This window comes from Euleptes europaea, chromosome 12 (genome assembly GCF_029931775.1).
Source record: "Euleptes europaea isolate rEulEur1 chromosome 12, rEulEur1.hap1, whole genome shotgun sequence".
Taxonomy (NCBI): domain Eukaryota; kingdom Metazoa; phylum Chordata; class Lepidosauria; order Squamata; family Sphaerodactylidae; genus Euleptes; species Euleptes europaea.
This window is the reverse complement of record NC_079323.1, coordinates 4,579,390-4,723,568: the sequence shown is the minus strand read 5'-3', so window position 1 is coordinate 4,723,568 and position 144,179 is coordinate 4,579,390. Positions and strand designations below refer to the sequence as shown.

General features: G+C 47.2%; 1 protein-coding gene across 1 annotated transcript; it reads right to left on the bottom strand.

Annotated features, from left to right (window-relative positions):
* Positions 1-28,958: 28,958 nt before the first annotated feature.
* UVRAG (UV radiation resistance associated) lies at positions 28,959-139,254 on the bottom strand. The gene is made up of 15 exons (XM_056858385.1): positions 139,174-139,254; positions 117,031-117,148; positions 112,209-112,243; positions 110,300-110,461; positions 109,231-109,305; positions 108,795-108,880; positions 82,723-82,828; positions 77,730-77,856; positions 75,707-75,791; positions 74,189-74,276; positions 73,241-73,301; positions 70,806-70,971; positions 52,073-52,151; positions 38,197-38,288; positions 28,959-29,672 (listed from the first exon to the last, which is right to left on the bottom strand). Exons 1-15 carry the CDS (start codon positions 139,252-139,254, stop codon positions 28,982-28,984), a joined length of 2,052 nt encoding a protein of 683 aa, XP_056714363.1. The 3' UTR covers positions 28,959-28,981.
* Positions 139,255-144,179: the final 4,925 nt, after the last annotated feature.

The following is a 144,179-nucleotide window of genomic DNA, read 5'->3' as shown; positions in this document are numbered from 1 at the left end:
GGAGATTTATCTGGGCGGAGGAGTCCTGCGGGCAGTGTCCAGCGGAGAGGCTCTGAACTCCAAGAGGAACGACGTCTCCCTGGAGGTGGGCTCTTTGGCGATTAGGAGCCCTTGACATCTTGAGAAGTGATTTTCGGTGGAACGGTGTGCGAATCTCCCTTTGGAGACCAGTTGGGGAAGGTGTACATTTCCTCTGGAGTTTTTGGGAAATCTCAATATATCTTTTCTTTCACAGGCCCGAGACATGGCGACAACAGAGAGGAGCTTTTTAGGAAGGCCCAAAACAAACAAATGAGGTTATGCGCGCAGAAGGGGAGCATGGCTGGAATCATCTGGAAAACATTCCTCTGTTGAACGGAATGCTTTATCAGCCGTACATTTATATGCTTAAATATAGTTTTAAGAAACAGATTCAAGGAGAAAGCCCTAGTGTTGCCAAAGGATGACTCTCTTTCCTAAAGGATGTGCAAACGTTAAGTGGAATTTTAATTACAGCCTCATCAGAATTTTTAATCATAGAATCATAGAGTTGGAAGGGACCACCAGGGTCATCTAGTCCAACCCCCCGCACAGTGCAGGAAATTCACAACTACCTCCCCCCCACCCCCAGTGATCCCTACTCCATGCCCAGAAGAAGGCCAAGATGCCCTCCCTGTCATCATCTGCTTAAGGTCACAGAATCAGCATTGCTTACAGATGGCCATCTAGCCTGTGCTTAAAAACCTCCAGGGAAGGAGAGCTCACTACCTCCCGAGGAAGCCTGTTCCACTGAGGAACCACTCTCTTAGAAAGTTCTCCCTAATGTCTAGGCGGAAACTCTTTTTATTTACTTTCAACCTGTTGGTTCTGGTCTGACCTTCTGGGGCAACAGAAAACAACTCAGCACCCTCCTCTATATGACAGCCCTTCAAGGTTATCATATCACCTCTCAGTCTTCTCCTTTTCAGGCTAAACATGCCCAGCTCCTTCAACCTTCCCTCATAGGACTTGGTCTCCAGACCCCTCACCATCCTTTGTTGCCCTCCTCTGGACACGTTTCAGCTTGTCTACATCCTTCTTAAATTGTGGTGCCCAAAACTGAACACAATACTCTAGGTGAGGTCTAACCGGAGCAGAGGAAAGCGATACCATCACTTCGCGTGATCCGGACACGATACTTCTGTTGATGCAGCCCATCATAATTGTAATTGGAGCTCCCAGTTGTGGTCGCTTTTCCTAAAACAATGTCTTAAAAATCGTTTCAGCCTTTGATTCATCCAAGTCCCGCTACAGTGATAGCCAGGTGTGATAACATGCACATTGGACCAGATACTGGTGGGAGAGCTGCATCACCATCTGAACAGCAATACGTGGTTCCTGTCTTTCCAGTGTGGGCCCGCTGACTACAGCCAACCATCTTAAGACTTCTTATCTCATGTGAGGCTGAATCAAACCCCAATATGGTTTGGGACCAACATACTTGAAGGGCTGCCTACTCCCTTATGAACCTGCCAGATCTCTGCTTCAGGAGGAGGAGGAGGAGGAGGAGGAGGAGAAGAAGAAAAAGAGTTTTTATAAGCCGACTTTCTCTACCAGTTAAGGAAGTATCAAACTGGTTTACAATCCCCTTCCCCTCCCCACAACAGACACCCTGTGAGGTAGGTGGGGCCGAGAGAGCTGTGACTAGGCCAAGGTCACCCAGCTGGCTTTGTATGGAGGAGCAGGGAAACAAATCCAATTCACCAGATTAGCCTCCACAGCTCATGTGGAGGAGTGGGGAATCGAACCCGGTTCTCCAGGTTAGTGACCGTCGCTCATGTGGAGGAGCGGGGAATTAAACCCGCTTCTCCAGATTAGAGTCCACTGCTCATGTGGAGGAGTGAGGAATCGAACCCGCTTCTCCAGATCAGCCTCCGCCGCTCCAAACCACCGCTCTTAACCGCTACACCACGCACCAGTTGGGTAATCTGGCGTCCCTACAGGTGCCTCTCCATTTTCTCCCGGCCATATTAATAAGGGGCTACTAACCGCCACCTGTTTTAGCCGAAACTGAAGCCAACTATTTCTCTCCCCTTGCTTTCAAAGCCAGGATCCTTTCAATGTCGTCTCCTCCGCAAAGGTTTCCTTTCACCGCTGGGTTCATGAGAACCGGCCACGGCAAAGGCCCAGAGCGACTCCGCCGGCTGATTAATTACGTACTTAATGGGCGACTGTTTCAGACAATGTGCAGGGACGGGGAGAAACAGGTCGAACAATAACGCAGGGAGGTGGCTTTATTAAAGGATGGCCATTAAATCAACCCGGCGGGGCGGGGCGCTTTCCCCTTCCTCGTGCGAGGCCAAATAATTTCTCTGTGTAATGGAGACTGCACCAGTGGGGAGCGGTTTTTTTTTTAGGGGAGGGGGAGGTTAGATAAAGACATGCGAGATCGACAGTGGCGACTGGGATAGAGGGAGGCATACCACTGCCGGGAGGACTCTGGGAACTAATAACCAGAGGTGGACGCGGCAGCCTTTGCCTCGCTTGCAAATGCTTCTGTGACATTTTGCTGGCTGCCGTCCAGAGGATATTTCTGCAGGCTTCTCCCCGCAATTCTCCAGTTCGAATGAGTTTTCCCATCTTTGGCTGTGCCAAGCGCGGGACCTAAGCGGGTCGTAGCTGCCCCAGACACAAGGGCACCCAGCTTAGGGTTCCCGTTTACCTGCCCAGTGTGGGGATTGATCTGTCTCCAGCCCCAATAATCCGCCTCCAAGGAACCGAGGAGAGGGATAAAAAAAAATGGCCTTCATATGGTGACACTCTAGGAATTTTTCCAGGCTCTGTGGTAAAGGCTACAGAGGGAGCTTAGAGCATCGCCCGGAAGTGACATCACATCCTCCTCAAACTCCACCCAACCAAACCCCACCCTCCTCAGGCTCCGCTTCCAAAATCTCCAGGTATTTCCCAACCTGGAGCTGGCAATTAGGGTTGCCAACCTCCAGGTACTAGCTGAAGATCTCCTGCTATTACACCTGATCTGCAGCTGATAGAGAGCAGTTCCTCTAGATAAAATGGCCGCTTTGGCATTTGGACTCTATGGCATTGAAGTCTCTCTTTGGGGGCAGAGCCTGAGGAGGGTGGCGTTCGGGGCCATAGAGTCCAATTGCCAAAGGGGCCATTTTCTCCAAGGGAACTGATCTCTATCGGCTGGAGATCACTTGTAGTACCAGGAGATCTCCAGCTAGTACCTGGAGGTTGGCAACCATACCCTGCAAGTTTCCATGGCGGAGTGGGGATTTGAACCTGGGTTTCCCAGGTCCTTGTCTGACACCCTAACCACTACACCCTGCTACCTAGCAGTGATCATTTAACAACCTGCCTGGGTTGTTTGATAAGATGACTTAACAAAATGTGCATCAGGCAAATACCATTTCTCCCCTCAAGATTATGGCATCATAATCCATTCTGAATTCCTACACTGAGAACAAGTATAATAGGAAAGGGTATATTTTCATTGTTCTGCACTCAAGGTAAAGTTTTTGTTCAAATGCTATGAAAAACCACTTCACAAAATATTGTGTGTGTGTGTGTCCCTCCGGACTACCAGCCAATGAAAGGAATTGAGCCAACAAAACATCTCGTGTTTAACCAACCAGTCAATTAAACCGGAATACGTTCGTATAGCCTTCTTGCATTTGCGGGCCCCAACGATGAACTTGCTGGTTCCATTTCAACACATTGCAGATAGCCAAAACTTCATTACTTCTTCGAGATATCGAAAGAAGCAGACAAGTTTGCAATTTAGAAAGGTCATTTTTAACATTTTCCTCTTCTCATTCCCTATTTCAACACCACTACAAAGCTGGCCTAGCCTCAACAAAGGATTAGGGTTGCCAGCTCTGGGTTGGGAAATACCTGGAGATTTTGGGGGTGGAGCCTGAGGAGGGCGGGGCTTGGAGAGGGGAGGGACTTCAATGGGGCATAATGCCATGGAGTCTACCTTCCAAAGAGGCCTTTTTTTCCAGGGGAACTGATCTCTTGTCACTTGGAGATCAGTTGTAATAGTGGGAGATCTCCAGCCACCACCTGGAGGATGGCAACCCTACAAATTATCAAGAGCAAAATTCTTGGGCCCTGAACCTGGATGGCCCAGGCTGGCCTGATCTCGTCAGATCAGCCCTGGGAGGAGGAGGAGGAAGAAAAAGAAGGAGAAGAAGAAGGAGAAGAAGAGTTGGTTTTTCTATGCCGACTTTCTCTACCACTTAAGGCAGAATCAAAATGCCTTACAATCACCTTCCCTTCCCCTCCCCACAACAGACACCCTGTGAGTAGGTGGGGCTGAGAGAGCTTTAAGAGATGTGACTAGCCCAAGGTCACCCAGCTGGCTTCATGTGGAGGAGTGGGGAAACAAATCCAATTCACCAGATTAGCCTCCGCCGCTCATGTGGAGGAGTGGGGAGTCAAACCCGGTTCTCCAGATCAGAGTCCACAGCTCCAATTCATAGTACTTGGATGGGAGACCCACAAGAAAGTCCAGAGTCCCTACTCAGAGGAAGGCAATAGCAAACCACCTGTGTGTGTCTTTTGCCCTCACCTGGATGGCCCAGGCTAGCCCCATCTCCAGACTACAGAGAGCAGTTTCCCTAGAGAAAATTGCAGCTTTGGCGGGTGGACTCTATCCTGACCTGGATGGCCCATGCTAGTCCAATTTCGTCAGATCTTGGAAACTAAGCTGGGTTGGCCTGGGTTAGTACCTGGATGGGAGACGACCAAGGCAGTCCAGGGTTGCTATGCAGACTCAGGCAATGGCAAACTACCTCTGTTCATCTGACCTGAATGACCCAGGCTAGCCCGATCTTGTCAGATCTTGGAAGCTAAGCTGGGTCAGCCCTGGTTAGTACTTGGATGGGAGGCCACCAAATAAGTCCAGGGTCCCTACGCAGAGGCAGGCAATGGCAAAACTACCTCTGAACTTAGCTGAAACTGGAAAATTCCTCTAAGATGGCTTCTGTATTGACAAGTATGCTCCAACAACAAAGAGTATGGCATTCCCTCTGAGCCCAGAAAACCACATTGTGGTGGTTAGCAGTGGTTCTGGGGAAGGGCTGTGGCTCAGTGGTAGAGCATCTGCTTGGCATGGAGAAGGTCCCAGGTTCAATCCCTGGCATATCCAGTTAAAGGGAGTAGGCATGTAGGTGATGTGAAAGACCTCTGCCTGAGACCCTGGAGAGCCGCTGCCGGTCTGAATAGACAACACTGACTTTGGTGGACCAAGTGTCTGATTCAGTATGAGGCAGCTTCATGTGTTCATGTGTGTTCATTGTACCCCATGGAGGTCCCTGTCCTCCCCAGGCTCCATCCCCAAATCTCCAGGAGTTTCCAAAACTTGATCTGGCAACCGTACCCGACCATCCCCTGCCTGTGGCCGGGGGGACCTGGCAACCCTTGCTCCAGCAGTGTTTGGCCCTAAGACGGCTTCCATCCTTCCATTTCCAGCCCAATTCTCATCTAAACAAACCTTCCCCTGCGAGTATGCCCAGCTCTTTTCTATAGGGTCCCCCCATGCCACCTAGTGGCCCCTTTAGGCACTTATCCCCTTTTGGATGCCAGAAACACTCCGCTGGCGCTATTACTGAAAAGATTAATTACTGGCCGATCTGCTTCGGGGGGCCTTCTGATGAAATATTTTGCAGGCTATTGCCCCCGGGAGAGAAACTCTGTTTGCTGATTTATTTTAAACTTCACATTATGCAGGTCCATTATCTAAGCTTTTTCGGAGATGCCCCAGGCCTTAATTCCCTCCCAGAAGAACCTCTGACAACGTACAATAAACTTGTCCCCGGGTCTGATATACCTTTTGCAAGGAAACCTTTGGCAAGGCGGAGAAACATGTCAGGGGCGATTAAGCGGCGTGGCACGCCGGTCCCGTCGGAGAAGCGGAATGCAGATATGGAAGGAGAACTTCCCTGCCCAAATGACGGGGCGAGACTCGAATGGTAGCAATTATTACGGGCCCTCCTGGGTCAGCGCGTAGTTTACGATAATGGATCATTGTCAACTTTCCCTTTTCCGAGGGCGGGAGGGTGAGAGGTACGTAGGAAGACAAGAATTCATTCGAAAGAAATGAACTTTTCCTACAGCTCGTGACCTGGGGAATTGGAAAACCTGCAGCTTGGGAGATGGAAGGGTGGCGTTCGAGGGGAGGGGCTGTGGCTCAGTGGCAGAGCATCTGCTTGGCATGCGGAAGGTCCCAGGTTCAATCCCCGGCATCTCCAGTTAAAAGGGCCAGGCAGTAGGTGATGTGAAAGACCTCTGCCTGAAACCCTGGAGACCCGCTGCCTCTGAGTAGACAATACTGATAGGGTTGTCAACCTCCAGGTCCTAGCTGGAGATCTCCTGCTTTTATAACTGCTCTCCCGCCGACAGAGATCAGTTCACCAGAAGAAAATAGCCGCTGTGGCAATTGGACATTGAAGCCCCTCCCCTCCCCAAACCCTGCCCTCCTCAGGCTCCACCCCAAAAACTGATCTCTGTCGGCTGGAGATCAGTTGTAATAGCAGTAGATCTCCAGCTAGTACCTGGAGGTTGGCAACCCTAAATTCCAGGAGACCTCCAGGCCCTACCTAGAGTTTGGCAACCTTAGGGGGGAACAGGGGCATCAGCTTCTTCGCAGCTGCTGTATCCCACCCCCTCCCAAAAAATCCAAGCACCTGACAGAATGAGAGCCGAGCCGGAGGGAGGCCAAGAGTTTACGGCTGGGATCGGGAGGGAGATTTAGTGGGAAGCACCTCGGAGCAGCTGAGTTATGATACCACGATAAAAACCCCTCCGCTAAACCCTCCCAAAGCTCTCCAAAAGGCCTTCCAAGAGCCTTAATATGCTGTCAACGTCCCAGCCGGGACGGGTTCAGCTGGAAGCTCTCAGCGGTACAAGGGTGATATATATATTTAAGTGGCCTGCCAAGATTGTTGTTTTTTTAAGTGAGAAACCCTTTTACCAACTCTTCCGAGGGAACCTTTCCCCTGCCCCCAAATGATTTCGATCTGGGGCTTGTCAACCTGCCGCCGCAATCCGACCCAGAAGGATGCGCGCTTGAGCTCACGGGAATGGACGGTGTTGGAACTAGGGTTGCCAATCTCCAGGTGGGACCTGGAGACCTCCCAGAATTGTAACTGATCTCCTGACTACAGAGATCTGCTTCCATGGAGGAAACTGCTTCTTTTATGGGGGACTGTTGGCCACGGCCTGGAGATCAGTTGTAATGCAGGAGAACTCCGGGGCCCAGCTGGAGGTTGGCAACCTAACTATGCACGGCTGTCTTGAGAAAGCTCGGGAAACCTCAGTTAGGCTTCAATGCAACAGCTTCTTTATCTTTTGGAACTCACCGCCTGAATCGTAAGCAACATAAAAATTCGGACGCATCTACATTGCACCTGTCTGTTCATTTCCTGGCACAATTAAAGTGATGCTATGGAGCACTGAAGGGAGGGTTCCCAATCTCCAGGTGGCGGGTGGAGATCTCCTGCTATTACAACTGGTCTCCACAGGACAGAAATCAGTTCACCTGAAGAAAATGGCTGCTTTGGAAGGTGGACTTTAGGGCATTATACCCCACTGAAGTCCCTCCTCTCCCCAAACCCTGCCCTCCTCAGGCTCCACCCCCAAAATCTCCAGGTATTTCCCAACCTGGCACCCCTATTTGAAGTCAACAGTGATTTCAGACCAAGAGACCAGAACAGCCACCTTCTCCAACAGGGTTGCCAACCTCCAGAAGAAGGAGGAGGAGGAGGAGTTGGTTTTTATATGCCGACTTTCTCTACCATTTAAGGAATAATCAAACCAGCTTACAATCACCTTCCCTTCCTCTCCCCACGAGAGTCACCCTGTGAGGGAGGTAGGGCTGAGAGAGTTCGGAGAGAACTGTGACTAGCCCAAGGTCACCAAGCAGGAGTCATGTGGAGGAGTAGGGAATCGAACCCGGTTCACCAGATTAGCATCTGCCACTTATGTGGAGGAGTGGGGAAACAAACCCGGTTCTCCAGATTAGAGTCCACTGCTCTTAACCACTACACTATGCTGGATGGATGGATGGATGGATAGATGGATAGAGTCTACCACTCAAAACCACCGCTCTTAACCACTACACCACACTGGTGGAGCTTTCTGGAAATTATGCAGCAATCCTTGATGGGAGAAGAGGCACAATGTTTCATTTGAGAAATCTGCTCTCTGCAGAGCCCCCAAATCCCATTATCCCATCGCTCTCCGAATTTGGGGGATACTTCAGCTCTCCTGGCTGGCTTGCAGTTGCCCTACGCTGGGCCCAGCTCTGCCATTCTGTTTCACGATACCCCCATGGCGGTGAACCCTGTTGGACAAGGCAGAAATCCGGCCCAGCGTGTAAAAGATTTCCAAAAGAATCTCATTTCCCTTCGACGCGGCTCCCCGTCTCCCAGCCCAACCATTAGCTCTTTTGCCTTTAATAAATTTCCAGGGCCTGCGACCTTGTAAAACCTCCGCCGAAGCGAGGGTCGCTCAGCAAATGTGGCGCGTTCAGGAAATTGCTGTCATTTTTCACTCCTGGAGCCCGCCGAGGCCCCAGTGTGGGCACCACGGATTGGTACTGGGGGGAGAGCGGTTCTGCGAAGCGATGGTATGCCCGCTACGCCAGCCGAGCATTTATTTGGCCTGGCGCTGAAGAGACACCAGAGGCATTTCCTGGACACTCTGCCTCGCTCAGCCTCTGCAGAGATATGAAATCCAGTGGGGGAGAATGCAAACACCTTAAGGTTTATGGGGAATGTGACTTCATGTGCTTGACGGAGAGTCCTCCATGGTTCCTCTTCCCCAAGAGGATGGTTGCTCAGCTTGGAAACCAGCAGGAGTCCAGGAACATGGGGGGCAGCCAGGAAGTGGCATCACACCTAATGTTGCCAACTCTGGATTGGGAAATACCTGTAGATCTCGGTGTGGAAGGTGGGGTTTGGGGAGGGGAGGGACCTCGGTGAGGCATAATGTCACAGAGACCACCCTTCAAAGCAGTCATTTTCTCCAAGGGAACTGATCTCTGTTGGCTGGGGACCAGTTGTAATCCCAGGAGATCTCCAGCCACCCCATGGAGGCTGGCAACACCACCTGAGACCATGGAGAGCCTCTGCCAGTTAGAGTAGACGGTTTTGGCCTTGTTGGGCCAGTGGTCTGATTCTAGGGTTGCCAAGCTCCAGGTACGAGCTGGAGATCTCCTGCTATTACAACTGATCTCCAGCCGATAGAGATCTGTTCGCCAGGAGAAAATGGCTGCTTTGGCAATTGGACTCTATGGCATTGAAGTCCCTCCCCTCCCCAAACCCCACCCTCCTCAGGCTCCAGCCCAAACACCTTCTGCCAGTGGCGAAGAGGGACCTGGCGACCTTATCTGATTCAGCCTAAGGCAGTTACTTCTTCTGTGGCGGGCGTACCTCTCTGCCCCATCCCTCTCCGTCTCGTCCGGGTGAGCCGGTCAGACTCATTTACGCTAGATCTGAGAATACATGTACCTGGATTCAAGATGCACAACTTAACCAGATCGTAGAATTCCTCACTTCTTCTCTCTTCTTGTGCGTGGGCTGCCGCTCACGGCACTCAGCCCGCTCTTCCTAAGCCCAAAGCCGATTTACTGGAACTTTTGGGCAAACCAATCCCTCCTCTCCGCTTACGAAATGCCAGATGAGAAGCTGGAAAGACCCTTCGTGCCAAAGTCATCTGTGCCAAAGGAGGGTGATCGACAGACAGGGGGTGGCGGAATGGAAGCTTTCGTCTCTGTTTTGGGCTCAAGGTTGCCAATAGTTACAGAAGCAGCTGGGGGGTGTAATAAAACCCACAACTCTGGTTTGGAGCCGTTAAGCGAACGAAGAACCAAACCGTTGACTCCTTCGTTTGTGGTTTTGACCCCTTCAAAGAGTCAGGCAGCGAATGGCCAAAGAACCTTTATGGAACTAACCATAAGATGATTACCCTGGCATGTCATCCAACAGAACTGATATTAATTTTTAATTGAGCTAGAAACGGCATTAGTCACTTTATTATTAAGTTTTAAATCGTCCGTCAGCAGACTGGATGGTTGAACAGACGGTGTGGGTAGCCTTAGTCACATCTCATTCTTTTGGAAATTAAAAGAAAAGGGGCCACGATAGAATAATGGTTAGAAAGTTGGAGCGCGGCTTTGAGCAAGACGAACATCATGCGTCTTGGTCTCTCTCTACAGTGTAAATTGCAGGCTCATGGAGCCTCCTTGGGCCTTGGGGCAATGCTGGGACAGGAGACAGAGGTTAACCCTTCAACCTCTGCTCTGTGTTGCTATTTAGAGCTGAGGGTCCACTTTTCTTCGCATTTTAAAAGCCTCACGAAGCCTCGTTGGGCCTTGGGGCAGTGCTGGGACAGGAGACGAAGCTTAACCCTTTCATTTCTGCTCCGCCTCGCTATTCAGAGCACAGCCCCCGCCTTTCTTAGCATTTTAAAAGGCTCTGCATTACAGTTCAGAACCGAGCTCCTAGTTTTCTTAACCTTTTAAAAGAAGAAAAGACATATCCTTTAAAAATGTGCATATTTTATTTTAGTTATTTTTCCGATTTCTTACCTGCCCTCCCCGGCCAAGGCCAGGCTCAGGGTGGGCTACCTCCTTTAAAATATACATCAACTGTCAAAATGTAAAACCATAAAACAATAACGTTTCCGTTAAAATCAAGCGAGTCTCAATATGGTGCTACCAACTTGATCAAGTAAATAGGCAGGCAACCCCTTCAGATGGATTCCAACATATAATACAAAAAAGAGAGAGAGAGAGCAGTGGGGCCATATTTGAATAGTGAGACTGAGTAGAGGTTGAAAGGTTAACCCCCCCCAATCCATTCCTTGAAAGACCTTGAGATGGCAAGAACCAGAAACGTGGATTTTATAGACTATTTATTATCATTTGAGCCCAAGGCAAAAGAGGGCCTAGGTTAAATCTCCCACTCTGTTATGAAGCGTGACTTGGGGCCAGTTCCTCTCTTTTACCCTCGCCCACCTCACAGGGTCGGTGTGAGGATAAAATAGGTGGAAGAGGACTAGGCTTGCTACCCGGAGCTTTGGGCTGGAAAGGCAGGAGAAAAAAACCTAAGAGATGGTCAGATTAGTACTGGCAAGGCCAAGCTTCCAATCGCAGCTCAGCCTTTAAGATCACCGGGGCCAACCATTCTCTAACAGCCTACCTTGCAGGGTGGTTGTGAGGACGAAAAGGAAGAAGGGCGGACCACATGTGCTTGAGCTCCTTGGTGGAAGGAAAAGATAATGATCTAAAGAAAACAAACACACACACAACCCTCCCAATTTGCTCATGAAGTTGGCTTGCCATTATTACATATGTCTTCATGGTACTTGTAATGAATGATCTTTACTTCTGATGGAAATCGTTCATTGAGGAACCGTAAAGCATAGAGGACCTTTTCTTCCTTGTTATGGCTTGTGATCCAGAGGGATCTGGGAATGACTGGCATGCTGGCAACGACAGCCACTCTGAACCTAAAGGAAGGAGACAACTTTGTGAAGGATTGTGGAACTCCCTGCCCCAGGATGTGGTGTTGGCTGCCAACTTGGAAGGCTTTAAGAGGGGAGTGGACTTGTTCGTAGAGGAGAAGGCTATTCATGGCTGCTAGTCAGAATGGATACTAGTCATGATGCATCCCTATTCTCTATAGTATCAGAGGAGCATGCCTATTCTATTAGGTGCTGTGGAGCACAGGCAGGATGCTGCTGCCGCAGTCGTCGTTTTTGTGGGCTTCCTAGAGGCACCTGGTTGGCCATTGTGTTAACAGACTGCTGGACTTGATGGCCCTGGGTCTGATCCAGCAGGACTTTCCTTATGTTCTTATGTTCTTAAGGTTCACTTGCAACCAGTACCGGTGCTGGCTGTCACTGGAAAGAGCTAAATTAAAGGCCTCATGAAATGTGCCCAGAACCTCTGTTTTCCGACTCAGTCTAGCAGAATGGGTTTTGTTCAAATCTTAAAGGGGGAGGTGCTACAGCTTTGGCATCAAAGGCGCCCGCCCGTTCCTTCCTGTGGTCTTAAGCCCAAAGAGATGATTGCTGCCCCAGCATTTCCAGCCTACCTTCTCGGCCAGCCTGATTAATCCCAGGAATGGATATTTGAGCAATCAGGTCATAGCCAGCGTGTCACAACCGTTTTGTGAGAGATCCCCCTCTCTGAGTTTGCTTCTCCAAATCAGTTGCTCAGACGTTGATACAGAAACAATCGATTTATTGAAGCCTTCAGGAGATGAGACAGGCACAGGTAGAAAGTTGCAAGTGAGGGGCTATACGGGTTTACAGAATATATTGACTCCAGGGCACTGGGGCACTGGGGTTCACACTTATTGTTATGGGAAGTTACAAGCTTGGCATAATACAAAACATCAGACAGATCCCAGGAAGTCTGGGCGGCTATCACACTTCCAAGGCCGCATCGGCCTGAGGGAGTACTGGCAGGAAGAACAGCGGGGGGGGGGAAGATACATGGGCCATCAGGCCTGGCGCCTGAGACCAGAAGGTGTGAACTGCTTTTACGAGTTCACTGATAACACAGCAGGTGATGGAAAGCAGAGACACAAAGACAGAGACCCTCACATTCTGCCCCCCTTAAGGCCCCCCCCGGGGTCCCCGAGAGGACGAGGCTTATCGGGATAAGCAAGGTGGAATTCCCGGACTAAGCGAGGAGCCGCCATGTGGGGTGCGGCCACCCATTCGTCATGAGCGGAGCCAAGGTTTTTCCAGCGAACAAAGTAAAACAGTTTCCCTTTCTTCCATTTGGAGTCTAAAACCTTGGATATTTCCAAATGGGTGTCCCCTCCTACTACGGTAGGAATCTCGTGTGCGGGAGGGGGGTGGAACTGGGGGGCTGCCACATAGGGTTTGAGGAGGCTTATATGAAAGACTGGATGGACTCCTTTCAGAGTTTTTGGGAGGTCCAGTTCCACAGTAACCTCGTTGATTACTCTGGTAATGGGGAAAGGTCCCACATAACGGTCGCTCAGTTTTTTGCAGGGGCGAAGAGAGCGGAGGTTTTTGGTGGACAGATAGACTTGCTCCCCCACCTTGAGTTCCCATCCCGGAGACCGGTGTTTGTCTGCTTGTTCCTTGTACTTGCTTTTTGCCCTTTCCAGATTTTTGAGCAACCATGGCCAGGTGGATTTAACCACCTGAATCCACTCCTGAAGGTCAGGGGTAGACTGGAGCTCTGGCGAGACGGGGGCAGAACCGAAAGGGCCGAAATCCGTCCCGTATATAACTTGGAAGGGACTAAAGCCGGTAGAGGAATGAGGCGCATTGTTATACGCATATTCGGCAAATGGCAGCAGGTCGACCCAGTCGTCCTGGTGGAAATTTACATAGCAACGCAAATAACATTCTACCACCGCATTTACTCGTTCTGTTTGACCATCCGTTTGGGGGTGATAGGCGGAAGAAAGGCCCTGCTCTTCCACTCCCATTAACTTTAGGAAGGCCCGCCAGAATTTGGCAACAAACTGGACCCCCCGGTCGGAGAGGACCTTCCTCGGGATCGAGTGTAGCCTGAGGACGTGTGTGATGAACAGTTTAGCTAAGCCCTGGGCTGAAGGAAGGCCTGCACATGGAACGAAGTGAACCTGTTTGGAAAAGAGGTCTGTGATAACCCAAAGAACCGTTTTTCCCCGACTCGGAGGTAGGTCGGTGATAAAATCCATGGCGATGACTTCCCAGGGACGGGAGGGGCTCTCAAGCGGTTTGAGAAGCCCTGGGGGTTTTCCCATCCGTTTCTTGGCTGTGGCGCAGGTGGGGCAGCTGCGCACATACAACTCTACATCAGATCTCATACCGGGCCACCAGAATTGTCTTCGAACCAGGTGAAGCGTTTTTATGAAACCAAAATGACCCGCTAGCCTGGCACCATGTACAAGTCCCAATACTTCCTTGCGAAGAGAGGAGGGGACGTACAGTTTCCCCCCTTGCACCCACCAAGTGTTGGTACGTTCCAGACCAGTGGGGAGGAGATGATGCTCCTCCTCCTGCAAGGAGGCGTCCCGGAGTCGCTGTTGGAAGGCTTCCGGGATGCCTTTGAGTGTAGGGGGGGTCTCCGGTGGTCGGGCTTGGGACCGGGTGGTGACGGCTAAGCTAGGAACTTCCCCTCGCTGCTCGGGAGTGAACAGGGAGTCGACTGGGCGATCGAAATCGTTGCGATACTGGGGAAGTCGTGACAAAGCGTCGGCTAGGGCATTTTCTTTGCCAGGGACATGTCTGAGAGTGAACCGGAACTTAGCGAAAAATTGGGCCCACCGAACCTGTTTGGCATTGAGTTTTCTAGCCCCCTTGAGGGCCTCAAGATTCTTGTGATCGGTACACACTTCGAATGGCAGTTCGGCCCCTTCCAAGAAGTGTCGCCATATGGTAAGGGCATGTTTGACCGCTGCTGCCTCCTTCTCCCAAATGGCCCAGTTGATTTCAGACTGGGAAAACTTCTTGGAGAAGTAGGCGCATGGTCTCAACCGTCCCCCCTCATCCCTCTGCAATAGGGCCCCGCCCATGGCTACATCCGAGGCATCCACTTGCACCACAAAAGGCTTGGTGCAATCTGGGTGAGCCAAAACGGGTTCGGATGAAAAAAGTAGCTTCAAACGTTCAAAAGCTAGCTGGCACTGGGGGGACCATTGCAAACGGGCTGAGGGAAGCGCGGCGCTAGCCCCCTTGTCCTTGGTACGCAACAGGGCAGTGAGGGGAAGCGCAACTTGGGCAAAGTTAGGAATGAAGTTCCGGTAAAAATTGGCAAACCCCAAAAACTGCTGAAGTTGGCGGCGGGTAGTGGGGGGTTCCCAGTCCCGCACTGCCTGGACCTTGGCGGGGTCCATTTCCAACCCTTGGTGGGAGATCACATACCCCAGAAATGTAATGGAGGGTTGGTGGAATTCACATTTGGACACCTTAGCATACAGTTTGTGCTCCCGCAGCCGCTGGAGCACCTCTCGCACTAGGCGCACATGGTCTTCCATGGTTTCAGAGTAAATAAGGATGTCATCGAGAAATACCACCACCCCCCGAAACAGCAAATCATGCAAAACCTCATTAATTAATTGCATAAAGACACTCGGAGCCCCCGAAAGTCCGAACGGCATGACTAGGTACTCAAACATCCCAAAACAACTGGAAAAGGCCGTTTTGGGTTCGTCTCCTTCTTTGATGCGAATGCGGTGGTAGGCTTCTACCAAGTCCAGTTTGGTGAAGATTCGGCCCTCCTTTAATTGTGCTAGAAGGTCAGGAATAAGAGGGAGGGGGTAAGCATTAGACTGGGTGACTGCGTTCAGTCTGCGAAAGTCAATACACAGTCTTAAATCTCCCGTCTTTTTCTTTACAAAGAAAGCTGGGGCTGAATAAGGAGCCTTGGAGGGGCGTATGAAACCCCTCGCCAGATTGACATCCAGATAGTCTCGCAACACTGTCTTTTCACTAGGGCTCATGGGGTAAACCTTTCCCTTAGACAGTTTGCCTTCCCCTACAATCTCGATGGCACAGTCCGTTTCTCTGTGGGGAGGCAGTTCGTCGCACTCTCTAACATCAAAAACATCAGTAAATTGCGAGTACTCAGAGGGTAATTGAGGAGAGACTGGGGCGGGGGACCCTACCAGTGCGGCGGCTGGAGTCCTGAGTACCCGTTCCTTGTCATGCAACCCACAGGGGTTTTCGGGGAAGGAAAGCACCCGTTTAACCCAATCAATGGAGGGATTGTGCCCCCTTAACCAGTTCATCCCTAACACCACAGGGGTTACAATAGGGGCGATAGTGAAATACAACCGTTCCCAATGTTCCCCCACGGACATAATCACGGCTGCAGTTCTGTGGGTCACCGGGCCCCGTTTAAAGTCACTCCCGTCCATTTGGGAAAAACGGAGGGGTCCCGGAAGCCGCTTGCGCCGGACACCCAACTTCTTGGCAGTTTCCTCATTTATCATGGTGCGGGCACACCCCGAGTCGACCAACGCGGGGACCTCTAACGGGGGACCCCCTTTGGGTAGGGACAGATGGACACGCACAAATACATTGTCCTCTTGGGCGCTTACCATCGGTGGAGCTCCTTGCACAACGATAGGGACGGTCTGCTGCGGAGCCCCCTCTACAGCAGACCGACGGCGTTTTTTGCCGGCTGTTCCCACTCTTCCTCCTCGCTGGAAGAGGGGGACGGGGTAGTGGCCTCCGGGGAGCCGTCCGAATCAAAGACGGTATTTGTAATCCGGGACCCCGATGGGACCGTAGAGTCGGATGCCCCATCCTGGGGACGTGCGTGGAGAGCGGAGGGTGCGCCGGAGCGCCGGCTCAGTGGTCCACTTCTGCGGCGAGGCTGGCTGTCGGCGGCCGGTTTCGTCGGCTCGGCCTGGGTTTGGCGGGGAGGGGTCGGACGGCCTGAGCGAGAGGGGCATTGCGATGCAAAGTGACCCTTTCCCCCGCAGATCAGGCAGACGCCGGCCTCGAACCGCTTGCGGCGTTCCGCGGCCGAGAGGACCCCGCCACCCCCTTGCCGGAGTTCCCGGCCACGGTCACCCCGGGGCCTGGGGTCTCGCCCAATCCGTTGCTTGGACAAGTTCAGGAGTTGTTTGCGATTCTCGATGTCAGCAGCATGGCGAACCCAACCTTCCACATCCGGGGGGTTCCCTTGCATGAAGGCCCAATGTTGGAGGTCTGGGTTGAGACCCTCCCTGAAACATTGTACCAAGGTAGCCTCACTCCAGTCCAGAATTCGGCTAGCCAGTGACTGGAACTCACTTGCATACTGCGCCACCGACTTAGTCCCTTGGCGCAGTTGCATCAGGGAGGCTTTAGCCCGCTCACCTAGAGTCGGGTCCTCAAAACGGTTTCGGAGTGCTACCATGAACTCGTCCAGGGTTCGCAGCACCGGCGAGCGGAGTTCATACTGCAACACCATCCAGGCAGCCGCCTCCCCTTGCAGTAAGGAAGCCACGTACTGCACCCGGGACTCCTCAGAAACGAAGGTTCGGCCTTGTTCCCGCATAAAAATGTCTACTTGGACCATAAAAAAGGTCAACTGGTCTCCCGACCCGTCATACGTGACTTTCAGGTCCCGACGGGCCGGGGGGGCAGGGGTTGCGGGCGGAACTACTGGCGCCCCGTCTGGGGGAGCACCGGCTGGAGGTTGCAATTTCAGCGCATCTAGGGTCGTGGCCATCTCACCCATTACGCGTTGCATGATCCCCATCTGTTCCTGCATAGCCCGGCGGTCTTCCTGCCACTGCTTTCGTTCTTCCTCCATGAGGGCCTCTTTGCGGGCCGGGTCCCCTTCGAGTCCCGTGCTGGGGAAGGCCAACCGGCGATCCTTCGCCGCAGTCCGCGAGAGCGACCAGCCCTTGGGAGAGTCCAGCCAATAAGTGAGCCCCCGGGGACGTCCGTCCCGATCTTGGTCGGGGGCGCGACCCTTCGGTTTCTTTGGCTTGGCTCCCTCCTCTTTAGGGTCCGGCTTCTCCGGCTCGTCCGGTTCCTTGGGGGCATCGGGGTTAGGGGTGGTGTCCTCGTCGGCTGACATTCTGTCCAAAGCGGTACAGCTGCAGTCCGAGAGGCAATGACTTGCAACTTAATGTGAGAGATCCCCCTCTCTGAGTTTGCTTCTCCAAATCAGTTGCTCAGACGTTGATACAGAAACAATCGATTTATTGAAGCCTTCAGGAGATGAGACAGGCACAGGTAGAAAGTTGCAAGTGAGGGGCTATACGGGTTTACAGAATATATTGACTCCAGGGCACTGGGGCACTGGGGTTCACACTTATTGTTATGGGAAGTTACAAGCTTGGCATAATACAAAACATCAGACAGATCCCAGGAAGTCTGGGCGGCTATCACACTTCCAAGGCCGCATCGGCCTGAGGGAGTACTGGCAGGAAGAACAGCGGGGGGGGGGAAGATACATGGGCCATCAGGCCTGGCGCCTGAGACCAGAAGGTGTGAACTGCTTTTACGAGTTCACTGATAACACAGCAGGTGATGGAAAGCAGAGACACAAAGACAGAGACCCTCACACGTTTCTTCAGGCCTTGCCGGGCGGCTGCACGGACAGGTTGGCGAACGCCGGCCAAGTCTGACTGTCAAAAGCGGGCTGGGTAGCAGGGTTCTTTGGACAACTGAAATACACACAAAGAGGGGCCTACAGAAATGGAAGCAGAGTGTGCATTAATTTGGGGACTGTGTCTCTAACCTGCCCAGCTTGGCTTGGACTGGGGAGGTGCTGGAAAATATCCAACCACTTTGGTGCCAGTTTTACCCAAGTGCATAAAAATCAAGTCCTCCACTGGGGGGGTGCTTCTTTTTTTTTTAAGACAACCTTTCAAAAATCCCTTCTATATTTATTTAAAACTGCATGTGTGTGTTCTGGCACTGAACTCACAAGAGATCAGCTTAGGTACACCCAATGTGTAGGGTTGCCGGGTCCCGCTTCGCCACTGGTGCGAGGTTTTTAGGAGACTGAGGAGGGCGGGGTTTGGGGAGGGGGAAGACTTCAATGCCATGGAGTCCAATGGCCAAAGCGGCCAATTTCTCCCGGTGAACTGATCTCTGTCTGCTGGAGATCAGTTATAATAGCATGAGGTCTCCAGCTGGTACCTGGAGGTTGGCAACCCTACCAGTGTGGTATCTTGCAGTCTCTGGAATATCATTGTGTGTTTCCCATTGGTTGATCTACAGCAGGGGTCCCCAACATGGTGTCCAAGGACCCCTTTTCAAGTGCCCACCAGATGTTATTAGAACATGGGCCGGGCTTTTGTCCAGCAAGGCTTCTGATTGGCTCTGAAGATTTTTTAAAAAGTTTCTTTGGCAGCAGCTGTCACCATAGCACAAGGATCTCCCCTGTGTGACTGAAGGCAAGCTGCAGCAGTCATTTTGCAGCTATGCCCACTACACCGTGCCAGAATTCCACAGGTGTCCACAGGCACAAAAAGGTTGGGGACCCCTGACTTAGATTATTTGTAACCTGCCTTCCTCTGGAACCAGACTTAAGGTGGATGACCCAGTGTGCGGCTGCTGTGGAAAAGGCAAATTCCACACTGGCCACAACTAGGCAAGGAATAGAGAATAAAACTGCTGCTATCATACTGTCCTTGAACAAATCTATGGTGAGACCACACTTTGAATACTGTGTACAGTTCTGGTCACCACACCTAAAAAAGGATATTGCAGAGCTTGCGGCGGTGCAGAAACAAGCAACCAAAATGATAAGTGGGCTGGAGCAGGAGCCCCATTAGGAGCAGTTAAAGAACTTAGGGCTGTTTAGTTTGGAAAGAAGGCAGTTAAGGGGAGATATGTTAGAAGACTATAAAATTATGCATGGTATGGAGTGGACAGGGAGAAGCTTTTCTCCCTCATTACACCAGAACGTGGGGTCATCTGCTGAAACTGGAGGGTGAGAGATTCAAAACAGATAAAAGGAAGTATTTCTTCACCCAACACATAGTTAAACTGTGGAACTCCCTGCCCCAGGATGTGGTGATGGCTGCCAGTTTGTAAGGCTTTAAGAGGGGAGTGGACGTGTTCATGGAGGAGAGGGCTATCCATGGCTACTAGTCAAAATGGCTACTAGTCATGATGCATACCTATTCCCTCCAGGATCAGATGAGCATGCCTATTCTATGAGGTGCTGTGGAACACAGGCAGGACAATGCTGCCGCAGTCGTCTTGCTTGTGAGCTTCCTGGAGGCACCTGGTTGGCCACTGTGTGAACAGACTGCTGGACTTGCAATGCCTGAAATCATTATATGTTATTGAAAATGTATTCTTTCACTGAAGAAATGTATTCATTCACTAAAAATGTATTGGAAACGTATTCTCTGATTTGAAATATATTCTTTGTAATCAATAAAGTATAATCTGCACTTATGAATATGCCATACTCAGTGTATAAGAGTTGGCATCTATGATTAAAGTCACACCAAGCACATATATATGTTAAAGGCCTTGAGTATAAGAGGCCCAGCTTTGCTCATTAGAAGCTAATTAGAGAATCCATAGAAGGCCCACTCATAAGGGCCAGATAGGAAAACTCCCTTAGTCAGCCTTGGCAGCTGCCAGGGTCCAAGATAAGAAGAACTGCAGTAATTTAGGATCAAGTAGAGAAGCACCTGACCATGAGGGTCTTCACTGCTCATTAGTGAGAATGAAATCACCACTTCTATGTAACGCCTCCGAATCTCTACTAGGGTATTCAAATCCTTAAAAATCTATTATTGGTTCTATGTATTGACGCCATGTATTACGTCTTTGTATCTCCGATTACCAAAGATTATATCCGTGCTTGCACTCCTTTGATGTTTGTGTGAATTGTCCTGCGCATTTGGGGCAATTTTCACCCGGTGTGTATATTGAGCCTAATAAACAAACTGCTTTGAACTATCAGCCTCCTACTGTGTTATTGTCATTGGGAATTTACAATAATACAGGCATATCAGACTCGATAGACCTTGGTCTGATCCAGCAGGGCCTTTCTTATGCTTCATATCATCTCTCCCCGCCCCACACACACACACACTGGCTTTATGACTCACCTGCAAGAGAGTCACTGATAACCCACATTTAGGTCTCAGCCCATAGCTGGAGAACCACCGTATAAGGATATTGAAATAAAAGGGGACTTAATTCCACATAAGCGGCATAGGATCAGGCTGACAGAGAGACCACAGAATATAGGACCTGCCTCGCATATTTGGAGGTGGGACATGTTATTAGCAGTATCAATAAACACCAGTTTCAGCCTGTTGTTAAATCCTAAAATTCCAGCGGTTTCCTGGGAATAACCGCGACCCTGCTTGTTAAATTAAACTCTTTACCTGAAGACATTTCGCTTGAAGCTTGTTAGACGTCTCTTCTCCCCCCCCCTCCCCACGCCAGCCAAGACTCACCAACAGGAAATCCAAGAGTCCAAAGGGGGTTTAGCGGTAACAAATTTATTGTACAGCCTAACCCCAACCGTCAATTTGGATTATAGAGTAAAAAATAAGATCATGTCTCGATACACCCCCTGGGCTGCTTGTCAGGAACTCAGGACTGAAACTGGCCAGATAGAGGAGATGAGAGAGCCGATTTCCTCCAGGAAAAAGACCCCAACAATTGGTGCTAAGTAGTGTTCCTGCCACTAACCAGCGCCTGATGGGAGCTCCCACCCTCTCCTTTTCCTTCGGCCCTTTCCTTGCTCTGCTGCCAAAGCTAAGAAATACAAATCCGTTCCACATTAAAAGGAAAATCACAATTGTGCCTGGGGATGCCAACCTCCAGGTGGTGGCTCAACAGCTCCCTAGGGTTGCCAACCTCCAGGTAATGCAATCCTAAAGGAAATAATACTCAGTACACAGCCACTGATAATTACAAATATTCTACTGTAATTATAACATGAACATCAATGTGTATACAAGTTACCAACTTTTCACATTCAATTAACCTATCAAAGATAGGTTAATTGAATGTGAAAAGTTGGTAACTTGTATACACATTGATGTTCATGTTATGATTACAGTAGAATATTTGTAATTATCAGTGGCTGTGTACTGAGTATTATTTCCTTTAGGATTGCATACCTTTTATCAGTACACATAGTGTTTATTGAACCTCCAGGTAATAGCAGAAGATCTCCTGCTATTAAAACTGATCTCCAGCCGATAGAGATCAGTTCACCTTGGAGAAAATGGCTGCTTTGGCAATCGGACTGCATGGCATTGAAGTCCCTCCCCTCCCCAAACCCCACCCCCCTCAGGCTCTGCCCCCAAAACCTCCCACCAGTGGCAAAGAGGGACCTGGCAACCGTAGATCTCCCGCTATTACTACTGATCTCCAGGCGACAAAGATCAGTTCCCCTGGAGAAAATTGCTGCTTTGGCAATTGAACTCTATGGCATTTATTCATTCATTCATTCATTCATTCATCATTCTTGTAGCCTGCTCTCCCTGGCATTGAAGTCCTTCCCCTCCCCAAACCCCACCCTCCTCAAGCTCCACCTCCAAAATATTTCCCAACCTGGAGCTGGCAACTGTAATTGCGCCTCAAGCCAATCCAGTTCTGCACCAAGAGGCAGATTTCTGCAATCTCTATTATATGCAAATTAGTTACATAATTTCTCTTGTGTTGCGGAACTCTGGCTTGGGAAGTCGGGGGAGGGGCATGTAGGTACCCGAAGCCCCACCCCCAGCCAATGGACATCTTATGGCGGCCATTTTCTCCAGGTGAACTGATCTCTATCAGCTGAAGATCAGTGGTAATAGCAAGAGATCTCCAGCTAGTACCTGGAGGTTGGCAACCCTATTGATAGGCTCTAAATATCTCACTTGGAAGAAATCTTATTCCTAATCAAGTTGTGGGGGACGGCCTAGATCTAGGCCATTCAGGCAAAGCCAAACTTCTCCTTTGGCACCGTCCCACGAGGTCCTGTTGACAACATTATCGTTTTACAAACAAGCTCGAGCTAGTCCAGAGCTGCTCTCTGTCACCGTACAATAAGTAAGAGTTTCCTGATGCTCCAGCAAAGCCAAATGCTACTTAGTGGTGGAAAATGCTGTCAAGTCACAGTCGACTTATGGTGACCCCGTGGGTTTTCAAGGCAAGAGAGGTTCAGAGGTGATTAGCTGTTATCTCCCTCTGGGTAGCAACCTTGGACTTCTTTGGCAGTCTCCCATCCAAGTACTAACCAGGGCCGACCTTGCTGAGTTTCCCAGATCTGATAAGATCGGGCTGGCCTGGGCCATCCAGGTCAGGGCAAAAGACACGCAGAGCTGGTTTGCCATTGCCTGCCTCTGCATAGAAACCCTGGACTTCCTTGGTGGTCTCCCATCCATGTACTAACCATGGCTGACCCTGCTTAGCTTCAGAGATCTGACAAGATTAAGCTATCCTGGGCCAGCCAGGTCACAGAGATGGTTTACCGTTGCTAAGCACTGCATAGACACCTGGGATTTCCTTGAAGGTTTCCATCCAAGTACTAACCAGGGCCAACCCTACTTAGCTTCTGAGATCTGACAAGATCAGACCAGCCTGGGCCGTCTAGATCAAAGCAAGAGATGAACAGAGGCTGTTTGTCATTGCCTGCCTTTGTGTAGCAACCCTGGACTTCCTTGGTGGTCTCCCATCTGAGTACTAACCAAGGCTGACCCAGCTTAGTTTCCCAGATCTGATGAAATCAGGCTAGCCTGTGCCATCCAGGTTGGAGCAAACGCTTCTTAGAAGATCCTAATCCATACAGAAAAACCAGAATAGGCATATGTAGCAGTCTGATTAGGACCAATGAGACCTGGGTTCAAATCCCCATGAAGCCAGTCACTGATTCTTTGTCTATCTCACAGGGTTGTCGTGATGAGGGTAAAACAGGTTGAGAAGAACCGTGTGGGCCTCCTCAGGCTCCTGAGTGCAAGATCAGAATGAAAAGGTAATGGAGACAAGAGGTTGCAAGAGGAAATTGAGAAAGAAGCAATTTAACTAGATCCAGTCTCCTCACTGGCTTGACCTTCAGTGTTTTCCTTATGAAGCTCCCTTGAGAAGAGTTTGAAGACAAACAGTGGGTCCATCAACATCTTCTGTGAGCTGTTCCAGAAGATCCAACTCAACGTTTTGCTGCCATGTACACATGAAACTGCCTTCTATTGAATCGGATCACTGGTAAATCAAGAGCAGTGCTGTCTATTCAAGACAAGCAGCAGCTCTCCAGGATCTCAGGTGGAGTTCTTTCGCATCACCTACTGCCTACTCCTTTAACTGGAGATGCTGGGGATTGAACCTGGGGCCTTCTGCATGCCAAGGTGATTGTAAGCCGGTTTGAGTCTCCCTTAAGTGGTAGAGAAAGTCGGCATATAAAAACCAACTCTTCTTCTTCTACCACTGAGCCCCTATCCATGGCTCTCCTGGGTCTCAGGCTGAGGTCTTTCACATCACCTACTGCCTCATCCTTTCAAGTGGAGATGCCAGGGATTGAACCTTGGACCTTCTGCATGCCAAGCAGATGCTCTACCACTGAGCCATGGCCCATTCCCTAACTTGTGACATATGTATATTGACCTTCCTCCAAGGGACTTACTCAAGGCCACGTAGCTCTGCATCTCATAAGAACATAAGGCCATGCTGGATCAGACCAAGGCCCTTCAAGTGCAGCAGTCTGTTCACACAGTGGCCAACCAGGTGCCTCTAGGAAGCCCCCAAACAAGACAACTGCAGCAGCAGCATCCTGCCTTTGTTCCACAGCACCTCATAGAATAGGCATGCTCTTCTGATCCTGGACAGCATAGGTATGCATCATGACTAGTATCCATTTTGACTAGTATCCATGGTATCCTACCCTCCATGACTAGTATCCTACCCTCCATGAACATGTCCACTCCCCTCTTAAAGCCTTCCAAGTTGGCAGCCATCACCACATCCTGGGGCAGGGAGTTCCACAATTTAAATATGCTGTGAAGTAGGTGAGGCTGCAACACAACCTCGAACTTCCTGGTTGAGTGAGGATTTGAACCCAAGTCCATCCCGTCTATAATCCAAATACATCTAACTATGGCAGCCGCTCGGATGGGAGAGCCATATGGAACCTGCTCTGAGTGTATTCAGTTTTTCCTCCCACACGTATACACGGCTTGCTTTGCTCTAAGGCTCCACGTTTGAGGCACGCTACTCCTTCCATCTGCTCAAGATGATTTCAGTCATATTTTGCCATCTAAAGATCAGCAGCAGATCCCTTGAGGGCAGGGGGAAAAAAGGCATACAGTTGCTGGATCACAGGAAGTGCCGGAAGATTAACAAAACCTGCCTCCATGTGTGAACAATCCATTTCCACACTCCATAAACCTCTGCAAAAGTACAAACCCATGTGGTGTCCAGCACCAGAAGTCTTCATAGGGCTGTTATTCCAGCTGTGCGGTATCTCTGTAATGGGGTCCCAAAAAGCAATGCCTATACTTCATTCCAGAAGGAAACCTGGTAACCCCCTCCCCCGATCAGAGGAGGAGGAGGAGGAGGAGGAAAAGGAGAAGAGTTGGTTTTTATATGCTGCCTTTCTCTACCACTTAAGGGAGACTCAAACCAGCGTACAATCACCTTCCCTTCCCCACAACAGACACCCTGTGAGGTAGGTGGGGCTGAGAGAGTTCTTAATAGAACTGTAACTTGCCCAAGGTCACCCAGCTGGTTTCGTGTGTAGGAGCAGGGAAACCAACCCGGTTCACCAGATTAGCCTCCGCCGCTCATGTGGAGGAAGGGGAAACCCAACCCCGTTCTCCAGATCAGAGTCCACCACTCCAAATCCACCACCCTTAACCCCTACACCACGCTGGCTGAACGCTATGGAATATTGCCAGGGCATTTCTGATAGATTCCGAGTAGGGCAAAAACGGTTTCAGGTGACCACTTATTTAAATACATTTCCATGTTACCAAAAGTTCAAGGTAGATGCCAATTTGTTATGCAGAAGAACATTTAAGATAGGGCTTGCATATTTACCAAACGCTGAACTTCAACAGCCAACATCTGTTTTTCCATTGGACGGCTCTTTTCTACATCTGCAATTTCAGATTTGGGTCACAGACATTGTGTGGAAGCAAGAAAAGTTTCCATCTCTGATGTCTGGGAGGGGGCTGTGGCTTATTGCTAGAGCCTCAGCTTGGTATGCAGATGGTCCCAGGTTCAACCCCTGGTATCTCCAGTTAAAACGACCAGCAGTAGGTGACGTAAAAGACCTCTGCTTGAAACGTGTCCAGAGGAGGGCAACAAAGATGTTAAGGGGTCTGGAGACTTATGAAGAAAGGTTGAAGGAGCTGGGTATGTTTAGCCTGAAGAGGAGAAGACTGAGGGGGGATATGAGAACCATCTTCAAGTACTTGAAGGACTGTCATATAGAGGATGCCGAGTTGTTTTCTGTTGCCCCAGAAGGGCGGAACCAATGGGTTGAAATTAAATCAAAAAAGCTTCCATCTAGACATTAGGAAGAATTTTCTAACAGAGTGGTTCCTCAGTGGAACAGGCTTCCTCGGGAGGTGGCAAGCTCTCCTTCCCTGGAGGTTTTTAAGCAGAGGCTAGATGGCCAACTGTCAGCAATGCTGATTCTATGACCCAGGGAGATCATGAGAGGGAGGGCATCTTGGCCATCTTCTGGGGATGGAGTAGGGGTCACTGGGTGTGTGTGGGGGAAAGTAGTTTTGAATTTCCTGCATTGTGCAGGGGGTTGGACTAGACGACCCTGGTGGTACCTTCCAACTTTATGATTCTATTACCCTGGAGATCTGCTGCCTGTCTGAGTAGACAATACTACTTTGATGGACTTCATGTGTGTTCATGCTGATGGTCACATGATTCACACACGAATTTGGATGGGAGACCTCCAAAGCATACCAGGGTTGTGACACGGAGGCAGGCAATGGCAAACCACCTCTGGTCATCTCTTGCCTTGAAATGTAAAAGATGTAGATGTACAAGATCTGTACTGAAGACCTTGGAGAGTCACTGCTAGTCTGAGTAGTGACCTTGATGAACCAATGGTCAGATTCAGTATCAGGCAGGCTTGGGTTCATGTGTGAACCATGTGACCATCAGCATGAACACACATGAAGTCCATCAAAGCCAGTACTGTCTACTCAGACTGGCAGGTCAGGGCTTTAGGAGTACATGAATTATATTTTTATGAACTTTTAGTAGGTTATAGTCAATGGTACCTCTTCTGCTAAGGGGTCTTTCTGACGGTGAGGGCTGTTCGATGGTGGAATGCGCTGCTTCGGAGGGTGGTGGAGTCCCTGTCTTTGGAGGTCTTTAAGCAGAGGCTGGATGGTCATCTGTAGGGAGTGCTTTGATTGTGTGCATGGCAGGGGGTTGGACTGGATGGCCCTTGTGGTCTCTTCCAACCTTGTGAACTTGTAAGTAAGGGTTTTTTTTCTGAGGGAAGAACTCTCCCTCCAACAGATTTTTAAAAAAATATTCTAACTATCCACCCATCCATCTACACACAAACACACACCCTGCCCTGGATGGCCCAGGCTAGCCTGATCTCGTCAGATCTCTGAAGCTAAGCAGGGTCGGCCCTGGCTAGAATTTGGAAGGGAGACCTCCAAGGAATACCGGGGTCATAAGAACATAAGAAAAGCCATGCTGGATCAGACCAAAGCCCATCAAGTCCCATGACGCAGAGGCAGGCAATAGCAAACCACCTCTGTTCATCTCTTGCCTTGAAAGCCCACGATGTCGCTGTTAAGTCAGCTTTTTATTTTATTATTTTATTTTCAAAACGGAGGTACAAAAAGCCAGGTGGAATTTGTAAAGCGTATTCTCAAGACTATCTTCCGTTGTGAAACATCTGCAGAATCAAGGCTATGGACTCCCCCCCCCCTCCACTGTTTGCAATGATGTAGTTAAAAGCAAAATTGAAGCATGAGGTTAGATGAAAAACAGAGTCTGCTCTCAAGACCATGAGCCGCTGCAGGGCTACATGGGAACCGTCACTCTTGAAGGGATCCCGTAACTGTCACTGAAACGTGCCAATCTGTCGAGGTTCAAGGTTTCCATTTCACGTATCGGCTGTTTCCTTAATAGTTGTTTCGGCTTTGGAGTAAAAGGTTCAAGAGAAGTTAACTGGGAGAAAAAGAAAATATCAGGCACAATGAAGTAAATTAAACTTTTATTCTGCTATACATATATATATATATATATTTATATATTTATGAGCTCACAATTGAGCCCAGACTTCAGTATACAATGTAGAAAGTGAGAGCCAGAGACATCTGAACTCCAAAATGCATTTCATCGAGAATCGCAAGCAGACTCCAAAACCCGCTTGGACATTAGTGCAGTCGGAAACGAGCGCGCCAGTGGTCAACTACCTCATCTAGAATCAAAACTTGCCCCATGGATGGATTGTTGGAGATGTTTCTTGTTTAATGCACGGATGGCCCCAGGTGACCGATATTTTTTTTTAAATGGATTAAGTGCAACCACAAATGGTTGACTCTGCGAGGTAAGAACAAAATGAACATAACCCCAAATCTATTGCACCGAAGTCTGGCTGGCTTGTTTGTAAACTGTTTCACAGCTTGACAAGGGTCTAAAAACGACGTTTTTTGTTAAGGGTATCATTTCGTGGGTGCGGGGCAGCTCCCTTGAGATACGGCGGCCGTACAAATAGCCATCTCCCAGGCAGGCTCCAATGTCGCAAAAAACAAGCATCTTCACTTTACAGGCCGAGCCTGGGAACAGGTAGCAAGTTTCTGCTCGTTCAAGACAAACCGTGTTTCGTATTAATACTTGTGATGGACATGAGCCAGTCGATCCTATGACGGAGGGGACAATCAAGAAGATTCAATATCTACACGGACAGAGTGCCTCCAATCCTTCACCTATAAACACTCAGCACCATCTCCCACACGTTAAAGCTTTTGCTAGCAGGTCTTGCCCCAGACCTGTTTATTTCAGCAGTTCATGCGCTGCTGCTCTGAGACACCAGCAAAAGGAACATGGGGGTGGGGGGGGGAGGGAAAGAAACTATGCAGGGATAGGAGATCTCACATGCTTTACCAGGGGATTCCAAGAGCCAGGTACCCCTGTGGCACTGACCGCTTGCTTCCGAACAGGTCCCTGAACTAGAAAAGGATCACGTAGGCGGGTTGAATGCAACGAGGCGCTGAGAAGGTAAGAACGAGACACACACACACACACACACACTGCCTTGATGAAATAATAAATTTAAGCGGACAACACACACACACACCTCGGCCTGATCTGACTCATCAGAAAAATGTGTAAATATAGAAAACTAGGACAGGAAACAGTATATGTTTACCTAGACTGTGGATATACCATGATCGTGTGTAATAAAAATTGAGCCCCCCTCCCTGAATTACAGCCACGTGTCTTTCCTCACCTCGACCTCGTTCCCAGCCCATTAATGTCCGGAATCACGAGTGCAAGTTTTATCTTCATTCCAGACGGACAGTTCACCTTGGTACCATGTTGCCGCCACTGCGGCTCCGGGGCCCAACACTCACTTGTCGGAACCCTTCCGCGGCCTGCGGAAGGTGGGCGCGTCCTTGTTCAAGGCATAGATCCTGCGGGAGAACTCTTCAAATTCCCCGAGGACTTGCTCATCACACTCCACGGCCACGGCGTGGTCCACGGGGATGTAGTTGAAGGCTTCGAGCTGGTCCCCGGTGCCAAACCCGGTCGCTTCCATCCCGATGATCTCTTCGGCTTGCTCGACTGTGCAGAGGAGGTCGGCCCCGAGGGGGCTGCGGAACGGACACGGCAGCTCGTTGGCTGTGGACCCAGGGCGCTCGCCAGGCAGTGCTGCACCGTTCACTGCATGGGAGGATTCGAGGAAAGATTCCTGCTGGTTCTGGGAACTGTTTGGGCTCCTGCTTTCTCCATTTAAGCTGTTACTCACGCCTTCTCCCTTTTTGTTTTCTTTCGAGAAGTCAATGGAGGTATCTAAAGAGGAGGATAAAGATCCCACATTTCTCTCGGGCTCTCCTACAATGGCAACGGGCTGGGTTAAAGCCGAGTTGTAACTCGGCGGGGGAGTTTTGTACTGCAGTCTCTCGTTGTCCGAGTTGGCTCGTTTTCGAAGTCCCTTGTCCGGAGAAGGATGGCTGCCAGAGAAGCCAGCGTCCAAACCCCCAAACGTCGAACTTTGTCTCTTCGGAACTGGAATGGCACTGGAAATGTGATGCCGGTCACTGTAAAAAATGAGAAAGGGGGAATAATTAGAAAGAGGCATTGGCAGAAATGCCTCATTTATGCAAACAGCTGTCGAATTCGCACAACCAAAGCAGAGCAGGACAGAAGGCAAAGAGATTTGAGACACCTAGCCTCAGCACCCAGGAAGCAGCTAGCTAGGTCTTTTTATTTTGTTTGCACAAAATAAAGGGTCTTGAAGGGCTGTCATATAAAGGATGGTGCCGAGCTGTTTTCTGTTGCCTCAAATGGTTGGACCAGAACCAAAGGGTTGAAATTAAATCAAAAGAGTTTCTGTCTAAACGTTAGGAAGAACTTTCTAACAGTTAGAGCGGTTCCTCAGTGGAACAGGCTTCCTCGGGAGATGGTGAGCTCTCCTTCCCTGGAGGTTTGGAAGCAGAGGCTAGATGGCCATCTGTCAGCAATGCTGATTCTATGACCTTAAGCAGATGATGAGAGGGAGGGCATCGTGGCCATCTTCTGAATGTGGAGTAGGGGTCACTGGGTGTGTGTGTGTGTGGGAGATAGTTTGGAATTTCCTGCATTGTGAAGGGTTGGACTAGATGACCCTGGTGGTCCCAACTCTATGATTCTAGATTCTATTCTATGATTCTATTAAGTATGTTGTACTATTGAAATCGGGAGCCCTGTGGCGCAGAGTGTTAAGCTGCAGTACTGCAGTCAAAAGCTCTGCTCACGACCTGAGTTCGATCCCAATGGAAGTAGGTTTCAGGTAGCCGGCTCAAGGTTGACTCAGCCTTCCATCCTTCCGAGGTCGGTGAAATGAGTACCTAGCTTGCTGGGGGTAAAGGGAAGATGACTGGGGAAGGCACTGGCAAACCACCCCACAAACAAAGTCTGCCTTGGAAACGTCGGGATGTGACGTCACCCCATGGGTCAGGAATGGCCCGGTGCTTGCACAGGGGACCTTTACCTTTTACTACTATTGAAATCAGCCTATAATGTGGCTTTGAAAGTTTAGTTCAAAGGCACCACATTGGGAACCCCTGTTCAACAGTTTTGAAGTTTTCAAAAAAGAAGTGACTATCTACATTTTGCACTGAACTGACCTTAGAAGCTAAAATGACCAAACTGAGGCTATCGTATTTTGGTCACATTACGAGAAGACAAGAGTCCTTGGAAAAGACAGTCATGCTAGGAAAGGGCAGCAGGAAAAGAGGAAGACCCAACAAGAGATGGATTGACTCAATAAAGGAAGCCACAGCCCTCAATTTGCAAGATCTGAGCAAGGCTGTCAAATATAGGACATTTTGGAGGACACTGAGTCATAGGGTCGCCATGAGTCGGAAGCGACTTGATGGCACTTAACACACACACACACATTTTGCAACAAACTGATTGTACCAAAATAATAATAATAATAATTGTGTTGCTCTAAGTCCACTACTGTATTTGCCATTATATTTAAGGGGTTTGTTTCTCTTCCTTCCCGGACCAAAAGATTTTCTTAAGGGAAAAAAGACCACCCTCCCCATTTGAAAAAACCCACACCCAAACAGATTACCTTGTTATTTAATATGTTTGCAAAAGGCCTAGAAAAACTTATGAAAAAGACAGCATACAATTCACAGTCTCAAATATATATCTTTCCCTCCCTGCAAAATGTTTCCTCTGAGGGAGATTACTTGATCGCAGATGGTTAAAATACTAAATTGTGACTGCCTGGCTGCCTGCCAAAGGGCACAGCTACAGACCAACGGCATGAAAATACTTCAAGGAGAAAAATATAACTTCAACTGCATCGGATTTTTTTTTTTTTTAAAGAAAACTTTTGTGCAAATATGACCTCATGGCAGCAAGAACTGAAGGTGTTTAAATTGGTTTGTAGCCATCTGAAATGGTTGGTGCAGGCCCATCGGCCAATGTCACACCGACTGTGCAAACAAAATAAAAAGCAACAACCGGTTTCTCACCTCTTTAAAGATTAAAAAGGTAAAGGTCCCCCGTGCAAGCACCGGGTCATTCCTGACCCATGGGGTGACGTCACATCTCGACGTTTACTAGGCAGACTTTGTTTACGGGGTGGTTTGCCAGTGCCTTCCCCAGTCATCTTCCCTTTACCCCCAGCAAGCTGGGTACTCATTTTACCGACCTCGGAGGGATGGAAGGCCAAGTCAACCTCGAGCCGGCTACCTGAAACCGACTCCCGTCGGGATCGAACTCAGGTCGTGAGCAGAGCTCAGACTGCAGTACTGCAGCTTACCACTCTGCGCCACGGGGCTCCTTCTTTAAAGTATACAGGTTAAATAATGCGGAATAACGGCAGGATCACTGAAAAGTGACAGCAGGAGAGACAGCCAACATGAAGGCAGGTGAAACTGGCGTGTTCGGGCAAGCTGACATGTGACATGTGAGAGTTCTCCTTTAGACACCGGGAAAATTTAAGCGACCAGCTCTCGGGTTCTGATCTGAAAGTGATCAGGATTTCCTCTGTCAGTACGGTAACTCCATGCACTAATTTTATAATTCTGTGATCTGCCTTGTGTCTTGGTAATAGTTAAATGTGTTATGACTGATTGCTTACATGGGACGCAGAAGTGGAGAAAGATCCCCCGAAGAAGCTCATGCGAAACACATAGGGGTTACAGACTTCATTAAAATATAATTCCCTTCCACCATTTTTTTGGGCCTTCATTTTGTTTTGGTGTGGCCCTCTCTTTTCCTTGCTCCCCAGTTTTCCCCATTTCCATCCCCGAAGCTTAACTTTGCACCTGGTCACAGCCCTACTGAGCTGAGTTGTTGTTGTTGTTGTTGAAATTGTCCTCCTTTCAACATTGAGGCAGCCAACTGGCCAATCAAGTTTGACCGCACAACAACATCATGGAGAGCAACTGAACCCGATGCAGAGCGAGGGCAGTGCGTATTCAGGAAGCTCTGCCCTCACTCTGAATTAACTTCATGTGTCTTCAGTGATGCTGTTAACAGACAAATCTGGACTGGGCGATCTTGGGCAAGTCAGTCTCTCTCAGCCAAAGGAAAATTAGAAGGCTGTTGTGAGGATGAATAGAAGGAACCAGGTCCCGAGCCATTCAGGATAAAAATGTGACTAAAAATCTAACACCCCACCCCCTAAAAAAAAACCAGACATCACTGTTACAAGAAAGAAGGCTGGAGGTAGCTCATCAGAGGATGCAGAGAAGTTTGTAATAGAATTATTGCCCAAACGCCTGATGGGGGGCGATCCTGCCTGAAGGTGGGTCAGGAGAGGAGTTGGTTTTTATACCACTATTTTCTCTACCTTTAAGGAGTCTCAAACCAGCTTACCATCACCTTCCGTTCCCCCTCCCCACAACAGACACCTTGTGAGGGAGGTGGGGCTGAGAGAATTTGGAGAGAACTGTGACTGGCTCAAAGTCACCCAGCTGGCTTCATGTGGAGGAGTGGGGAAACCAACCTGGTTCACCCAATCAGAGTTTGCTGCTCATGTGAAGGAATGGGGAATCGAACGCGGTTCTCCAGATTAGAGTCCACCGCTCTTAACCACTACACCACATTGGTGGAAATAGGGTTGCTAACTGGGATATTCCTGGAAATTTCAGGGCGGAGCCTGGGAAAGGAAGGGACCTCAGTGGGGTACAATGCCCTAGAGTCCACCATCATATGTCATAAAGTCCATGCCAGTGCAGTGTAGTGGTTAAGAAACATAGTTTGGAGCGGTGGACTCTGATCTGGAGAACCGGGTTTGTTTCCCCCATCCTCCACATGAAGCCAGCTGGGTGACCTTGAGCTAGTCACAGCTCTCGCAGCCCCACCTATCTCACAGGGTGTCTGTTGTGGAGAGGGGAAGGGAAGGTGATTGTACGCCAGTTTGATTTTTCCTTAAGTGGTAGAGAAAATCGGCGTATAAAAAACCAACTCTTCTTCTTCAAAGCAGTCATTTTCTCCAGGGGAACAGGTCTCTGTCATCTGCAGATCAGTTGTAATTCCAGGAGATCTCCAGACCACACCCTGGAGACTTACAGCCCTAGGTGGCAGTAATGTTCTCTGAATCATCCTTGTAGGGGGGGGGGGATTATTGGAAAATGCATCCGTCATGGAAATGTGTGCGTGTATATGAGGTGACTTTTTGAAAGGAGGGATGAAAAACACATGAGCTTAAATGGGCACATCCAGCTGTTGGCTTTCAGTTCATCCATTTACCTCTCCAACAAAATGAATCCAAGGTTCCCTGCGGAAGAGGCGGTTTCGCCTCCCTCCAAGGAGAGCTATTCAAGCATGTGCAAATGGATACCATCTACTCCGGTGATAGCCAGTATGTGTATTTCACTTGCAAAGGGCAGCAAATGTTTTGAAGCAACAAATTGCTTCTTTGGGAGGTGAACCCAGATGCATAAGTAACTTCCAATGTTGTGCTGCAGAAACCCAAAGCAAGCGGTGTCAGAAAAAAAAATCTGAAACAAGTGTATAGAACTGAACCCAGAACCGCAAGTGCGTTAATCAGAAGGATTGTGTACATGGGGGGGGGGGGGGCTCAGCACAGTACCAGTAAGAACAGAGTCCGTGAAATCCTTAACATTGCAGTCTGTCCCCTGCACAGGTACTGTCAGTCAGTGGAGATAGAGGCACAATTGCCTACTAATGCATTTACTGCATTAGTTAAATGCAATTTAACTAATGCATAATTCAATTGTGGAACTCCCTGCCCCAGGATGTAGTGATGGCTGCCAACTTGGAAGGACATGTTCATGGAGGAGAGGGGTATCCATGGCTACTAGTCAAAATGGACACTAGTCATGATGCATACCTATTCTCTCCAGGATCAGAGGAGCATGCCTATTATATTAGGTGCTTTGGAACATGAACAGGATAATCCTGCTGCAGTTGTCTTACTTGTGGGCTTTCTAGAGGCACCTGATTGGCCACTGTATGAACAGACTGCTGGACGATGGGGCTTGGTCTGATCCAGCATGGCCTTTCTTATGTTCTTATGGCTACTGAAGAACACCAAAGGAGAAAGTGCCAAAGCAGGAGTACAGCCAAACTTCATGAAGACAAAAGTAATGACTACCGGGGAATTATGAGTAAGATATGGATAAGAATGAAGGTCCCTCTCTGATGAAAAAAAGCTTTGAGTCTTGAAAGCTTGTACCCTGGAAATCTTGTGGGTCTCTAAGATTCAAATCTTGCTCTTCTACCGCAGACCAATACAGCTACCCACCTGAAACTGTCTCTGGTAATCTCAGAAGGTAGCCATGTTGGTCTGCATGAGAACATCTAGACTCCAGTCCAGTAGCGCCTTAGTGATCAACAAGATTTTCGGGGGTACGAGCTTCCGAAAGTCAAAGCTCCCTTCGTCAGATACAAGTAGGAATGGCAGTCTCTCTCTGATGAAGGGAGCCTTGACACTTGAAAGCTCATACCCTGAATATCTTGTTGGAGGAGCAGGAGGAGAAGACGACGACGAGTAGTAGTAGCTGGTTTTTTTATGCCAACTTTCTCTACCTCTTAAGGAAGACTCAAACCGGCTTACAATCACCTTCCCTTCCCCTCCCCACAACAGACACCCTGTGAGGTAGGTGGGGCTGAGAGAGCTCTAAGAGAGCTCTGACTAGCCCAAGGTCACCCAGCTGGCTTCATGTGTGGGACTGGGGAATCAAACCATTCCAAATCACTGCTCTTAACCACTACACCATGCTGGCTCTTTCCACCATTCATGGGAGATGCAAAACGGAGAACCAGCATGGTGTAGTGGTTAAGAGTGGTGGTTTGGAGCAGCGACCTCTAATCTGGAGAACCGGGTTTGATTCCCCACTCTACACATGAAGCCACCTGGGCGATCATGGGCTAGTGACAGTTCTAGTAAGAGCTCTCTCTCAGCCCCACCTATCTTACAGGGTGTCTGTTGTGGGGAGGGGAAGGTGATTGTAAGCAGGTTTGATTCTGCCTTAAGTAGTAGAGAAAGTCGGCATATAAAAACCAACTCTTCTTCTTCTTCCTCAAGTGTTTACCAAAAAGCAGACAGACCGTCGAGTGGAAGACACCACGTTGCATAACGTTCGTAAATGAGGGGGGGAAACCTCAGCTAGAGACAATATTCTCCTGTCCTACTGCTACTGACTCAGAGGGGCACCTGGCAACGCTCTGTTGGTCTCCGGAACGAGAGACTACAGCCAGTCAAGGGCATGGAGGCCCGCTGAATACATGCAGCCATAAATCTCAATTTTAATAGCCGGGGCCTGCAGATATCAATTTAACCATCTGTGCACAGGCGTTTGCGCGCGCGCACATTCCATACCTGCACATGTGAACCGGTCTCTTGTACTCAGGCGTGCTCACGCCCTGACCGCCCGCGCTGGAAACACAGCCCCCCTAATCTCTCCCTCAAGAGAGAGGATCTGTGAAAAGCTTCATTACCGTTTATACCTTAAGGAAGTACCAAGAGGTCCTGTTCAGAATCATCGGGCCTATTTGAGCCTTGGAGGTGAGAAACAAATGAGGCGTAGATCTGCGGCTGGTAGGGAAAGCGATAGTCCCGGAGAACCAACGGCTAATGTCCGTGCGAGGTTTTGAAATATTAGCCAGGCGAGGAATGTGTTTTGTCTTGATAATGAGAACATGCCACTCGAAGGAGGTGCCGGGGGAACAAAGGCCTACTCTTAAGTCAGAAAGCAGAATTCCCCGAATCGGAAAGCCAAATTCTGCATATTGATTCGGAGCAAATTCAGTTATGCAAATGACATGTGTAATAAAAGAAGCATTTGATCCAATTATTAGCTGGCTCGCTTGGTGTGTCTGGCCCCGGTGGAGGTAGTTTCGAAAGACACAACCATCCATATCTACTGGACAAGGAACACTGACCTGCTCGCAAAGAGGTACAGTGCCAAAATTTGTAATTATCCCATTTGGAATATGAACCTGCACAACCTGTAATGCTCAGATATACTGCAAAATAGATTAACGTTTACTTTGGAAGGTTTCTACAGCTCTGAATATTTGAGGGCTAGCACATGTATAGAAGGTGTGCAGTTCTGGTTACCATACCCCTAAAAGGATATTGCAGGACTTGAAAATTACAGAAGACCAAGATGGTGAAGGGGTTGGAGCACCTACCCTATAAAGACAGGCTGAAGAGTCTGGGACTTTTCAGTTTAGTAAAGACGACAAAGAGAGGACATGACAGAGGTTTATAAGATTTATGCATAGGGTGGAGAGAGTTGACAAAGAGAACTTTTTCTCCCTCTCCCGAAATACTAGAACTCGAGGGCCTCCACTGAAGCTGATGGGCCTAAGGTTCAGAACAGACAAAAGGAAGTCCTTCTTTATACAGCAAGTGATTAAAATGTGGAATTCGCTGCCAGAGGATGTAGTGATGGCCACAGGCACTGACAAGCTTTACAAGGTGATTAGACAGACTCATGCAGGACAGGTCTATCAGTGGCTACTAGCCATGGTGACTAAAGGAAGCCTCCATGGTCAGAGGCAGTCAACCTCTGAATACCAGTGCCAGGGGGCAACATTAAGGGAAGGCCTCAGCACCCTGCTGTTGGACCTCCAGAGGAACGGGTTGGCCACTGCGTGAGACAGGATACTGGACCAGATGGGCCCTCACTGGTCTGATCCATTAGGGCTCTTCTTCTGTTCTTAAGCTTAAGGTGCTTTCAGCTGATGTTCACTGCATTCCCCACTCCTCCACATGAGCGGTGGATGCTAATCTGGTGAACTGGGTTGGTTTCCCCACTCCTCCACATAAAGCCAGCGGGGTGACCTTGGGCTAGTCACAGCTCTCTCAGCCCCACCTACCTCACAGGGTGTCTGTTGTGGGGAGGGGAAGGTGATTGTAAGCCGGTTTGATTCTGCCTTAAATGGCAGAGAAAGTCGGCATATAAAAACCAACTCTTCTTCTTGTGAGGGCCGGATATGGCATAAATGTTACCTGGTCGGGCGGGGCCATGCCTTGCGAACCCAGATCGAGAGTGGAGGGGGGGGATGGCTATCTCGGCTGGCTCGCAGGCTGGATAAGAGCTTCAAGGGTCTGGATCTGGCCCGTGGGCCTTGTGTTTGACACCCTAGTGTATTATCTGTTGCTGTATGCACGGTCTTGCTCTCACCGCACCGTATTTTTACTTATGCAGTTCCATCTTCCGCACTAAATATCATGCTTAATGTTTTCTTTCAGATTTTTTCAGTCCTAGTCCTGTCACACTGCTCACTGGTTGTCTCATCCTGCCGACTGCATTGACTCGCAATGTGTCACCCGCAATGTCAGACTCAACAGGAGTCTCAGAGAAAAAAGCAGATGATAAAGAACAAATAAATAAACAGTAAACAAGGGTAAGGTGGCTGGTGGGTGGGAAGACGAAAGCAGGAAAAGGGGAGAGGTTATACAGGGGTGCTGCCAGGGAAGAGAAAGAGGACATAGTGGGGGAGGGCATTCATGGGAAAATGAGATCCCCCTTGCAAAACCCTTGCAGGTCCTATTAGTTGCAATATAGCCTACAAGATTTTTTACCCTGGGATTCCACCTGCCACCCACTGCCGCACCGTACAGGTAACACAGACACTTACCACCTGACCAAGAGCCCGTGCTCCAGGAAGTTCTTCAGGTTCGGAAGGGTCTGCCGCAGATCGGGAGTCACCAGCCCGTGTTGGTATCTTAGCTGTGAAGAGAGATGGGGCGAAATGAGCACGCTCAGAACGTCCATGTGGGCCTTCACGGTGGACCTCGGGATGGTCTGTCGCTTTGCAAGCTGTGTCCCCAAAGAACTCAGGAGGTCAAGCAAAACAAGTATTTGAGTGTGTGATGCCATGGCAGACCCGTGACTGTAACGCGTCAACTATGGAACAGAAACTGACAAAGGAAAGCTGTCATATAGAGGATGGCGCTGAGTTGTTTTCTGTTGCCCCAGAAGGTCGGACCAGAACCAATTGGCTGAGATTAAACTGAAAGAGTTTTCGACTAAACATTAGGAAGAACTTCCTGAAAGTTAGAGCGCTTCATCGGTGGAACAGGTTTTCTCGGGAGGTGATGAGCTCTCCTTTCCTGGAGGTTTTGAAGCAGAGGCTAGATGTCCATCTGTCAGCAAGGCCGATTCTATGACCTTAGGCAGATCATGAGAGGGAGGGCAGGAAGGGTAGTGTCAGTGTTTGGCTCTTGTGGTCCTTTCGTACATGCCCTCGGTAATGCCAATCAGGAAGCAATTTTCCTCCAAGCCAGATTGACCAGGGATCCTCAAGGGCTGTGGTGTGCATGTGTGTTGGGGTTTTTTTGCCATCTTCTGGGCATGGAGCGGGGGTCACTGGGGGTGTGGGGGGCATAGTTGTGAATTTCCTGCATTGCTCAGGGGGTTGGACTAGATGACCCCGGAGGGCCCTTCCGTATGTTTCTATGATTCTATGAAAGCAGGTTTGTGCTTTCTGCCTGTAGTTTCAGGCTATTGCCCAATGAAATATTAAACAATACTAGAGGAAGAAACTTTTTCAAAATAAAACATACCGACAACCTGATTTTGTGCATATTTGCTTGGAAATAAGCTTTACTTGTCTCAAAAGGTTCCACTCAGTTGGGATTTGTGTGTGTGTTCAAAACTGTATCCTCAACGTAACGTAAAGCAAAACTGATGAAGTTTGCTGCAGCTGTGTCTCGGATCTGTTTAATTTCTTTATTAAATTAGCAATTTTGAAAGAGAAAGCAAATAACACCAGTGGAGCCAAGATCTTTAATATCTGGGGTTTGATGTTAATCAAGCAGAGATTTAGGATTTAGCTACAATCCCATATTGGGGAATTACATAACTTTAAGGCTGACAATGTAGAAATTAAAATTATTCAAGACTTTCTGTTCCTTGGCTCCATCATCAACCAAAAGGGAGACTGCAGCCAAGAAATCAGAAGGAGATTGAGACTGGGAAGGGCAGCCATGAAGGAGCTAGAAAAGATTCTGAAGTGTAAAGTTGGGTTGCTGGCAACCAAGATCAAGATAATTAATGCCATAGTATTCCCTGTTACTATGTATGGGTGTGAAAGCTGGACAATGAAGAAAGCTGATAGGAAGAAAGTAGATTCCTTTGAAATGTGGCATTGGAGGAGAGTGTTACGGATACCCTGGACCACCAAAAAGACAAATCAGTGGGTTCCAGATCAAATCAAGCCTGAACTCTCCCTAGAAGCTTAAATGACTAAACTGAGGCTACTGTACTTTGGTCACATTATGAGAACTGGAAAAGACAATACTGCTAGAAAAAGTTGAGGGCAGCAGGAAAAGAAGAAGACCCAACATGAGATGGATTGACTCAATCAAGGAAGCCACGGCCCTCAATTTGCAAGACCTGAGCAAGGCTATTATCAACAGGATGTTTTGGAGGACATTGATTCATAGGGTCGCCATGAGTTGGAAGAGACTTGACAGCACTTCACACACCCACACACGGAACAAAATGGCTGGCAGCAATTCTGTCCCATCCTGAAGGGTAGGTATGAGATCAGTCATTTTGAAGGCGTAGACGAAAAATTCAAGTGGCATCCACTGTTGGCCAAACTCGAGAACAGCCCTGTGGGATCAGACCAAGTTTCCATTTAGTCCAGCGTCCTACTTCCCAGTGACCGGCTAGATAGCACTGGAAACCCACACGACGGCCATAAAGGAGACAGCCCTGTGTCCTCACCAGGTTTTCAGAGGCATACTGCCTCTGAACAAGATCTTGGGGGCATGGGTGGTCTGTAAGTTAACTATGAGCAGCCAGTGTGATGCAGCAGCAAAAAAAGGCTAATGCGATCTTGGGGTGCATCAACAGAGGCATAACATCCAAATCACAAAGATGTCGTAGTTCCACTGTACACTGCATGGGTCAGGCCGCACCTGGAGTCTTGTGTGCAGTTCTGGAGGCCTCACTTCAAAAGGGATGTGGACAGAACTGAGTGGGTGCAGAGGAGAGCAATGGGGATGATCAGGGGTCTGGAGACCAAGCCCTACGAGAAAAGGCTGAGGGAGCTGGGAATGTTCAGTTTGGAGAAGAGGAGGTTGAGGGGGGACACGATTGCTCTCTTGAAGTATTTGAAGGGCCGTCACTGAGAGGAGGGCAGGGAGCTGTTCCTGTTGTCAGCAGAGGATAGGATAGGGCTGTGGCTAAGTGGTAGAGCATCTACTTGGAATGCGGAAGGTCCCAGGTTCAATCCCCAGAATCTCCAGTTAAAGGGACCAGGCAAGTAGGTGATGTGAAAGACCTCTGCCTGAGACCCTGGAGAGCTGCTGCCAGTCTGAGCGGACAATACTGACTTTGATGGACCAAGGGTCTGATTCAGTGTAAGGCAACTTCATGTGTGACTCGCAATAATTGGTTTAAATTGAGGGCGAAAAGGTACCGGCTGGATATGAGGAAAAAATGTTTTACAGTAAGAGTTGTTCGGCAGTGGAATCAGCTACCTAGGGAGGTGGCGAGCTCCCCATCTGTATGGAAGTAACAGGTATATGACTTTAAGAACGTTACTTGCCAGAGGGTGATTAAGTGTTTAACCTTGATTGGTGGGGGAGGTTTTTTAAGGCACTTGCCTCGGCTTGGAAAAAGTCTTTTTTTTTTCCTTTCTCTTTCGACAGCCTTTACTAGTTAGTGGAATTATTTTCTTTTGCTTGTTTTGAATGGAGAACGTTGCTTTTATCTTCTTGAAAATAAACCTTGTTTTATAAAATTAACGAGAGAAGCCGTGCATGTTGTGGTGCGACTTTCCCAGGGGAGAACCAAAGGCCGATGAAATAAGGTTTGGACAAAGAAGAGCCTTCAACCTTGTAGTCAGACAAACTGTACCTTGCCCAGGGGGAGTTTGGAAGGGCTGTTATCAGCATTCCAAACCCGGACAAGAAGTTGCTGGCTCATACACCATCACTGGCAGTCTTTAAGCAGAGGCTGGACAAGCACTTGACAGGGATGCTCTAGGCTGATCCTGCACTGAGCAAGGGGTTGGACTTGATGGCCTCTATGGTCCCTTCCAACTCTATGATTCTACGAACATATAGGCTCCATTTAGCTATTGTTTTTGTAGACCTATCGCTCCATGAATTTTGATTAAACCCTTAACCGGTGATCATCGCCACATCTGGCAGCAAATTCTACAGAGTAGGAAGGGACCTCCAGTCATCTAGTCCAACCCCCTGCACAATGCAGGAAATTCACAACTACCTCCCTCTCCACTCCTCCAGTGATCCCTACTCCATGCCCAGAAGATGGTGAAAAAATAACAACTCTCCAGGATCCCCAGCCCATCTGACCTGGAGGAAAATTGCTTCCTGACCCCAAAGTGGTGATTGGTATTTCCCTGGCCATGTAAGAAAGGGCCATGAGAGCCAAATACTGACGCAGCCCTTCCTTCCCTCCCTTTCATGACCTGCGTAAGTTCACAGAATCAGCATTGCTGTCAGATGGCCATCGAGCCTATGATTCAGGACAGAGCATCATGCAAAAGAGAAGAAGTCCATCCCCAGCATCTCCAATTAAAAAGATTAGAGAGTCGGCGATGCGAAAGACCCTGCAGTCAGGACCTTGGAGAGCTGCTGCCGGTCAGAGTAGATAATATTGACTTTGATGGACTGATGGTCTGATTCAATATAAGGCAGCTTCATGTGTTCATCTCCCTTACTGCTGCCCTTATCAGCACCCACAATCCAGTTCCCGAAAGGGGAGAGAGTTGTAGAATCACAAAGTTGGAAGGGGCCATCCATGCCATCTAGTCCAACCCCCTGCTCAATGCAGGATCAGTCTAGAGCATCCTTGACAAGTACTTGTCCAACCACTGTTTAAAGACTGCCAGTGAGTTGTTAACATAGAATTATATAGTTGGAAGGCACCACCAGGGTCATCTAGTCCAATCCCCTGCACAATGCAGGAAATTCACAACTACCTCCCCACGCACTGCCAGTTACCCCTACTCCATGCCCAGAAGATGGCTGAGGTGCCCTCCCTCTCATGAACTGCCTAAGGTCATAGAATCAGCACTGCTGACAGATGGCCATCTAGCCTCTGCTTAAAAACCTCCTGGGAAGGAGAGCTCACCACCTCCCGAGGAAGCCTGTTCCACTGAGGAACCGCTCTAAATGTCAGAAAATTCTTCCCAATGTCTAGACGGAAACTTTTTTGATTTAGTTTCAACCCATTGGTTCTGGTACGACCTTCTGGGGCAACAGAAAAATAACTCTGCACCCTCCTCTACGTGACAGCCCTTCAAGTACTTGAAGATGGTTATCATATCCCCTCTCAGTCTTCTCCTCTTCAAGCTAAACATAGTTATAAACTGGTTTGTTCATCATGAGAATGAGTCTGGCGCTCTCCAGTGAGTTAGGTTTTGTTTCTTGTCTGCGGATTAGGCTTCTACAGAAGGTCCACAGAGCATCTGTAGTTCAAAAACTGCCATCCCATGGCAAAATGTGGTCATGTGCACATGCCGTTTCCCCATAGAATTTATATCATTTATTTACTTCATTTATACTCTGCTTTTCTCCCCAATGAGGACCCAAAGCGGCCTCATCATTCTTCTCTCCCCCATTTCATTCTCACAACAACCCTGTGAGGTAGGGTTGCCGGTCAGAGTAGGCAATACAGATGGCCATCTAACCTCTTCTTAAAAACCTCCAGGGAAGGAGAGCCCACCACCTCCCGAGGAAGCCTGTTCCACTGAGAAACCGCTCTAATGGTTAGAAAGTTTTTCCTAATGTCTAGATGGAAACTCTTTTGATTTAATTTCAACCCGCTGGTTCTGGTCCGACCTTCTGGGGCAACAGAAAACAACTCGGCATCCGCCTCTATATGACAGCCCTTCAAGGACTTGAAGTTGGTTCTCATATCCCCTCTCAGTTTTCTAGCAGTGAAGTTAGCATATTGTTCATGTGTTCATGAACTTTAAGCTTTGGACACAGATACGGAAGGATGTTTATTGAATTAAATGTATAAACATATAAATCACCAAGATGCACCCCCCACACACTCACACACAATCTGTTCTCCTTCTCCTTGTGTGGTTTCTTCCCACCTCCCCCTTTCCCAGAAAAGTCTTCGAAACTCGATCCCTCTAGAAACCTGCTTCCCACTGGCTGCACATTAACATAAGATATTCTGGGGGGGGGTGTTTGGGGGGTGCATCCAATACATGAGCTCGGGGCAGGGTACATAACTCTTGGCAGACCTTCTGTGGCTGCAGGAATGAGCCTCCTGACGGCTCCTTGAAGCCGCTGCAGAAATGTTTTGAGGAAGCGTTCCTCGGCGTGCATGCCACGTTTCACGCTCCTGAGGTTTTCCGCACCACTGTCAGGACGACTGGCCACCTCTCTCCTAGTGAAAGATTGCCGGGGCAGCGACGTCCATCTTGGCCGTGTCGGGGGAGTCGGTGCGGACAGGACTGGGAGCGCTCGAACCCACCACATTTGTTAGCGTGCCTGTTATGGGGAAGGCAGCCCCGAAGTTAACGCTCTTAGGGGAGTCTAGATTAAGGCAAATTTCGAGTGATTTAAAACACCCCTCTCCTTTACAGAAATTACCTTTCAGCATGTCTAATCGAGGGCCACTGTTAACTTCTGTTCTGCAAAGGCCGCTCAGTTCTCACAAGCCATTGGAGCCTCTGCAGAGATGCAGAAACCTTTCAAGAGCCAGAATGGGGTAGTGAATAAGAGTGGCGGACTCTAAGCCAGCGTGGTGTAGTGGTTAAGAGCGGTGGACTCTAATCTGAACAACCGGGTTTGATTCCCCACTCCTCCACATGAGCGGCAGAGGCGCTAATCTGGTGAACCGGGATGGTTTCCCCACTCCCATACATGAAGCCAGCTGGGTGACCTTGGGCTAGTCACAGCTCTCAGCCCCATCTACCTCACAGGGTATCACAGCTCTCTTAGAGCTCTCTCAGCCCCACCTACCTCACAGGGTGCCTGTTGTGGGGAGGGGAAGGGAAGGTGATTGTAAGCTGGTTTGATTCTCCCTTAAGTGGTAGAGAAACTCAGTGAATAAAAACCAGCTCTTCTTCAGTCCTATACTGTGATTTTAAAAACCTGGATTTATGAACCTTATGTATTTAATTTGTATTGAAAGCCACCTTGAGCTCCATAAGGAAGAAAGGCGGGTAATAAATGTTTTCAATAAATAGGTCCACTCCCCTCGGAGCCCTCTTAAGCCTGGTCAAAGTCCACCTTCCATCTGCTGAGTCTGAAAACGTCTAACACGCAATGGCGTCCTGGAGATAGTATGCATACCCTATGAAAAATCACACTTTACATTTCTTTACGACATCTGAAGATTTAAGTGACTATTACAAAATTCTACTCACAGTTTGCCTTAATAAAGCCCTTCACCTCCCTTCTTTTTTAAAAATGGTAGGTGTTACACATGGGGGTTTCCAAAAAAAGCATCTTTTCAAAAAGCCCATCCTCAACTTCCAGTGGTTTGTAGCATACAAAGCACCGGATTAAGGGTCTTTAAGCAGACAGGTACCTATTCCAAATATAGTCAGGGTGGGAAGGTACAGAAAAGGAAAGGCTATTCTCTATTAAAAGCTAGCAGCTACGCACTATTTTCACTTAATCATATTAGTTCTGAGTCATCAAGGGAGTTCAGCAGCACTGCCCAAAAGAAGCCTGCAAGTCAGATAAAAGCTTTCTTGGCTCCACATCCAAGATCATTTTTGCTTTTTCCCCTCCTGTGGAATGGCTGACTCTATTCAAGATTTAAGTTTCTTGTTTTAAGGGCAGAGTCTCACTGGGCTGGGGAGGGGATGGGGAGGGAGTGGAGCCAAAATCTGAACTCACTTCCCCCCCTCTTCCAATGGAAAGAGTAAAGAATAGTTAAAATGCAGTCCCATTTTACAGATACGACAAAGATACAAAAGCAGTAATGATGCTGAAGTGGTCCTCTTTTCGACAGGCAGAGGCTCAAGGCAGCTTCCCAAACAGCCTTCATGCACAGCAGATTTCTCCATGCATAAACGCACTGTCCCGTAATGATATAATTGAAAAGGGGATTAGAAAGATTCATGGGGGAGACGTCTGTCAGTGGCTACCAGCCATGCTGACTAAAGAGGACCTCCACATTCAGAGGCAGTCAACCTCAGAATCCCTGCGCCAGGAGAAAACATCAGAGGAAGGCCTCGGCCTCTGTGCCCTATTGTTGGCCTTCCAAAGGAACTGGTTGGCCACTGTGTGAGACAGGATGCTGGAACAGATGGACCCTCACTGGTCTCACTCTTCTTAGGTACTTCTCAGGGGAAGGCCTCAGCCTCTATGCCCTATTGTTGGGCCACCAGAGGAACTGGTTGGCCACTGTGTGGGACAGGATGCTGGACTAGAATGACTACTTGTCTGATCCAGCAGGGCTCTTCTGTTCTTCACATGAGTGGAAGAAACCCCTTGGGGGTTTGAGGGAGGGTAGGCAGTGCCAGTATAAGAAGCTGTGGGTGCTAGGGTTATTTTGGAGGTTCTACAAAAGCATTCCCTTGAAATGTGGTGTTGGAGGAGAGTGTTACGGATACCGTGGACTGCCAAAAAAACAAATCAGTGGGTTCTAGATCAAATGAAGCCTGAACTGACCCTAGAAGCTCAAATTACTAAACTGAGGCTGTTGTACTTCGGTCACATTATGAGAAGACGAGAGTCACTGGAAAAGACAGTCATGCTGGGAAAAGTTGAGGGCAGCAGGGGAAGAGGAAGACCCAACGATAGATTGATTCAATAAAGGAAGCCACAGCCCTCAATTTGCAAGACCTGAGCAAGGCTGTCAAAGATAGCACATTTTGGAGGACTTTGATTCATAGGGTCGCCATGGGTCGGAAGTGACTTGACGACACTTAACACACAACACACACACAAAAGCAAAGGAAAGACCCAGCAGATCTGCTGTAGGGATCTGGCAGGGACTGTGCAGGATCCAGAGCTCTGAGAAGTCGACCTGTATGTCTATTGCCCTGTTCTGGATGTCCCAGGCTAGCCTGATCTCATCAGGTTTAGGAAGCTAAGCAGGGTCGGCCCTGGTTAGTACTTGGATGGGAGAACACCAAGGAAGGTGGAGGAAAGCCACCTCTGAACGTCTTTTGCCTTGAACACCCTACGGGATGGCCAGCGGTCGGCTGCGACTTGACAGCACTTTCCACGGCTGCTGAAAAATGCTTTGAGCCAATCAAAAAGCACTGAAATCAAAAGAGGAGTCCCCTCCTGTCGAATTCTGGCTCAGGAGACCATGCCATATTATTATGATGGATAAGACTACATCATTTAGGCATCGAGAAGAATTTTTCCACACAGAAATAATTCATACAAAGAGGGCTCTTATTCATAAAATACTGGAATAGTAATAAATCAAAGGAATTAATGCAGCCATGGGAATTATTATTTTGAGATTTATACTTTCATTTAGAGATTTGGATAATATTATAAAGCTGTTTTTCATACTTGTTTTGACATGTGGATTTTGCAATAGACAGATGGTTGTAACATGTTATTAAACAACAACAACAACAGAAGAAGAGTTGGTTTTTATATGCCGACTTTCTCTACCACTTAAGGAAGAATCAAACCGGTTTACAATAGCCTTCCCTTCCCCTCCCCACAACAGACACCCTGTGAGGTAGGTGGGGCTGAGAGAGCTGTGACTAGCCCAAGGTCACCCAGATGGCTTCATGTGAAGGAGTGGGGAAACCAACCCAGTTCACCAGATTAGTGTCTGCCGCTCATGCGGAGGAGTGGGGAATTAAACCTGGTTCTCCAGATCTGAGTCCACCGCTCCAAACCACCGCTCTTAACCACTACACCACTCAGGCTCTGTACAACAACAACAACTACTACTACGATGATGCTCTGTTTAAGGCCCAGGATGGCCAGCCAGGGATGTCATCGTTCATGCTTTTGCCCCGGCTGCCAACAGCAGAGAGACAAGGAATGCTGACTTGGTGTGTGTATGCGTGAAAGTTGTGGACATCTCCATGAAAGCCAAGAGGCACAGCAGAAGCCCCACCATTTTGACAAGTGCAAAAGCATCTCCGCTTCCTTCTGCACCCCTAAGCTTCCCTGGTGGTGCCTCTGGGATATATAAAACACGTCCTGAATTTATTTATTTTTTAACAATGACAGCTAACCAGTTTCCTAGCTCCATCATAATTTGCAGTTTCTGAGAAGGCGCCAATTTGCAGAGCGTCGGAACAACTTAATGCAGGAATGTGAGATTTCAGAGGGAGTATCGCTTGTGCCCTACCCATATACTGGTGAGATTAATAAAAAACTGAACATGGAGTACCAGGGGTGGGTAGACCAGAGAAATTAATTCCCGAACTGTGCAACTGCCTGTCGGGCTGCACACACACAGACAATAAAACTTAAAAATGATATTCTTGACTGGCTTTGCAAACAGCAGCCGGCTGGGAGAGATGGCTTCTTTCCTGCATGGAGAACAGCTCTTTTACCTATGTTTGTCTCTCCTGTTCCAGCTGAAGGATCCCAGTTATAATTAGATAAGTTGTGAAAGCGTAGTTAAATTGTGCAACTCCCTGCCCCAGGATGTGGTGATGGCTGCCAACTTGAAAGGCTTTAAGAGGGGAGTGGACATGTTCATGGAGGAGAGGGCTATTCATGGCTACTAGTAAAAATGGCTACTAGTCATGATGCACAGCTATTCTCTTCTCTATGGCTACTAGTCGTGATGCATAGCATGCCTATTATATTAAGTGCTTTGGAACACAGGCAGGACAATGCTGCTGCAGTCATCTTGTTTGTGGGCTTCTTAGAGGCACCTGGCTGGCCACTGTGTGAACAGACGGCTGGACTCGATGGGCCTTGGCCTGATCCAGCAGGGCCTTTCTTATGTTCTTATGTTCACAAGCTGGGCCAAGACTGAGAAGAACTGCTGATTTGCTGGCTGGATGGGGCCACGGGCCTGACGCGGTAGAAGGCAGCCGGGCATGCTTAATTCCCAATAAAACCGTACCTGACAAAGGGAGCTTCGGCTCTCGAAAGCTTATACCCTGCAAATCTTGTGGGTCTCTAAGGTGCTGCTGGACTCGAATAAAATCCAAGTGTGACATTGCTCTCTGGAGGAAGGGGTTATATTTAATGAAAATATGGGAACCAATTTATATGAGCAAATGCATTCTTAAAGCAGGCTTGTTAAAAGTAGATTCCAATTTTAAAAATAGAAGTAGAGGGACACGTAAAAGGTGGCTGACTCAATAGCTATTTTACACTGGTGGAGGGGGAGACAATTTAAGCAACAGTGCAGTTTTTAAAGAACTCAACCCCCCAAATACACCAAGCAACATTATGAATATTCAACTTTTCCCCCTTCTTTTTTTTAAACAGCCAGATTTGCTGTTTAAAACAGACCGGCTTGCATTCTAACCTAAAACTTCCCTGAGTTTATGCCTTTGTATTTATTTAAACTTTTCCATAGCGTGAAGCAACATTCCTCCTATTTCAAGAAAGGGGGTGTATCCCGCCGTATGACCTCACTTGGAGAGAATTTACACATTAATGTAACCCAATTACATCAAGGGGTCTTTTTTCTTCCTTTTGAGGGTCAAGAGGGCAGAAGCTTATAGGAGAAACTTGGAAATTAAACCTTTTTTTTTGTTGTTATTTCCATCCAGGGAAGTAGCATAATATTAAAGCCAGCTCGGCACCCTTAAGAAACAATTCCAAAACAACTGTGGTCTGAAATTCAAATTTAGCCACTGAACTTCAAAACACTAGCAAAATCCAAGTGAAAGAAGTAGAGAGCACAGTCGGATAACTAAGGGGTGGAGGAAGTGTTTCCTGATTTATTAATTGTAATTTGAGTTTATAGAAGTTTAAGACAAACCATAAACTTGCATGGCATTTACTGTTCTCATTCCTTCACTGCAACTGCGCCAGACACCCAATCGAAGCAAGCGTGACCCTGTTTGCCCACAAATGGCCCTCTTCTGATGTCTGGATTGGCCCCAGTTTCCATGAATACATGAAGCTGCCTTATACTGACTCAGACCCTGTGTCCATCAAAGTCCGTCTTGTCTAAGACCAGCAGCAACTCTCCAGGGTCTCAGGCAGAGGTCTTCCACATCACCTACTTGCCTAGTCCCTTTAACTGGAGATGCCGGGGACTGAACCTGGGACCTTCCGCATGCCAAGCAGAGGCTCTACCACTGAGCCACATCCCCTCCCCATGGCTCTCCAGGGTCTCAGGCAAAGGTCTTTCACATCACCTACTTGCCTGGATCCTTTAACTGGAAATACAGGGGATTGAACCTGGGTTCTTTTTCCATGCACTGAATTGTTCCCAGTTTATGGTCCTCTCTCTGAAAGGGTATAATATCAATTTACAGAACTTTAAACTGTCCTCACAACTATCCTTCTGAGTCTGTTTGAAACTGGAAAGCTTGCAAAACCCCATCACCATACAGAAAGATTCCGACTCGGGAATTGAGGTCTTACAAAAATTCTTCTTCAGTTCGCACATGTACGCGTATATGAGTGCGCGCACACACGCACAGGTGAAACAGCTGGAAACTATTACCTATAAACTGAAATGAAACGCACTAGAATACCATTCCCGGTTCTAAACAACGGCCATAACACTTTGTGGAAAACTGTATTGACCTGTTTATAATTTCACCTTCAGCTCTCTAAGGAGTCAGACGTGCTTTTCATTGTTCTGGCTTTGCAAATTCACAGAGATTCCCTTCTCCCTCTAGGGGCATGTTTACTGTGTCTCAGTTCTCGCCCTCCCACAAAGGAACCTCTGGGCAAGACACGTATCATAAAAGATGGAACGGGGAGGGTGTCCTCCCTGGAGAATTACTCAGCTTTAAGGTGGACAATGTGAAATTGAAACTGTTCAAGATTTTCTATACCTTGGCTCCATCATCAACCCAAAGGGAGACTGCAACCACGAATCAGAAGGAGATTGAGACTGGGAAGGGCAGCCATGAAGGAGCTAGGAAAGATTCTGAAGTGTAAGGATGTGTTACCGGCAACCAAGGTCAAGATAATTCAGTATTCCCTATGACTATATATGGGTGCTAAAGCTGGACAATGAAGAAAGTCATCATTCCTTTGAAATGTGGCATTGGAAGAGAGTGTTACAGATACCATAGACCGCCGCCCCCCCCCCAAAAAAAACAACAACAACAACTGGGTTTTAGATCAAATCAAGCCTGAACTCTCCCTAGAAGCTAAAATGACTAAACTGAGGCTGTCATACTTTGGTCACATTACGAGAAGACAAGAGTCACTGGAAAAGACAATCATGCTAGGAAAAGTGGAAGGCAGCAGGAAGAGGAAGACCCAACAGGAGATGGATGGACTCAATAAAGGAAGCCACATCCCTCAGTATGCAAGACCTGAGCAAGGCTGTTAACGATCAGACGTTCTGGAGGTCATTAATTCATAGGGTCGCCATGAGTTGGAAGCAACTTGATGGCACTTAACGCAATAAAAAGCTCTGACCTGGATGGCCCAAGCTAGCCCGATCTCATTAGCTCTCAGAAGCAAAGCAGGGCTAGCCCTGGTTAGAACTTGGATGGGAGACCACCAAGAAAGCCCAGGGTCCCTACGCAGAGGCAGGCAATGGCAAACCACTTCTGTAAGCCTTTTGGCCTGACCTGGATGGCCCAGGCTAGCCCGATCCCATCAAATCTTGGAAGCTAAGCAGGGCCGCTCATTAGTCCTTGGATGGGAGACCAGCAAGGAAGTCCAGGGTCGCTACATGGGGGCAGGCAATGACAAACCACCTCCGTTCATCTCTTGCCTTGAAAACCCTTTGGGCCATAAATTGGCTGCAACATGACGGCGCTTTCCACCACCACCACTCAAAGAAAGGTATTGCATGGGTTTTGTTTTGGATTTTGTGTGGGCCAATATGGCAGTTGACCATTTTTTTCTACTTTATGGTAAGTGACCAGCCTTGCACCCATGGTGCTGGTAGAACGCCAAGAAATGCAAACTCTCAAAACAAAGAGAAAAAGAAGAAAAAGAAGAGTTGGTTTTTATATGCCGACTTTCTCTACCATTTAAGGAAGAATCAAACTGGCTAACAATCACTTTCCCTTCCCCTCCCTACAACAGAGACCCTGTGAGGTAGGTGGGGCTGAGAGAGCCCTAAGAGAGCTGTGACTAGCCCAAGGTCAACCATCTGGCTTCATGCGGAGGAGCGGGGAATCAAACCCGGCTCTCCAGATTACAGTCCACTGCTCATGTGGAGGAGCCGGGAATTGAACCCGGCTCACCAGATTAGCATCCATTGGTCATGTGGAGGAATGGGGACTCAAACCCAATTCTCCAGGTTAGAGTCCACTGCTCCAAACCACCGCTCTTAACCAGTACACCACGCTGGCTCTCAGGTTCTCTGCCTGCATTGAGCATGCCCTCCAGCCAATGTACAGAAGCAACTCACCATATCCTCACAGAAGGTTCTTTTTGCTACACAATTATATAATATTGAGAGTGCTAAAATACCTGTGCAATATTTTTGTTGAGAAGATAGACTCCGTACTCAAACTGCAGTTTCTCTCCTCCTTTGGGATTCAGGGGAAATCTGAAATGGAAAGAGAATAAAGCCAACATTAAAACCCGGCTGTTAATCAATTCAGTGTTTTCCATCATCCCAACAGCAGTTCACAAGTAATTTGGAAGATTTACTCCTTCGACAAGAAAGCCTGTACACACAAGCTATTTCGACCAACCCCAAATGGACAACAGGTTTAGCTAATGCAGCCGAGATCTAACATAAGAAAAGCCCAGCTGGATCAGACCAAGGCCCATCAAGTCCAGCAGTCTGTTGGACTTCCGGTGGTGTGCTGGGATGAGTACGACGTTCTCTCAGGATGTCCTGAGAGAAATCCAAGTTTGCGCTAATTTAGGGGTGATATATGCACCCCAATCCGACCCTTGCAAGTGGGTCGGACAGCAGGAATTCCCTGCAGCCCGCAAACGCAGTTTGACCTCCCAAAGACTCTGAGGGAGCTTTTATAAGTCCCCCAGAGCTCTGGACGCCGGTCCTGCGAGGGCAATTAGGGAAAGGAATCGCCAAAACGCAGCTTTGGCACAAGGCTCTACCCTCCACCACCTTAACACCAACACAAGGACTATTTTAAGAAAAGAACCTCACTTCTCGATGTCCAAGTGAGTACAAAGAACCCTTCGTTTTTTACTGGCATCACCGTATAACTGGGGGGTAGATGAAGATATTCCCAGTGCCCCTGCTCCTCCCTTATCTCAATCGGGAAAGTTTGATTCGTAAATTCCATCAGGATTAGCGGCAGGAGCCTTATCAGACAGATCAGCTTAAATCAAAACAAAGAGTTGGAAGGACGCTTAGATGATGGACTAAAATTTCCACCAATGAGAAGCAACTTCGAGGGAAGGGGAGGGTGAATTTCTTCCTGATTTTCTGGTGAAAAAGAGTTTCCTGCCACGTTAGCAGCAAGGGATTCATCAGACCGGAAGCCCCTCTATACCACCCTCTCTATCATCTGAGTCACAACAACAGGAAGCAAGCTGGAGGACCGGATACGCGTCGCACTTGAGTTACACAGAAATAGTTCCTAAAGGAAACAACCATCGAGATGAGGCGGTAGAAGGTCCACGGCAAATACAACTTCCGGAATACTTCCTGGTAGACCCGACCTAGAGCGTCCAATAAAACTCGTTGGTATTTCAAAACTTTATTAAGCTGTTTTAAAGCCAAATTTAGCTCTTTTCAACCCGAAAAAATTATCAAGCTGATCATTGAACTACCTTCTATTAACTACCACCTGGAGGGCCCTGTCTGAAGACATGACTTTTACCAGTCTTATTCCAATGTAAATGTCTGGAACTCGACCCCGTTCTGGCTCATTGCATAGCCCTGCCTATACTAAACTGAAGGACTCAGTACAAGTCTTAGCCATGGATAAGAAATTACAAGATATGCTAGCCAAACAAACAGAGGCAACAAATAAGCAGCTTGAACAGATGTCTACACAGATGTCTACACAGATGGCACAGTTAACTTCTATGATGACAAACCTAGGTCAAGCATCTCAAGCTATTGATCACAAATTGGGTGTGATAACAGGAGATCTTAAAGAAGTAAAAACCCAAATGAGCATTATGCAGTCAGATATGCAAACAATGGACTTATCAATAAAGAAAGTGATGGAAGAGCATAAGGATACAAAGAAAAAATTAGTAAGCCAAGAAAAACAGATTGAAACAATACAATTAAATCAGATAACTGTAAAAGATCAAATAGCAATGATGGAGATGAGAGTGAGAGAGACCAACCTTCGTCTGCGCAACCTTCCAGATATGATGGGAGACAACAAAGAAACTGTAATCCCAAATCTGGCTTACCTGTTTCAGATGGATCAACAAGAATTGAACCAAGCTATTAACAGAGTATACAGAATACCATTACCTGCTAGAATGAAAAGATCTAAGCCAAGAGACTTGATGATAGTGTTCTATGACACTAGGATTAAGGATAAGATCATGAAGATGCATTATGACAACCCGGTGTCAGCAGGAGACATTCCTCTAATTTTATTAAAGGACATACCAAGACATTTACTCTCACAGAGGAATAATTACAAAGAATTTGTGTCTGTTTTGAAAGCTAATGGTATCAAATATCGCTGGATTATGCCACAAGGCTTGGCTTTTACCTACAAAGAAATGAAAATGACAATTACATCTACAGCAGATGTGGGAAAATTTCTGAGAAAATATAAATCAGATCTTAAAGGATTAACTGGGGATCAAAAGGAAGAGGAAGAAGAACAAGAAGAAGAAGAACCACAGGGAGCAGCAGGAGGAACTAAATTATAGACTGCATATTTTGCTTCAATAATCATTGTACCATGGCAAAAGTAATTTCTTGGAATGTGAATGGTTTGAATGAAAAAACTAAAAGGGCTAGAATTTTTAAATATCTACAGAAGTATAAATACTCCCTAATTTGTTTACAAGAGACTCATATAGCAAAAAAACACAAAAAATATTTGGATAGGCAAATGCTTGGACAAGCATTTGTGGCATCGGCCGAAACAAAAACTAAGGGAGTAGTAATATATGCTCATTCTAGCCTTAGTCCTGAACTACTATATAAAGACAACGAAGGGAGAATTGTAATTATAAAAACTAAAATATTGGGGCAAAAGACGATTGTAGTAGGAATATATGCTCCCAATGAAGGAAAAACAAAATTTTATGGACAATTGCATGAACTGATCTCTCAGTATGCTAATGACCAGATTTTATTGATGGGTGACTTAAATGGCGTTATTCTCCCAATTTTGGATAAAAAATCAAAAGCAAAAGACGAAAATGAAGGATGTTTACCTAAAACTTTCTTCACCATGGCTACAGAATTGGAATTACAAGACATCTGGAGAACAATGAATACTACAGCCAAAGAATATACCTTTTATTCAGCGAGACATGACTCACACTCCAGAATAGACATGATTTGGTCTAGTAAATCAATTTTTACGCAACTACGTAAAATACATATTTTACCAAGAACTTTCTCTGATCACAATCCGGTTACATTTGAGTGGAACAATAAACAAGCATTTAGATGGCGATTGAATGATAAACTTCTAAAGGAAAATAAGATTCAAAAAGAATTATATGATCTGATTAAAGATTTTTTTGAAGTCAATCTTAATGGAGAAACTACGTTGAATATAGTGTGGGATGCGTTTAAAGCAGTTCTAAGAGGATTTATGATACAGAAACATGCAGCGTGGAGGAAAACTCAACTACAATTTACCAATAATATACTTTGGGATTTACAAAATTTGGAACAAGAACTTGTTATGGCGTTACAAGAAGAAGAGAAAAATGAAATACAAATGAAGATTTCTGTATCTAAACATCAATTAAATTTGGTCATAATGGAGGAAATGAACAAAAACTTAAAATTTGCCAAACAAAAATATTTTGAACATGCTAATAAACCTGGGAAATTTTTAGCAACACAACTGAAAGACTCATTTCAGAAGAAGATTATAACAAAAATTCAAACTGCTAAAGGACCAGTTCATTCAACTACAGATATACAAAAAGAATTTGTTTCATTTTACACTAAGCTGTATCAGAAAGAAAATATTTCAAAACAGAAAATAGATAAGTTTTTAAGTTCAATACAGATGAATATCCTCTCAACAGACCAACGAGAATGGATAGATGCTCCAATCACAAGGGAAGAAATACAAGAAGCAATAATGAAACAAAAGACGGATAAGACACCTGGACCAGATGGAATAACTGCTTTATTTTATAGAACATTTAGGGACAACTTAGCAGACTTCTTTGTATCACTTTGCAATACAATTTTGGATAAGGGAGTAGCCCCAGAAACTTGGTCGCATGCATACATATCGTTGATACCCAAGGAAGGAAGAGACCCAGAAAGAACATCAAATTATAGACCTATTTCGTTGTTAAATGTGGACTATAAGATTTATGCCTCGATCTTATCGAATAGGATAAGAAAATTCATCAAAGACCTTATACATGAAGATCAGGCGGGCTTTGTTCCAGGAAGGCAAATTAAAGATAATATAAGAATCTTATTGGACTCATTAGAATATTATGACCAGAATATACAACGATCAGCCGCCTTTGTATTTTTGGATGCGGAAAAAGCCTTTGATACGGTCTCATGGGACTTTATGGAAAAAACATTGGTAAAATTAAATTTTGGAGACCGTTTTTTGAAAGTGGTTGCAATATTGTCAGATTAAATCAGTTTTTGTACAAGATATGAAAAATGGATTTTCTAAAGAAAAGTCCCCTTTCCACAAGATGTTACTAGAGAACAATCTGAAATTGATCTCTAAAATGTACAATCTACTCTTAACATTATATTGTGAGCAGGAGACAATTAAACCAACTATGATTGATTGGGCTCAAAATATTGGACATGATATTCCTTTAAACAAATGGGAAAGACTTTGGTCAAAAGACTTGAAAGGAATAAATGCGCAATCAATTCGAGAAAATATTTATAAAATGATGTATAGATGGCATTTAACACCTAAGAAGATGGCAAAGATATATAAAGTGACATCCCCCAAATGTTGGAAATGCAATAAGGAAATTGGTTCCTTTCACCATATGTGGTGGACTTGTGATAAAGCTAAAGACTTTTGGGATATGATATATAATGAACTGAGACTAATAGTACAAAAAAATATACCCAAAACACCAGAAATGATGCTATTAAGTATGATACCTGACGACTTGTTAATACAAAGAACTTTTTTGATTTATGCTACAACAGCTGCGAGACTGCTTTATGCAGCAAAATGGAAGGGGGCAGAAATTCCCGAGAAAAAAGACTGGATTGGGAAAATGTTCGAATTGGTGGAAATGGCAAAACTTACAGCCATTTTAAATGAAAAAGACAAAGTTCGATTCTTAGGGGAATGGGAGGATTGGATGAAATACTGTGAATATGAATTAAAACTGGGGAAAATGGAAGAATACTTATTAATCTGATCTAGAAGATACAATTAATAGTAAGAGTTATAATCATTTAGATTAATAGAAAATGTTCTATGAAAGTTAAATGAATTTATAACAGTTAAGATCAGACCAATTACGATGGGATGAATATTTTATTAAGAGGCGGAGAGAGGTGATGGGGAAGTCATAAATTTTCCTCTAATTTGTTTTTTTTGTTATGAATTCAAGAAATTATAACAACATAGAGTTAGAATTTTGATTTTGAATTTCATATTGCTTTTATTGTTGTTTACTATCATGGAAAATTTGTATTATAAAAACCAATAAAATTATTATAAAAAAAAAAAAAGTCCAGCAGTCTGTTCACACAGAGGCCAACCAGGTGCCTCTAGGAAGCCCCCAAACAAGACAACTGCAGAAGTATTGTCCTGCCTGTGTTCCACAACACCTAATATATTCAGCATGCTCCTCTGATCCTGGAGAGAATACCGTATATACCCGTGTATAAGCCGACCCGCGTATAAGCCGAGGTGCCTAATTTCTCCCCAAAAATGGAGAAAAATTAGGCACCCGCGTATAAGCCGAGGGTTGGCTTATAACCCCTCCCCCCCCCAAGACTTACCTTCTGGGCTCCTGGCGGCGGGAAGCGGCGGATCCGGCGGGGGTGGCGGAGCGCCCTCCCCGCGGCCGCAGCAGGCCTCTGAAGGCCGCTCCCTGCCGGGAGAAGGCGGCGGGGGCGGCGGAGCGCCCTCCCCGAGGCCGCAGAGGGCCTCTAGAGGCCTCTCCCGGCCGGGAGAAGGCGGCGGGGGCGGCAGAGCGCCCTCCCCGCGGCCGCAGAGGGCCTCTAGAGGCCTCTCCCAGCCGGGAGAAAGCGACGGGGGCGGCAGAGCGCCCTCCCCGCGGCCGCAGAGGGCCTCTAGAGGCCTCTCCCGGCCGGGAGAAGGCGGCGGGGGCGGCAGAGCGCCCTCCCCGCGGCCGCAGAGGGCCTCTAGAGGCCTCTCCCGGCCGGGAGAAGATGGCGGTGGTAAGTTCCCCCCTCCCTCCTCCTTCCCCCCTCTACCGTATTGACCCGCGTATAAGCCGAGGCCGGCTTTTTCAGCCCTTTTTTTGGGCTGAAAAACTCGGCTTATACATGAGTATATACGGTAGGTATGTATCATGACTAGAATCCATTTTAACCAGTAGCCATGAATACCCCTCTCCTCCATGAACATGTCCACTCCCCTCTTAAAGCCTTCCAAGTTGGCAGCAGTGCAGACCACCTTGACGGCCGCGGGAGGGCTGACCACCCTGAATGCAGGGATAGTGTGGATTCCCTAAAGGAGCAGTTCTCAACCTTTTTAGTATGGTGACCCACAAATCCAAAATGACTTGGCATGGTGACCCATCCAGGCCGGCCCAAGGTTTTGTGGTGCTCTAGGCAAACCATGACTTTGGCCCCCATCTAGTTCAGAATTCTACTCTCTGCAGTGACTAACCAGATGTTTTTGAAAAACAAACAAGCATTGCACAAAGGGCGCAGCTGCCCCCACCATGAACCTCAAGCAAGTGGCATTCTGACATCCTGTAGCGTTCGATTTTTCCAATTCAGACCATTTAGAGAGATGATGAACTGAAAATTCCCCAGATCTCAGCTTTGGGTATAATTCACAGCTTCATATCAATCTTTGCTTTATCCTGCCAGAAATGGCTTTCACGTCTTCCAACTTTTGATAATACAATGTTATTTCTGTTTCTCTAGTCAGGTAAGCAGCAAATGAATCGACACCTGTATGAATTTTTCTCTCTTTTATGAAAAAGGGCAAGTATCTTTTTAATTAAACAAGACAATATACAATAGAGAAGTAAAATTATTGAGCTTATACAGACTGTAAATAAACAGGCAAGTACAATTAAAAAAATCCTAACATTATTCTAATGCATATCAAGAACTAGTTGTCTGCTCAAACAAATCAGAATTCAGTCTCTTGTTCATTGCTCTTAAGGAATATCAAATAACCCAAAAGGGTCCCTATGTCTTACCAAGCAGGGGTCCTTCAATCTCTGACTTCTGAGCTTCAGTCCAAGGAAAACTGATTTGGTCTTCACAAGCATGCATAGTTATAGAAAAAACTTATCTATCTGATCAATCTCTGAAGTCACTTATCACGATCATGTGGCTACTTCTAGGTATCTGGTTGGCTATTGTGATAGGCAAAATAAGCACAAACACATCTGTTCACTTCAACAAATACTGATGAGCACATTTCTGAAATAGCTAGGTAGAAGGCCATAAGCTGTCTCATCAAAATTACTTTTTCAGCTAAAATACTTTCTCAGGCCTTTCTCAAGCAAAGGATAACATAACTAACAGGTGTCTCCTTGAACCTGTGACCACCCTCTCCTTCTCCACTAGTCACAGTTTCATAGAAGCATAGAGTCTCCCGTCCAAACTTTGACCAGGGCCAGCCCTGCTTCCGAGCGCTGATGAGATCAGGCAAGCCTGGCCCGTCTGAGTCAAGGAAAAAAACATGCAGAGGTGGTTTGCTGTTGCCTGCCTCTGCTTAGTTTTCCTGGACTTCCTTTGTGGTCTCCCATCCCAGTACCAACCAAGGCTGACCCTGCTTAGCTTCCAAGGTCTGAAGAGATCGGGCTAGCCTGGGCTATCCAGGTCAGGGAAAAAGACATGCAGAGATGGTTTGCTCTTGCCTGCCTTCACATAGCAACACTGGGCTTCCAAATACTAACCAGGGACAGCCCTGCTTAACTTCCAAGATCTAACCAGACTGGGCTAGCCTGGGCTATCCAGGTCTGGGCATAACTGGACGCCTACATTTTATGATAAAGAACTGCTAGAGATATACTAGGCAGCAGCATCAAATTAATTTGTTTCCTACAGCTAAGCAGGTCCTTTCCTGTCCAGAAAGGAGACAGGGAAAAAACCACATAGTGCTGCTCTTGGGATACTAGTAGGGTGGGACCCAACTAAAAATCCCAGCCATTTGGTCATCTCTTCTCTCAGCTTCTGCATGCCAGGCAGATGCTCTTCTATGTGGCCCCTTCCACTTGCCTTATACTGAATCAGACCCTTGGCCCATCAACATCAGTATTGCCTACATAGACTGGCAGCGGTTCTCCAGGGTCATGTCACCTATTTCCAGATCCTTTTAACAGGAGATGCCAGGGATTGAACTTGGGAGCTTTACATGCTGAGCAGATGCTTTACCACTGAGCCATGGCCCCTCCCCGTGGCTGAATCTTCTCTCTGACCTGAACCCACTGGACAAACAAGCTGCTCTCATTCTCTCTCTCTCTCTCTCTCTCTCAGCTTCAGCCCCGTATCTCTTATAATGGGTAAATAAGTAGTAGTAGAATTTGGACCATAGGCCTTCACAAAACACCATCCACAGAGTAGCTCATTAAAAAAAAGAGACATGTACAAGAAAATTAGAAGAAAAGTAGTAGAATTAACATTGATATGAACCACCGAAAACAACATCATTTATGGGATTCTGCTCTAGAGCTAACTAGTATAAAAAGTAAACATAAAGGTCCCCTGTGCAAGCACCGGGTCATTCCTGACCCATGGGGTGACGCCACATCCCCACTTTTACTAGGCAGACTATGTTTACAGGGTGGTTTGCCAGTGCCTTCCCCAGTCATCTTCCCTTTACCCCCAGCAAGCTGGGTACTCATTTTACTGACCTCAGGAAGGATGGAAGGCTGAGTCAACCTTGAGCCTGCTACCTGAAACCGACTTCCGTCGGGATCGAACTCAGGTCGTGAGCAGAGCTTTTGACTGCAGTACTGCAGCTTAACACTGTGCGCCATGGGGCTCCTGCTAACTAGTACAATGGGTAACTAACAGACCCGGTTTATGAGGTTGTTCTAAGGATCAGTGAGAATACTCCAAAATGCTACATAGATGTTAAATATGACCCTCCAGAGGTTGTTAGAGTCTTCCTTCTTGGGCTGGTTTTTAAGGCTGTCCGTAGACCTGCTGGGGTCAGATCAGCCATTGATCTTCTTTGGCTCCCCTCCCCAACTCAATATTTTGTGGCTTTTTTTTACACTTCAGCAGCTTTAGAATACAGAACCCACTCAGAATGTTCAGTTTAGGGGAGGAGAGTAATCTAAATCAAACGCCAGCTCTGCATTAAGATTAATGCAGATTACATAACCTTGTAGGCTATACCTTTAAGCAATTCCTTTACAGCAGCCAAAAAAAGGCATTATTTCTTAGAAAGCCCATTAAAAGCCCAAGGTTAAAAACAGATGTCATTACAGTATAACCAAACTGTCAGGGCCTCGGTTTTTACAATATTTCAACTCTTAATGGGTCACTTCAAGTTGAGGGATATAAAATCACTCCAACCGCTATATATCTAAACTCGCCTTACTTAATAGATCTATAAATTCAAGCTGTCTGCAGAGAAGGAAAATAAAACATACAGTTAAAAAAAAACATGCCACAAGATTACCCGGCACAATGTTGTCTTGAGTAAGGGTACGCATCGCAAGGAATTCGCTTCGGTATCTACCAAGTTACTTTATCCGACTGTAGCAGGATTTGGACTATAAAAGGGATCCAGTTACAATTAACAGCGCAGAGCTCACTCAAGCCAGGCCATAAATGCGCCCTTTTAAAACACACAACGCAATTTGTCACACAATAGTATTTCATTTAAGTTTTGGGGGGAAGGGGAGCTATACATTTGATAGGAGGAGAAAGGGAACCTTCAGCGGGGCGACACAACTTAACAGGGTTCAGCAATTTTACTCTGAGCTCCTTTTGAAGGTAGGCTGACATCACTAAGATAAGACTCGGAACCGTGACCTCTCAGCCCCACGGTTACTTTTCTTGTGATTTCCCCCTATAAACACTAAGGGGGGGGGAATGTTAGTTTAAAAAAAGTTTCAGTACACTAGCTTTAATGAGACACTCTGGAAGGTCAGATTCAGGAGATGTTATCAAGACAATCCAACACAGCCCCAAAATTATCTTTCCTACAATTAAAGGCCTTTCCAGACGAAACTTGCAGGCGTGGCCCCTCAACCAACAAATCAGCTGCCCCTTGCAGTGAGATCTTCGCACCCACAAATCCCCCCCCAAGGATCTGTACCCCTTAAAATGAGCTATGCTTGGTTCTGTGTCTTCTTGCCAGGTGTTGGGAGTGTTTTAAAATAAGGTACAATACACACTAAAGATAGTTTCAGAGGGTAGCTGTGTTAGTCTGAAATAGAAGAGCTAGATTCAAGTCCAGTAGCACCTAAGAGACCACCAAGATTTTCGGGGTCTAAGTTTTTGTGAGTCAAAGCTTCTTTCATCAAGTATCTTACTGGTCTCTAAGATGCTACTGGACTCGAATCTAGCTCTCAGCATTCAGATCCTTCCCTTTCGGATATGGGCTGCAATCAATTGACCAAAGTGCTTACCGTCCACCTTTTCCAAACGACTGGAGGCTGACCTCCCTCTTCCTCTCTCTTTTTTTCCCATGGACCGCGTGTGCTTCATTCTTGGTCACGAGCCATGAATGCGCAGACTAAATACAACAGCCACACATCCTATAGCTATTTCTCACAAGGTTTTCAAAAACGTTTCTCCGCGAGCAGGTCCAATTCCACACCACAACCTGTAACTATGCTACAGCATAACACCAAATTGTTGACGCCTCAGGACTTCAGTCGATGAAACCACCTCAACTTTAAAAAAAATTATTGGTGTAGTCACCTTTGAAGCAAAAACATGAAACCATTTTTTAAAAATAACTTGTGTGTGTTGTATGCCGTCAAGTTGCTTCCGACTCATGGAGACTTTATGAATTAATGACCCCCAAAACGTCCTATCCTCAACTGCCTTGCTTCGGTGTTGCCAACTGAGGGCTGTGGCTTCCTCCCTTGAGTCAAACAACTTGCTTCCCCTTAAAAGCGATGCCCTTTCTTCAAAAGCTAAAAACAAAAATGTTCTCGAACGAAAATATTAAAAACGGAAGATCTAACAGCTGACTTCACCTGAGAAGTATTTAGTGAAGCTGTCGGGACTGACCTTGCTCAAGTGTTTTGCGGGTAACGTCACTACCGTGGCTTTGTTACCATTGCTCAGAATTTTGAGCTCAGAGTTAAGGGAAGTCTGAGAAGAATCCCTCGGGCTGCTGCCGCCATGTTAAAACTATTAGCTACAGATAACCAGGCAATCGTCTTTAAGAGCCGCCATTATTGCAAGTATAAAAGGACGCCTTTTTGGCAACGGCCATCTCCCGTTACTACTGAGCTCACTTCTCTAAGTCTGTCATTTTTTGGCTGGACAGGCGTTTCCCCCTGGCACCCTCGTTTCATGTTGGAGCCTCATGATGATGTTATCGGGCTAATCTCGACCTGCTCAGCATCACGGGACAGCTTCGATATTTGAAAAGGCCCTAATGAGTCTCTGCAGGCTTCCGGGGGGTCAGTCAGATGTTAACCATTAAGGCAAAAAGCAAAAAGGATTAAGGTGCTGTAAAAAAAAACACCCAAAAAATTCCTTCATATATTACTATTATTTTTTCTCCCCTTCAGATACAAGAGATTGCTCTTCCGGGTTTGTGAGTCTAAACATCTTTATATTGCTAAATGCAGTGATTTATGACCTTCTCTGTACTCCAAGAGATCAATCTCATATGTACCAATATGTTAGCAAGTGTTTTTTTCTGAATGTGCGCATACAGTCACCTGCCTTAAATCCTGGCTATTTTTTAGCTTAAGGAACCGATTGATTTTTAACTGCTCCCACCTGGTTCTAATCTGACTTGAAAACATGTGGTTTAGATCCTGATTTCCCTCTAATCAGGCCTTCTGCCTGTATTTCAAGCGGAATTGAAGAAACCCAAGCAGAGAGCCACAAACCCACAACTCTCGCCCCTGGCTGTCAGAGAAAGATGGACGAAAATGTAATGCTTCCAGTTGCGTCTTGAAAAGAATGGTTCTTGCCAGTGGACGGCTCTGGGCATTCAAGGAAAGAATTCAATACCTATACAAAAGTGAGAGCTGCCAGGTAAAAATGGGTAGAACGAGCTTGCGCCTCTTCAACTGGAGGGATTTGGTATTGCGAGAACTCAAATGCAAAGATCGCTAATATATACAGGTTGAGTAACCCTTATCCGGACAGCTTGGGATAAGAAGTGCCCCATATTTCAGATCTTTCTGTATTTTGGAATATTTGCATATGCATAATGAGATATCTTGGGGATGAAACCCAAGTCTAAACACGAAATTAATTTATGTTTCATATACGCTTTATACACATAGCCTGAATGTAATTTTAAACAATATTTTAAATAATTTTGTGTACATTGAAACATCAGAAAGCAAACTAGCGTGCGGTTGAGGGCCTGTGAGTAATGCCAGCATGCTGGTTCAAAAAGTCTGTTTTTTGGGTCAGTCCGGATGTCAGATGTCTGGATAAGGGATACTCAACCTATATATACACATATACATGTAGACAAGCTGGAATGTGTCCAGAGGAGGGCAACAAAGATGGTGAGGGGTCTGGAGACCAAGTCCTATGAGGAAAAGTTGAAGGAGCTAGGTATGTTTAGCCTGAAGAGAAGAAGACTGAGGGGTGATACGATAACCATCTTCAAGTACTTGAAAGGCTGTCATATAGACGAGGATGCCAAGTTGTTTTCTGTTGCCCCAGAAGGTCGGACCAGAACCAACAGGTTGAAATTAAATTGAAAGAGTTTCTGTCTAGACATTAGGAAGAATTTTTTAACAGAGCGGTTTCTCAGTGGAACAGGCTTCCTCGGGAGGTGGTGGGCCCTCCTTCCCTGGAGGTTTTTAAGAAGAGGCTAGATGGCCATCTGTCAGCAATGCTTATTCTATGACCTTAGGCAGATGATGAGAGGGAGGGCATCTTGGCCATCTTCTGGGCATGGAGTAGGGGTCACTGGGGGTGTGAGGGGGGGAGGTAGTTGTGAATTTCCTGCATTGTGCAGGGGGTTGAACAAGATGACCCTGGTGGTCCCTTCTGATTCTATGATTCTACACACACACACACACACACACACACACACACACTTCCATCTGCTGCCCCAAGATTTCTGCAGTACCATGAAGCTGCCTTATACTGAATAAGACCACTGGTCCATCAAGGTCAGGTTCTATTCCCGGCATCTCCAGTTTAAGGGACTAGGCAGGTAGGTGATGTGAAAAATCTTGTTGGTCTCTAAGGTGCTACTGGACTCAAATCTAGCTCTTCTACTGGATAACTGGTACATGGCTACCCTCCTGAAACTATATATACAACAATCAGCGTTTAAAATATGGTAATGTACACATATGAATGATAAACAATTATAAAGTGGTTGAATTCTGGGGGCCTCAGCCAATCGACCTAATTGCCCATGAAGCCTGGGAAAACACCAGCCTGCTTCGAGTTTACAAGAGAACGGATATAGCTGGGATATCTAATCCTTGGAAGGTCACCGAGGTTAAAACCACTTAAGCACCAAATTTAAGCTCACTTGAAAATTGCTCTAATTCCTGATTAGCTGTTCTGATACGGTGAGCGATTGCTCAGATTATGGAAGAATTTTACAAACCAGCGTTAAGTAAGCCACAGACGTTATTTCTGGCTTGATATATTATACGTGCCCTCAAGCCAGTTCTGCTGAAGCATACCGTTTTGCTCCCAAGAGATTTCAGAACTACTGAGGGTTAACTAAAGCACATTATTGTTTTAGCCTTTTTCGAAAGACTTGGGTTTCAAAGGGACCTTCTAAACAGGGACATGACGAACTTGAATCAATTTGTACAAAGAAGGATTTCCACAGGTATGCTATGTAAGTGTAGTGTGCTGCACACCCCTCCAGCAGCACAGTGGGAGAGGAGGAGGAAATTGTCATGAACTCTGACACACACGAAGGGACGTGTCTGTTTCCAGACTGTGAACACGCAGCCAGATGTTTGTGCCACCATGCACATACAGTTGAGTATCCCTTATCTGAAAATCCGAAATGATCCAAAATCCCGAAACTTTCTGAGCGCCGACATGACGCCACCTGACCTCATGTGAAGGGTCGTAGGTGCCCAATGAACAATTTATTCAGCGTCCCCAACGGAGACAATGAGGAAATTGAAATTGTTCAAGACTTTCTATTCCTTGGCTCCATCATCAACCAAAAGGGAGACTGCAGCCAAGAAATCGGAAGGAGATTGAGACTGGGAAGGGCAGCTATGAAGGAGCGAAAAGATTCTGAAGTGTAAGGATGTGTCTCTGGCCACCAAGATTAAGTTAATTCATGCCATCATATTCCCTACTACTATGTATGGATGTGAAAGCTGGACATTGAAGAAAGCTGATAGTAAGAAAGTATATTCCTTTGAAATGTGGTGTTGGAGGAGAGTGTTACGGATACCGTGGACTGCCAAAAAAACAAACAAACAGTGGGTTATAGATCAAATAAAGCCTGAACTGACCCTAGAAGCTCAAATTACTAAACTGAGGCTATCATATTTTGGTCACATTATGAAAAGACAAGAGTCACTAGAAAAGACAGTCATGCTAGGAAAAGTTGAGGGCAGCAGGAAAAGAGGAAGACCCAACAAAAGATGGATTGACTCAATATAGGAAGCCACTGCCCTCAGTTTGCAAGACCTGAGCAAGGCTGTCAAAGATAGGACGTTTTGGAGGACTTTGATTCATAGGGTCGCCGTGTCAGAAGCAACTTGACGGCACTTAACACACACAACAGAGAATTGCTTATCAGTAGCGTATAAATTCAGAGTCAGGAATGATGGTGATGCCAAACAACCACAGATTGTCCCACATGGGTGGCTGAGATCGTGACACCTTTGCTTAATGATGGTTCGATGTAAACAAACTGTTTCATGCACAAAATTATTAACAATATTGTATAAAATTACCTTCAGCCTATGTGTATAAGGTCTATATAAAACAGAAATGAATTTTGTGTTTAGACATGGGTCCCATCTCCATGATATCTCATTAAGCAGGGGGTTGGACTAGATGGCCTGCATGGCCCCTTCCAGCTCTATCATGCTATGATTCTAGTAAAGGCATCCCAGCAAATTCAGAAAAGGGGGTCTGAAGATATTACGGGTCCAGTTAGACTGTGCGGAAAGTACGGTGTCAAAAGCCCCTCTCCAAGTCTAGTTCTAGTGGCTCTTAAAAAAAAAAAAAAGTTGACAGACATATAAAACGCAGAACACACAGCGAGTCTGTTGGGTGTTACCTGCTCTTCAGTCCAAATCCAGACTAATAAAATTATTACATGCAAGAACTGGTGACATGGTTATGAAAGCCATGTGGATTGAAGCCATACTGAAAGGGGGGGAAAGGATTTTACGTCATGCTTCTGTTTCTCTGAGCAGTGCCTGAATTCTTAAATTTGTTATAATTTGCCAGCTTTTTAGGATATAAGAGGAGATTAAAGTGAAAAAAAGATTGGAGAGAGAGAAAGAGAGAGATGCATGCTCATGTAAGTTTGATGACTACGCAACTCAACACTGCAGTATGTAGTGGTCAGAGTACAGTATGTAGTGCTCAGACCTAGATTCTGGGAGACCCAAGTTCGAATCCCCAGTTCTGCCATGGAAGCTTGCCTTGGGCCAATCACACACTCTAAGCCAAACCTACCTCACAGGGTTGTTGTGAGAATGAAATGGGGGAGAGACGAATGATGAGGCCGCTTTGGGTCCTCATTGGGGAGAAAAGCAGAGTATAAATGAAGTAAATAAGTGATATAAATTCTATGGGGAAATGGCATGTACACATGACCACATTTTGCCATGGGATGGCAGTTTTTGAACTACAGATGCTCTGTGGACCTTCTGTAGAAGCCTAATCCGCAGACAAGAAACAAATCCTAACTCACTGGAGAGCGCCGGACTCATTCTCATGATGAACAAACCAGTTTATAACTATGTTTAGCTTGAAGAGGAGAAGACTGAGAGGGGATATGATAACCATCTTCAAGTACTTGAAGGGCTGTCACATAGAGGAGGGTGCAGAGTTATTTTTCTGTTGCCCCAGAAGGTCGGACCAGAACCAACGGGTTGAAACTAAATCAAAAGAGTTTCCGTCTAGACATAGGAAGAATTTTCTGACATTTAGAGCAGTTCCTCAGTGGAACAGGCTTCTTCGGGAGGTGGTAAGCTCTCCTTCCCTGGAGGTTTTTAAGCAGAGGCTAGATGGCCATCTGTCAGCAATGCCGATTCTATGACCTTAGGCAGTTCATGAGAGGGAGGGCATCTTGGCCATCTTCTGGGCATGGAGTAGGGGTCACTGGGGTGTGTGGGGGAGGTAGTTGTGAATTTCCTGCATTGTGCAGGGGGTTGAACTAGATGACCCTGGTGATCCCTTCCAATTCTATGATTCTAGGACATCAGGATGTAGTCATTTCACACTATTCATTTCAATCAGGTGGGCATCAATACAAAAAACCACAGCAAACCTAGTTCTAAACTTGCCACAATCTCTACCAATGTATTTTGATTTACTAACAATCCCACGATACAGACGATTATTTATGTTGGCTGGACTAAATGCCATTCCATCAGGGGAGGTGATCGGTTGTTTAAATAGGGTACCATACCGCCGCTAGACAAAGCTAGAGACAGACGGATAAAGCCTTTTATCTAGGAATCTGTTTGTGAACTGGATAATTTGAGGGTTCTTTTAGAAGGGGTGGTTTTAATACTGCACTGGCAGTTGCCAAGTTTTTATCTCAGTCAATCAAGATTAAAAAATACTAATTTCCTTACTGTTTATCTAGAATGGATGGATGGATGGATGATCTTACTGTGACATTGGCCATATGAACAGTATCATTAAAGTAAGTAAAACACAGCAAACCCTGCCAGCTATTCTCTGATTTTCCCCAGTCTTCAGGTCTCCATTCTATAGGCCGGTACATACTACTATACACAATCTTTGCTGCAGTCACACTCAAGGATAGAAGAATTACCTTCAGCAATGATGACCGGAGAAGAGATTGGCTCTGGACCCCTACGCATCATACCACAAAACTATAATTGTGTGCATGTGTTTGATGTGCTATGAAGTCGCTTCCAACATTGCGACCCTATGAATTAATTACTTCCAAAATGTCCTCTCGTTAACAGCCTTGCTCAGGTCCCACAAATTGAGGGCCGTGGCTTCCTTAGCTGAGTCACCCCATCTCTTGTTGGGTCTTCCTCTTTCCCTGCTGCCCTCAACTTTTCCTAGCATGACTGTCTTTTCCAGTGACTCTTGTCTTCTCGTAATGTGACCAAAGTACGATAGCCTCAGTTTTAGTCATTTTAGTTTCTAGGGAGAGTCCAAGCTCGATCTGATCTAGAACCCTTATTTGCCTTTCTGGTGAGCCACGGTATCCTTAACACTCTCCTCCAGCCTATAATTTACTCAGCATCAATACCATACCTCTAAGGACGGCAAGTGTGAGCAGATGATCGCTTAGGGTTGTTGCACCCATTTCCAGCTTTATGGACATTCACAGAACAGTTTACAAAGTCAGCTTCGTAAACTAGCAAGGAGACTCAAGAGGGGGAAAATACCCCTATCCACTAGTGGCAGGGATATATTCTTAAGTAAACTTTCTCTATTTTATGAGGAGTTATTAAAAGGAAATACGGCAGAAATGGGTTTGTAAAGCCCTTGATGAAAAGGCCTCCTCCTCCCAAGGCAAACGCAGAGAAGGAGACTGAGTAATGTATGAAAGAACTTAGCCTTGTTATATAACATCAACAGGCCTGAAGCATAAAAAATGGAAGTCGGGCTCGCCGTCAACTCGATCATGAATCGCCCATTAAGGTATCCTAAAAGCGTCGGCCCAAGATCCAAGTAGGCCTTAAGCTGGCCAGTAGCAGACAGTAATTCATACCATATTTCATATTGGTAGTTGGGGGGGAGTTTGCAAGAGACAGACCCCCACTGCTGTCTCCTGCTAGCTTTATTGCCCGCTTCCAGCACGGCCGTCAGCCTGCAAATATTTTACTTTGAGGCCGTTGGCCAGCCACCCGCACCACCCGAGTACCAGCTGCTGCAGACCAAAACGTGGCGAAGCCACAGAGAGTCTCTTGCTACACTAGCCAAAGCACCGTTCACAAATCTGGCCCCCCTTATCCTGCTATGGCAGGGGGCCTCAACCTTTCTGTGCCTGCGGGTTCCAAACACCTTTGGAATCTTGAGAAGGGGTAGAATCATAGAATCGCAGAGTTGGAAGGGACCATAAAGACCATCTAGTCCAACCCCCTGCTGAATGCAGGATCAGCCCAGAGCATCCTTCAAACTTTAAGCAAGTGGCTCAGATAAGAACGCCCTCAAAACTCCTCAAAGAGCTAATGGGACCATGGGATTTGACCTCTGGTCCAATGAACGTATCCTTCAAAATTTAAGCAAGTGGCTCAGGTGAGAGCGTCCTCAAAAATCCTCAAAGAGCCAATGGGACCAAACTGTATTCAAACCCAGACTCTGCTGCGCTGGCTTCATTGAAGTGTGTCTAATTTTTAAAAATGCAACAAAGCCCTTTCCTCAAACCACAATTACGCAGTGGAATCGGCTACAGCATGAGGCAACAGACCCACCGAATGGGGAGGGGGCACCACCATGCAACCCCGACAGCTGACAGGAGACACAGCAAATGGAAGACTCTGCACGCAACTCGTGAGCATGCTTATGAAGCCCTCAATTCACACTTAAAAAAAACCTGTCTGAATATTAGCACCACAAACACAAAAAGATTTAACGTTCGCTTACTCTCTTTCCTTCTCCGTCAGCTTGTCGTTGATATTATCTTTGATTGCAGACCTGGAGCCCTTGTGGATGATCGGATACCTGAGTGGCACTTGCAGGAAGAAGGAAATCATGGAGACCAGGTGAGCCGTGTAGCCCAGGGCGACAGCAATGCTCCCATCATCCTTTGCTGTACAGGAAGAAGAAGAGTTGGTTTTTATACCCCAATTTTCTCTACCTTGAAGGAGTCTCAAAGCAGCTTACAATCCCCTTCCTCTCCCCACAACAGACACCTTGTGAGGTAGGTGGGGCTAAGAGTTTGGAGAGAACTGTGATTGGCCCAAGGTCACCCAGCCGGCTTTATGTGGAGGAGTGGGGAAACCAACCCGGTTCACCAGATTAGAGTCTGCCGCTCATGTGGAGGAGTGGGAAATCTGTCCCGAAACGAGCCCCTCCGGGAGCCGCCCGGGCAGTGCTCAGCCCCCACCAGAGTCCCCGGCAAGGAGTCCACCCACCGCGGGGGCGACGGAGCGGAGCGACAGAGGGGCCAACCCCTCCGGGGGCTGGCCCTGTGGCGGCGCCTCACCTCTTTCTTTTCCCCCAGGCTCCCGGCAAGATGGCAAGAGAGAGGGCCCTCCAGGAATCGGCGAGGTCAGCCGCCAAGCCCCAGCGACGGACGCGGCCGGAATGACGTGCGCCGCCGAGCCCCGCCCCACTCATCAGCTGGGCTTCGGCCAGGCATGGGCGGGGAACAGCTTGCCAGCAGGTGGCTCCAAGTTTACCCCGGGGCAGGGCCATCCGCCCTTATTTGGGCCTTCCGGGGCGGGGCGGGGGGAGGTCAGGGGCGGGACCTCTCTGGCCTGGGGGGGGGATATAAGGCCAGAGAGGAGACTTGGCTGGGGAGGATGGCAGCAAGAGGTTGGAGAGGCTGAGCTGACTCTCGACAACCTGGCTGCGTCCGAGGGGGAGGCAAGCTCCGATTATACCTCGGACTGGTCTGAGGCCGAGGAGGCTCCTCCTGTCAGACCCTCCCCCAGGGCAGAGACCCCGAGGGTGACAGCGGCGCCAGGGAGGCGTGACAAAATCAAACCCGGTTCATGGCATTTTCAGTTAAAAAGATAAAGTTAAACGCGAAAGTCATTAACTGCTTTCCCCCCCCACTCACAGTTACTATGTATGAGGGGTGTTGTAGTCTTTGGGGTGCATAAGCAGCAGAAGAGCTGGTTTTTATATGCCGACTTTCTCTACCTCTTAAAGAAGTATCAAACCAGCTTACAATCGCCTTCCCCTCCCCAAAACAGACACCCTATGAGGTAGGTGGGGCTGAGAGAGCTCTAAGAGAGCTGTGACTAGCCCAAGGTAACCCAGAAGGCTTCATGTGGAGGCGTGGGGAATCGAACCTGGTTCTCCTGATTAGAGCCCGCCGCTCTTTAACCACGACACCACAGAGCTGGAGGTCACTCCCAAGAGCAGGTCACCAGCAAGTTCTTGATCAGCTTCTTCCCTTACTCATAAGTCCCTTGATCTCCCACCCCTAAATTTTTCTTCATGTGACAATTAAGAACATAGTAGGTGATGTGAAAGATCTCCGCTTAAGACCCTGGAGAGCGGCTGCCGGTCCAAGTAGACAATACTGACTTTGATGGACCGATGGTCTGATTCAGTAGAAGGCAGCTTCATGTGCATTTTTAAAAAATCTATCAAAAACCAAACAAATTTGGGCAGTCCACTGACAAACAGCCACGTTCTGCACTCTCTCTGCTTCTCGATTCCATGCCAAAGATTTGCCTTGTTCAACTGTTTCCCAGGCCATACCTTGCTCCTGCTGCCACAGAATCACAGAGTTGGAAGGGGCCATACAGGCCATCTAGTCCAATCCCTAGTCTGGCAAAGATGAGCTAGAGTGCATTGAAGCATAAAATTATTTACTACCTAAAGCAGGGGTCCCCAACATGGTGCCCACTGAAATCTTTCCTGGTGTTTGCCAAGTGTTTTTAGAAAGTGGGCGGGGCCAGATGGGGCTATTGGCCACTGACTATTTAATTGGCTGTGCAGACTTTTAAAAATGTTGCGTTGGCAGCAGCTGCCACTACAACATAAGGATGATCACAGTATGACTGAAGTTAAGCTGCGGCAGCCATTTTGTGGTTAGTTCCACCTCCTGTGGCAGCCGTTTTGTGATTGGCTCCACCTCCTGTAGCAGCCGTTTTGTGGCTGTGGCCACAGTGCCATGTCAGAATTCCAAAGGAGCCCACAGGCTCAAAAAGAATTGGGACCCCTGACCTAAGCGGTGTTTATGAAAACTGAAAATACATCATGAAATTGTCGGGGAGCTTCTGTTCAAAATCTCAGGAAGCATCTGCATTTATTTCCGCCGATTCTGGCATCTGGGTTACTCCATCAGCATGTTTACACAGGTCAATGGGATACCGATGAAAACAGGTTAAACGCCCAATTACCTTGAAAGTCTTCAGAATTGGGCAACTTCACTCCACAGATAAAATAATCCTTTTGGTCATTCTGTGGATTTAATAACAGAAAGTAAAACGGGATCAGAGCCACTCTGGAAGAAAAAAACCCGAAGCCGTAGACAACAGGATCTAAAGTGCCACCGGTAATGAAAGACGAAGGGTCTCTGAACAGCGAGATACGAGTCCAGCAGCACCTTAGAGGCCAACAAGATTTTTGAGGTATGAGCTTTCGAGAGTTTTCTATGCTGCCTCCTGTTTGAGCCTGCTTTTTTTCATAGGCCTGCTACTGAAGATAGCTAGAAACTTAGTGTCAGGCTTTTTCTGCGTACAAACCACCTACTCTGCCACTGTGTGTGTGTGGGGTGTGTGTGTGTGTGTGTGTACACACAGTCATGGGACTTGCAAGGACTTGTGGGGGACATGTCATTTCCCCCTCCCTCCCTTTCGCTTCCCTGACAGCCCCCATAGTTGCTCTACTTTTCCAGCTTCTTTCTATCCTTCCAATCTTTTACCTTTTATCTGCCCATCCCCCATCTTCAGCTATATTTAATATTTACTTACTTTATTTACACCCCACCTTTTTCCACAAAGGCAACCCAAAGCTCACATCTTTCTTTTGCCCCCCAGCCTAGAAAGGGCCCTTCCCCTTCCCCCTGCCTTTAGTGACAGAAACCAACACTTGAAGGCTAGCAATACTACATGGTTGCCTAGCAACAGCTGCTTCTATTATTTTGAGGGTTTTTTTTTTGTTTTTTTAAGATTTCAGATTTCTCTGCCAACCTGTAACATTTTTCAGGTTTGTGGAAAGGCGTGCCTCATCTTTTCACAGCTCCGATCTCTGGATTTAAGTATACACCGATTTGGCTGCGCTGAGCATCAGATCTATCGATACATGTGTTCCCAAAGCAGGTACATTTAAGACAGTCAGGAACTTACCAAATCAATGGGGTAAATGTAGGAAAGCTCTGACAGTAACTGCCTGCATCTGATGGTCAGCTGTGCATTGGTCTTCAAGAACTGCTCTCTTGGTAGGGAGAAAAACAAAAAAAGAAAAAGTTACCCACCTACAATTACCTGAAATGATGGCTAAGACCCCTATTGTTCTCAGTAATCTCCAAGGGTGGGGAGCCTGACGGACAAGGGAAGGAATACTGAACTTCCTTGCCCCACGTGCTTCGTTCACCATCAATTAGCTCCCACTCAAACTAGATGCTGATATAAGAACATAAGAAAGGCACTGCTGGATCAGACCAAGGTCCATCAAGTCCAGCAGTCTGTTCACACAGTGGCCAACCAGGTGCCTCTAGGAAGCCCACAAACAAGATGACTGCAGCAGCATTATCCCGCCTGTGTTCCACAGGACCTCATATAATAGGCATGCTCCTCTGATCTTGGAGAAAATAGGTATGCATCATGACTAGTATCCATTTTGCCTAGTAGCCATAAATACCCCTCTCCTCCATGAACATGTCCTCTTAAAGCCTTCCAAGTTGGAAGAACATAAAAATGTCCATGCTGGATCAGACCAAGGCCCATCAAGTCCAGCAGTCTGTTCACACAGTGGCCAACCAGGTGCCTCTAGGAAGCCCACAAGCAAAACAACTGCAGCAGTAGCATCCTGCCTGTGTTCCACAGCACCTCATATAATGGGAATGCTCCTCTGATCCTGGAGAAAATAGGTATGCATCATGACTGGTATCCATTTTTACTAGTAGCCATAAATAGCTCTGTCCTCCATGAACATGTCCACTCCCCTCTTAAAGCCCTCCAAGTTGGCAGCCATCACCACATCCTGGGGCAGGGAGTTCCACAATTTAACTTGTATGAAGAAGTACTTCCTTTCATTAGTTTTGAATCTCTCATCCTCCAGCTTCAACAGATGACCCCGCGTTCTGGTATTATGAGAGAAAGAGAAAAGCTTCTCCCTGTCCACTCTCTCCATACCACTCATAGTTTTATAGACCTCTATCATGTCTCTCCTTAACCGCCTTCTTTCCAAGCTATTGATTACCCTTACTAATTCCAAGCTAACACTCTTCTTCAGCTTGTATGTGTGCCCCAAAACAGGAGGCAAAAGCCATGCTTAGACCACTCTTAGTCACAGAATCATAGAAACATAGAGTTGGAAGGGCCCTCCAGTGTCATGCAGGAAATTCACTACTACTTCCCCCCCCCCCCACACACACACACACACAAACCCAGTGACCCCTCTTCTATGCCCAGAGGAAGGCAAAAAAAAAAAAAACCCTCCAGAATCCCTGGCCTGGAGGAAAATTGCTTCCTGACCCCAAAGAGGCGATTTGCATGCAAGAAAGGGCCAAGCATTGACGCAACCCTTCCTGCCCTCCCTCTCACGATCTGCCTCAGTTCACAGAATCAGCACGGCTGCCATATGGCCATCTAGCCATCTTCGCTAAGGCTGAAAAACTAAGGGGAAGAACCCCCTCTTTTCACCTCTTAGCAGTGCATTCTTTCCTCAGCTCCTGCAGGGGTTCTTTATCCGTCCGGAGCTTCCGATATTCCTCTTCAAACACGTTTCCTACCCCAAGGCATTTCAAAAGAAGAAAACGTTAGGGATTCCATTCACGTATCGGCACTGACGGCAGGCAACGAGGCCGGCCAGCATTACTGTCGGGGCGTTCATCGAGGAGGCATGCTTACGAACGACACTTTTTATGGAGTCAAATGCTTCGCAACCATTTCTGTCCCTACAATGCCAAGAAAAGTTAGCTCGTGAGAAATCGGCTTAGGGCTTACACTGACTCAGGGACGTGAATCCACGCCTTCCAGGAGCTCCGTGCTGGGGCAGGGCTGGACAGAGGTTTTCTGCGTGTTGCTAGAATTTCTCTCATTGGTCATTTCTTCATGAGTTTTCCGACCGTTAGAAATGACCTCACTGCCAGCCCTCGCAATGTCCGGATCTTCCCGTTCCTCTGTTAACCCAACTCTTCCCTCTCCCCTGAGCTCAGCCCGGCTGAAATCTCCATGCAGAAGGCAAAGCACGGGCCACAGAAGCTTGATTTCTCTCACAGCCAATCACAAAGCAGCGTGTAAAGACGAGGGGCTTCAAATACTTCCTGCTTCCTTGGAGCTCTTTCTGAGCACAAGAAAGGCTTTTTAAAACCGAGGCTTGGATTCCTCCCCCCTTCCTTTCAGATTGCTCTGTTTTTTGTTCTTAAAATGCTTTTTTATGCGGCAATTGGGTTTTTTGGGGAGGGGGATTTTCTCTCACATTGACCACTGCAAAGTAAGCCAATTACAAAGCAGCATTTAAAGGGGTGGGCCTTGATTTGGGTTGGGAGGCTGCTGGTGCAGAGATTCCCAACTGGGAAGTGTGGTTCCAGAGAGGAACAAACCTCAGGTAAAACCATGCATAAATGACCATTGCTGCAGCAGGAAAGGCTGGCCTGCTGGGCTTCCGATCCCTTAAAGGCAGAGGCAACTTGATTAAGAAATAGGCGCCGGCCGGAAGGCACAGACATAAGATGCCAAGGATCTTCCGCCAGAAATTTTCTACCTCTCTGTGGCTTGTCAGAGGAGGGAGCAGCTCTACGGTGCTGAGCTGCCACCACTACAGATGGGCAGAGGGGGCTTTACAGCTACCGAATCAGTGAGGATAAGGTGACAAGGAAGAAGAAGAGGAGGTGGTTTTTACACCCTGCTTTTTCTCTACCACTTAAGGAAGAATCAAACCGGCTTACAATCTCCTTCCTTTCCTCTCCCCACAACAGTCACCTTCTCTAGTCTGGAGAACCAGGTTCGATTCCCCACTCCTCCCTATGAAGCCAGCTGGGTGACCTTGGGCCAGTTGCAGTTCTCCCCGAACACTCTCGGCCCCACCTCCCCCACCTTACTTAAACTCTGCTTCCCCCCCACCCCACCCCCAAAAAACAGACAAAACTTTAGGACCCAAATCAGCCCTGCAAATCAATCACTTTTGCAGGTTTAGGAAGAAGAGTTGTTTTTTATATGCCGATTTTCTCTACCTTTTAAGGAGAATCAAACCGTCTTACAATCTCCTTCCCTTCCCCTCCCCACCACAGACACCCTGTGAGGTAGGTGGGGCTGAGAGAGTTCAGAGAGAGCTGTGACTAGCCCAAGATCCACCAGCAGGCTTCATGTGTAGGAATGGGGCATTGAACCCAGTTCACCAGATCAGAGTCCGCAACTCATGTGGAGGAGCAGGGAATTGAACCAGGTTCTCCAGGTCAGAGTCTGCCGCTCAAGTGGAGGAGCGGGGGAATCAAACCCGGCTCTCCAGATTATAGTCCGTTGCTCTAAACCCTACACCATACTCGCTCTCAATAAGGCCTTAGCTAGTTCTCCGCAGCTTCTAATTCCAGCTCCCTCCCTTCTGTTTGAACAGCCTGCTGGTCAGGAACGGACTACGGTGCTCTTAAATCCCTCGCCCCCTTCTGGCATGCAGACCGCCGCTGCCAGTCACTGGTGTGGGAAGAAGACCGCCGTTCAAACTCACCTCGCTCGTAGAGCATGTTCTGCTTCTTGTGCAGCAAAGCCACCTCTCGGTCCAGAGCTTTCTTCTGTCTCTCAAGCTCATTCCTAAGCACCAGGATCTTCAACTGTAAACACTCACTCTCTTTTTTCTGCCAACGAAAATGCAAAGTCTTAAGAAATCCTTGCTCGGTAAACATATTTCTGTCGTGAGTTCCACGCAGCAGCGCAGCCTCAAGCACTTAAGGCAGTAGGGTTGGCAGGTGCCTCTTCGCCACCGGCGGGAAGTTTTTGGGGCAGAGCCTGAGGAGGACGGGGTTTGGGGAGGGGAGGGACTTCAATGCCACAGACTCCAATTGCCAAAGCAGCCATGTTCTCCAGGGGAACTGGAAGATCAGATGTAGTAGCAGGAGATCTCCAGTGAGTACCTGGAGGTTGGCAACCCCATAAGGCAGTGATCCCCTACGTAGTGCCCACATGGCGCTTGGCCTAATAAAGCAAACCGTAACAGCTCCACCTAACCTTGTCTTCATTTACTCCATTGGACTCTATGTAAATGAGGGGTTACATCAGCGCCCACCAAGTGTTTTTAGAAAGTGGGCGGGGCCTGGTGGGGTTTTCCCAGGGCTTCTGATTGGCTATGCAGATTTTTTAAAACATTGCTTTGGCGGCAGCTGCCACCACATTATAATGATCTTCAGTATGTGACTTAAGGTAAGTTGCGGCAGCCATTTTGGGACCAGCTCCACTTACAGCGGCAGCCATTTTGTGACCGTGCCCACAGAGTTGTGCTAGAATTCCAGAGGTGCCCGCAGGCTCAAAAAGGTTGGGGATTCCTGGCTTAGGGTCGTGCTCGCAGTCTACGAAGAGGTCCTGGCAAAGTCGTCATGAATAGAGAGGATCTCATATACCACCCATGAAAAAATCGATGCAACGTCGACCCCAGTACCAACCGTTAATGGCATATAATATACAAGTCAGACAGTAAAAATATTGCATGAAGAATCCACCCAATGTTGACCCCAGTACCTATACCAAAACTTTTAATGGCATAAAATGTTCAAGCCAGACAGTAAAAATAATGCATACGCCAAACGATTACAGTTATAGAATAGCCCTCATCTCTGAGTTTTATCAAAATGTTCATTTATAACACTCTGCAAGAATTATACTGGAAGAACTATTACTCAGGAGAAAGGACACCTTAGCAGAATCTGAAAGTCCCGTCTTGTTTGCCAAGACGGAAGTTAAAAATTCTGATTGAGTTTCTGCATAGTAAGGACAGTAAAACAGCGTGTGCGTAATAGTTTAATAAGAAAATAAGAAAGTCCCTGCTGGATCAGACCAAGGTCCATCAAGTCCAGCAGTCTGTTCACACAGCGGCCAACCAGGTGCCTCCAGGAAGCCCACAAGCAAGACAACTGCAGAAGCATTTATCCTGCCGGTGTTCCACAGCACCTAATATAATGGGCATGCTCCTATGATCCTGGAGAGAATAGGAATGCATCATGACTAGTATCCATTTTGATTAGTAGCCATGGATAGCCCTCTCCTCTATGAACATGTCCACTCCCCCTCAAAGCCTTTCAGGTTGGCAGCCATCACCGCATCCTGGGGCAGGGAGTTCCACCATCTGACAATGCGGTGTGTGAAGAAATACTTCCTTTTATCTGTTTTGAATCTCTCACCCTCCAGCTTCAGCAGATGATCCTGCGTTCCAGTATTATGAGAGAGTATTATGATATTTTTATTTTTCAATCATGCTGTCCTTTGCTTGGAATCTGCTGGACAGAAATGTAGATATTTCGAGAAACGTAGCAGCAGATGCACAGTTATAATGGAGCTTTTCAGCTTTGTCCATTTGGTTCTTAATAATTAGAAAGAGGGACGCCTGCATTTTTAAAGTGGTAAATTTTGCCGCTTTCCATGCCAATCGTTTGTGCATTTGATTTATCCGTCTGTTAAGAGAGAAGGAGTATTGTCGATAGCCTGGATCTAATTTAGACATCAATCCCATGGAGAAGACTTGGGCATTGCCTAATCGGAAGGCACAGAATACTAGCTCAGCGCTGAAAGAAGTACACAATCCTTGGGCAATAGAGATAGCAGAACAACAAGTGAAGGATGAAGACGGTTGCTCGTGATTTAAAGCGGTTTTAAAGGAGGATCCCTTTACAAGAAAAATTGAGCTTAATCTTCAGTTTTCCATTTCATATAAAAACCCTTCAACTTGCTGAAGAATCCTGCTAATAAAATGTAGAACTCCCAGATCAGGAGTCGTAAAACATAATGAAGAGAACGGGACGCAAGGAGATCGTTTCGCTATTATTGATACGAGACACCAGGTACCTGCCAAGCCATGCCAGTATACTTTTCCAAATTAAGTCACTAGCTACAGCGGCCCCTCTTTTAAACTGAACCGAGCCCTCTGACATTAGCTGATGCCAATAAGTTGCTTTCTTCCAAGCCCGTAAAAAGCTACGCTGACAATTTTTTAAAAAAAACATTTGTCTCCCATGTCTGAGAAGTCATTACATGCATTTTACCCATCCTCAAAAGCCAGGAGCTCGAGAGAGCTTGGCTGTTTCCCTCGGCCCATACAATGACAAGGTTCACCAAACTTTCCACTGGTAGCTCATTAATCCCAATCTGCAAGCATTTGTTTTTCCTGGCAGCCGCCCACCATAGAGCCGACCGTCGATGCTTTACAAGTGCAGAGCACCCCCGTTAATTCATTTTTCCCTCTCAGCAATTTAGGTTCAATCCAATACATCGAGACGTTAGACTTCCTAGATACACAAGATCCTTTTTTTAATTATTCAATGGAAATGTTTAACACACACCAGAGGGAACGAGCGTTTCAGAGTTCAAGTCAGTCTGTACAGATGCGATTATTATATCAAGGTACCGTTCGATTTAATGTACGAGAGAAACTCCTTATTGAACCATTTGACCAGGGCTTCGCCAGCTGCACTGACTCCAGCCAGAGTATCGGATCAGGTTCAAGGTGCTGGTTTTGACCTTTAAAGCCTTACACGGTCTGGGACCTTCATACCCTCGGGACCGCCTCTCCTGTTATACCCCCCAAAGAACACTGTGTTCTACTAATACCAACTTGTTGGTGGTCCCTAGGAGCGTGTGGCTGTCCTCCACAAGCCCTGAAAAAGCCCTGACCCCAGCCTGGTAGAACTCCCTTCCTAACGGCATCAGGGCCCTGCAGGACCTTAAAGAGTTCCACTGGACCTGTAAGACGGAGCTATTCCAACAGGCCTATGACTGAGGGCAGCCGCAGGTTGTCATCCGTGCTGGCCTCCCTACCTACCCCTGTCTCCCTCACACCTTTGGTTTGATGGGGTGGGTTCTTGTTTTGAATTATCCAGCAACTGCTCTGTTGATTGAGCACCATCTTTGTATTTGGATTAAATTATTTTTATTGTTTTAATTTTAATTAAGAGATGATAGATTTTAATGTATTTTATTGTAATGGTCTGTTGTAACCCGCCCTGAGCCCAGCTTCGGTTGGGGATTGAGGACGGGCTAGAAATAAAATATACATTAAAAAAATGTTCCTCCCTTTAAACCTCTCAGCTGATTCAATCACAAGTGGAAAGCTAGGAAAATCCTACTGGGCATTTTGTCTGGCAACCAGTGGAAAGGTTGGGGGACGGGCACAACATTGCAGAACATTTTTTAAAAATACAGCCTTATCTACTTACTGGAAGTTGATACAGGAAGTGGCAGAGGGTAGCTCTAGGAATCACCAGAAATACTATGGTAAAACCACAGCGTTTCCCAGGATTCCTACAGCTACCCCAGAAATTTCCTGGAGAAGGAAAGTCAGAAGGCATGGCGTACCCAGACTCTTTTGTAATGCTTTAAAACGCCTCTGGAGGACGAAGGAACAGAAGGACTGCTAAAATATTTATTTCAAGGAGCGCTTCACTGTCGTTTAACAGGAAATCAACATGGGGAGGCAGGGTATTCCTCCACACTGCTGTGTCTGGAGGGGGAAGGCCTGCACTGAACCCTGAACCTCCCCTGGAAATTGCTCATATCTGCTCTAAAAAGAAGCCGGACCCCCCCCCCCAACGAAAGCCCCAACGGTGCAGACTCATCCTTTAAATCACCTTGATATTGTTCACTTATGAGAACAACTCAGAACTCAGAACTTTTGGCTTCATCATGAACCAAAAGGGAGACTGCAGCCAAGAAATCAGAAGTAGATTGAAACTGGGAAGGGCAGCTATGAATGAGCTAGAAAAGATTCTCAGGTGTAAGGAGGTGTCACTGGCGACCAAGATCAAGTTAATTCATACCATCGTATTCCCTATTACTATGGATGGGTGTGAAATCTGGACATTGAAGAAAGCTGATAGGAATAAAGGAGATTCCTGTGAAATGTGGGGTTGGAGGAAAGTGTTACGGATACCGTGGGCGGCCAAATAACCAAATCAGTGGGTTCTAGATCAAATCAAGCCTAAACTGACCCTAGAAGCTAAAATGACTAAACTGAGGTTGTCGAACTTTAGTCACATTATGAGAAGACAAGAGTCACTGGAAAAGACAATCATTCTAGGAAAAGTTGAAGGCAGCAGGAAAAGAGAAAGACCCAACAAGAGATGGATGGACTCTATAAAGGAAGTTACGGTCCTCAGTTTGCAAGACCTGAGTAAGGCCGTTAAGGATAGGACATTTTGGAGGACATTGATTCATAGGGTCGCCATCAGTCGGAAGCGACTTGACAGCACTTAACACACACACACACACACACAAGAGAACAACTAGATTCGAGTCCCGTAGTGCCTTAGAGACCAACAAGATTTCGGGGTATAAGACACCAACAGGATTTTCGGGGAGATTTGAAAGCTTGTACCCTCAAACTCTTGCTGGTCTCTAAGGTGCTATACTGGACTCGAATCTAGCCGTCCTACTGCAGGCCAACAGGTCTACCCTCTGAAACGATCTTCGCTTATGAGACCCACCCAAGCGAGAGGAACGGAAAAGATTCCGAAGCCTACCAGTTCGTTGCTGGTCGACGTCAGCCGTAGCTTCTCTTCGATCTCTCTTCCTATTTTCTGAACAGTTACCTGAGTCTGTTTAATTGCACATTGGGCCCGGTGGAGCCTGCAACAGACAAAAAACAAACAAAAAAAAAACAGGAAGACACTAAATGCGCCATAAATAATCCTGCAAGACCTGGAGTTTATTTTAAGAACTTGAACGCTTGCCTCTCCAGACTGCTCGCCACTAAAACAGCAAGACAGAACGATGCAAATTACAGTCAACACAATAAAAATAAATCATCCACATATGGGAGGCCCCTCAGGCCAAACCTCTGGATGATCTCTCCTAGTGTGGTTAAGAGCGGCAGACTCTAATCTGGAGAACTGGATTGGTTTCCCCACTCCTCCACATGAAGCCTGCTGGGTGACCTTGGGCCAGTCACAGCTCTCTCCGAACTCTCCCAGCCCCACCTACCTCACAAGGTGTCTCTTGTGGGGAAAGGAAGCGAAGGTGATCATAAGCTGGGTTGAGACTCCTTAAAAGGTAGGAAAAAATCTGTGTATAAAAACCAATTCTTCTTCTAAAGAGAATTATCTTCAGGATCAGAGGAGCATGCCTGTTATCTTAGGTACTGTGGAACACAGGCAGGATAATGCTGCTGCAGTCGTCTTGCTTGTGGGCTTCCTAGAGGCACCTGGTTGGCCCTGTGTGAACAGACTGCTGGACTTGATGGACCTTGCTCTGATCCAGCAGAGCCTTTCTTATGGTGGGGGGAGATACTGGCAGCTGCCATCTACTAACCTACCTGGCTGCTGATATCAGAGAGGGAAGTCCTGTCCTGTGCCCCACCCTTTCATTGAGCCTCCTCAGTGGTGGCACCTGACTGAAAAATGAGATCCAGCCCCCTCTTCAACAGCCTTTACATAGGTAGTCAAGATGTGCCAGTTCCGATTAGCCTTTTTTTCAGTCTTGAGTTGATCTTATTATAACGACAGCGCTATCCTGTGGCAGAGCATCCCGCAGAAGAAGAAGAGTTGGTTTCTATATGCCGACTTTCTTTGCCACTTAAGGAAGAATCAAACCAGCTTACAATCACCTTCCCTTCCCCTCCCCACAACAGACACCCTGTGAGGTAGGTGAGGCTGAGAGAGTGTGACTAGCCCAAGGTCAGTCAGCTGGCTTTGTGTGTAGGAGCAGGGAAACAAATCCAGTTCTCCAGATCAGACTACACTGCTTCAAACCACCGCTCTTAACCACTACACCACGCTGTAACTTCGCAACTGCAGGACAATTGCAAAATTACATTAAATAGTCCTTTTGTTGGATGCTGTTTACTCCCCACTGTTCTGTAATTAACAAAATTTGTCATTGACATGCAGTTATTAGGACTGCTCCTAGGATCGTCCCCGACCATGTTGCTCTTTGAACAAGCGTGTCTCCCCCACCCCCACCGTTGCGTGGCGGATTCTCACTAACGTATCTGATATGGGAAATAAAAAAATCTCCCTCTTCCCAGATTCAAATGTGCTGAACCACAGAATAAAGCTATCATCGTTTGGCGTCTTACTTGGTATAATAAATCCATCTGATACAAATCAAATGTCAGGCCACCACGTTCCTGGCAATAACTTTTCTCCAGACGGTACAGCAAGTTTAAAAGTTTATTTCGGAAAGTCAGCAATTTCAGCAGGTAAAAGACTTAAGGCTAGAATACAGGCATGGGGGAATATTGATACATATATAGGGTAGATACAATAGGGAAGATTAGTTTTGAGAAACAAAGAAACAATACAGAATTTAACTACCGGCAACGACTTAAGCAAACGCATATAGAAAATAAACGCGCGCGTTAACTGGCTGATCTTCCCGGGCTCCGTCATTGTTTTGCGGGACCTGGTATCAGATCAGCGATTTCCCGGGTGGGTCTCCACTGAGGTGCAGATCTTGGGAGGGAGACCGGGTGTAAACGGGGGGGAGGGACAGAGTGCAAAAACTCCATTTTGTCCGTGGGGGAAACCATCTTGTTTCACAGAGAGCCTATCTGACATCAAACTGCTCTGCGTCGTAAAACAGTTCAGTCTGCATATTTCAGAGACAATTCCACGACTTCACAAATTCCAGACCCGCTGCAGATGAAGAAACCCAGTTACTTCACATTCAAAATGGATTGCTTCAAAGTCTCACTCACTAGCTTCAAGAATCACGGTTCTGCTTACTCGAAAAATTCTGAGCCCACAAGCTTGCTGATCTTCATGCTTCGCAGGAAAGCAAGTCAACCAAAAAGGACTCCTCCATATCCAGTTTAGAGAGGCAAAGGCAGTCTGAATTAAGAACACTCCAGAAAAGCTGATCCATTTCAACCAGAATAGGTAACCCAAGTACACTTCAGAATACTTTTATTAAATCAGACATATTTAAACAAGAAATTCCTCCACAATTTTTTAAAAAATCAAAAAAAGGGAGGATTTAATTATGTTTCAGGAAGGATTTCCCAGAAGCAAGTACTTTAAAAGGAGGTCCTTGAAGAGAAAAGAAAAAGAAAAAAGAAAACAGCTTTCAGAACCAGGGCTGGGATGTAAGCGATCTTGTGACGAGCTTCAATATACAAATGATTCATGACCATCATTAAAGGCCTAATGCCATCCAGCAGCCTGACGGATGCTGATCCTTGGGGCTTTAACACAAGAAAGAAAAGGAGATGGGAACACTTTCAACTAAGTCACGGACACAAGGTCTGTTGACTCAACATGATGCTCATGCACAAGGTGACCCCCAATTGGCTCAAGGCACAGCAGAATTACCTGAGTGTGTGTGTGTGCTGTTGAGGAAATAAAGTTCACACAGAGCCCGTTGTATCTTAAGGTAAAGGTCAAGGTCCCCTGTGCAAGCACCAGGCCATTCCTGACCCATGGGGTGACGTCACATCCCGACGTTTACTAGGCAGACTGTGTTTACAGGGTGGTTTGCCAGTGCCTTCCCCAGTCATCTTCCCTTTACCCCCAGCAATCTGGGTACTCATTTTACCAACCTCGGAAGGATGGAAGGCTGAGTCAACCTTGAGCTGGCTACCTGAAACCAACTTCTGTTGGGATCGAACTCAGGTCGTGAGCAGAGCTTGGACTGCAATGCTACAGCTTACCACTCTGCACCACAGGGCTCCGTTGTATCTTAGCCAACTAATATTAATCGTCTATTTACTTCATTTATAGCCTGCCGTTCCTCCCAATGGCTTACATCCTTCTCTACTCCTCCATTTTATCCTCACAACGACCCTGAGAGGTAGGGTAGACCGAGTATGTGACTGGCCCAAGGTCGCCTGCTGAGCTTCCATGGCAGAGTGGGGATTCAAACCTGGGTCTCCCAGATCCTAGTCTGACATTCTAACCGCCACGCCACTCTGAGCCCTTTAGTGAAGCTCGTCCATTCTACAGAGGACAGAATAGAAGAGGAAGAGGAAGAGGAAGAAGAAGAGTTGGTTTGTATACCCTGATTTTCTCTACCTATTAAGGAGAGTCAAAGTAGCTTACAATCGCCTTCCTCTCTCCACAGCAGACACCTCGTGAGGTATGTGGGGATAAGAGAGATCGGGGAGAACTGTGACTAGCCCAAGGTCACCCAGCAGGCTTCAAGTGAAGGAGTGGGGAAACCAACCCGGTTCTCGATTAGAGTCCGTCGCTCTTAACCACTACACCACACTGGCTCTCCCTATAGACAGAGAAGCAGCCTCCTTCTGGCATCTAAGGGTCCCAACAGTAACTTGAAGAGGAGGAGGAAGAGAAGGAGAAGAAGACTTGATTTTTATATGCCACTTTTCTCTACCACTTAAGGAGGAATCAAACCGGCTTACAATCTCCTTCCCTTCCCCACAACAGACACCCTGTGAGGTAGGTGGGACTGAGAGAGCAAGTGAGCCATTCAATCCGCAGATGCTTTTAAAAAGGGTGACAGGTGCCAGAATACCGGGAATAGTTCTGCACCATCCCCAAAACCAAGGCGTTTGATGCAACCCAGGCGCGCTTTACTGGACAGGCCTCCCCCAGGGGTGAAAGACAAAACATCAGCTCCAAATTTGGCCTGCCAAGTCCTGCAGCAGCAATTTCAATATCACTGTGTGCTACGCAGAGGTGTCCAAGCCCGGCCGTTGAAGCGCAGAAACAGGTGTACGTTTCTCCGAGGATGATTTACGACAGCTACACAAAACGTGTCGGGCATAGATCTTCTCTGTGCTTCCTTAACCCATATTGGCATTTCGAAAATGGGATTTTTTAAAAAATCCAAGAGCACAGCAGTTTCAGGAGCTGTTAGAATTTCAGACACGAGTGCCACATTTGAGAACGGAAAAGCATTTTCTCCACGGGTCAGTCTAGCTGGTAATCCCACCGGGCCCTTTTGGATTTTCCACGCAGCACAGTTCATTTGCTTGATGCATGGATGCCGGCTGCTATTTATCACTTCTAAGCAGTGCTGGAACCGTGGAAAGCACTTTGGAAACCTTGTTTAATTTATCCTTGGCAACTTGGGAGGTGAGTCAATACCATTCCCATTTTACATTTGGGGGGACTGACAGAGACCTAAAGTTTGGCCACGGTAAGTGCAGAGTTCTCTGCTGAGCCGAAACCTGAACCAAAGTCTTCCAGGTTCAAGCTCTATGCACAGCACTGGTAATTCCGGTATGCTTATTCCTGACGCTACAAATCGATGTGACCTGGTACATCTGGTCTCTCAAGCTCTCCTTCACAGCAGCCTGTTGTGGGGAGGGGAAGGGAAGGTGATTGTAAGCTGGTCCGATTCTCCCTTAAGTGGTAGAGAAAGTCGGCATATAAAAACCAGCTCTTCTTCCTCTTCTTCTATATGATCCCCCTGTTGATGGAATTTTCTGCAGGTGGTGGTGGAAAGTGCCATCAAGTCACAGCTGACTTAGGGCGGCCCCTTAGGGCTTTCAAGGAAAGAGGGGTGGTTGGCTGGTCATTGCCTGCCTCTGCGTCACACTCCTGGTATTAGGAAGAACTTCCTGACTGTGAGACCGGTTCCTCAGTGGAACAGGCTTCCTCGGGAGGTGGTGAGCTCTCCTTCCTTGGAGGTTTTGAAGCAGAGGCTAGATGGCCATCTGTCAGCAATGCTGATTCTATGACCTCAGGCAGATGATGAGAGGGAGGGCATCTTGGCCATCTTCTGGGCATGGAGTAGGGTGTGTGGGGGGGGGGGAGGTGATTGTAAATTTCCTGCAATGTGCAGGGGGTTGGACTAGATGACCCTGGTGGTCCCTTCCAACTCTATGATTCTATTCCTTGGAGGTATCCCATCCAAGTACTAACCAGGGTTGACCCTGCTTAGCTTCTGACCGCTGCCGAGATCAGGCTAGCCTGGGCCAACCATGTCAGGGCTGTGTAGACTACCTGAGAATTACCTACAGGCCATTCTTACAGCCTAATGCAGTCACCTGAAACACTTTTTTGCTTTTAATGTGATTTTAAAAGCCCCTACAGGTCTGCAACAGCGTGTCTGAAGTCAGCCTTGCTTACATTTGGCTGTCAGTCACAGCCACATTATTCTCTGCTCACCTATAAATACCAGGCTCAGCGAAGGATTTGAAGCCGAGACTTCCTGAAATGCATTTGCTTCCAGATTAAAGTTCCACCACTGGCTCAAAATTTTGTTTTAAAAAACCCTATAATATTTTAACTGGCAGCTAACGAGGTCTGCTATTATTAGATATTAAGGGTCCATAATCCGATGCCACCGCACAGCCACAAAGGGACGCTTTTATATATAATCTCTTCTCTCGTTAGCCAATTACTGCCCCTTAAGGATGTAACATCACCATTCGATGAGCTCCGAGCCACGTAAAAAATTAGGACATAAAACAGCCCTGCTGACAAGACTCCTTTATAGAGCTACGTTCATGATACAAGTGAACAATGTGCAGCTAGATACGAGTCCAGTGGCAATTTAAGAGACCAACAAGGTTTCCTGGGTATATTCTTTTGAAAGTCAAAGCTCCCTTTGTCAGATTGACTCTCAAAAATCTTCTACCCTGAAAAACTTGCTGGTCTCTAAGGTGCTAGGGGACTTGTATTTAGATGCTCTACTGCAGACCAACACAGCAACTTTCTGAAACTGTGCCCGATGCACAGATTGCAGGTACAAGCATACCCTGGAGGTACTGCGGGTTTGGTTCCAGGCCACCACAACAAGGCGAATATTGCAATAAAGCGAGTCGCACACACACAAAAAATGTTTTGGTTTCCCAGTGCATACAAAAGTTAGGTATACACTATACTATAGTCTATTAAGTGTGTACAATAGCATTATGCCTAAAAAACAATGTACTGTAATAATAACGAAAATGTTTGAAATATTGATAGAATTACCAAAATGTGACAGAGACACGAAGTGAGCACACGCTGTTGGAAAAACGGCACCAACAGATTGGTTCTCGTAGGTTATCCGGGCTGTGTAACCGTGGTCTTGGTATTTTCTTTCCTGACGTTTCGCCAGCAGCTGTGGCTGGCATCTTCATAGGAGACCAACAGACTTGCTTGAATGCGCAATATCTGTGAGGTGCAATAGCTTGAGCGCAATAAAATGAGGTGTGCCTGTACACATTCAGTAAAAATCTTCTGCCTGCAGACCATTTGCCTAATCTTTCATGCAAGGCACAATTCGTACTTACTGTGTACCACTTTTTTAAGGGCTGAGGGGGGAGGAGGGATCTAAAGTCTGGGATTTTATTTTCAAGATGAGGTGAGCAATATTTTTAAAAAACATCTGTGGTAGCTACAGAAACCATTGCAAGACAGGAGAAGAGACTGCCTAAAATCCTACAATCTCAAAAGCCACCCATGGCCCCCCCAGAAGTACCCCCCCACCCCAAGAACACCCCCATTAAGAATCACTGAGCTAAGAAAGCAACAGACAATGCAGAGCTCTTTGATCGTTCTTGTGATTTCTGGACAGACACTCAACATTACAAAAACAAGGTCATGGGATCACCAACGTGAGCTCACAGAACAGAATTCGAGAGTCCCTGGAAGCACTGGATGACCGGGGAACAACGTAAGATAGCAAAGGAGGCTTGGAAGCGCACATACCAGCCAACTCGGGGTGACTCGGCAAACTCAAAAACTCAAGAGTTATCTTGGAAGTGAAGATAAGAACATAAGAAAAAGCCCTGCTGCATCAGACCAAGGCCCATCAAGTCCAGCAGTCTGTTCGCACAGTGGCCAGATAGGTGCCTCAAGGAAGCCCACAATCAAGACGAATGCAGCAGCACCATCCTGCCTTTGTTCCACAGCACCTCATATAATAGGCATGCTCCTCTGATCCTGGCGAGAATAGGCATGCATCATGACTAGTATTTTGACTAGTAGCCATGGATAGCCCACTCCTCCATGAAAATGCCCACTCCTCTTAAAGCCTCCCAAGTTGGAAGTCATCACCACATAAGATGGATACTAGTCATGATGCAGACCTATTCTCTCCAGGATCAGATGAGCATGCCTATTATATTAGGTGCTGTGGAACACAGGCAGGAGAATGCTGCTGCAGTCGTCTTGGCCACTGTGTGAGCAGACTGCTGGACTTGATGGGCCTGGGTCTGATCCAGCAAAGCCTTTCTTAAGTTTTTTTGGATTGACTCAATAAAGGAAACCACAGCTCTCAGTTTGCAACACCTGTTAAGGATAGGACATTTGTGAGGTCATTAATTCACAGGGTCGCCGTAAGTCGGCAGCAACGACAGCACTTAACGTACACACTTAAATGCTTTAACTACGACTTCCTTGCTTTTTGCTATGTATTTACTCTCAGTATTACTTTTGAGAGCTTTGGTGTCCACCACCACCTGTCTCAAGCCAAAGGTTTAGTTTGTAACGTGCTTCTCAGAAACTACTCTGTTACTTCCAGCTCCTCCAGGATGCTTGTACAGATTGACAACGTGGGCGCCAGCCGCCAGCTCTCAGAAGCACGGAGATTCCTGCAGGCAGCCATGACTTTTGAAGCCTGCTGGCCATCTTCATGTCATCTCGGCTTTGTAAGCAAGCGTCCAGCTCCTAGCTAAACACTCGCATCCTGTCGTTTTCGGCAACGTTTCCATGCAACTTGCCAAGACGTCTTTCCAACAGCAAAGCTAAAAATAAGAAGCCTGGTTCCAGATGTGGCTAAAGAAGAGGAAAGGAGGTGTTGCCAACAGAGCCCCATAAAGTTATTACATAAGAATGACACCACTCAGTGCCCAGAACTGCCTTGGTATCTTCTAGCCAACAGCAATTTTGTATTTATCGAAAGAGGTTTTTATCCTGCTTTTTTCGGAGTATTCAGGACAGCCAGCATCTATTGGACTGGTGTCTCATTGTAGTACCTTCCAAGGTCTCTGGATTCTCACTCCGTCTCCCACAGCCTCTTATTCTAGAGCATATTCTAATGCTTTAACAGGTCCGTTCAATGACAGTAAAATAAGAGCTAGATTCAAGTCCCGGAACACCTTAGAGATAAACGAGATTTTGGAGGGTATAAGCTCTGAAGATTCAGCTATCCTCCGCCAACTAAAATAAGAGTATACCAATGCATCAAAATGATATACAAAGTGGTATACCAATACATAAAATGGAATCAAGCTTGATCATACCTGCCCTTGCCCTGCCTTTGAGGAAAACAGGGAGGAATACATGGGGGTTATCCCATTTTATCCCCCTGTCAACTAGGGTGTTGTTGTTGTTTCTGCCATCAAGTTGTAGTCTATGGCAACTCCATAGGGTTTTCAAGGCAAGAGACAAATAGAGGCGGTTTGTCACTGTCCAGTGCATATCAATCCTGGACTTTCCTGGTGGTCTCCCACCCAAGTTCTAACCGGGGCTGACCCTGCTTAGCTTCCAAGGTCTGACAAGATTGGGCTAGCCTGGCTTATGGGGGTTATCCCATTCTATCCCCATATCAGCTAGCCTGGATAGAGACAGGCTAGCTCACGAGGCAGCATCTGGGCCTCATGGCTTCCTGGCTTCATGGCTGCCAAGTACAAGCATACCTCAAAGATATTGCGGGTTCGGTTCCAGACGACTGCAATAAAGTGACTCACATGGGGGGGTTGGTTTCCCACTGCGCATAAAAGTTATGTTTATGCTATATTGTAATTTATTCAATGTGCAATAGACTTATGTCTAAAAAAATGAATGTGTGTTAAGTGCCATCAAGTCGCTTCAGACTCATGGCGACCCTATGAATCAATGTCCTCCAAAACGTTCTATCCTTAACAGCCTTGCTCAGATCTTGCAAACTGAGGGGTGTGGCTTCCTCTACAGGGTCAATCCATCTCCTGTTGGGTCTTCCTCTTTTCCTGCTGCCTTCAACCTTTCCTAGCATTATTGTCTTTTCCAGTGACTCTTGTCTTCTCATAATGTGACCAAAGTACGACAGCCTCAGTTTAGTCATTTGAGCTTCTAGGGTCAGTTCAGGCTTGATTTGATCTAGAGCCCGCTGATATGTTCTTTTAGCAGTCCACGGTATCTGTAACACTCTCCTCCAACACCACATTTCAAAGGAATCTACTTTCTTCCTGTACTGTAATAATGAAAAAGTTTGAAATGTTGCGAGAATTACCAAAATGTGACACAGAGGCATGAAGTTTCGGTTGGAAAAATGGCTCCAACAGACTTGCTCAAAAACGCAATGTCTGCGGAGCACAATATAACGAGGTGCACCTGCACTGCAACTGTGATTGGAGTACGCCTCCCCCTTGTCTTCTCCTGCCTCAAAGCATCTTGGGATAGGATCGGGCCATGCCAGCTAGAGTAACAGTGTAAAGTGGCTTTCTGGGTCCACCCATGTAAGCACACCTCGCAGAGTCTTACATGTGATTTTAAGAACTCCAGATTTTCAGTCTCACCTTTTCGGAAACATTGTTTAGTTTGAGAAGGCTTGCTCCCACCAGGAAGGGTCATGAACACATGAAACTACTTTATAGTGAATCAGATCAACAATCAAGGTCCGTCTTGTCTACTCAGACTGGTGGCTGCTCTTCAGGGTCTCAGGGAGAGGTTTATTACATCACCTACTTGGTCCTTTTGGCTAGAGATGCCATGGATTAAACCTGCGATCTTCTGCATGCCAAGCAGATGCTCTGCCACTGAGCCACACCCCTTCCTCGTGGCTCTCCACGGTCTTAAGCAGAAGTCTCTCACATCACCTACTGCCTGGTTCTTTTAATCTGGAGATGCTGGGGAATGAACCAGGGACCTTCTGCATGCCAAGCAGATGGATTACCTCAGAGCCATGGCCCCTTCCTCAGCTAAGTCCACATAGCTGGCGGGGGTGGGGGGTTGAGAGTTGGCTAATATTGATTCCTTGTCCATCTGCATGGCTGATTGCAACTGTTAGGAGAAATAAGCAATTAAAAAACCCTTGGGTGGTGTGTATGACCAGCTTCCCAGGAAGAGGCGCTACACATCCCATCCTCCTTGCTGTATGGAGGCAGACAGGCGAGCAATTGTTGCGTGAACCCAGACTCTAGCGATCGGTAATTCTCGCATGACTTCTTCAAACCATCTCCAGACGTAAGCTTGACTTTGAGGAAAGCAAAGTAATTTGAGAAAACAGGTTGAGGAATGCCAAACATACACACAGAACACTTGGGAGAAGATTCCTTCCCAACCCCTCGCCACGAGACGATTGCCCTCTAAGTAAGCAACCTTTCAAATCCGTTCCAGTTATTCCACAGAATAATTGCATCTGATTTGGTTCTACAATCAGTTCAGCTTATGTTAAAGGAATATTAACTGAGCATCAAGCAATCAGTCAAATTCCGCCAGCCCTTTCCCAGCAAAAAATAAGAATAATTCCCCCGATAAACTGCAAGGGGTTGGACGCTAGCCCAGCTCTGACCCCATTCAACGTAAAGATATCACTGTGAAAGATTCAACACTATTTTCACACACTGGTATATTTAAAAAGGTACCAGAGACGTCTTCATTATTTCATTTTGAAAAGGTGGGCAAGTTCATATCCACTGGCAAAGTCTCAACATACCATAAATAAAGGTACGTTCTAAAATGTTTTAATGCTAACTTGCGTAGGGACACACCCGTTCAGCTCTTCCCATGAACATTTCCTCTACACAACCTGCAGGTAGAGAGGTGCCCACTCAGACAAGGGCCAAGTCAAACACAACCCTTGATATGCAGCCTTGACCTCTACGGTGAAGGAAGATGGAATAGAAAAGTAATAAATACATATTTCAACATCACAGATTGAGGAATGCCAAACATATGCACAGCACCACTTGGGAGAAGATTCCTTCCCAACCCCTCGCCGTGAGACAATTGCCCTCTAAGTAAGCAACCTTTCAAAGCCAAACTGAGCACCTATTCTATTTTAATTTCAGAACTGTTGGTTTTTAAAATTAGTATTTAATTGTATTTTGTATATTTTTATTAGATCTTATGATATTTAATGGTTGTGAGCCACTCTGAGCTCGGCTTCAGCCGGGATGGGGGGGGGGAGAGGAGGAGGTAGAAGAAGAGGAAGAAGAGGAATTGGTTTTTATATGCCGACTTTCTCTACCATTTAAGGAAGAATCATAAGAACATAAGAAAGGCCCTGCTGGATCAGACCAAGGCCCATCAAGTCCAGCAGTCTGTTCACACAGTGGCCAACCAGGTGCCTTTAGGAAGCCACAAACAAGACGACTGCAGCAGCACCATCCTGCCTGTGTTCCACTGCACCCAAAATGATAGGCATGCTCCTCTGATACTAAAGAGAATAGGTATGCAGTATGACCAGTATCCATTCTAACTAATAGCCATGAATACCCCTCTCCTCCATGAATATGTCCCCTCCCCTCTTAAAGCCCTCCAGGCTGGCAGCCATCACCACATCCTGGGGCAGAGAGTTCCACAATTTAACTATGCGTTGTGTGAAAAAATATTTCCTTTTATGTTTTGAATTTCTTGCTCTCCAGCTTTAGCAGATGACCCCGTGTTCTAGTTTTATGGGAGAGGGAGAAAAACCTCTCCTTGTCCACTCTCTCCAAACCATGTATAATTTTATAGACCTCTATCATGTCTCCCCTTAGCTGCCTTCTTTCCAAGCTAAACAGCCCTAAGTGTCCTAACCACTCCCCATAGGACAGTTGCTCTAGTCCCTTAATCATTTTGGTTGCTCTTTTCTGCATCTTCTCAAGCTCTGTAATATCCTTTTTTAGGTGTGGTGACCAGAACTGTACACAGTATTCCAAGTGTGGTCTCACCATAGATTTGTACAAGGGCAGTATGATATCAGCAGTTTTATTCTCTATTCCTCGTCTAATTATGGCCAGCATGGAATTTGCCTTTTTTACAGCAGCCGCACACTGGGTTGACATCTTCATTGAGCTATCCACTACCACCCCAAGATCCCTTTCTTGGTCTGTCGCTGCCAGCACAGATCCCATCAGTGTATATGTGAAGTTGGGATTTTTTGCCCCAATATGCATCACTTTACACTTGCTCACATTGAATCTCATTTGCCATTTTAATGCCCATTCTTCCAGTACGCAGAGATCCTTCTGGAGCTCTTCACAGTCCGATTTTGTTTTAACCACCCTAGATAATTTGGTGTCATCTGCAAACCTGGCTACTTCACTGTTTAACCCCAACTCCAGGTCACTGATGTTGAAAAGCACCGGTCCCAACACAGATTCCTAAGGCACCCCACTGCTCACAACCCGCCATTGTGAGAACTGAATAAAACCGGCTTACAATCGCCTTCTTTTCCCCTCCCCACAACAGGTACCCTGTGAGGTAGGTGGGGCTGAGAGAGTTCAGAGAACTGTGACTAGCTCAAGGTCATCCAGCTGGCTTCATGTGTAGAAAATCAGGGATAGTGCTGATGAGCTCTATTAACAACAACAAGAAGAAGAGTTGGTTTTTATATGCTGACTTTCTCTACCACTTAAGGGAGACTCAAACCGGCTTACAATCACCTTCCTTGTGAGGTAGGTGGGGCTGAGAGAGTGTGACTAGGTCACCCAGCTGGCTTCTTGTGGAGGAGTGGGGAAACGAACCCGGTTCACCAGATTAGCGTCCGCTGCTCATGCGGAGGAGTGGGGAATCAAACCCGGTTCTTCAGATCAGAGTCCACCATTCCAAACCACCACTCCTAACCACGCTGGCTCTCCAATAAATGAAATGAATAAATGAACCAGTCAAAAGAGAATCTTTGCTGGAGGTTTTTTTTTGCATTCAGATCCTTCCCTTTCGGATATGGGCTGCAATCAGTTGACCAAAGTGCTTACCGTCCTCCTTTTCTGAATGACTGGAGGCTGACCTCCCTCTTCCTCTCTCTTTTTTTCCCATGGACCACGTGTGCTTCATTCTTGGTCACGAGCCATGAATGCGCAGACTAAATACAACAGCCACACATCCTATAGCTATTTCTCACAAGAGAAATAAATATGGGGAAGGTCAGATTTTGTCAAAACAACCTTCATTTACACTGGGTTTATTTAAACAAAAGTAACGACCACTGGGGATTCAGAAAACAAGAGCGAGCGTTTTTTTGGCAAAGCGAGAGATACAGGATACCCGAGCTGCAAACACCCGGTGCCATTATTAAAAAGACTTCTATTAAAACAGGTTTTAAAATAAAAATATGAAACCTGAACAAACAAGTCTTTATGCTTGCCTAGGGACTAGATCCTGAAGAGGTACTACTACACTAGCCCTGAACATAACCCGCATGCACACCCAAATCCTATAGAAAGTACAATTAATCTGACATTTTGTCTTTGGAATTTCCTTTCCCCATCAGCATTTCCTACAGACTGTTCTGCTTTATATTCTACCTCGTCCTCACCAACTTAGCAGGGTCAGCCCTGGTTAGTTGTAGTAGAGGAAGAAAAGGAGGAAGAGGAAGAAGAGGAGGAGGAGGAGGAGGAAGAAGAAGAGGAAGAAGAGAAGGAGTTTGTTTTTATACGCCGATTTTCTCTACCCTTTAAGGAGAATCAAACCAGCTTACAATATCCTTTCCTTCCTCTCCCCAGAACAGACACCTTGTGAGGTGGGTGGGGTTGAGAGAGTTCAGAGAAAACTGTGACTGGCCCAAAGATACCCAGCTGGCTTCATGTGTAGGAGTGGGGAAACCAACCCAGTTCACCAGATTAGAGTCCGCCACTCATGTGGAAAAGCAGAGAATCAAACCCTGTTCTCCGTAGTAGAAAAGAGCAAGAGTCCAGTAGCACCTTAAAGACTAACAAAAATATTTTCTGGCAGGGTATGAGCTTTCTCCGTATTAGAGTCTAACACTCTTAACAGCTGCACCACACTGGATCTGTATGGGAGACCACCAAGGAAATCCAGGCTTGCTGGATTACTATGTTCACTATGAATTTCTATCAAACATGACAGTGATGTATAGAAACTAAAGTATTCATACAATATTTTATAAGCAGTTGCACAGAACCCAACCTTTCAACAGAGGTAAAGGCAAACCCGAGAGTTCAACAGGTAAGTCAACAAGGTTCAACAGGTGAAGCAAAACGTCTGTATCTTTAAAGAACCAAGTGATATATCTTCCTCCTTAGGTGCCAAGTGGGCCAGGTAAGTATAATAATCCAAGAATCTCCAGAGACCCACGGCTCGAAGCAGATCAAGAAGATGGGCTTTCCGGATAATGATTAGGCTCCGTTTGCGCTTCCAGCTTCTTCAGTTACTTGATCCAAAAAGTCCCCTGAATAGAATTCCTATACAGTATCTACTTCGAGCTGTGGGTCACTGGAGATTCTTGGATTATACAGACTTTTTGATTTACCTGTTGAACCTTGACGACTTACCGGTCGAGCACTATTAACAAGCAACACAACTGGTAAATTCCACAAGCACTCAAAATGGTCCACACAGAAGGAACAAGAAAGCTACGTTCAGACGACCAAATAATCAACAGATAGCCTGAGAAGGAGTCTTCAAGTCTCCACAAAGGGAGTCTGGAAGCCTGACAAAGTGAGCTCTGACTCGAAAGCTCATATATCTCAAAGAAATCTTGTTGTTCTCTAAGGTGCTACTGGACTGGAATCTTGAAGACTCCAGACTCGTACGCTCTCTCGCTCTCTCGTCATTTCCCAGTGCACCACACTGAGATTTACGACCTCTTTGCTTTAGAACACTTCGGAGGTCTGGCTTCCAGGCAAGAAAAGGAATTAATGGGACCAGCCATGAGCTGATTTCATCTGCCCTGCTATCAGGGGGAAACGATGGCTAGTTCTAAACTAGAAAGTCTTATTTCAGCACGCATGTGGAGGAGAAAGGGAACCCTCAAGCCCAAGGACTTCCTGGTTTGTTACCGTGGAAGAACCGTAGGATTGCACAACTTTTACTTTTTGGATTCTGTACGGGACCCAATGCGGATACCTGCAACCTCTGAGCCATGATGGCAGAATCCACCCAAACATCTTCGAAGGAGGAGGAGGAGTTGGTTTTTATATGCCAACTTTCTCTGCCACTTAAGGGAGACTCAAACCAGCTTACAATCGCCTTCCCTTCCCCTCCCCACAAAAGACACCCTGTGAGGTAGGTGGGGCTGAGAGAATGTGACTTGCCCAAGGTCACTCAGCAGGCTTCATGTGGAGGAGTAGGGAATCGAACTGGTTCTCCAGATTAGAGTCCACCGCTCCAAACCATGGCTCTTAACCACTACACCACACAGCTCAGGAAACACACGTGTGCACGTACAGGCAGATCCAGAGCTTATTTTAAAGCGTCCAGCATGACCTGCAGGTCTTATTCTCATTAAAGGTTTGTGGAAAATTAAGCCATCTTCACGCAGCTTTTCATCCCACCCGATCGGTGCGCAACCCGGATAAGTTTTTATGTGGCCCCAAGGCTAGAATTCAATACTCACTAGCCAGCTATTAGCATTCCTGACCTAATCCCACGCAGAATGCCTGGGGGGGGGGTCGCACTTTGCAAACTCAGCGGAAAAACTGCACTGTCAGGAGTTCCGCGAGAAAGAGGAGAAAGGAAGGAAACGGCGAGGAGACCCCTCGTTTCTTCTGGTCTGCCAAGGCGGTCACTGTGCTAAAAGCCATCTTTTTTGAGAGCCTCAGAAAGTATAACAGGGCTCCCCAACCTTTATGAGCCTGGAATTCTGGCGCAGGGTGATGGGTGCAGCTACAAAATGGCTGCCGCAGGAGGCGGAGCCAGCCACAAAATGGCTGTCCCGGCTTACCTTCAATCCCACAGCGAAGATCCTTGTGCTGTGATGGCAGCTGCAATGTTTTTAAAAATCTGTGCAGCCAATCGCCAATCAGAAGCCCTGCTGAGCAGAAACCCCACCTCACCCCGCCCACTTTCTAAGAACACTAGGCCGGTGCCAGAAAAATTGACAGCGGGCACCACGGTGCCCACGGACACCACGAGATGTGGAACTACATATCAAACCTAGGATGCGGCAAAGAATTCAGGATCCCCCCAATAATTTTAGTGGTAATGACCAAAGTTTGAACGCTTCATGATTTTGGAGGCACTCAAGGATGGCATCAACCGGCAGTACCACCTGTCAGAAGATCAGCAAGCCATCGAGTTGGCTGGCTCAAGTGGGGCAGCATATGCCCAAAGACAAAGGGGGATGGTGGGAGAAGCTGCCACTGGCCTGCATTGGCACAGCTTTTCCCCTTCCCCAGTGTGCCAGGCACAATTGGCAGGCCTCATGTCTAATACACACATAACCACAGCCATTGGGACAAACTAAAAATAGTGGGGGGGGGGCAATGGGGGTGACTGATCTGGAGCCCACATTGCTACTAAGTTAACCATTGCACAAAACCAAGAAATACACGTGTTCACTCATGCTTTCTTACACATATAGACAAACATTCTTATGCTTTAGAACAGGGGTCCTCAAACTACGGCCCGCGGGCCGGATCCGGCCCCTCAGGGTCCTGAACCCGGCCCCTCAGGGTCCTGAACCCGGCCCCTCAGGCCGGGCCAAAAACCAGCGCCGCGCCTCCCCACCAGGAACAAGAGCCCCATGATGCAGCGCGGCCCGCCTCTGGATGGACACAGGAGGGGGAGAAAGCCTGTTTCCTCTCCCGCTGCATGTCAGGAGCAGTAGTTTGAAGCAGCCCTCCGTGCGGGGATGGCCTCCGACCGGCTCCGCTTGGGCACTATCTTGTGACCTGAGGCGGCCGTCACCGTCTCCTCCTCCTTTCCCCCTCCCTCCCTCCCTGCCTGCCTTCGTCCAGCCCTCCAAAAGAAAGAGCTGAGGAGGCTGCCACCAATTGCAGCCACCGGTGGTTTGGGAAGAAGCCGGAGGCAGCTGACCCGGACCTCAAGCCTGTAAGGGGGGCATTGGCTCGCCTCTGGGGCAACCCGCCTTCCTCTCTTTCCCCCCACCCCTTCCCCTCCATCTAGCCTCCTCCCTCCTTTGCCTGGTCCCGAGTGCACCTACTCAGGAGTAAACCGCATTGACTCCCGGTAGAGCTTAGCCCGCTGCCTCCTGTCTGGAGTTGCTCTTGTCTAAGCCAAACTCGGCCAATTATGCACGGGAGGTTTTGCCTTGGATTTGCCGCTCTCTAGAGGCACATTTTCCCCATCTTGCATTCTCAAAACTCTGCATTGGGGGAAGGGGGGGCTTATTGTTGAGCTTTGAGCATTCAGATGGGAAAAATGTGCCTCTAGAGAGGGGCAAATCCAAGGCAAAACCTCCCGTGCATAAATGGGCAAAAATAAGCCCCCATGCAGAGTTTTGAAAATTCAGATAGGGGAAATGTGCATCTAGAGAGCAGCAAATCCAAGGCAAAACCTTCCACGCATAAACATTTCCCCCCCATCTGAATTCTCAAAAACTCTGCATAGGGGCTTATTTTTGACTTTTGAGGATTTGGCTGGGGAAAATGTGCATCTAGAGAGCGGCAAATCCAAGGCAAAACCTTCCATGCATAAACATTTTCCCCCATCTGAATTCTCAAAAACTCTGCATAGGGGCTTATTTTTGACTTTTTAGGATTTGGCTGGGGGAAATGTGCATCTCGAGAGCAGCAAATCCAAGGCAAAACCTTCCACGCATAAACATTTTCCCCCATCTGAATTCTCAAAAACTCTGCATAGGGGCTTATTTTCGACTTTTGAGGATTTGGCTGGGGAAAATGTGCATTTAGAGAGCGGCCCTAGGATCGCACTGAGATAGATTTTTTTTTAAAAAAAAATAAGCCCATATAGCAGCATGCCCAGGAAGCATCAAGCCGACCTCCTGCAAGACTAGTGACCCGCCCTGCAGCCCTCTCCTTCAAACTGACCTTTTCCACTTCCCCTCCTAAATTTACCTTTTTTAATCCTTATTTTCCCTCTCCCTTTTTAAATCGGTCCTAATTTTACCTCTCTTCCCCCCACCCCCACCCCGTTCTCCTTTCTTGGCGTCTCGCTGAAAACTGCACAGCATCTTTTGCAGAAATGAAAATTTTGCGGAAAGCCTAAGTGGGGGGACTGAGCCTAAGCAGGCAGCTGGCCCCTTCCCTGGGCATTGGTAGTGTGCCCTACGAGATGTAGGCATATATGCCACATTTGGTGGCACAGGGTGGCCAGTTGCCCACTTTTCTTCTGTAGAAAAGAATAGCCAGTTTCTCTTTGCTGAGTGACATCAGTGGGGTTTTGTAGTCAGATGACGACCATGAGAGATTTTGTGTGCCCTTTCAGTTCTGGAGGTTCCTGTAACAATGCATTCCTGGCGCTATGAAACCCAGCCAGAGCAAAATACTAACTATATCTTTGTTACGCTGCAGAGGTGAGCGTGGTGTAGGGGAAACCTTCACCTTTAATAGTATAAATGCCTGTTAATTAAAGAGTGTGTGTGTGCCTGCTAGTGAGTGGGCTTGTGTGTGTGTGTTTGCTAGTGAGTGAGCTTGTGTGTTACTGCTGAGCAGTATGTGCAGTGTGAATGGGAATTTGTTCATATTTTTTTCAAACTATAGTCCGGCCCCCAACAGTGTTTGAGGGACAGTGAACTGGCCCCCTGTTTAAAAAGTTTGAGGACCCCTGCTTTAGAACATTCCTGCCACTGAACACCATGTGTAGAAACAAGAACCCTCCCAAATTTTGAAGCCATAGGTGAAAAACCTATTTTCCCCCCAAGGTTGTTTCTTTTGGGGTGAGAGGGGTATGTAAAGAAAATGGAAATATATGCAATTCTTTCTCATTAAGCCTAAACTTATTTTACTGCTTTAACAGCCACGATCCATCACCTATAGCAGGGGTCCTCAAACTTTTTAAACAGGGGGCCAGTTCACTGTCCCTCAAACACTGTTGGGGGCCGGACTATAGTTTGAAAAAAATATGAACAAATTCCCATTCACACTGCACATACTGCTCAGCAGTAACACACAAGCTCACTCACTAGCAAACACACACACACAAGCCCACTCACTAGCAGGCACACACACACTCTTTAATTAACAGGCATTTATACTATTAAAGGTGAAGGTTTCCCCTACACCACGCTCACCTCTGCAGCGTAACAAAGATATAGTTAGTATTTTGCTCTGGCTGGGTTTCATAGCGCCAGGAATGCATTGTTACAGGAACCTCCAGAACTGAAAGGGCACACAAAATCTCTCATGGTCGTCATCTGACTACAAAACCCCACTGATGTCACTCAGCAAAGAGAAACTGGCTATTCTTTTCTACAGAAGAAAAGTGGGCAACTGGCCACCCTGTGCCACCAAATGTGGCATATATGCCTACATCTCGTAGGGCACACTACCAATGCCCAGGGAAGGGGCCAGCTGCCTGCTTAGGCTCAGTCCCCCCACTTAGGCTTTCCGCAAAATTTTCATTTCTGCAAAAGATGCTGTGCAGTTTTCAGCGAGACGCCAAGAAAGGAGAACGGGGTGGGGGTGGGGGGAAGAGAGGTAAAATTAGGACCGATTTAAAAAGGGAGAGGGAAAATAAGGATAAAAAAAGGTAAATTTAGGAGGGGAAGTGGAAAAGGTCAGTTTGAAGGAGAGGGCTGCAGGGCGGGTCACTAGTCTTGCAGGAGGTCGGCTTGATGCTTCCTGGGCATGCTGCTATATGGGCTTATTTTTTTAAAAAAAAAATCTATCTCAGTGCGATCCTAGGGCCGCTCTCTAAATGCACATTTTCCCCAGCCAAATCCTCAAAAGTCGAAAATAAGCCCCTATGCAGAGTTTTTGAGAATTCAGATGGGGGAAAATGTTTATGCGTGGAAGGTTTTGCCTTGGATTTGCTGCTCTCGAGATGCACATTTTCCCCAGCCAAATCCTAAAAAGTCAAAAATAAGCCCCTATGCAGAGTTTTTGAGAATTCAGATGGGGGAAAATGTTTATGCATGGAAGGTTTTGCCTTGGATTTGCCGCTCTCTAGATGCACATTTTCCCCAGCCAAATCCTCAAAAGTCAAAAATAAGCCCCTATGCAGAGTTTTTGAGAATTCAGATGGGGGGGAAATGTTTATGCATGGAAGGTTTTGCCTTGGATTTGCCGCTCTCTAGATGCACATTTCCCCTATCTGAATTTTCAAAACTCTGCATGGGGGCTTATTTTTGCCCATTTATGCACGGGAGGTTTTGCCTTGGATTTGCCCCTCTCTAGAGGCACATTTTTCCCATCTGAATGCTCAAAGCTCAACAATAAGCCCCCCCTTCCCCCAATGCAGAGTTTTGAGAATGCAAGATGGGGAAAATGTGCCTCTAGAGAGCGGCAAATCCAAGGCAAAACCTCCCGTGCATAATTGGCCGAGTTTGGCTTAGACAAGAGCAACTCCAGACAGGAGGCAGCGGGCTAAGCTCTACCGGGAGTCAATGCGGTTTACTCCTGAGTAGGTGCACTCGGGACCAGGCAAAGGAGGGAGGAGGCTAGATGGAGGGGAAGGGGTGGGGGGAAAGAGAGGAAGGCGGGTTGCCCCAGAGGCGAGCCAATGCCCCCCTTACAGGCTTGAGGTCCGGGTCAGCTGCCTCCGGCTTCTTCCCAAACCACCGGTGGCTGCAATTGGTGGCAGCCTCCTCAGCTCTTTCTTTTGGAGGGCTGGACGAAGGCAGGCAGGGAGGGAGGGAGGGGGAAAGGAGGAGGAGACGGTGACGGCCGCCTCAGGTCACAAGATAGTGCCCAAGCGGAGCCGGTCGGAGGCCATCCCCGCACGGAGGGCCGCTTCAAACTACTGCTCCTGACATGCAGCGGGAGAGGAAACAGGCTTTCTCCCCCTCCTGTGTCCATCCAGAGGCGGGCCGCGCTGCATCATGGGGCTCTTGTTCCTGGTGGGGAGGCGCGGCGCTGGTTTTTGGCCCGGCCTGAGGGGCCGGGTTCAGGACCCTGAGGGGCCGGGTTCAGGACCCTGAGGGGCCGGATCCGGCCCGCGGGCCGTAGTTTGAGGACCCCTGACCTATAGTTTCGTTAGCATATAAAGGCATGCTATGTGGAATATTTATGAAATTAAAAATATAAATGCCCCAGTTTTACACAAGCAAGACTGTGAATATGCGCAATATCAGAGAGAGAGAGAGAAAATGCTACCAACTGCTGCACCCCTAAACTATCTTAGCACATATATCTTTATTTTTTTCCCTCCCTCTCAGATGGGAAAACCTGAAGTTGAAAACAGAAAACACAGGTTTCGTAGTAAACAAAAGGAAATTCAGTATTTGGACAGAACTAGTCCCATACGGTATAGACTTAATTAGATTCGCAGCATATTTGGATACAGAGTTAAACTTAACCCTGGAAAAGTTGAATTCAGTACTGAATTTTTTATATACATATACACACACATACACAACAAATTAGTTGTGGACAAAATTAGCCACATTTAAACAACCACCACATCTTTAAAAATATGGACCCATGTCTGCTGCGTGCACATGAATAATCATTCTTTAATGCCGTCAAATGTTTCACATTAAAAAATCTTTATAATAAACATTTCAAGTGAGTAAAAGCTGAGAGTAAATTACACATACACTCTCTCTAGATACACACACTGAAAGGCCAATGTCTCAGGTCAGCTTTGTTACCTTATATCCCTCGGGGTAATTTTATTAATAAGCAAAGCAAAATGCTGGCTCCTCCCCCCCCGCCCCCACCCAACTGCTGTGTGAGTACATGACTTGCCTTTGAGGGCATTTTCACAAGTTCCGGATGCTGGAGAATTCCAGCTCCAGCACATCTTACTGCATCAAAATATTTAAATGCTTGTACAGCACCCTAATAAGGCAACCAAAACTTGTTAGTCTTTGCCTCCCTACATGTGTTTCCTGCAATGCAACAGCGACATCGTCTGGTACAGCGACAACATTGGAGTTTTTCAAGTTTTCCATCTCCAGCATCGGTGGCAAGCAATTCTCACTGCAAAGGGTCCCTTCGAGGGGGTGAAGCACTCAACAAGGGGCTTCCAAACCACCCCAGTGGCTGTTTCCCAACAATCAGGATGAGCGCACACCACGTGCAAAGGCTCAACGGTATATCCAGGATTCTTCACCTGGTAAACCTAGTACTTCAACTAGACAAGAATACTTCACCTGATGATTTCCCCACCTGATATTTCCAGTAAATTCCAACTGGACAAGAATACATTAAGAAAGCTTTAGCTTGCTAGCTATATGCACACTGAACAAAGAGTTTAAGACCTTTGTCCTTTTTTGATATCTTTACCTGTGTTCCTGTTTGACTAAAGGCTGTATAACATTTTGTAGAAATATACTTTATATTTTTATCAGTTCAACCATGTTTATACATTGCTGCTAACATCAACAATCTATTGTTATTTGTAAAAATAAAACTACATATAGATATATAGAAATTGTATTAAAAATTGGTACCATATATACTCGGGTATAAGCTGACCCGAGTATAAGCCGAGGTGCCTAATTTCACCCCCAAAATGGGGAAAAATTAGGCACCTGCGTATAGGCCGAGAAGGAAATGCAGCCCCTCCCCCCCCCGCAGGCTTACCTTAAGGTGGGCGGGCGGGCAGGCGGTGGCGGCGGCCCCCTCCCTGCGCCCGGAAGGCTGCGCGGGCCGCTCCTGGCCCGCAGAGAAGGTGCGCAAGCAGGCTGACGACGGCAGCGGCCCCCTCCCTGCGCCCAGGAGGCCGCACGGGCCGCTCCTGGCCCGCAGAGAAGGCGCACAGGCAGGCTGGCGGCGGCCCCCTCCCTGCGCCCAGGAGGCTGCGCAGGATGCTCCTGGCCTGCAGAGAAGGTGCGCAAGCAGGCTGACGACGGCAGCGGCCCCCTCCCTGCGCCCAGGAGGCCGCGTGGGCCACTCCTGGCCCGCAGAGAAGGCGCGCGGGCAGGCTGGCGGCGGCAAGTTTCCCCCCTCCCCCCCCTACCGTATTGACCCGCGTATAAGCCAAGTTGGGCTTTTTCAGCACTTTTTTTGGGCTGAAAAACTCGGCTTATGCGCGAGTATATACAGTATTCACATTCAGTATAATGGGCACTCCACTCAACATCAAGTTCCAGTGAATAACGGGGCCAGGCCCGACATGATAGTGGCAACCACAAGATTCAGGTATAGAGGAGGGAGATGAAAGAGGGAAATGGGTTGGCCACACAGGTGAGAGAAATTTGAAAGGCTGTCAATCAGAGGAGGGCAGGGAGCCTGTTGGCACATACACATGAACAAGGAGAAGAAGAAGAGTTGGTTTTTATATGCCAACTTTCTCTACCACTTAAGGAAGAATCAAACCGGCTTACAGTCACCTTCCCTTCCCGACAACAGACACCCTGTGAGGTAGGTGGGACTAAGAAAGCTCTAAGAGAGCTGTGACTAGACCAAGGTCACCCAGCTGGCTTCATGTGGAGGAGTGGAGAATGAAACCCGGTTCACCAGATCAGACTCCACCACTCCAAACCACCGCTCTTAACCACTACACCATGCTGATTGTTATACTGAATCAGACCATCAGTCCATCAAGATCAGTATTGTCTACTCAGACTGACAGCAGCTCCCCAGGGATTCAGGGAGAGGTCTTTCACATCACCTTCTGCCTGATCCTTTTAACTGGAGATGCCGGGGATTGAACCTGGGACCTTCTGCATGCCAAGCAGATGCTCTACCACTGAGGCAGCAGAGGATAGGACTCACAATAATGGGTTTAAATTACGAGCAGAAAGGTACTGGTTGGATAGTACAGGAAAATGTTACCGTAAGAGTTGTACAACATTGGAATCGGCTGCCTAGGGAGGTGGTGAGCTCCCCTTCACTGGCAGTCTGTAAGCAGAGGTTGGACGAACATTTGTCAGGGATGCTTTAAACTGACCCTGCACTGAGCAGGGCACTGGACTAGATGGCCTCTATGGCCCCTTCCAACTATATGATTCTATGGACCACCCAATATCTAAGGCCAGGTTTAAATATGACACTAGCTGAAGCAAAAGCACCTTCCTAGAGGGCTTTACACAGCATCTCGTTGAACCTGGGCTGGGTGAACACTTGTCGGGGATGGTCTTGGCCAGCAGTTCCCAAACATTTTGAGTCATGGAGCACTTTCAGAGGAGAGGTTCGTCACGGAGCACTAATTTTTCACTGAGCACCTATGTACTAAACTGAATGACAGCAGTATTTTTCTTTCCAATCTCTTCACAGAGCACTACGAGATGTTTCATGGAGCACCAAGCGCTCCGTGGAGCAGAGTTTGGGAACTGCTGCTCTAGGTGGATCCTGCATTGAGCAGGGGGTTGGACTAGATGGCCTGGAGGACCCCTTCCAGCTCTATGATTCTATGACCCCCAGTCTGGTATGTCCACACTTCGCAGTGAAGCACCTCACAAGAAGACAACCACTAGAGACGCAAAGCCCAGAGAAGTGGCTGTTGGGACAGGAAGCAGCTACTGCAGGAAAAGCCTAGGGAAGATGGCACTGGCCACCGAGGGTGATGGAGTTCACCCAGAGAAGGCGAGGCAGGCACAGGCAGCTCTGGGGACTGAGGTCTAAGAGACCACACGGGTGAGAAGACCTGGGAGGGGAGGATGGGGGAAGGCTGAGGAGGACCCCCTGGGGAGCGGAGCCCAGGTTTAAAGGGCCGGCTCCTGGTCGGAGGCCGCAGCATATCGGTCACCAGGTCTAATCTTAAGGAGGCCTCCGGGCTAGACTCCTGAGATGCTGCCCGGGACATCTAGAACAACCGTTCAAGTTTCCGTCACGCAATGCCACGTGCGACCACGTACACATAGCACGGGCGTCAGGGACAGCTCGGAAAAGATGCAAGTTGTGCCAGATGACAGAATTGACTGTCACACTACATAAGAGAAGCCCTGTTGGATCAGACCAAGGTCCATCAAGTCCAGCAGTCTGTTCACACAGTGGCCAACCATGTGCCTCTAGGAAGCTCACAAACAAGACGACTGCAGCAGCACCGACCTGCCTGTGTTCCACGGCACCTAAGATAATAGGCATGCTCCTGTGATCCTAGAGAGAATAGGTATGCATTTTGACTAGTAGCCATGAATAGCCCTCTCCTCCATGAACATGACCACACACCTCTTAAAGCCTTCCAAGTTGGCAGTCATCACCACATTCACGATTTAACTATGCATTCTGTGAAGAAATACTTCCTTTTATCAGTTTTGAATCTTTCACCCTCCAGCTTCAGCAGATGATCTCACATTCTGGTATTATGAGAGAGGGAGAAAAGCTTCTCCCTGTCCACTCTCTCCATACCATGCATAATTTGATAGACCCCTATCGTGTCTCCCCTTAACCGCCTTCTTTCTAAGAAAAACAGCCCTAAGCGTTTTAACCACTCCTCGCAGGGCCATTGCTCTAACCCCGATCATTTTGGTTGCTCTTTTCTGCATCTTCTCAAGCTCTGCAATATCCTTTTTGAGGTGTGGTGACCAGAACTGAACACAGTATTCCAAGTGTGGTCTCACCAGAGATTTGTACAAGGGCAGTATGATAACAGTAGTTTTATTCTCTATTCCTTGTTTAATTATGATCAGCATGGAATTTGCCTTTTTCACAGCAACTGCACACTGGCTGACATCTTCATCGAGCTATCCACTACCACCCCAAGATCCCTTTTCATGGTCTGGCACTGCCAGCACAGATCCCACAGTGATAATCTGTGCCAAAGATTCTCGTTTTGGGTTTTCTTTGAAAGGGCGGGGGAAGAGTTACCTAAGCAAAGAGAAGACGTCATACGAGTTCCGAACGCAGTTCTGGTCCACCTGGAGAAGGCTGTTCTTCTGGGTTCCTGAGTGGCCCTTGAAAGGTAAACAAGGAAACAAATGAAACACACTGCTAGATAACAGTGAAATATCCCAATAAGAAAGCCTTTTCCACATGTCTACATACATACTAGTACTAGTGTAGCAACGCGAGGCTGTATTACCCCTTTACATTATTTATTTTAGTATTTTTATTTGTTTAAAACATAAGCCACCTTTCCGGGGTGTAGAGGTTAAGAGCGGTGGTTTGGAGCGGTGGACTCTGATCTGGACAACCGGGTTTGATTCCCCACAATTTTTCAGCAGTAGCCAAAATTCCTTCATCTATGGATTAGGCCTAGCCACCCACCTAAACTAAAAAAAAAAGGTTTGTTGAACATTCCTACCTTTTGTTCATAGGAGGCTCCATAGTAACCATCATTCAGCCCAAAAATGATTTCATTTGGACTACGAGCATGTATCTGTAAGAGAACCCACGCCATCAATTCAGTCAACCTATTCCAACCCAATTTGCTTTTTATTTCTTCGGATACTTACTGTAAAAAGTCGTTACAGATATAACCAATTTTTATTACCCCCTTCCAGTATTCGAGTTCACCATTGTTCAAACAGTAGGAAAGTGACAGGGATTGAGGTCCCAAACAGCCATTTCCATAGCTAAGTACAGAATAAAGAATCTCATGGAACCTCATGGAACCAGATTATTCTGGAATAATTACATCTGCTGAAAGGGGCTCTCACAATATATCACAATTTGTAAACCTTCATAGCCGCAATTCCCGAACTGTGGGTCCCGACCCAAGAGTGAGTCACAAAGCCTGTAAGCAGTGGGTCCGAGGCTGAATTGGCGCATGCCCCGGTTATTTTTTAAGTGGGTCACCATAACAAGTTAAATTTGAACATGAGGGGCGCCACACCAAAAATGTTTGGGAACCACTGCTTTAAAGGAAGCACAAGGATGCTTTGGCATTTTTGACACAGCAGATAAACACTGCTCAATTTCAAAATCTGATACAACGTAAAATTCTTGACAATAAACAGGACAACCTGCTGGCAGTTAGTTAGACAGCCAAGTTCAATTCTCCAAAACAGAAGCAATTTTTTACCGTTCACACCACAATTCCACCCAGCATTTACTAATTTTCTAGTTCAATCTTTAGAAGAGATCTGCTGAGCTCGTCCGTGTTTGTATGTGTGTTATGTGCCGTCAAGTCGCTTCCGACCCATGGCGCCCCTATGAATCAACGTCCTCCAAAACGTCCAGTCCATAACAGCCTTGCTTGGGTCTTGTAGACTGAGGGCCGTGGCTTCCTTTATAACGTCAATCCATCTCTTGTTGGGTTTACCTCTTTTCCTACTTCCTCCAACTTTTCCCAATAATAGCAGAACAGGCATTCTGCTGAAACCACAGTCAACTACCCTATCTAATTTAGAAGGGGCATACTTTTACTTTACCTGCTGGCCCAAATATTTGAGGCCATCTAGATTGACTTTCCACTCAATCAGCAGCTGGTAAGAGTCTTTCTTGCCACCCCATATCCTCACCACAAAGCAGGATACGGATGTGTCGAGGCGATCGGGCATTAGACCGAAGTCAAGACTCCGCCATGTTGGATTCTGTTGACGTGAAATGAGAGACCCTCAGTACGGCAAAACAATTACGATTATTTTACCTAAGCTCGCACAATGCTAGTTTGTACCAGCCTAGACTACCACTCCATCACACCCAATTGGAAATATTAGTTGGCAGAGTCAGGGTCAAGATCACAGGCAATTGTTTTGGCCCAAATGCTACAACACCACGTTTAGTCTTCAAGATGTTGATCCAAACAAAGCTGGGGGGGGGGGGGAGTTGTACTTTGCCACATACACTGCATTTGTTGACTATAGAAGAAAAAGAGTTGGTTTTTATATGCCAACTTTCTCTACCTTTTAAGGAGAATCAAACCGGCTTACCATCTCCTTTCCTTCCTCTCCCCACAACTGACACCTTGTGAGGTGGATGGGGCTGAGAGAGATCGCAGAGAACTGTGACTGGCCCAAGGTCAGTCAGCTGGCTTTACGTGGAAGAGTGGGGAAAACCAACCCGGTTCTCCAGATTCGAGTCTGCCGCTCATGTGGAGGAGTGGGGAATCAAACCCGGTTCACCAGATTAGAGTTCACCGCTCCTAACCACTACACCACACTGGCTCTCTGTGCACTAGAACTTCTGAGTACCATACCTAACTTTTCTCAACAGGGCACACAGTGGTTCAGGGGCCATGTTAGTTCAGGAAAATGAAGCTGGAGAGGAAGGCTGAAGGGCCTCTACCCTGGATGTTGAAATCCTGATCCGAATCAGACCTCTGTGTACTCCATTACTTCAAAACAAAACTAAAAAACCAACCCTGCTAGGAGCTCCTGACACAGAACTCGCAGCATGTTGTAAACCTACTGAGGCATCTATCCAGACACTTAACTGTATAAGGTACTTCCGTGTGCGTATTGGGACGATCTCTGCAGCTAAAGAATGCAACAAAGGGACAGAGAAATGGATTGCAAGAAAAATCTGGTCTAGGAATCTGCTGGATACACACTCTTAACGCAAGGAGCCGGCCAACAGAGCAGTTAAAAGTTTTTTCCTGTGCACACTTTAAAAAATAACAAAAAACTCCAGATAAAGCTGAAGACATATTTTGTTTTTCCAGAGAGCTGAAGGCAGTTTAAAAGCGAATCACAGTTTGAGGGCTAAAGACTCATTTCCCCTTAGCTCAAATCCTAAAAGAAATTTTGCAGGTGTTTGCAGTATTCCAAAAATCTGCTGGACCCGAAACAATGGGATAAAAATGTACACGCCATTGGAAGGCAAGCTTCTCTCCTTACCACCCGCAAAATCGATTTGTTAGTCTCTAGCCTCATTCAGCTTTAGGGCACGCAACTTGCCAACTTGGAGTGAAGTTAAACCCAGAAGTAGAGAGACAGACTCAAGGTTTCTGCCAAATATCTCTAAGATTTCAGGGGAGGGAGGTGAATCATAGAGTTGGGAGGGGCCATACAGGCCATCTAACCCAACCCTCTGGTCAATGCGGGGTCAGCCTAGAGCATCCCTGAGAAGTGCTTATCCAGCCTCTGCTTAAAGACTGCCAGGGAGGGGGAGCTCACCACCTCCCTAGCTAGCTGATTCCACTGCCGAACAACTCTTACTGTAAAGAACCTTTTCCTAATATCCAGCCAGTACCTTTCCGCCCTCAATTTAAACCCATTATTGCGAGTCCTCTCCTCTGCTGCCAACAGGAACAGCTCCCTGCCCTCCTATAAGTGACGGCCCTTCAAATACTTAAAGAAGAAGCAGCCTTTGTTGCAGTTGAAAATGGAGGAAACTTACCAGAGAGTTCTTTATTACTTCACTCTTATAGAATTCTAAAAGAAAGAAAGAAAAAGAAGGAAAATTAGAGGCTGGGTGGCCATGGTTGGGAGAGTTATGGAAGAAATGTGAACAAGATCTTAATGTGGGGGAGAGGGGAGTAGAAAGAGACTGTTGCACTTATTCCAGAGATTTTTATTTAAATAATAGTATTTCATGCTAACAATAAACTAAGTAGGAATTCAGCTCAAACAGACCCCAAATAATCTTTATTGAAAAAATCTGTTTTCAAAATCGGCAGTTTTTTTTTTTTTTTAACAGATTATATCCTTAAATAGAAGGAGGGACTGGGGACACCGGAGTCAGTGAAGAAGCCCTGGACAGAACAGTCTGCCCTTTATTTTCTGAAGGTAATTTAATTTAGGTACTTTAAAGGCAGGGAGGGGCTGTGGCTCAGATGTGGTAGAGCCTCTGCTTGGCATGCAGAAGGTCCCCGGTTCAGTCCCCAGCATCTCCACTTAAAGGGGCCAGAGGCAAGAGGTGATGTGAAAGATCTCTGGAGAGCTGCTGCCAGTCTGAGTAGACAAGACTGACCTTGACGGGCCAAGGGTCTGATTCAGTATAAGGCAGCTTCATCTTTCACATCACCTCCTACCTCAGCCTTTAAACTGGATCACATCACCTACTGTCTGGTCCTTTAAACTGGAGATGCTGGGGATTGAACCTGGGACCTTCTGCACGCCAAGCAGATGCATTCCTGCTGCGCCACGGCCCCTCCTCATGGCCCCTCTCCATGGCTCACCAAGGTCTCAGGTGGAGGTCTTTTACATCATGTCCTACTTCAGCCTTTAAACTGGAGATGCCAGGTATTAAACCTGGGGCCTTCTGCATGCCAAGCAGATACTCTACCACTGAGCCACGGCCTTATACTGAATCAGAGCGTTGGTCCATCAAGGTCAGTACTGTCTCCTCAGACTGGCAGCAGCTCTGCAGGATCTCAGGTAGAGGTCTTTCACATCACCTACTTGGCTAGTCCCTTAAATAGAAGATGGCAGGGATTGAACCTGCATGATGCTCTACCACTGAGCCATAGCTACTCTATGGTTCTCCAGGGTCTCAGGTAGAGGTCTTGCCTAGCCCCTTTAACTGGAGATGCCGGGGATTGAACCTGGGACCTTCTGCATGCAAAGCAGATGCTCTGCCTCTGAGCCAGAGCCCCTCCCCATGGGCCTGTAAGGTGGTCACAACTTTGATTCTATTATTTTCAGTCTACTCAGACTTGTAACAGACTATTTGAGTGGGCGTTCTGCACCTTGCAGGCATCCACCCTGCCAGCACAGTGGGCATGACCAGGAAATGCTCGCCAGGCTTACTGGGAACCAAGTGAGGTTCCAAGAAAACCCACCCCATTGTGACATCACAGTGGCTCAATAAAAGATAATGGAGGGGAAAGTACAGTTTAAAAGAAGTATTGGGGGTGGCACTGGCAGCTTTAGCTCAGGGAACTCTAATTTCAGAAGTCACCGCAGAACAATGGCTGGCTGGAGTCCTGGAAGGAGGGTGTGCCTCAGACTATTAGTCTATTCCATCTCAGCTGACCTCTTGGGGCTAAAAATGCCTTAGCCACTAAAAAACATCTGCAGTCTTCTACAACCTGTCTTTTGTGTAAGTGGGGGAAACTAAGAAACTGGGACCTGCCCAAGTGAGTCCACAGTCAAGACAGTTTCAGGAAGGAAGGTAGCCACGTCGGTCTGAGGCAGAAGAGGGAGACTGAAGTCCAGTAGCATTTTAGAGACCAATGAGAATTTCAGGGGTAAGTTTTACAAAGGACAAGAAAGAGGGAGGGGGAGAGGGAGGGGAGAGGGAGAGAATCACCCGTAGGGTTTTCAAGGCAAGAGACGTTCGGAGGTGGTTTGCCATTGCCTGCCTCAGCGTGGGCTAAGAGAGTTTGGAGAGAACCGTGACCGGCCCAAGGACACCCAGCAGGCTTCGTATGGAGGAGTGGGGAACTGAACCCGGTTCTCATGGCCTCTGTGGTGCTACTGGGCTCGAATCTAGCTCAGTCAAGATGGACGTGGGAAACTTCTTCTGAAACGCCAAGTTCATCACCACACTGTGTTTCTATGACTCTTGGGGAGCATTTCAGCCATCACTGTTTGCGCAACTCACTCCAGTCAGACTGCATACATAAAAAAAGTCAGTGTGTGGGGGGACAAACCCAAGTTTGCCGGCTTCTTCTCTCCCCTCCACTGCCTCCCAATAGGGAGAGCATCTTCCCTGTTATGCCACTTCAGAAGCTGGGCCGCTGGAAGAGGTCATGACACTCCACCAATTGTGGTTCAGGAATTCAGACATTCCAACAAGCCACCATTAGTACAAACTGTGCACCACAAGCAGGCTATGGACTCTGGTCTGAAACCCTGGTTCAACACCAAACCAACCAACCAACCTCGATTTGTGCAGCTACCTATGTTCGGATATTGTGACCAACTGGGGTTTGATCAAACCCGTTTGCAAGCCCATGGTCTATAAGGATGCCTGAATGCAGACCATGAAAAAAAGCTCACAACTCTGCCAAAGTCTAAGTATGCCAGTCAGGCACCTCTAAGCAAGATATGCATAAGAACGGCCATGCTGGATCAGACCCAGGCCCATCAAGTCCAGCAGTCTGTTCACACAGTGGCCAACCAGCTGCCTCTAGGAAGCCCACAAACAAAACGACTGCAGCAGCATTCTCCTGCCTGTGTTCCACACCACCTAATATAACAGGCCTGTTCCTTGGACACTGGAGAGAACAGTAACCATGACTAGTAACCATTTTGACTAGTAGCCATGGATAGCCCACTCCCCTTTTAAAGCCTTCCAAGTTGGTAGCCATCACCACATCCTGGGGCACGGTTTCATCCTCTTCATGTCCACTCCCCTTTTAAAGCCTTCCAAGTTGGTAGCCATCACCACATCCTGGGGCACGGTTTCATCCTCTTCATTTTCAGCACAAGATTTGCACGCTCTCTGTGCAGAAACTGGCTGCTTCCGGCACACAGTATGAACATCTCCGCACAGTTCCATGAACATGGCACCGCACACTTTTTGAAAAGAGAGAAATCCTGTTCTTTACAACCACCAAAGAGAAGTCGTGAGCCGTTTGTTCTGCAAGTACAACTGTTCCAGAAGGCTAATCTCTGATGACCCTGAACCCTCTCTTGTGAGTACCCAGACCACTAAACAAAGTAACGTTGGAAAACTGGCTCCTTCCCCATGAGACATCTGAACAACCACCACAAATAAAAAGACATGTGGCTTAAAGCATCTCTTAATTCCTACAGGGAAAAACTACAGGGCAAAAACAAGCCCCTGGGAACAGTTTAAAGTTTGCATTTCGGTTACTTAGGTTGAGCTGGTGCGAGAAGCAGCCAACGTTTCGCCTCCGATCCTGCACATACAGAGGGAGCAGACTCAAACCAGGCCCTGAGGTCGTATTTGATGTTCTTATTCATGGATTAGTTGCCGTGGAAATAAGCACCTTAAGAAAATATTAAAATAGATTTCGCCCAGACAGGGGACAGGTCAGAGGTAGAGAGGTGGCGTGGCTTAAATTCCTCATACCGGGCGCACCAGTTAGAGCTGCACACCAGGTGACAAACTTTCGTTGGCTTACAGTGAACACAAGAGGCACGAGCGCAGACGGCTTAAATGTCTGAAGACATCTGTGACAGACTAAGGGTCAATATCTGTCAGTGACTGTAAATGGGCTTAAGGGAAGGGACTCTGAGCTGCTGGTAGAGAAAGAGGTCTTTGACTCTGGGTTCCGTTGCGATGGGTTGTGCCCAGTGTGGCCAGGGCAAAAACCGGAAAGGTGACGAAAGAGAGTTTGGGGAGAAAGGTCCCTGCTCTAGTCACTGAGGGGAGGAATAGTCTCTGGGGAAGGGGGTCTCCTGGTCCAGGTGTCGTGTGAAAATTACTTTAAGAGCTGAGAAGTAATTCCACAGAGAGATAAAGGAAAGGAGAAGGGAGAATCTCCCCATTTCCTAGTTTTGGGCACCAGAGTATACACATGAACCTGTGTGCAGGTTATGGGACTAAGCTACCTTAAAGTGTTGGAAACATAAATTAGATAAGATATAATCTGTGCTGAATTTGTTGAGCAAACTTTGCACTGTTCCTTAATACTGGTTTTCCCTCCTATACCTTTCCCTGTGAAATATAATCAAGTTCTGTTGTTGTATTGTTGAACGGAGTAAAGCCTCTGGTGTCTCAAATGTCAGAGATAAAGCGAAGGAGGTGACGTAGGAAAGATTTCCCCCCCTCATCACAACATCTCAGGGTGAACAGATGCCCTCTGGACGTGGACGTTTCTACAGCTATCACTAAAGGCACTGAACGCTGAAAGAGGGTTTTTTCCATTTGCTGACCATTCTTAACACAGATATATGAAATGTTACCCACAATTGCTTTCCCATAATCGCACGTCACTCTCGCTTCTGGGGACTTCTAGTCCTTAGCACGGGACCCAGCATGAGATTGGGCCTCTGTTGACCTTCCCTAACATGGATATAGAATGAGATTTTATCCGCAATTGTGTGTTGTGTGTTAAGTGCCGTCAAGTCGCTTCCAACTCGTGGTGACCCTATGAATCAATGTCCTCTAAAACGTCCTGTCCTCTACAGCCTTGCTCAGATCTTGTAAACTGAGGGCCGTGGCTTCCTTTACAGAGTCCATCCATCTCTTGCTTTCCCGTAAATCGTAAAGTAAAACCTGTAAAGTAACTTTGCATTGACCCTTTAAGACAAGGAGATTGAGAGGAGAAAAAGGGGGGAAAGGAAGGCAATCAACTTGCGTTTACCTTTACAGATCTTTGTATTGTCACACAAGTGAAGGGTGAAGTAAGTATCCAAGAGACGAAAGCCATTCCTATTGACGATGTTCCGCGCCGCGATGTTCCGTAGATGCCGAAGACGCCGCTGCCAAAAAACAGAAAAAAGAGCAAACATTATTAAGACGGATGACATTGGCCAACACAGGAGTACCGTCGTAGACAGACTTTGCCACTTTGCCAGAAAGATTCGCCAGGGGTCAAGCTGGAAAGGATTCGAGAGTCGTGAAGAGGATAACAGGATTGCATTGAGTATCTCCTGTGCAGGAAGGCCTACAAGGCAATAACTTGAGCCATCTTTTGCCATCGTAGTGTAGATCGTATTCCCTGCCCAAATCTACCACACACTAGGTTACCAAGAAGAAGAAGAGTTGGTTTTTATATTCTTTCTCTACCACTTAAGGAAGAATCAAACCATCTTACATTCAACTTCCCTTCCCTTCCCCACAACAGACACCATGTGAGATAGGTGGGGCCCAAGGTCACCCAGCAGGCTTCATGTGGAGGAGTGGGGAAACCAACCCGTTTCACCAGATTAGCTTCCACCACTCATGTAGAGGAGTGTGGAATCAAACCCCGTTCTCCAGATCAGAGACCATCGCTCCAAACCACCGCTCTTGACCACCACACCACACCAAGCCAGCCACTCTCTTTCAGTCTGATCTGCCTCAGGACTCAATTGTTACGAGGGCCAGACGTGACATAAATTTCACTTGGTTGGGCCAGCCCAGATTGAGAGTGGGGGTGGCTGCCTCAGCTGGTTTGTGGGCCGGATAGGAGCTCTCAAGGGGCCGGATCCAGCCTTCGGGCCTTATTTATGTTTGACACCCCTGGTTTAGCACATCGTAAGAATATTTTTAAACCAGAACTAAAATATAGGAAATGGCACTTAATGCAGAAGGCAGGAAGGAGGGGTCACGGAGGGAACACCAGATTGAAGAAAAAGGGCTTCACTTGCTGGGAAGACAGTGACAGGATGCTGGCTTTCTTCGTAAGTTATAGGCTTTTGGGGCACCTTGCTGGTACACATTAGTCTGACCATAATATTTTTCCCTTTCATATGCAATGCTCAAAGCACTACGTTTGATGATCAAAGCCCTGACCTGGACGGCCCAGGCTAGCCCAATCTCGTCAGACCTCGGAAGGTGAACAGGGTCGGCCCCGGTTAGTACTTGGGTAGAAGACCACCAAGGAAGTCCAGAGCCCCTATGCAAAGGCAGGCAATGGCAAACCACCTCTCTTCGTCTCGCCAGCATGGTACAGTGGTTAAGAGTGGCGGACTCCAATCTGGAGAACCGGGTTGGTTTCCCCACTCCTCCCCATGAAGCCTGCTGGGGGACCTTGGGCTGGTCACAGCTCTCTCCAAACTCTCTCAGCCCCACCTACTTCACAAGGTGTCTGTTGTGGGCAGAGGAAGGGAAGGCAATTGTAAGCTGCTTTGAGACTCCTTAAAGGTAGAGAAAATTGGGGTATTAAAAGGTAGAGAAAATTGGGGTATAAAAACCAATTTCTTCTCTTGAAAACCCTACAGGTTCGCTGTTAAGTCAACTACGACTTGATGGCACTTTATACGCACACAAGCATGCATACACAGCCCTACACTGCTCTTAACTGTTGATTATAATGCATTATGCTGCTTTGACAAGCCAATTTCTTCATAGTTGCAACCAAGTTCTGGTAAGCATCTCATCTTAAAAGTTCAGAACTGGAGCTCCCTTTAACAGTTTCATTTGGAGCAATGATTATATTTCACAGCAGGCTAGTGCCTACAAAATTATACAATAAATCCTCTCACAGCACGTGGCATTTATGGAAAGATCCCTGCTTATTAAATTGGCTGGCAATCTTAATAACCAAGAACAAAATGTATTTATGACCATCACCCTCAAGCATACTTGCTTACACAGGGGTATTACCCCTCCTAGAGATGAAAATGCCCCAAAGGGGGGGGGAATGGAAAAAATCAAGACAAAACATTTTCCCTATTTTTCTCCCCAAGAACATTTTTTTCATTTCCCGCAGATTTGTGCAGCTTTGGAAAAAGAACTTCTGTGCAATGTTTTCTCTTTTGGAATGTAAGACAGTGTACAGCATTAAATAATGATATTTCCTGAGTGTAGTGTAGACATATACAACATATTTTCAGATATATTCATTGTTTCAGTATGTCCTATTTTGTACAACGTTAATATGATGTCATACATATATTACTGACAAGTTTAGTGTTTTCAGTGTAGTAAAGTTCAGCTCAATAGCCAAATACAGACCAATTCAGTATACAGCAGCTTCATGTGTACCCCAAGGAACTTCGCTGAAGACAGCAACTCAAGAAATCCGGCTTGCCTTGACAAGGGAGAGCTTTTCTGACCTCGGCCGTATTCACGGAACTTCCTCACCTACACAACAAGGTCATAGCCTTGAAAAAAGGCAGGTACAGATGATGGACAAGGGAGAGAACCTGAACCTGCAATTCACCCCAGACAAACATGCACTGTGGGTTGCCATTTCTGAGCCGCCAACATTTAGCAGTCAACAAGCTTTCAATAAAACTTGGACAATTAGCACTGTGTTACAGGCCTGAATAATCTGACGCCAAAGGGCAGTGCATGCTGAAATAGGACAGGGAACACTCTAAGGTATCCCGTATCCAAACAGTGCAGGAAAAGACATTCCAATAACGCCACATATTAGTGACAAAACAAAAAGGCATTGTGTGACAGTAAATATGGATAGGCCCATATGACACTGACATAGGGATATGCCCAGCTGACGCTGCTGTATATGGTTATATGGTTCCAAGTCCTTTGTTTCTGAATGTATACTGAAGTTGTTCTCACTCCTCCTATCCTTTCATTGAACGAAATCTGAGTTGTGATCATAGATACCTGAAAACAATAGCTAGTATTGTCCTTCGACCTGTGCTGGTTCACCCCTCCTCAGGTAACCTGGTGGGCCCCGACTCCCCATACGGATGACATACTTAATGTGGACACCTGATCGGCCCAGCCCACCGCAGCCCAGAACTCCTGAGCTAAAGGCAGCCGTGGTCTCCCAAGCTGCTGGGATTATCGGCCTGCATCTCCACACCCAGCAGCCAGTATTATCATGGATATTAGTGGTACACGTTGTGTGCTGTCAAGTCGCTACTTACTGTGACCTGATAAACTACTGGCCTCCAGAATGGGCTATCATGAACTGCTTCACCCAGGATATTAAGAGATAAAGGGAATTACCCGTAGGGAATCTTAATGCTTCTGTTTTCTTGCCTTTTATAGTTATTCCTAATATTTTGAAATGCTGTGCGTGTGACTGGACTAGAAATAATAACCATAATATTTATAATCTGAGTCCAGTAGCATCTTATAGACCAACAAGATTTTTAGGGTACAAGCTTTTGAGACTTAAGAACGTAAGAACATAAGAAAAGCCCTGCTGGATCAGGCCAAGGTCCATCAAGTCCAGCAGCCTGTTCACACAGTGGCCCACTTAAAGCTCCCTTCATCAAATATCTGACGAAGGGAGCTTTCTCTCTCAAAAACTTATACCCTGAAAATCTTGTTGGTCTCTAAGGTGCGACTGGACTCGAATCTAGCTCTTCTACTGCAGACCAACACGGCTGCCCTCTGAAACGATCTTAATATTTATGCAATTTCAGAGTCTAAAAAGAGTTTCCACACACACTATCTTGTTGCAATCCTTGAAAAGGCCTAGAGATGTCCCAACTTTGACGGTTCTTTCCCATAACCAACTCTATGCAAACAGGGAACTAAGACAGAGAGCTGAAAACCTCTCCCCCTCCACCCTTATTGTGCTGATTTTTTATTTGCAGAGAGCTGTTAGCCTAGGACAGGGGTCCTCAAACTAAGGCCCGAGGGCCGGATCCGGCCCCCGGAGGGCTTTTGTCCGGCCCGGGGACCAAGGAAGCCAGTCCCCCCTTGCCCCCCTCCCCAGAACTTTTCTGGGCTTCCTGGCTGTGTACGCACAACTGGAAGCCTCCCTCCCGCCCCAGTCGCCCCCTTCCCTGCTCCCTCTCCAGCCCCAAACCCCTTTCCTGGGCACACAAGGCATCTTGCTGCTTCGCGTGCCGCCCGGTCGCCCCCTTCCCCCTCTCCCTCCCAGGCCCAAAACCTCCTTTCCTGGGTGCGCGAGGCGTCTTGCTGCCTCGCATGCCGCCCAGTCGCCCCCTTCCTGTCCTGGCGTTCCTGTTTTGGCCACAGTTGGCAGTGTTCTCACGGCTCGGTCCTCTCTCTCCTCCTGGGGGTATCCTTGTGGCCTGGAGGTAATTGTAGGGGCCCCTTGGGGGGGGGGGCTGGGCATATCTCCAGGGAGAAGAAAAAGACTTGTGGCCATTTATGCACAGGAGGTTTTGCCTTGGATTTGCCGCTCTCCAGATGCACATTTTCCCCATCCGAATTCTCAGAACTCAAAAGTAAATTCCCACCCCCACCCCAGGGGAGAGTTTGGAGAATTCGGATAGGGAAAATGTGCATCTGGAGAGCGGCAAATCCAAGGCAAACCCTTCCATGAATAAATGGCCTTGGTTTTTACATGCCAACTTTCTCTACCACTAAAGGGAGACTCAAATTGCCTTACAATCCCCTTCCCATACCCTCCCACAACAGACTCCCTGTGAGGCAGGTGGGGCTGAGAGAGCGCTAACAGAGCTGTAACTTGCCCAAGGTCAGCCAGCTGGCTTCGTGAGTAGGGGTGGGGAAACCAACCAGGTTCACCAGATTAGCCTCCGCTTCTCACGTGGAGGAGTGGGGAATCAAACCCGGTTCTCTAGAGTCCCCGCTCCAAACCGCCACTCTTAACCACTACAGGGGGAAGGACCGGGCTTGTAAGGAGGATGCTTTTCCGGAAAGCCCCCTCATGCCGCCGCCTCCTCCCCCGCAACAGTCCGGCCCCCAACAGTGTTTGAGGGACAGTGAACTGGCCCCCTGTTTAAAAAGTTTGAGGACCCCTGGCCTAGGATGCATTCAAAATGTGAATCTCCATGGTGATCCTCCAATGTGGCTCTGAGGAGGGCAATTCCTCGCCCCCCCCCCCCCGGTAATTATTTATTTATTGCATTTTATCCTGCCCTCATTCCCGGCAAGCTGGGCTCAGAGCAGGTCACAACAAGATCAAACATAGGTTAAAACACATATTAAAACATACTGTAAAATCATTTTTTATTATATATTAAAACAACTGAACATGATGACATTCTCCTTCATTTGCAGCCACTAGACCCTAAACAGGCCTAGAGAACTGTGGACCCTCAAATATATAGAATTCCTATGCCATTTTTAAGCTCCTTCTTCTACTTTTGACTCTTCCAAAGTGTTTCGGAGGCATTTCCCAACATAAGAGCAGCGAAATGGTGTCGTTCGTTTAGCCTCTAAAACACTGGTTCCCAACCAGGGGTCCGTGGACCCCCAGGGGTCCGCGAGAACTAAATTAAGGTCCGCGAAACAAACTTATAAACCCATAATAAATTAATATTTTCAATTAAAAGTTCTCTATTATAAAAATATATATTCAAATATTATTCTAAGTTTAATGGTTAACAGTTATGATTAAAGTTTTTTTTCAAATTCTCTGAATTTTTATTTTTGAACCCTGGGGTCCCTGCACCGAACAAAAAAGTCCTAGTGGTCCCTGGTCAAAAAAAGGTTGGGAACCACTGCTCTAAAACCAGAAGAATTCCCAGGATTTAGGACAACTGTCTAGACAGGACTATAAGAAAACAGTTCTCCTTTCACGATACTTTTCGTGTGTGTGTGTGTATATATATACCATTTAACATTCTTGCTGAAATTTCTTGAGGGTTCTGCCGAGATAAGTGAAAGCAAAGTTTGCGTTTTCACAAAGTTTTCCCCAAAAAAACTGTTACAGTTTAAAATAAGCATTCCAGAAATTAGCACTACTTCCCAGAGTAGCTAAAATCAATCACTGGAAGTGGGTTAGATCCAGCAGAGCCTCATGGAAACAATTGGTTTTATTTATCCATTTCAAACATCAGAGTGCCGCTTTAACGCCCAATTCAGGCCCTCAATTACCCCTCTTATCCCACTCTCGTTCCTCTATAGACCTTCTTCTGCCCCCTACCTTTTAACTTGACCCCATAAACTGCTCTACAGGGACAGTAGCTCATAGGAAGAAGTGTCAGACGTGGGAACAGTGCTGGACTGCAAGCAGGTATTACACCAGCCCAAGGTTGCCAAGTGCCCGCTTTGAATGGAAGAACTTCCACGGGTGGGCTCAACCTCCCGCCCGTTCACCAGGCCAGCAGGAGAAAGGTCCAGGGGCAAAAATGACATCACAGGACACCATGAACTCATGAAGCTCCCTTCTACTGAATCAGACCCTCGTTCCATCAAAGTCAGTATTGCCTACTCAGATTGGCAGCGGCTCTCCAGGGTCTCCAGCGGAGGTCTTTCACATCAACTACTTGCCTAGTTCCTTTTACTGGAGACGCCGGGGATTGAACCTGGGACCTTCTGCATGCCAAGCAGATGCTCTACCACTGAGCCACAGCCCCTATGTCTAGCTAAAAACTTGAATGGGACATAAAAGCATGGGGTGACGCTCTGGCCATCCCTGAAAATCCCATAGTTTTTAGGAATAGCCAGAGAATTGTCCGAGGCACTCATGTTACACACCGGCTTTTGGCCAGACATGATGTCATTTCTACCCATGGTTCTGCCCCTAAAGCTCCCAGAGATGCAAGCCATCGACCTAACTGGCACCCATGCCATCCACTGGCCTAACTAGCATTGTAGAGCATCATGCTAGAGAACAGAGCCCACTTTTCTCTACACCACTACACCCCATGTCTCCCTGGCCCTAATATGACACTCTTAACCACTACGTCACATGGAAACACTTGGAGCTGCCACAGCCAATGAATCATGACTCAGGTGCAGTAGAAAAGAGCAAGAGTCCAGCAGCACCTTAAAGATTAACAAAAAATTCTGGCAGGGTATGGGCTTTTGTGAGCCACAGCTCATTTCTTCAGATACCTGTGACCACTTCTTCAGATATCTGAAGAAGTGAGCAGAGGATCATGAAAGCTCGCACCCTGCCAGAAATTTTGTTAGTCTTTAAGGTGCTGCTGGACTGTTACTCTTTTCTACTGCTACAGAGAGACTAACACAGCGACCCATCGTGATCTATCAACCCTCAGGTGTGTCACAGAGCTCCACCTGCTTGGCCATGAACCCCTACATAGCAGCCATATTCTTTTCCACTGGTTTTCGGAAGGTCCTGCCGCTCACAGAGTGAGCCAGGGTTATTACTTGGATGGGAGACCACCAGAGATTACCAGGGTTGCTACGCAGAGGCAGCCAACGGCAAACCACCCCCATTCATTTCTTGCCTTGAAAACCCTATAGTTGGCTATCACTTGACAGCATTTTCTGCCACCCTAGTTGGATTACAGCATTTGTGGCAGAATTTCTGCCCCCCCTCCAAAGGCGATAGTTCTGCTATCTGAATGATTAATTATTGGATTGTAGACTCTGGATTGTTGGCTGTTTCCAGTATAGAACTGGTAATAGTTTCCTCCTTGAAAGTTTTTGAAAGTGTTCTGGGAACACTCCATCCTGGAGTGTTCTTTTAGGCTGCGAGGTATGCTCCCGCTCTGTCCCTTTTCTTGTATGCTGGGAAACTGGTCTCACTAGAGTGATGTATTCGGGAGTGGACGTTACACCTTTCCCTCTCGAGTTGTGTGAACAGTCTAGTATGGAGGTCCTTCAACCTTTCCAGCCCTGGGACCCATGTTTAGCCCCCAGGCAGCAATATGGGATCCACTAAACTTCAAGCGCGCGGCATCGCAATCATGTGAACAAAAGGGGCGGAGGGAGCCCATGGTGACGTGGCCTGCAGACACAAGAAAGCCAGGGAAACAAAAGCACCCTAAGGTGTGCCATGGTGAAGAAGAAACCAAGGGCTTGAGATATGCAGGAACATCTCTGGTGGTCTCCCATCCAAGTAATAACCCAGGCTGACCCTGCTTAGCATCCAAGATGTGATGACATTGGGCTAGCCTGAACCATCTACGTCAGGGCAAACCCACCATAGTAACAGCTTTGTCCCCTGAATATTGCATGCCGATTCTATCTTCCATTTCCCCCCCTGCATATTCCTTTAGGTATGTTTTCCAAACAGTGTGCAGTCTCTTTCAAAATCCACTGATATAACCACATTTGGCCATGCTGCCATTCTCATTAGGTCTGTGGTTGTGGAGGACTCTAATCAGGAGAACCGGGTTTGATTCCCCACTCTTCCACATGAGCAGCGGACTCTAACCTGGAGAACTGGGTTCAATTCCCCACTCCTCCGCATAGAGTTGGGACCACCAGGGTCATCTAGTCCAACCACCAATGAAGCCTGCTGAGTGACCTTGGGCCAGTCACAGTGCTCTCTGAACTCTCTCAGCCCCACCTACCTCACAAGGTATCTGTTGTAGGGAGAGGAAGGGAAGGCGATTGTAAGCTGCTTTGAGACTCCTTAAAGGTTGAGGAAAGTGAGGTATAAAAACCAACTCTTCTTCTACCTGCTCGTGAATATTTGTAAGTGAAACCTCTGTCTCTTTTACTTTTAAAGATTCGCTTATATTCTGCTGAAAGTTCCCAAGACCAAGCCTTGCCCCATGATGACTATTTGTGGAAAATATGAACAGAGTCTCGCCAGCTGTTTTGAGCAGGCACAGTGCAGGGGAAAAGATTTTAAGTAGTAAAAGGAGAAACTGCAAATACTTTAACGAGCATATTGAGCCCAACCCTGGATTCCACCTTCTAGCCCAGAATCTTCCACTTCCTATAGTTATGGAATCCGTCAGCACCAGACCAGAGGCAGGGAGCAAGTGCATTTATATCCACAAAATGTTCAGATTTCCTAACTTTGTAGAAGATGGAGAATAGTAGAGCAGCACGCTTCCCCCCCCCCCTCAACAAAATACACTGAAAGCAAGTCTCAAGAGAGCCAGTGTGGTGTAGTGGTTAAGAGCAGCAGACTCTAATCTGGAGAACGGGGTTGGTTTTCATACTCCTTCACATGAAGCCAGCTGAGTGACCTTGGGCTAGTCACAGTTCTCTGAACTCTCTCAGCCCCACCTACCTCACAAGGTGTCTGTTGTGAGGAGAGGAAGGGAAGGCGATTGTAAGATGCTTTGAGACTACTTTAAAAAGGTAGAGGAAGTCGGCATAGAAAAACCAACTCTTCATCTACTTCTTCATTGAAACAACCTCCGCTCCTTCTACTCACCTCTTTTGACTCTAGTTAGAGGAAAAGTGAGAGAAAGAGAGCACAAAATATCTCAGATGAATAGAATAGGCACTAGGAATCCCAGATTCAAAGTGGTAATGGAAAACGCCCTCAAGTAGCTGATACCTGTAGGGTATTCCATGCAAGAAATGTTCAAAGGTGGTCTGCCATTGCCTGCCTTGCCATAGCAACCCTGAACTTCCTTGGTGGTCTCCCGTCCAAGTACCAACCAGGGCCGACCTTGCTTAGTTGACGAGATTAGGCTAGCCTGGGCCATCCTGGTCAGGGCAAGTGACATACAGAGACAGTTTGCCATTGCCTGCCACTGTGTAGAGACCTGGGATTTCCTTGGTGGTCTCCCATCCAAGGAATAACAAGGAGTCCGCCACTGTTTAGCTTGCAAGATCTGACAAGATCAGGCTAGCTTGAGCCACCCAGGTCAGGGCAAGTGACATACACAGGTGGTTTGCCTTTGCCTGCCTCTGCATAGCAACCCTGGATTTCCTTAGTGGTCTCATATCCAAGCACTCCTTCTTACTCTACCACCTCAGGGTGGAGATAATAAATTGGGGGGACAAACTGGCGAGAAAAGGAGGAGACAAATGGGGTGAGAAATCAAGGAGGAAAACCTTAGGCAGATCATGAGAGGGAAGGCATCTTGGCCATCTTCTGGGCATGGAGTAGGGGTCACTGGGTGTGTGTGGGGGAGGTAGTTGTGAATTTCCTGCAATGTGTAGGGGGCTGGACTAGATGATCCTGGTGATCCCTTCCAACTCTGATTCTACCACAACTGACCCTGCTCTGCTTCTGAGATGGAGTAGCCCATAACAAGCCACCACTCATGAAGTCCCAGATTCAAAACACTGCAAGAGGTATATGAATACCAGCCCTATTCAATCACAACAAAGCCAAGGACTGGAGAGTTAATAGAAACTGTTCTAGCAGAAAGCATCCGTTTTTATGCTTATTCCAGATTCCAGCTGCCTCCTACACTTTCCTATGTCAGAAATGGTTCCTTGCCCAGATGCCTAGCTGTAACCAATTCCCCGCAGACTACAACATCCTAAGACAGCTGTTCTCACCCTCCTCAAAGAAGAGAGAGCATGAATGCTAGACCAGGGTAACATTCACAAAATCAACATACCAATGATCAAAATACATCTTGGATTCCAACCAGTACCCGAGTGCCTCATGAGCATTGTTAAACATTAAACATTTTACTTTTTTAAATGTATAACACACACAGTAATCTAAATTCGAGTCCAGTAGCACCTTAGAGACCAACAAGATTTTTGGGGCTTTCAAGAGTCAACACTTCCTTCATCAGATACCTCGGAAGTGGTAACCCAGTGATATCAGATAAAGGGAGTTTTGACTCTCAAAGATCATACCCTGAAAATCTTGCTGGTCTCTAAGGAGCCAACAAAAAACAAAGCAACTCAGGCAATTACAACAGTAACTAGACTTTCATAAAGAAAAATTCATTAAGCTCTTAAAATGTTTCCACAAACATAAATATACCAACCAAAGTCATGTGACATTCAAATACAAATATCTCCATATGCAACCACTTAGAGGGCACGTTCACACAGAAAAGAAACTGTTCCATGTGGTAAAAGGTAAATATCCAGTTATTTAACACATTATAAGTACATGTCCATGTCTAATATATTCTTCATGCTCCATAACAGGTCTCCAGTAGAAATTATCCTGTTTCAAGAATTCATCTTCATCAGAAGATTCCCATGGATGTTGTTCCACTAGCAATAAAGCCTTTACCATACAATGAACATCATATTCATAGCTAAATAAAAATAAACCATACTTACAACTAAACTTGTTTGACTGAGCACTGCTCCTTCATGGCACTGCCATGGAAAACCACGCTTCCTAATCGTGATCCGTATGGATACTTACTGATGCCAAACACCAGTCTCTAAGGAGCTACTGGACTCAAATCTAGCTGTTCTACTGTAGACCAACACGAATACCCCTTGAAACAGCTATCTAGAGCATTTATTCACTTCTAAATAAATGCTTTCGTATGTCTCCAGAAACCAACAAGAATGCACTTTTTAAAAAAGAAGTATCTAAACATGACAAGGAAATTTTTTGACATACATCACTGAAATGGGCCTTTTTTTTCTCTTTGGCAATTTAAATCAACCCAGTCAGGCTGAAATTTCAGTCGATGTTCTTCTACTTAACACATTTCCTAGATGCTTTATCTAGAACATGTTAGGATGTTCACCCAACAGCAAAGCCACAGTACGCTGCTTCAGCAATTCAGATTAGATAGAGCTATCATAAAAACAGTAATGCCACTGGTAATGTGGGTTTCCTGGAACACCATGAATTGGGGGGGGGGGAATCCTGTTCAAAATTAAATTAATAATTTAAATAATGTCTGCAAAAGGCAAACACTGCATGTACTAGCCTAGACCCTGCACAAGCCCTGGGTTTACATCCGTGTTTCATATGCCTCACTTAACCCCTCTAACATGACTGATTCGCGGCTCAACAGCCATGTCAATTACAGATGAACAGCGGCCATATTAACATATGTGGGGCAGAAAATGTTCCACGGGAAAACTAAGCATCGCCCCACATCACTAATGCAGTACCTATTGACAAAGAAAAAGCACAGGTCTTCTGCAGGTGGTGGTGGAAAGCGCCAACAAGTTGACACTTGTGACATAAGTCACAGCTGACTTATGGTGACCCTGTAGGTTTTCAAGGCAAGAGGCGTTGGGAGGTGATTTGGGAGGGTTGCACAATAGAAAATGGTTCAGAAACTTACTTGGATAAATGATTCGAGACTGTGGTCTATACTACCGTGTACAGCTTGAAGTAAGTAGGATCCCACTATGTAATTTTGCATTGTTTAATGTGTCATTGTACGTTTTGCTTCAGTTCTGTTTTTAGATTTCTGGTTGGTTCTACAACCCTAACCCTACTACATTGTTTATTCAATGTCCCATCCTGCTGATAGCATTGACTTACTCTGGCAATCCGCCTTCGCTTCCAGTGAGAAAGACAGGCCGATAAATAAGGTAAAAATAGAATAAATATAACACAATTACAATGATCACATCAGGAAGTTTTTAGCCCTTCTAAGACCTAGACGGCACTCATATTTGAGAAACAAAGGCTGAAGTCTCTCAAGCTCAAAGTCCAAGTTTGAGCCACTTGAGGTACTACAGAACGATCAAGTTCACCAGACCGGTTGAGGTGAGCACATATTCGTGTAGAGTATTTGCAAACCAAACACAGCAACCGCTTCCAATTGACTAACTGCCCAGTAAGCAGCCTGTACTAAAAACAAACTTTTAAAATGTTAACAGCTTGACCGTAGCGGACAGCTACTGACCTCTGTCGCTACAAAAATTATCCATGTAGGAGACAGTAATCAAAAAAGATAACACAAGCCCAAGTGATGGCCAGTTTCCACAGAGTAGGAACCTGTCCAAAGGAGGGCAATGAAGATGGTGAGCGGTCTGGAGACCAAGTACTAGTAGGAAATCCTGGAGAGGAGACAACTGAGAGGTGATATGAGAACCATCTTCAAGTACTTGATGGGTTCAGAGCACTTAGTACATATTATTGTGTTGGAATTCTTGCAACAACCCAGCAAGGTGGGCCAGTATAATGGTCCCCATAATGCAGCCTGTGGAGGGAGATTTGTGTTGGGAGAGGCAGGCCCGTTAATCTCATTTCGTGAGTTCCGTGGCAGGGGCACGGTTCAAACTGGGAATTTCCTGAAAACAGAGACACCGTCTAAAGACAAACAGAAGCGCAGAAGAAAAATTGACGTGTCAAACAACTCCCTCTCTTTGTTGCCCGTGGCAGCCTGAAATTTCCGGTCCTGCACCCCAGAAAGTCCTCGGGCTCTGCTCCAAGCGTACCTGCCCCTTAACGTCTTAGCAACCGCTCATCCAATCTCCCAGCCTGCCAGTAGCCTGAAACCATATACAGGAACAAGGATTAAGCAAGTCAACTGGCAAACTCCCAAACACCAGCGGCCAGTTCAGAATGCGATCTAGCTTCCTGTTTAAACAAACTGGAACAAAGGGACATGCACATTCCAAAGCCACAAGAGTCACTTCTTGAACAGACACAATTTTTCCCCCTACAGCGAACCCTGATTAGTACTGTGCAGAAGAAGGCAATGATGAACCACTTCTGACCAACCCTTGCCTTGAAAACCCTGTGATGGTGAGAGAATTTCAGAAGAAAATCAGCTTGTGTTTCATAGATTACAGCAAGGCTTTTGACTGTGTGGATCACGAAAAGCTATGGCTGGTTTTAAAGGAAATGGGTGTGCGCAACTTGTACTCTGGACAAGAGGCCAAGAAATCAGAAGGAGATTGAGACTGGGAAGGGCAGCCATGAACGAGCTAGAAAAGATTCTGAAGTGTAAGGATGTGGCACTGGCCACCAAGATTAAGTTAATTCATGCCATCGTATTCCCTATTACTATGTACGGGTGTATCTGAAGAAGTGAGCTGTGGCTCACGAAAGCTCATACCCTACCAGAAAATATTTTTGTTAGTCTTTAAGGTGCTACTGGACTCTTGCCCTTTTTGACTATGTATGGGTGTGAAAGCTGGACAGTGAAGAAAGCTGATAGGAAGAAAGTAGATTCCTCAGAAATGTGGTGTTGAAGGAGAGTGATATGGATACCGTGGACTGCTAAATAAAACAAATCAGTGGGTTCTAGATCAAATCCTAACTGACCCTAGAAGCTAAAATGACTAAACTGAGGCTGCCGTACTTTGGTCACATTATGAGAGGACAAGAGTCAGTGGAAAAGACAATCATGCTAGGAGAAGTTGAGGGCAGCAGGGAAAGAGGAAGACCCAACAAGAGATGGATGGACTCTATAAAGGAAGCCACGGCCCTCAATTTGCAAGACCTGAGCAAGGCTGTCAAAGACAGGACATTTTGGAGGACATTGATTCATAGGGTCGCCATGAGTCGGAAGCGACTTGACGGCTCTTAACACAACACACATACATGGCAGCTGCAGTGGCAGAAACAAGAGTCAGCAGGAAAAGAGGAAGACCCAACAAGAGATTGATTGACTCTATCAAGGAAGCCACAGCCTGCAATCTGCACGATCTGAGCAGGGCTATTAAAGGTAGGACATTTTGGAAGACATTGATTCATAGGGTTGCCATGAATCGGAAGCAACTTGATGGCACTTAACACACATACAAATACAAAGGCATACATCTTGAACTCTTAAGCTTGTATATGACACAGCCACAAGGCGGGCTTCAGTCAGCACCAACTTTACCATGTCCCCGAATTTCCGCAAAAAATCTCCCCCATCAGCCCACATTTGCCGGACGCTGATTGCAAACTGTTCCCCCAAATGACTGACACTAGGTGTGACTCCTACTCCAAAGCTCTTCAGACGAAAAACCCAGATCTCAAAATAGCTTTGCTGCTGCATATGGCCTCAAAGCCAACCTATCACAACATGGTGTACGGTTTGGTGGCACAGCGAATACTCCCCATTAATTTATGAGTTGGCTTCCACAATCCATGCTTTCTACTATAATGCATGAGTCATGGGAGGATTAAGCTGCTGCCTTCAGAGACAGCCACGGATTAGTGGTACGGCATAACGCAGAAGGTCCCAGGTTCAACCCCCGGAATCTCCAGTTTAAAGGATGCGGTAATGTGGTGATGGAAAGCATTGTCAAGTCACAGCAGACTTATGGCGACCCCATAGGGTTTTCAAGACAAGAGACATTCAGGGGTGGTTTGCCATTGCCTGCCTCTTCATATCAACAGCTGCCCACTAACGCGTCCCCTGTCCCGGCTATGAGTGGTTAGTGTTACATTGATTTTTCTCACAGTCTACCCACGGAGGAGAATCCCCCATTTCTCTGTCCATCTGTTGCATTCTTTTGTTGTGGAACTACCTTATATTGTTAGTGTTGGGATAGATGTACCAATAAGCTATCTATGATACATTGTCAGGAGCTCCCAGCAGGGTTGTTGGGGGGGGGGGGTTGCTTGCGTTTTTTTAAATCAGGAGGCACACAGAGGTCTGATTCAGATCAGGATTGCATCATCCAGGATGGAGGGCCTTAAGCCTTCCTCTCCAACATCACTTTTCTGATCGTCGATGGTCCCTGAACAACTGTGCGCCCTATTGAGGAAAGCTAGACCTAGTACACCGGGGTGGGGAAAGTCAGGCCCGGGGACCGTTTAAGGCCCGCAGAATCATTTGGTCTGGCCCTTCGTGGGTCCCGGCAGATCTCTTGCTCAGAAGGATCTAAGACTGGTGATTTGCCCCCTCCCACAGAGTGCGCCACCGGTTGGATGCCTGCCTGCTTGCCCGCGCTGGGGGTGGTCATCTGGGGCAGCTGCCTGCTTGGGACTGTCGGCTAATTTTTAAGTTGATAATTTTATATGGCCTGCGAATTTTGTTATAAATATCCAAATGGCCCTGGGTGGAAAAAAGGTTCCCCACCCCTGTAGTACACAGAAGATCTATGTACACATGAATGCACAAAGCAGCCTCAGACCAAGTCAGATCATTGGTCGATGAAGGTCAGCATGGTCAACTCTGATTAGCACCGGCTCTGTAGGGTCTCCAGCAGAGGCCTTCCATATCATTTTGTACACTGATTCTTTTAACTGGAGACACCAGGGATTGACATTCTGCATACCAAGCAAATGCTCTTCCATTGAGCTATGGCCCCTCCGCAAGGAGGTCTCAGAAGCTGTCATGGCAGAGCGTTGAGGGGGGGGAAGTGGTACCACAGATATGAGGATCCAAGGCCATGCAGGGCTTTGTATGCGATAGTCAGTTACTTGTATTGAGCATGATAACAGCCAAGCAGAGGCTCTTCCACTGAGTCACGGGCCCCTCCCCACATGCCTTTTCACAGAGGAGCAAAGTCTGCAACATGCACATATGTTCGTTATCCATATTACCGAAGCTCCAAATGCCAGCAGGGTAAGCAGCAGTCAGGAAAGGCTAGGAGGTTCTTCTGGCTTCCACCACTCATTGTTACAGCATTAGAATGCTTACAAGCTTACAGTCAGTTTCACAACTGTACAAAGTGGGAACGGCACTGTGGGGAAAATACATTTGTGCCAATTTCATGAATGAGCATTCACACTTTCCCCCCTATATAGACTCTACCTCCATGCAAGAAAATGACCACATGCAGCCAGATAAAGGGGAGAGATCTCTATCCCTCCCTCCCCCTATACGGCTTTGGGACTGGCCCAAGCCATATGGCTTTCCAGGGTCTCAGGCAGAGGTCTTTCCCATCACCAACTGAATGGTCCTTTTTAACTGGAGATGGCGAGGATTGAACCTGGGACCTTCTGCATGCCCAGCAGAGGCTCTGCCACTGAGCCACAGCCACTCTCCATAGTCTCAGGTGAAGGTCTTTCACAACACCTACTGCCTGGTCCTTTTTAACTGGAGATGCCAGGGATGGAACCTGCGACACAGATGAACACATGAAGTTGCCTTATACTGAATCAGACCCTTGGTCCATCAAAGTCAGTATTGTCTACTCAGATCGACAGTGGCTCTCCAGGGTCTCAGGCAGGGGTCTTTCACATCACCTACTTGCCTAGTCCCTTTAACTGGAGATGCTGGGGATTGAACCTGGGACCCTCTGCATGCCAAGCAGGTGCTCTGCCATTGAGCCACGGCCCCTCTCCCTGATGTGCAAGGGGCTTCCCTTGTCTCCAAGCAAAAAGGCTTGACATCTGTGTTGACCGAATCCCGGCAATCAGCACAGCAACTTGGAGAGATCAACTGACTGTCGCGTGACAGGCTCTGAGGCTAAGCCCGCATTTTTGTTTAAATCCTTCCAAGAGGAATGCGTCGAGACTGGAAATCTAATTCGTTCCGCCAAGCAGCCTGCTCACAATCAGGCAGAAAACCTGATTGTATATCAAAGCCTGACTCCTGCTCTGGTTCAGAAGTAACTGTGGACCAACATGGAAAACATAAACAGGCCACTTCGAAAATGGGAGTGGGGGATAAAGGGGAGAGGCAAGTATACAGGTTGTCTTTCAACACCAATTGAGTACAGCATGTCAGACTTTGAAGGTGTAGACATTTATCTCTCCTTCAGTTTAGAAGAGAAGGAGAAAAGTTGGTTTTTATACCCCGCTTTTCTCTACCGTAAGGAGTCACAAAGCAACTTACAATCGCCTCCCACACACACACGCAACAGGCACCTCGTGATGTAGGTGGGGCTGAGAGTTTGGACAGAACTGTGACTGGCCCAAGAGCACCCAGCAGGCTTCATGTGGAGAGCGGGGAAACAAACCCGGTTCTCCAGATGAGAGTCTGCCAGTCTTAACTACTACACCATGCTGGCTCTCACAACAACCCTATGAGGCAAATTAAGCTGAGGGAGAAGAACCAATCCGGTGAACCTTACGGCAGAGAAGGGATTTTGCCCCCTAGATCCTAGTTCAGCACCTCACTATTGTAGCACATTAAGAGCACTGTTGCAGTTCAGGAGATGCTGGGTATTGAACCTGGGACCTTCTGCATGCCAAGCAGATGCTCTACCACTGCACCATAGCCCTTCTCCACAGCTTTCCAGGGTCGCAGGCAGAGGTCTTTCACATCACCTACTACCTGGTCCTTTTAACTGGAGATCACAGGGATTGAACCTGGGACCTACTGCATGCCAAGCAGATGCTCTGCCACTGAGCCACAGCCCCTCCCCATGGCTCTCCAGGGTGTCAGTTCACTACCTACGTAAAAGAATTACACAAATGTGGCCTTAATAATCTGCAGAAACCAGCAGGAGAATATTCTCAATCTACCCAGACCCTCTGATTTTGACCTAAAAGTTACTGTTATTCAGCAAAAGTATTTCAAAGAGAGACTGCAGAATGAAACTGCTGAACTGGACTTCATTAAGAGGTTCAAAATACCTCTACTCACCAAGGCTGAACACAGTGATTTGGGATTTTTAACTCCCTATAACAGTTTAGTAGTTAACAAAACATGGAAGTCATTGCCCAGTACTGGAATTAAGTTTAGTTCAACCAAACAAAATACCCAAAAACATTAGCTTATTTAACCAATCAAGAATAATACCCCCCCCCCCAAAAAAATAACAGATAATTTACTGGATCTGAATTTTAGATTACTAATTTCACCTTTCCTTCCCTGCATTTCTCAGTCCTTTGACCCTATTATTATTTTTCAAACCCCTACATAAAATGCCTGCCAAGTAAGGATACGCTCATTGCATCTAAAGAAGCAGTTCTAATACACAAAAGCTTATGATGGGGGGGGGATTCTGGTAGTCGTTAAGATACCATAACATTCCTTTGCTTGCTTATGCTTTTAAATGCAACCCCTGGGGAACAGACTAAAACTGAAATCATGTTTTTTGAAGAGGCAGGGGAGGAATCGGTGGGGAAAGTGGGCAGGAAGCATAGCAGCTGCACCTTCTCTTCAAAGCATGGAGCTTTGAATGATGCACGCACCACCTCCAATCTGGTAAGCAGGGATATATAAATTTTCTTCACACAACGCATAGTTAAATTGTAGAACTCCCTGCCCCAAGATGTGGTGATGACTGCCAACTTGGAAGGCTTTAAGAGGGGACATGTTCATGTAGGAGAACATGAAATAGATACTGTCATCATGCACACCTATTCTATTAAGTGCTGTGGAACAATGCTGCTGCAGTCGTCTAGTTTGTGGGCTTCCTAGAGGCACCTGGTTGGCCATTGTGGGAACAGACTGCTGGACTTGCTGGGCCTTGGTATGATCCAGCAGGGCCTTTCTTATGTTCTTAAGACCAGCAGGAAGGGAAAGCCCAGCATCAGCTGGTATACAATGGGATGAAGTTGCAAGTGGTATCCAGAGCTTGCATTCTACAGAACGTGTTTGAATTATTTTTTTAAAGACTACAAAGGAAAATGATCGCTGCTTGCCAACTAAACACATGTCAAAGGGCCGCGTTGAGAAAACCAGTTGGCGTTGATTAGCCAGCCCTTGCAACTCATGCTGAACGCAACAAGTAAAGCGAAAAGAAGCAGCAATCTGTGAGGCCGTAAACACTGAAAACAAGCGATATTGAGACATCCCATCCACAGAAGCACAGTTTTGCTTAATCTTCTGTCTCCCTCCGCACCTTGCCAAAAAAGCTTCATGAGGCTGCAAGAGTCAGGGTGACATAAGTCATCCAGGGAAGCAGCAGTCAAATAAACAAGGGGGTGGGGAGAAAAGCATGAGAGGCGGAGGGGAGGGGGAAGAGAAAAGGAAGAACATTTAACTCGCTTACCACCAAAAACAAAGGCATTCTGACTTCCGCCTAAAGTCAAACTGGACTGGGTTGTGTCCAACAAGAGATGTTGGGTTGGGGAAAAGAACTAGAGAGAAGAGGAGTGAGAGAAGGTACGTCGCCCAAACTCACTTTCAAAGACAGAAAAATGTTCATCCAGAGCCTGGCCACTTCTGGCTCTCAATCAAGGAGGCCAAATTTCTCAGAAGAAGCCAAGGTCACTGTAAGAATCCCACCCTCTGGCACCCCAAAAGATACCTGGGGATGTCATTTGAGGATAAAGAATTCCTCTCAAACATTCTATGCATAGAGGTAGGCATTATTGTGTCCTATTTCTAAACAAAGCACAACTTTATTTTTATTTTTTCAAGCTAAGCATAGTGGGATTTGTTTAGGGCTGTTTAGCTTGGAAATAAGGCGGTTAAGGGGAGACATGATAGAGGTCTATAAAATTATGTATGGTACGGAGAGTGGACAGAGAGAAGCTTTTCTCCCTCTCTCATAATTCCAGAACGCACAGTCATCTGCTGAAGCTGGAAGGTGAGAGATTCAAAACAGACAAAAGGAAGTATTGTCGAAGGCTTTCACGGTCAGAGTTCATTGGTTCTTGTAGGTTATCCGGGCTGTGTGACCGTGGTCTTGGTATTTTCTTTCCTGACGTTTCGCCAGCAGCTGTGGCAGGCATCTTCAGAGGAGTAACACTGAAGGACACTGTCCTTCAGTGTTACTCCTCTGAAGATGCCTGCACAGCTGCTGGCGAAACGTCAGGAAAGAAAATACCAAGCCACGGTCACACAGCCCGGATAACCTACAAGAACCAAAAGGAAGTATTTCTTCACACAATGCATCATTAAATTGTGGAACTCCCTGCCCCAGGATGTGGTGATGGCTGCCAACTTGGAAGGCTTTAAGAAGGGAGTGGACATGCTCATGGAGGAGAGATTTACTCATGGCTACTAGTCATGATGCATACCTATTCGCTCCAGGATCAGAGGAGCAGGCCTATTAGGTGTTTTGGAACATAGGCAGGATGGCGCTGCTGCAGTCGTCTTGTTTGTGGGCTTCCTAGAGGCACCTGGTTGGCCACTGTGAAAACAGACTGCTGGACTTGATGGGCCTTGGTCTGATACAGCAGGGCTTTTCTTATGTTATGTTCTTATGACTGCTACAGATCCCAGCCACCTAACACAGTCAGCAGGCTACCTGGGAAGGTATGCAATGGACTCTGAGCCAACGGGCCTGCATATTAGGCCACTATAATACAGTATATATCATCTGTTTTTGTATTATCCTGCTCTAACTATCTCTTTTGTATTTTTGTAATACTCTTCTGCATTGTTTGACATGCCACAAATTTGTTCCAAACTTCTGTAACCCTAGAAAAGAACAAGAGTCCAGGAGCACCTAAAAGACTAATTTCTGGCAGGGTGTGAGCTTTCATGAATCACAGCTCCCTTATTCAGATGCACATTAGAAAAAGTATCTGAAGAAGTGAGCTGTGGCTCACGAAAGCTTGCACCCTGCCAGAAATTGTGTAAGTCTTTACAGTGCTCCTGGACTCTTGCTCTTTTCTGCTGCTACAAACAGACTAACAAGGCTACCCATCATGATCTTTCTCTAACTCTGATCCTACTGCATGGCTTATTAGCAGTCTCATGCGCTTCACGGAATCGACCTTGAGTCTCAGTGAGGAAAGCAGACAATATATAAAGTAAATAAGCAAAAATAAAACGAGCATGACACCTGACCCTGCACTTCCACAACACGGTGCCTCCCCACAACACCTGTTAACCTTACCTAAAATTAACTAGAGCCTTCTTTCCTGTCCAGAATGCTCCCTAGCAAGAGGCACGCACACACACCATGGAAGACACAGGCCAAGGGCCTCACAGGCACCCCATTTGGCACTACAGGTTGCCAACTCCAGCCTGGGAAACTCCTGGAGAATTTGGAGGCAAAATTCAGGGGAGGATTTAACTTATACTCTGTGGTATACCATAGAGTTTGCCCTAGTTGGCACCCAGACCGTCCCTCACTAGGGAGACTCCCCCCCACCCCTGCTCACCCCAGCCCCAAAACTCCTTGCCCCATTAACCCCTTCTTGGCCACCAACTCCCGTCTGGGAAACTCCTGGAGAATTTAGAAGCAAAATTCGGGGGAGGATTTCACTTAAACTCTATGGCATACCATAGAGTTTGCCCTAGCTGGCACCCAGACCATATCTCCCTAGGGAGACCCCCCTGCTCAGCCCCAAAACTCCTTGCCCCATTAACCCCTTCTTGGCTACCAACTCCGGCCTGGGAAACTCCTGGAGAATTTAGAGGCAAAACTCAGGGAAGGGTTTCACTCATACTCTATGGTATACCATAGAGTTTGCCCTAGCTGGCACCCAGACCGTCCCCCCCCACCCGCTCAACCCCAAAATTCCTTGCCCCATTAACCCCTATTTGGCCACTGCCCCCCCCGAACCAAGGCCCGTTAACCCTTCCTTGCCCAGGCTGTGAAGGGAAGGGGTGAGGCAGGCGCACGTCCCACCCCCAGGCCAGGAGAGGCCTCGACCCACCTGCTGGGAGGGCAGCTCCACATGCAGAGCGCGCGAGGCCGGGCCCGGTGGGGCCAGGGTGGCGGCGGCGGCTTGGCTCATGCTGCCGGTGGGGCTCCGGGGGCGGCCCGGCGGCGACAGGGGCCGCCTTGGCGCCTGCAGGCCGCTGCCCCGCGGCCGCCGGGCACGGAAGAGTTAAGGGTGGCGGCGGTGACGTCACGGCGCGCAACGGCTCTTTCCCCCGTCTCCTCAACCGTCGACAGGAGCCGAGGCCGCGCGCGCCTCACGGAGCCATGTTATGAGCCGCACTGAAGGGAAGGGGAGAAGAGTGAGAGGCAGAGATACGCCTGGCGCCGATTGGTTCCAGGGGGCAGGAGGCGGGGCGGCGACCCCTCCGAGCCGCTTTCTCATTGGTCCGCGGGCACGCCAATCCGTCCGACGTCCCTCCCCCTCCTGTGATGTTTTTTTTTTTTTAAACACCGCCTCTGTCAAACCCTCTGACTGCGAACTCTTCACTCGCACCTGGTTGGTCGGTGTGCTTCCGGGGGGCGGGACAGAAGCTTTCCGTTGACGCTACGGAATGGACAGAGCTGTGGCATAAACGAAGAGTTGAACCAATCTAGTTTTGGAGGAGGAGGGGGTTAAAGGAGTAGAACGTCGATGGCCTGTCACGTGGTGGATGTTTTTGTCACGTGGTTAGGAGTCGGTCCTGAGGCAGCGGCGGGGAGGGACGGCTGCCTCCATGGCAACCGAGGAAGAAGGCCTTGGCCAGAGATGCCCAAGGATGCTATCCCCCACAATGCATTGCGGTGACAACAACCAAGAGCTTCCTGGTGTTGCAGGTTCTACACCACCAGAGGGAGAAGGCTGTGGTTGATTATCTGTTTAATTTAATTCATTTTTTAACCCAATGGGGACCCAAAGTGGATGACATCAAGAACGCGAGGTCTTCTGCTGAAGTTGGAGGGTGAGAGATTCAAAACAGATAAAAGGAAGGGTTTCTTCATACAGTGCAGAGTTAAATGGTGGAACTCCCTGCCCCAGGATGTGGTGATGGCTGCCAACTTGGAAGGCTTGAAGAGGAGAGTGGACATATTCATGGAGGAGAGGGCTATCCATGGCTACTAGCTAAAATGGATACTAGTCATGATGCATACCTATTATCTCCAGGATCAGAGGAGCATGACTATTATATCAGGTACTGTGGAACACAGGGAGGATGGTGCTGTTGCAGTTGTATTGTTTGTGGGCTTCCTAGAGGCACTTGGTTGGCCTCTAGGGTTGCCAGGTTCCTCTTCACCACCGGCGGGAGGTTTTGGGGGTGGAGCCTGAGGAGGGCAGGTTTGGGGAGGGACTTCAATGCCGTAGAGTCCCATTGCAAAAGTGGCCATTTTCTCCAGGTGAACTGATCTCTATCGGCTGGAGATCAGCTGTAATAGCGGGAGATCTCCAGCTGCTACCTGGAGGTTGGCAGCCCTATTGGCCACTATGTGAACAGACTGCCGGACTGAGACCCTGGAGAGCCGCTGCCACTCTGAGTAGACAATACTCACTTTGATGGACCAAGGGTCTGATTCAGTATAAGGCAGCTTCATGTGTTCTTCATGTGATGGGCCTTGGACTGATCCAGCAGGGCTTTTCTTATGCTCTTAAGTGCTTACATAGAGAGCCAGCGTGGTGTAGTGGTTAAGAGCGGTGGTTTGGAGCAGTGGACTCTGATCTGGAGAACTGGGTTTGATTCCCCTCTCCTCCACATGAGCGGCAGACGCTAATCTGGGTGAACCGGGTTGGTTTCCCTGCTCCTACGCACGAAGCCAGCTGGGTGACCTTGGGCAAGTCACACACTCTCAGCCTCACTCATCTCACAGAGTGTCTGTTGTGGGGAGGGGAAGGGAAGGTGATTGTAAGCCGGTTTGAGTCTCCCTTAAGTGGTAGAGAAAGTTGGCATATAAAACCAACTCTTCTTCTTCATAGTTCTCTTCTCCTCTATTTTATCCTCACACCAACCCTGTGAGGTGGGTTAGGCTGAGAGTGTGTGACTGACCTAAGGTCACTCAGCAAGTTTCCATTACAGAGTGGGGATTCAGACATGGTTCTCCCAAATCCTAGTGTGACACTCTTAACTAGATCACGATGGGTAGCCGTGTTAGTCTGTCTGGAGTAGTAGAAAAGAGCAGGAGTCCAGTAGTACCTTAAAGACCAACAAACGTTTTGGCAGGGTATGAACGTCTGAGTCACAGCTCACTTCTTCAAATTCTCTTAATGAGGGTGGTCAGCCTCCAGTTTGTAGCTTAAGATCTCCTGGGATTACAACTGATTTCCAGGCGACAGAGATCAATTCCCCTGGAGAAAATTGCTGCATTGAAAAGTGGACTCTGTGGTATTATAGCCCATTGAAGTACCTCCCCTCTCCTAACCCCACCCTCCCCAAGCTCCAACCCCAAAATCTCCAGGTATTTCCCAACCCAGAGCTGGCAACCCTACTCTTAACCACTACACAACACTGGCCCGCTGTGTGAATAAAACAAAATAAAGAAAAAAACTCAGTTCTAGTTTTTAGACAATACACATCCTAATCACAGGAGAGCCCTTGTGTTGTAGCTCTAATCCGCCAGTGGCGCTGCCTCTTCCTTCCAAGTCTGACACATTTTGTTCCTCTGTGCCTTTAGGTTTGGCCTGTGAATTTGGCAGCCCGGTTGATTTTGTTTGAAAACTAACTGCCGGTACATCTTGATTTTCAGAGTGACGGCTGTTGCCTCCCCGGGCAACAAAGGTTGCGATTGTGAGTCAGTTCTTTATTTCTAAATCGGAGCGCATGCCATCTTGCATGTGTCTGTCAAATGGCACTGATATTTATGAAACATCTTCCTCCTTTATGAGACACAAGCCGGCCTGGTGTATCGGTTACAGTGTCAGGGTAGGATCTGTGGGACCTGGGTTTGAATCGCTTCCCTGCCGCAGAGCCTGTGGGTGATGCTGTGAGCTTCAGGGAAAGCAGATCAAGGCACAAAGAGAACTTGCAAAATAATACAAGAATGGAAGGAGAAAAACTTGCTGCAGTGTGACGTGTGTGTGGCAGTGCTCTTATGCTACCAACTGTACAGCACACACCACCAGTTGTAGCTGCCCCCTCCAAAACTATATGAGAGCCAGCGTGGTATAGTGGTTAAGAGTGGTGGTTTGGAGCGGTGGACTCTGATCTGGAGAACCGGGTTTGATTCCCCACTCCTCCACATGAGTGGCGGACGCTAATCTGGTGAACCGGGGGTAGTTTCCCCACTCATAAGAACATAAAAAAGGCCCTGATGGATCAGACCAAGGCCCATCAAGTCCAGCAGTCTGTTCACACAGTGGCCAACCAGGTGCCTCTAGGAAGCCACTAACAAGACAAGTGCAGCAGCACCATCCTGCCTGTGTTCCACCGCACCCAAAATAATAGGCATGCTCCTATACACGAAGCCAGCTGGGTGACCTTGGGAAAGTCACAGCTCTGTTAGAGCTCTCTCAGCCCCACCCACCACACAGGGTGTTTGTTGTGGAGAAGGGAAGGTGATTGTAAGCCGGTTTAAGTCTCTCTTAAGTGGTAGAGAAAGTCGGCATATAAAAACCAACTCTTCTTCTATATTGTGCTACTGCTATTGCTGGGACCCAGGGCCAGCCCTACCCAGGCAGAGGTAATAGATTTTTCAGATTTACTGAAACATTTATATCCCACCTTTCCTCATGGATCAAGGCAGCTTACCATAATAGCTAAAACCATATTCATTTAATAAAAGAGCAAAATCTAGCTGGAAACCTAGCAGCATGTGTTTGTAGGCACATTCTCACACTCTGCCTCCAAACTGAAGGCCGGCCATCTCTCATCAGTGAAAGCCACATCGATAGGTGGTGGTGCTGGCTGTCCGCACCTAAGTTAATTTGAACCACTATGCAACCAAAAGCTTTCTGCCAACCACCAACTTAAGAAGTCGCCCTCTGCCCCTTTTGTGAAGATGGAATAGAATAAGTCTCCACACATAGAACTATAGTAGGTTGCTATCATGGTGTAGAGAGTCAGTTTGGTGTAGTGGTTAAGGTGTCGGACTAGGATCTGGGAAACCCAGGTTTGAATCCCCACTCTGCCGTGGAAACTTGCTGGGTGACCTTGGGGCCAGTCACACACTCTCAGCCTCGACCTTGGCAAGTACCTCCGAGGAATACCAGGGGCATGACATGGAGGCAGGCAGTGGCAAACCACCTCTCTTGCCTTGAAAAACCTGCAGGGTCACCGTTAAGTCAGCTCTGACCTGATGGAAAAAAAATATATATGGTGTAACACAGGTCAGCCACGGGGGGGGCAGCACTAGCTTATCCCATGCTGTGCCAAATCCATACATTTTGTTCATTTTTTCTCCATTGTTCTAGCTTCACTTACAGAGTTGTCCCCACTGACAGGCAGAAGACTCCTTCTCGTCCTCCTCCCTTCGTTGCAAGCCCTCCCTCTATTTGGGGAGGGGTCTTGGCTCAGTGAGAGAGCCACTGTTTTGCACACAGAAGGTCCCAGATTCAATCCCTGGCATCTCCAGGTAATAGGTAAAAGGTAAAGGTAGTCCCCTGTGCAAGCACCGGGTCATTACTGACCCACAGGGTGACATCACATCCCGACAGGCAGACTATGTTTATGGGGTGGTTTGCCATTGCCTTCTCCCGTCATCTACACTTTACTGGGTACAGCCAGCTGCGTGCTCATTTTACTGACCTCGGAAGGATGGAAGGCTGAGTCAACCTTGAGCTGGCTACCTGAAAGCGACTTCCATCGGGATCGAACTCAGGTCGGGAGCAGAGCTTTTGACTGCAGTACTGCAGCTGACCACTCTGTGCCACGAGGCTTTCGCAAAAGACCTCTCCACCTGTGACCCTAGAGAGCCGCTGTCAGTCTGAGCAAGGAAAGGAGATGCTCAGTAGCAGGGGAGGGAGGAAGCCTGGAGTTGGGGGGTTCCTCATCCTTCATCCCTGGAAATCTCTGGAAATCAGGCAGCATCAGTGGC

Bases quoted from the DNA above. Each gene is read 5' to 3' on its own strand.
- UVRAG (XM_056858385.1), bottom strand. From the start codon at position 139,254: ATGAGCCAAGCCGCCGCCGCCACCCTGGCCCCACCGGGCCCGGCCTCG. The intron at 73,302-74,188 runs GTAAGTTCCTGA...TTAAATCCACAG, and splicing joins ACATTTACCCCATTGATTTG to AATGACCAAAAGGATTATTT. The intron at 29,673-38,196 runs GTAAGTGTCTGT...CATTTTTTACAG, and splicing joins CACGGGCTCTTGGTCAGGTG to TGACCGGCATCACATTTCCA.